At 42.5% G+C, this 102531-nt stretch overlaps 3 protein-coding genes across 7 annotated transcripts; 1 reads left to right on the top strand and 2 right to left on the bottom strand.

Moving 5' to 3' along the window:
* Positions 1-753: 753 nt before the first annotated feature.
* On the top strand, positions 754-50706 carry PTGES (prostaglandin E synthase). The gene is made up of 3 exons (XM_033961503.1): positions 754-924; positions 17974-18056; positions 49460-50706. The coding sequence occupies exons 1-3, from the start codon at positions 817-819 to the stop codon at positions 49707-49709; spliced, it is 441 nt and encodes a 146-aa protein (XP_033817394.1). The 5' UTR covers positions 754-816; the 3' UTR covers positions 49710-50706.
* On the bottom strand, positions 8083-18653 carry LOC117368138. Of its 5 annotated transcripts, XM_033961500.1 has the most exons (6): positions 18479-18653; positions 18065-18154; positions 10891-11472; positions 10707-10799; positions 10497-10565; positions 8083-10400 (listed from the first exon to the last, which is right to left on the bottom strand). In XM_033961500.1, exon 6 carries the CDS (start codon positions 10380-10382, stop codon positions 9000-9002), a length of 1383 nt encoding a protein of 460 aa, XP_033817391.1. In that variant the 5' UTR covers positions 10383-10400; positions 10497-10565; positions 10707-10799; positions 10891-11472; positions 18065-18154; positions 18479-18653; the 3' UTR covers positions 8083-8999. The 5 variants fall into 5 exon arrangements, with proteins under 5 accessions (XP_033817391.1, XP_033817389.1, XP_033817390.1 ...); XM_033961498.1 differs by lacking the exon at positions 10707-10799; XM_033961499.1 differs by lacking the exon at positions 10707-10799 and having other exon boundaries at positions 18065-18150.
* An 8412-nt stretch (positions 50707-59118) lies between the features above and the next one.
* Positions 59119-78385, bottom strand: PRRX2 (paired related homeobox 2). The gene is made up of 4 exons (XM_033960025.1): positions 77634-78385; positions 62812-62996; positions 61160-61338; positions 59119-59906 (listed from the first exon to the last, which is right to left on the bottom strand). Exons 1-4 carry the CDS (start codon positions 77830-77832, stop codon positions 59771-59773), a joined length of 699 nt encoding a protein of 232 aa, XP_033815916.1. The 5' UTR covers positions 77833-78385; the 3' UTR covers positions 59119-59770.
* Positions 78386-102531: the final 24146 nt, after the last annotated feature.

Raw genomic sequence — 102531 nt, 5'->3', positions numbered from 1 at the left:
TATCGGATGTATAGGGCATGTGTTGAGGGATGATGGGCCTTGCTTTATCCTTGTTAGTAGTTTCTTCACCTGGATCTCAGTGATTGGTTCAAGTTCTTCAATTATGTCTTCTGTTTCCATTGTATGTTTAACCATTGATATATTTGTTATTTAGGCTGTTGTCTTTCTGTAGCTTCTTTATTTTCTCTGTGAAAAAGTTGCTGAAATCTTTGCTGGTTAGGGAGCATGTAGTGGTTATTTCTTTCTTTTTCTTCCCCAATAAATCATATGCTATCTGGTATAGGGCTTTCGTGGAGTTTCCAGATTTATCCAGTGTCTCGTCCCAGAGTCTCACCTGTTCTGTGAGGTTTGTGATCTCTGTTATTTTGGTTTCCATGAGGTGTGTTTCAAGTCTGCTTTTGAATTTGCTGCTGTCTGATTCCTCTCTCCATTCTTGTTTTGTTCCATTTTGTTTGATTGTTTTCTGGTTTCTGGTTGATTTATTCTGAAGCTGATTAACTGGTGGTCTGCCAATGGCACTTTCTTAGAGGATGGGTGTAGTCTCCTATATCCTCCTCTCTGCCGAACTGAATGTCTAAGGTATGCTCTTTAGTGTGAATTTGTTCTGTCACTGTTTTGTGTAGTCCTAATCCTTTATATACCCAATCTGAACAATTTCTGAGTCTCAGAACTTGAATCTTCTCTGCATTCCAAACCACACACTCTCCTCCCTCCTCCTCCCCCCTGCTTCCCCCTCCTCCCTCCTCCCCTCTTGAGTTAAGCTAACACTCCGGCACTGGCAGTCTACAGCCTGCTGGAGTGAGATCTCATCTCAGAATGCTGGAGAATGAAGTGTTTTCATCCTTTATGCTGTATGGTACTCTTTTAATCCTGAAAATGTACTTGATCGCCATTGTGACAGGGCAGCTACGACTCCGCAGGAAGGTAAGCCCTCCCAGATTCAGCAGCTTTTTCTCACTTTCAGAAAGAGACTTGGACTTTAAGTGAAAGCAAATGTTTCACAAGGATGAGCCAGAGAAGCACTGCAAATGTTTAGAAAAGGCAAGAAATCAGTGTTTACTGAGGAAGAACTTGGGTTTTGGTTGGGGGTGAAGTGAAAATGCAATTTTCAGTTTGTATGTGGAAATTAAACAGTTTATACATGTTTAAGGCTGGGTCACTTCCTTTTACTGGAAAATGACAGATCAAAGAGGGGGACAGAGAACTAAAGACATGCAGAGAGACATTACTAAGTACTGCAAAGACTGGAGGGCTTTTGATTTTAAATTTTAACTAATAAATGTTGATGCAAAAACCCAAAACAAAACATAAAATAGGTATTTGTTGAGTAAAAAATGGAGAGAGAAAGAGATAATGGTTACTGCGGATGGGCAGACTAGATGGGCCATTTGGCCTTTATTTGCCATCAAGTTTCTATGTTTCTAACTCTTCAATGACACAAAGGTACCAAGCAACAATGTCTAGGAGGGGCCGCTGAAAGTTCTCAGCCCAACCAAGAAGCGAATGAAGTGGAGCCAAGAAACGTACAAGTTATTCCACACTTTCCTTGACACTTTTTGAAATGAAAAGTGTGGAATAACTTGTACGTTTCAAGGCTCCACTTCATTCGCTTCTTGGTTGGGTTGAGAACTTTTCAGTGGCCCCTGGTAAGACACCAACACACTGATAAACATCAGTTTTTGTACAGTACACACAATGAACTTGTAAATAGCTGGAAAAGAAATCTCTAAATGTATATACTTCATAAATACCTCAGATCCAAAGCCTTAGAGTAGGTACAATGAGGAGAGTGCATGGATGTGCTAAATCTTTTCTGTTAAATGTACCATCAGAAAAATTCACTGTGGGACCCTTTTACTGAGGTGTGTAAAGCTGTTACCTCACAATTTAGCATATGCTAACTGCTACTTTTAGGGCTCCTTTTACAAAGGCACGCTAGGGCCTTAATGCACAGAATAGTGCGTGCTAAATTGCCCTGCGCGCTAGCCGCTACTGCCTCCTTTTGAGTAGGCAGTAGATTTTCAGCTAGCGTGTGCTAATCTGGTGCGTGCGCTAAAAATGCTAGCACACCTTCGTAAAAGGAGCCCTTAGTGCAGGGTCATGCTGCTTAGCGTTGCAAATTCCAGCATTAACCACCTTTTGTCATAGGGCAATGGTCTCCAACCTTTCCCATGTAAAGGGCCACAGTGTGAGTACAAGAAAGCTTTGAGAGCCACCAAATTTTGTATACTTTCTTGACCTGATAGATCAAACTGGATATTAAACATTAAAAACTAATGGTAATTTTAATTCTACAACACTTCATGGATTTATTTTAGAAATTCATTTTATTATGAATTGAGAACAGTAGCAAATTCCATAAATGAGACACCTGAGTAACACTTAAGAGACTGTGTTAAGTGCCATCGACTCGTGTTCAAGTATGATGAATTATAGATAAAGTTTCAAGTTTATTTATGGCTTGATATACCGACCATCCCATGTATCTGGACGGTTTACAATATTAAACATTAGAAAAATCTAATAAAATTTAAGATTTAGATGAAATAAAATAAGAGGAGGGTAAAACTAAAATATGACAAATTAAGACTTATTAGAGACAAAAGGTACTAGGGGATAGGGAAGTTTTAATTACAATGTGTAAATAAAAATAAAAAAGAGGGGTAGAGGGCTAGGGAGTAACGAGAGGGAGACGGGGATGTCGCTTCTTAAAAGCTATTGTTTGTCCATTTATTGGTAGGCAGCTTTAAAAATAAATGTTTTAAGATTTGTTTTAAATTTATTTAGGGAATTTTCGTTGTGGAGATAAAGTGGCATTGCATTCCAGAGCGAGGGTGCGAATACAGAAAAAAATGAAATTTCTAGTATAGTATAGGTCCTTGGTTGAGGGTACTGTCAATAAGTTTTGTTGCTGTCCCTGTCCCGTTCCTGTAAACTCTTCCTTAATCGCACAAGCCTCGAACACTTATGGTTTTAGAGTTTTGATGCTTGTGCAGATGAGGACAGAATTTGTAGGAATGGGGCAGGGACAGGAAAAGAACTTTCGGAGATGGGATGGGAAAATGACTTCCTGCGGGGACGGGGAAAAACTTGTCCCCTTGTCATTCTCTATTACACAGCCCAGTTAGCCCATGGTACTTATCCTGCACTGTCACTTTTTTTTTTTAGCTTCTATTTACTTAGCACCTCGATAGGAGGTGCTAAGTGAAACAGTTTTTATATGTAATGAACTTTCCAAAGTGGTAATTGCTGGGTACCTGCTTCCAACAAATAGTACAGAGCCTTTGAACTTAAGGTAATTTGGGCTAGATTCACTAATCTGAGATCTGTGTCTGATTGCATGCAGGCCGACTAATTCACTAAAGGCTTGCATGCAAATGTAGGCGATCGTTGGCATGCCCCCCTCAGACCGCACAGATCGCTGGAGAGCGATCCTTGAGCATGCGCAGACCATCTTCCTTGACTTCCTTGACTTCCGTGCCCGGCAGAGCTTTTTTACTTTTTTTAAACTATTTTTTTTACTTTTTAACTTTGCGAGCCTGTGGTTTTAACTTGCTTTAAACCCGCGGGTTAAAACCATGGATTCACACTGCGGGGAAGGGCAGGTGAGTCGGGGCAGAGAGCAGGGCAGCAAGAGCAGGAGAATTGGGGCAGAGAGTAGGGTTTTAGCACAAGCGACTGGCCCTCACCATTCGCTAGTTTTTTGATCGGCCAGCCAGTTGGTGTGCCAGAAGAAAGTTTAGTGAATCGGGTCCTTCCTGCTTTGCATGCTGATTACCCTCATTTGCATGCATGGATCGGGATCGGATCAGTACACAGTTTAGTTAAGAACATAAGCACTGCCTCTGCTGGGTCAGACCAGAGGTCCATCATGCCCAGCAGTCCACTCCCGCAGCGGCCCATCAGGTCTAGGATCCTCTGTCTATACCCTTCTATCCCCTTTTCATTCATGAAATCATCTAATCCCTTCTTGAACCCCAATACCGTACTCTGTCCTATCACACCTTCTGGAAACTCATTCCAGGTGTCCACCACCCTTTGGGTGAAGAAGAACTTCCTAGCATTGGTTCTGAATCTGTCCCCTCTTAATTTTTCGGAATGCCCTCTCGTTCTTGTAGTTTTCGAAAGTTTGAAGAATCTGTCCCTCTCCACTTTCTCTATACCCTTCATGATCTTGTAATTAAGTCTCTATCATATCTCCTCTAAGCCTCCGCTTTTCCAGGGAAAAGAGCCCCAGTTTCTCTAATCTTTCAGCATATTAAAGGTTTTCCATGTCTTTTATCAATTGCGCCGCTCTTTTCTGAACCCTCTCAAGTATCACCATATCCTTCATAAAGTACGGTGACCAATATTGGATGCAGTACTCCAGATGTGGGCACACCGTCGCCCGATACAACGGCAGGATAACTTCTTTCGTTCTGGTTGTAATACCTTTCTTGATAATACCTAGCATTCTATTTGCCTTCTTAGAGGTTGCTATGCACTGTGCCGACGGCTTCATTGTCTTGTCCACTATTACCCCCAAGTCCTTTTCTAGGGTACTTTCACCCATTACTAGCCCTCCCATCATATAGCTGTACTTCAGGTTTCTGTTTCCTACATGCAAGACTTTACATTTCTCTACATTAAACTTCATCTGCCATCTCTTCGCCCACTCTTCTAGTTTATTCAGGTCCCTTTGTAAATCCTCATAGTCCTCTTTAGTCCCAACTCCACTAAATAGTTTGGTGTCATCTACGAATTTTATTACTTCGCACTTCGTCCCTGTTTCTAGATCATTTATAAATACATTGAACAGCAGCAGTCTGAGTACCGACCCCTGCGGAACACCACTCGTGACCCTCCTCCAGTCAGAGTAGTGGCCCTTCACTCCTACCCTTTGCTTCCTACCCGCAACCAATTTTTGATCCATCTATGTACATCTCCTTCCACCCCATGGTTCTTCAGTTTCCATAGTAGGCGTTCATGGGGTACCTTGTCAAAGACTTTTTGGAAATCTAAGTATACGATGTCTATTTATGTCCCTTTTGTCCGTTTGTTTGTTAATTCCTTCGAAGAAGTGCAATAAGTTCGTTAGGCACGATCTTCCCTTGCAGAAGACATGTTGGCTTGTTTTCATCAGTTTATTCCTTTCTAGAAGCTCATCGATGCTGTCTTTTATCAGCGCTTCCACTATCTTCCCCGGAACCGAAGTCAAACTTACCGGTCTGTATTTCCTCAGGTCCCCTCTCAAACCTTTTTTAAAGAAGGGCTTAACATTTGCTATCTTCCAATCATCCGGGATCACGCCTGTTTTCAGGGATAGATTGCAAACCTGCTGTAGTAGTTCCGCTATTTCCTCCTTTAGTTCTTTCAATACCCTAGGGTGGATTCCATCTGGGCCCGGAGATTTGTCGGTTTTTAATCTATCTATCTGCTTATGTACATCTTCAAGGCTTACCTCCATGGATGTTAATTTTTCTGCTTGATCTCCTTTGAAGATTTTTTTCAGGTTCTGGCACATTGGATGTGTGCTCTTTTGTAAATACTGACGAAAAGAACATGTTTAGTCTATCCGCCACTTCTTTTTCCTTCTTCACCACTCCTTTCCTATCTCCGTCATCCAGCGGTCCCACTTCCTCCCTTGCCGGCTGCTTCCCTTTAACATATCTGAAGAACGGTTTGAAATTTCGTGCTTCCTTGGCTAGCCTCTTCATATTCTCTTTTTGCTCTTCTAACCACGCGGTGACATTCTTTTTGATGCTTCCTGTGCTCTTTCCAGATCTCCCCGGTTTTGTCTTTTTTTCCATTTCCGGAATGAATTTTTCTTATCGCCTATCACTTTCTTCACTTCTTTAGTTATCCACGCCAAGTCTATTGTTCGGCTCTTTTTGCATCCTTTTCTAAATCTGGGGATATACAGATTTTGCGCCTCACTCACCGTGTCCTTGAATAAAGACCAGGCTTGCTCGGTTCATAGACAATTGCGCGCGGACAAAATCGCGCAGACAACTGAGTGCGAGACAACTGAGCGCAAGACAAATGAGCGGAAAACAATTGAGTGTTAAGACAAGTGAGCGCAAAGACAACCGAGCGTGAGACATTTGAGCGCAAGACAATTGAGCGCAACTTATTTTCCGAAATGTGCACGAGCAGGACAACTGAGCGCAAGACAACTTAGTGCAAGACAACTCAGCGCAGGACAACTCAGCGCAGGACAACTCAGCGCAAGACAACTCAGCGCAAGACAACTCAGCGCCAGCAACTGAACGCAAGATAATTCGCCAGCAACTGAGTGCAAGACAACTCAGCGCAAGACATCTCAGCGCAAGACAACTCAGTGGTTCATAGACAACGGCACAAAAGACAAAAGCGCGCACTGACAATTGAGTGTAGCGCGCGCCGCCGCGCCACTCTAAATTACAGATTTTAGGGGCTCTGATGGGGGGCGTGGGGGGGGAACCCCCAGTTTACTTAATAGACATCGCGCCGGCATTACGGGGGGTTTGGGGGGTTGTACTATGATTAACTGAGTACATGTCGCTCAATGCTAAACTGCTATTCCCCATCAAGAGGAAAGTTAGAAATATAGGTGAAATGGACTGGACCTGGGGGAAACTGGCGCACCTGTTCAATGCTAGTGCCTTGACACTGCACTCAGGAAGTACGTATTAAATACATGCTATTACTTCAGGAGACCAGTGCCCCTGTTTTATTAATGGTAAGTACTTCTGGATTTAAAGCAAACTAAATGCGCATCTCCTTACAAGAGGCATACAGGGAGATGGGTGACTAAAATTATTCACTACTGGAAAGAAATGGTAACCAGTCCCTTAATCACAGAAAGTCAAATTCAAAAACTGGACTGGAATAAACTTAGGTCATGGAATGAAGCCCTCAGTAACCTGTGTTTGCTGGATAATGATAACAACAGCAACCTAATACAGGTAGGCACTTTTTCTTTCATCGGGCTTCAAACCGTATTTTTTAATTGTTTTTCAATGCTTGTAAAACTTATTTAATGATTTTCAAAACTTTTTTTCTAAAACTTAATGGTTTGCTCTTATTATCTATGCAAACACATATAAAGCGACACTTATCTTTTTTAAGCAAGTCGCTTGTCAGCTGTGCTCAGACTATCGGCCCCTCGGGACCCGTTTCGCCACTCTGGCTTCTTCTGGGGTCAAAAATAGTCGAGTGCTCAAAGCTCTATCCGGTTTATCAGATTCAAAATATGGCATTGTCATTTAGAAGCAGGAACTTTAGATCATTTATTGTTTCATTGCCCATATATTATGAATTTTTGGAAATCATTTTGGGACCACATTAATAATTTATTTGAAAACCCAGTGGCATTATCCTATGATACTGTGATATTTGGTATGGATATGAGAGCAAAAAGTCAGATTTCTGCGAATAACAATAAATTATTACTAATAATGACAGGGGTTGTCATTCAACAAATCACATATAATTGGAAAGACTGGAGGAGATTAAGTTATAACTTTTGGTGGAACTCTTTATGATGGGAGAGGGATAGGGATAAGAATCTATGTAATATACCAATGATTGTTTATAAGTGATGTATTTATTGTTACTGTGAATGAAAATATTAACACTTAATGTAATTTGTGAAAATGAATAAAGAATTATAAAACAAAAAATGGCCACAAATTTGTTGTTGGATGAAGAGATGATCAATGTTTGCAACTATGAGACAAACGTGGGTTGTTATTTAACATAGAGCATCTTGGACACCAGTTATATATTATTATTCATTCTAGGATAAACTATGTATCCTAAAATGAAATGGAAAGAATGGCCAATGATATATTTAATGATGTCAGAATAAATATGATTTGAAGAAATGTTAATCATTTTTTAATCTTACATCAAGTGTTCCAATAATAAAACATTTTAATTTAAATGCATCACTTGCAATTCTTTCTAAAAGTTAATTTTTTACATTGTGTCCTTACTTGTTACATTTAATGGCATGGTACATTGTGTCCTTACTTGTTACATTTAATGGCATGGTTATTAATGTCATACTAACAAAGAAAACAACAAAATGTTTTAACCATTGGTAAATGTTTATTAAAATATTGCATATGTGATAAACATGTAATACACATATGTTCAAATGCAGTGTCAAAAACACAAAATCTTTCAGTTCACCATTCATGATCTTTTATGTACAATATGCTGAATTGTTTATAAAGTCTTTATTCGTTTTAAATCATAAACAAGTGTGCAATAATATATCCATTAAAGGTTGGCACAGCAGTTAAACATCAGTGATAGTAAGTGAGGAGGATGTGGTTATAGCAGTGAAACAACATCAGGAGCAAATTAACAGACAGTTTAAGTGAAACAGTTGAAACAACAGTTAGCAGGCCTCTGGCTGTCTGGCCCACCAAAAGGAGTTGGGGACATAGACAATTTAAAGTGTCTCATCTGTTCATGCACCATGTGTGGAAAATAAACATTTTGCTATCAGACCCTTGAAAAAGAAAGACCATACACACCCTTCAAATTAAATGAGCAACATTTAAAGGGTAGAAAGAGGGAAGGAGCTTAACACTGGCTATCCCTGAAACAGCTCCATCCAAGACACCATCTGACCTTCCCTACGTGAAGGAAAAAGCCTTTGAACACTACTCACAACACCTTGAAAATGTCAAAGCGAGTACAGTATGCTTGAGTGGGTTACCTTGTTCGGCATAAAAAACCTTCACGCTTGGCACATGTCAGAGCAGTGGATACTAGGATAGGTAGGGGCCAGAGGAGGGCTTCAGGGAAACTCCTGGGGGAGAGATCCTGAGCGCAACAGTTTGCAGGCCTCTAGCTTTCGGGCCACCAAAAGGAGAGGGGAACATAGACATTTCAAAGTGTCTCTTCTGTTCCTGCAGCATATGTGCTTGGGAAGACCATATGGACATGTCAAAGCAAAGTTCAAATCACTGAGTGAACACAATTGTAGCATAGCAACAGGAAAACCTGAACTTCAACATCAAACTCTAAAGTTCCAGATTATGTGCTATACCACGGAGATATTGAAAGAGAGGTCTTTGTCCATATGTTGGCAGCAGCGTTGTTAGTCTTTGCGTCACTCTCACATACATGCTCTTACTGCTGGGTGGTGCGCGGTTACCAGCCTGGAATCGAGCAAGCAGCTGTTCTGTGTGATCTTGCTCACGCTGTATATGTTCAAGGAGTTTAAAAATGGTTGGATGGTGGCATGCAACAGAGGATTGAAATGCATGGTGCCAACCTTCAACTGAATTATTGGTCCAAGGCAGTCCATCTTCCACACGGGAGCGCATATTCCACAGAGGAATAGGAAACGGTGGGACACGTCTCCCATTATGCCACATTCTACCGATGTAATTGTCGTCCCAATAGTCATACACCGGGGTCAGTTCATCTGGTCGACTCTCCTCCAAGGTCTCGAAACATTCAGCAACATCATCCACAGGGACAAAACTTAATGCTAACAGCATTTTGGTGAACAATCTTACTCTCTCCTCATCTCTATAGCTGGCGGTCAGTCCCTCATGTTGAATTCTGCGCCACAATGATTGACCCAGATGGAACAGGCACCCAGAAACTGTAGCATTGGGAAATACTGTGTGGGCAGCTTGCAGACTTGCTCTCTCAAAGTCCATCAAGATTGTCAATGGTGCCAACGTGTTTCTGGTTTCCAGCAGTTTCCTCAACACACGTTCATAGTCCTCCTCCCTTTTACTGTTCAACAACACGTAGACCATGGGAAGTGCACGATTGTCTACAAATGCATGGATGGTAAAGACTTGGACAAACAAATGGGGGGCAACTTTGAATGTCCCATCCATGAACCAATGTCCATGTTGCTCCAACACTTCAAGATTAGATTCTGTTGTGAAAATGAAAATGCGTCTTTCATCATTTTCACCTGAATCCCACAACAGTAATTGTTCACCACGTGTGCTTCTTTGTAGCGGCTCAGGAATTTGTATCTCTCTTATGCAACTGGGATTACCCATTGCTAGATGGCCTGCATTTCTCTTTCTATTAATTGTTCTCTGCATGGAGGTGTATGCAGGCAATAATGTAGCTGCTTCTAAACTTGTACCAGCTGTTGTGCCATGAATGATCTGTCGTGGCCTTTCAACCGTAGCCACAGCTCTTTCACGTATGTCTCCCATCATTCGATCAGCTTCAATTCTGGCATTGTTGGGTGCATGCACATGCGCCATTATCTCGACAGAAGATCCATCGACGAGCCTCTTTCTTCTTCCCACACAGTCACGGCGCACACACCTCCAGGAAGTGGATCTGTCTTCCATCACTCGGTCACGACGATATCGATAGCCCTCATGAACCCAGTGCTCTCTCCCACGCTGTGAAGTTATTACTTCCATGTCTATGTCAAATCACTCCTGAAACCATACAATTAATAACATTATCCTATTTTGACTTGCAATTGATATACAATTGCCTATATCATGAATGAACTACTCAAAAGAACATCATACCTGTAAGACTGGAAGTATATCGATGAAACCCTCAGGAACTGTAGTCGACCTTCGACCCTGAACCAGTACCTGCAAGAGTTATAACATGCATGTAAACTTCATGTTCACCCCCCACCAACCTCCAGCACACAAAAAAACCTGCAAAGGTCAAATAGGTGCGGTTAGGCCATACATATGTAGAGTTCAGCACTATGGCACAACACCATATTCCTGCAAGGGTGCGATCCCTGTCAGGAAAACACTGAAGATGTCTGTCCTCTGTTGACTGTGGTCTCTTGATTGTAGTCTGTTGATTGTAGTCACCTTCAATAATAGATTATATGAGGTTATTACATACATATGACATACAAATCCCTATATGTAAACTTCAGTGCTTTGGCACAACACTATATACCTGCAAGGGTGAGATCCCTGTCAGGAAAACACTGAAGATGTCTGTCCTCTGTTGATCGTGGTCTCATGATTGTCCTCTGTTGATTGTAGTCACCTTCAATAGTAGATTATATAAGGTTATTACATACATAGAAGATACAAATCCCTATACCTCTGTACTTACCTTGTCTCCAATATTGAACTTCTAGATAAGACTAGGGTTTCAGCAAATTCATATCCCTCAGCACATGACTGCAAGACTAAAATTTATAAGGTTAGCACATAGATATAACAAACAGGACCACTATGTCTGTACTTACCTTTGCAATCATACCTCTAATAGTGGAAATCTGGCTTGCCAACCATCATGGATTAAGAACGTCATTATACCTAAGCGCAGACAGAAGGAAGGCAGAGAGGCCCAAAACAAGGACCCACAACAATGGTATACAATCACCCTCACTACACACCCAAGGCTAAAAGTTTACACCAATAAGCCCTACCATCAGACTACTTATCCTATCCTATTGTTCCAATTTAGCAAAACCAAAAAATGAAGCTATGCATATACCTGTAAATGTGAATATCCTCTTATATATGATACCTGCAAAAGAAAATGGTACCCATTGCCTTTATAAAACTATAAACCATGAGCACACTCTTATTTTTTTTTTTTTTTTTTAAATCTTTATTCATTTTCAATGACACATCATGTGTACAAGAATCAAAACATTAAAATGAAATACATCACATGTCAATCTGTCTATATTATCACATAATAGATATAAGTACCTCCATTCCCACCCCACTTCCCCACTCTTACTTTTCCAAATATGACTGATAATAGTATAATTTAGACCCCCTTCCCAACAATAAGACGGTGTATCTTTAAATAGAAAATAGTGTGTATTCATTACAGTAAGATGTTAATGGCTCCCAAATTTTATTAAAATTATTACAACTTCCCTTTTTTATTGTTACTGTTCTTTCCATTTTGATAATGTGACATTATGAATTGCACCCAAAACTATATACTTGAGTCTACTATGATCTTTCAAATTATTACTTATATGTTGAATGGTGATTCCAGTGCTGATATTTTACTTTTTTTTTCTCATGTACTTACCCAATAATATTGTATTATTAGATAATGCAACACTCAAATTAAACATATTCATATACTAGTGTTGCTGGATAAGAGTTTTTACCTCATGCCAACATGTTTCTTTACATCTTTATTACTTTTCAATTCTATAACTCCATCTAATTATGCTTCCAATTAATATCCATCATCACATTATACATAATCTTAATACCATAACTCAACCTTCTTGCTCTTTTAACATGTGGGAAAACTAAGCGCAAGACGGGTGCAAAACCCGCAGGTCCTTAAAAATCCGCGTTCCGTGCCACTTTTCAGGTCCCTGCCACTTTTAGTCTCTGGCTCTGACAGAGCTGTATGAGAATTTAACTCTGACGGATCCTAGCATGGGGAGGGGAAAGCATTAGGATCCGTCAGAGTTAAATTCTCATACAGCTCGGTCAGAGCCAGAGACTAAAAGTGGCAGGGACCTGACGGATTTTTAAGGACCTGCGGGTTTAGATCCTGGAGGTCCGTGAGGTCCGTGTTTTATGGTTATGGGACCAAATCGCGCAAGACAACAGCGCGCCGACAACCGAGCATGGACAACTGAGCGCAAGGTTGATGGCGCGCCGAAGAAAAGCAGTATTTTAAAGGGCTCCGATGGGGGTGGGGGGACATCGCGCTGCCGTTGTGGGTGGGGTTTGGGGGGGTTGTAACCCCCCTCATTATACTTGAAACCAAACTTATTGCCTGTTACAACCCCCCCAAACCACCCACAATGGCAGCGCGATGTCCTCCCCACCCCCATCGGAGCCCTTTAAAATAGTGCTTTTCTTCGGCGCGCCGTTAACCTTGCGCTCAGTTGTCCGTGCTCGGTTGTCGGCGCGCTGTTGTCTCGCGCGATTTTGTCTACCCCTTCCCGTGCAAGAATGACTTGATGTGCGCATGCGCGATGAGCATTCCATGATATATAAACATACCCACATAAAAATATAAGCATACCCAATATAAACAATTCATAGTGAATTTGGCTGATTTTTAAACTTCTACCCTTGCTTTTGTTGCGATTGTGTAGCACGCATCTGGTATCGCTTGCAAAGGCAGCGACATTTACAAACACGGTCGGCGCGCGCGTGAGAACCGGAAATGTAAATATCAACATACCCTATATAAACTTCATAATCAATTGCGCTGAGTTTTATGATCATACCCCTCGCTTTTCTTGCGCGTGAACCGGAAATATAAATATCAACATACCCAATATAAACAGTTCCTAGTCAGTTCATCGACCATTGCGCGCACGCAAGACACAACCCTGAGTTTTATAATCATACCCTCCCTTTTCTTGCACGTGAAAAGGAAATATAAACATACCTGTAAATGAAGGAATGTGGACGTTCGCTCTCACCAGAGGTGAGAAAAATCCGCGCAAGACAAATATTCGTTATAGATCAAGTACTAGCAAAACCAGATCTTTACCTATAACGGACACGGTCAGGCAGCGAAAGGAAGGCGGGCTGTTCGGAGGACATATATAATGTGGAAACGTAACCATAGTAACAAAAATGCATTCATGTGACTTGTATTTAAATGCTGTTCGGAGAATATATATCATGAGATAACGTAACCATGGTAATGAAAATGCATTCACGTGACTTATGTTGAAAACGCAAAGAGTCAAGGGAATCATACTGAACATGCGTTGACGTGATGACGTGTCACGTGCTGTACGTGCGCATGTCCTTCGATGGGCAAGCGACCTCTAGTGGCGCGCTGAATTGTCATTGCGCTGAGTTATCTTGCGCGAAATTGTCTTGTGCTGAGTTGTCGCTGCGCTCAATTGTCTTGCGCTGAAATGTCTTACGCTGGATTGTCTTTGCGCTTACTTGTCTTGCGCTGAATTGTCTTTGCGCTGATTTGTCTGTGCGATTTTGTCTGCGCGCGATTGTCTTGCGTGCTTTTGACCTGTCACCCGGCTTGCTCTACAGTCTGCGATTTCTTTGAGCTGATCCAAAGTTTTTTTCCTTACCATTACTCTCATCGCTTCATAGTTTCCTTTTTTGAAGTTAAAAGTTGTCGCTATGGTTCTCTTTCCCTTTGATATTCCTACTTCAACTTTGAACTTGATCATATTGTGATCGCTGTTTCCCAACGGTTCCACTACTTTACCCACACGTCAACCTGAATTACAACAATAAGAGCTCCCGCAGAATAAATCTGTTCGCTTTTCCCTCACTGAAATCGTGTCATCTTAAAAGATTCTACGAAAGAACCTTCTCTTTTCAAGCGGCCAAACTAAAACTCGTGGTTCGTCCAAATTGCGCTTGATGCCTCTTCTTATCTCAATTTTAGAAAACAGATTAAATCTCAATTTTTCAACAGACCAAATCCTTAACGTTCTCCATCATTATCCCTTCCCATTCTTTAAGATTGTTGCTCCCCCCTATTGGCTTTAATGTACTTTTTTTTCCTTCACTTAAATTGTAGATGTATAACTTGTTTGACTATGATTGCTTTGTTATGTTCTTCAATTTCAACTGCATTGTTTGTATTACATTTAACTGCTGTGAACTGCCTAGAACTCCATGGGTATGGCGGTATACAAAAAATAAAATTATTATTATTATTATTACTTCCACCTCCTTTGCAGGTCCTTTTAGCCCATTAAGGATTAGATCCAGAATGGCATTCCCTCTCGTCGGTTCCCTGAGAAGCTGCTCCATGAAGTAGTCCTGTATAGCCTCCAGGAATCCGGTCTTCCTAGCGCATTGGGAGTTTCCAAGACCCCAGTCTATCCCAGGATAGTTGAAGTCTCCCATAACAATCGTGTTACCGCTTTTGCATTCTCGCTTCATCTCGGCTTTCATATCCTCATCGTTTGCTTTGGTTTGCCAAGGTGGACGATAGTACAGGCCCATCCTTATTTTGGGCCCTTTCCTTCCCGGTATTTTAACCCATAGTGATTCCAATTTGTTGGTCGTCGTTGCTGTGTCCACTCTGGTCGAGTATATGTTTTCCTTTATGTATAGGGCTATTCCTCCGCCTTTCTGACCTGACCTGTCTTCGCTATAGAGTTTGTACCCCGGCATTGCTATGTACCATTTGTTTTCTTCATTCCACCATGTTTCAGAGACCCCAGTGATGTCCAGGTTCTCTTTTTTGGCCATGACTTCTAATTCTCCCATTTTATTCCTTAGGCTCCTTGCATTAGTATACAAGCAATTTAAGTCCTGGTATTTTTTGTCTTCATTTTTTTTAATCCTGTTACGATCTTTATTTTCTTATCCTGTGCTACGATCTTCTTATCATCCTCTTCTTGATCTGTCAACTCTTGTTTTTTGCCCGTTGTGTCTTCCCAGCATTTTTCCCACTCAGTTTCCTCACGAGTCATCGACACTTGGTCGACTGTCGGCTTTCCCCTTCTTCTTAGTTTAAAGCCTGCTCTATTCCTCTCCTGACGTTGTTTGCTAGAAGTCTAGTTCCTGCTGCGCTCAGGTGCAGTCCATCTCTCCTGAAGAGCTTGCTCTTGCCCCAAAACGTTGTCCAGTACCCCACGAAGTGGAACCCCTCTTCCTCACACCATCTCCTCATCCATGTGTTTATTGACTGTAGTTCCGTCTGCCTCTTCACATCTGCGCTCGGCACTGGTAGGATCTCTGAAAACGCTATCTTCTGAGTCCTCATCTTCAACTTCCTTCCCAGAATCTTGAACTGTTCGATCAGTGCATTTCTACTGTAGTCTCTCCTGCTGACATCATTTGTCCCGATGTGGATCATCACTGTAGTCTCTTCTCCTGAAGAGACTGAAGGTCTGCTCCTTCTAGGATCTTTTCAATTTTGTCAACAACGTCTTTTGCTGTTGCTCCTGGGAGGTAGGTCACTAGTCGATCCTGTCTTCCTCCTGCTATGTGGCTCTCTACTTGCCTTAGGATTGAGTCTCCCACTAGGATTGCAGACTTTCCCTTCTTCAGTTTTCACTCCGGTCGCAGGTCTATGTCCTCAGTGTGCTTCGCTGCTTCTTCTTCTAGGTATCGGCAAGACCTTGCCTCCCCTTCCTGCGGGATTCCTCTGTGGGTTTCTTCCTTGGAGTCATCTTCCTCTTGCTCTCCATTCCATGTGGTTGTATCTTCGTCTTTCCTCTGGTGTTCGTGTTCTTTCACTCTCCTCCGGTAGGCCTCCTCAATGAACTCCTCGAGCTCCCTGACTTCCTCCTCAATGTGTCTCTCCTTCATGTAGTCTTCAGCTGTCCTGGTTGGATCTTCTGCGATGTAAAGTCCTTCCAGTTCCTGTAACCTGTCCTTCAGTTGACTAACTTCCTCCTTCAAGCTTTTCATCTCCTGACACCGACCGCATACATACGACTGCCTTCCCGAGGGGAGGTAGTCATACATATGGCAGACTGTGCAGGACACTGGAAAGCTCACCTTCTGGATTCCCTCTGCTTCCATTGCTGTCTGCCTTTTTTAGAGTACTTTCTGTTATCACACTGGTACCTTTTTGCTTGTGTGTGTGTTCTCTTCTGTGCCTGCTGCTTGCTACTTCCCTATTCCCTAGTTATATGTTTCCCCTGTATGCAATCCTAATGTGTCGCATTTTACTACTGTTGACTAGTGATGTGGTGTTCTGTGTTGGTTAGTGCTGGTGTTCTTAACTTCAAATCAGCAGTTTGCGTGCGTCCTGCTGTTGTTTCGTATGTATGTATGTATGTGCCCTCCGCTTATTGCTGTGTTTTTGCTTTTATTATTTAGATATGTTACTTGTTGGCGTCCTTACCTTGCTGTCCTTCCTTGGTGTCTTTAGCTGTAATGCCTCAGCCCTTCTTAAGGCCCTTCGCAAAGGCGCTCTCACTAAGGCCTTTGCCGCATGCCGAACAGCTGTGCGCCGTTGGCTCCGCCCCTTTTAAGGGGGAGCCCGGGTGGTGACTCTGCTGATGCGGTGGGAGTGGGCGGAGCTTACTCTCGCCGCTGCCCCTAGTTCTCTCTCTGCTGCCTGCTATTTGCTTTTCCCTCTGCTCCCTTCTGCTGCTCGCCTGCCCGAGCCTTTAGTTTTCCGTTGTTCCACCCCTTTTAAGGGGGAGCCCGGGTGGTGACTCTGCCAATGTGATGGGGGTAGGTGGGGCTTACCATTGTCCCTAGTTCTCTCTCTCTCTCTCTCTGCTCCCTCTGCCCTTCTGTTCTCTCTTGGCTGCCTGCTATTTGCTTTTCCCTCTGCTCCCTTCTGCTGCTCCTTCCTGCTCGCCTGCCCAAGCCTTTAGTTTTCCGCCCTTTTAAGGAGGAGCCCAGGTGGTGACTCTGCCGATGCGGTGGGGTGGGCAGAGCTTACTCTCGCCGCTGCCCCTAGTTCTCTCTAAATAAATCCTGATAAAGAAAGAAAGGGAAATGATTATAAGGTAGTGTGTGACTCTTTAACCTGATGAGAAATCAACACCCCCCTCAAACAAAACCAAAAACAAAGAAGTGAATGTTTAAATGTTATGCCATTGATTTTTAATTTCAGAATCTACTATTCCTGCCTGGTACTAGATATGGGAAAGAGGTCTGATTAAGTATGATTGTTGCACCTCAGTGGCTACAGGCTGTTCTGGATCCTCAATCTCCCTCCTTTTTCCCTCACAGGTATAGGGAACTCATCAAGGGTATAGGTATTTCCTAGAACTGGCCACCCACTATGGGTACAGCCCTGGATTCTATCCCCTCCCCCCCCCCCCCGCTTCCCTCATAGGTACAGGCAACTCTGAACCCTGGCCTGATTCCTCCTCTCCCCCCATGGGTACATGCAGCCATAGACTCGGCCATTCCTCCCCTCACAGGTACAAGCAGCCCTGGATCTTCAAGGCCCCTCTCTTCACAGCTGCAGGCAGATCTGGACCCTGATCCCTCCCCACCTTGTGTACAAGCAGCGCAGACCCCCTTCCCCCCAATTCCCACCCCTGTAAATACAGACAGTCCTAGGGACAGTAGAGAGAGAAAGAGTCGGTTGCACTTGTGAAAGCTGAGTAAACTATCTCTTAACATTTTTTAGGCCTTTATAAACCCTGAAGATGCCATAAGACATGGAGGTTTACAGTTCTACCGAGAGGACCCAGAAGTGGAAAGATATCGAAGGTGCGTACCTGTAATTCTTCTTCAGAAGAATGAGAGTGATCTGACTCATTCGGGGGGAGTTGTTTTTTGTTTTTTTTTTTAAATTCTGAGCTCTCTATCTTAAAAACAAAGGAACAGAGAAAATACATTCAGGCAGCTGGGGTTTAAGATTAAATAAAATCAGCATGTCTTAGAAAGCAAAACAAGCCATTGTCAGGAGAGGGTGGGGCTGGAGAAACTGTACTATAGAGACATTTTAGGACTTGTTTTTTTTGATGGTTGTCAGGGACCGAAGCTCAAAGCTCTAATAACATGGCAATAAATACTGTGTTGGGAGCAATTTTTTTTTTTTTTAATCAGATGATGCTCAGCACAAATAGCATGTAAATCATATGCAAGCTATCTGTGCGGAGTAGCCCGGGAGAAGGGGGAAGGAATTGTACCTTGTGCCTGCTCAGACGAGCAAATCGGTAAGCACAGTCCTTCTGAACAGGCTCAGTAGTTCCTGCTGGCTGCTCTTCCTATGTCCAGCTGATCGTGACTCCCTCTCCCCATGCCAGCTCAGCTGATTAGTGGCTCTGGTGAGTTCTGCTGGCTTAGCTGATCATAGCTTCCCCTGCTGGCTGTGGGCTTTTTTTTTTTTTGGCCCTAAAATGAGTGCAGCTGTTGTGTAGGTGTGGTTGTTGTGTGCATTGGAGATACACGCCCACAATATAGGCACAAAAAACTACTGGCAGCTCCTGATCTGCCAGAAAATTTTGCCTGTAAAATGTGAGTGTTCTGTTTTCAGCATTACATGGAGTGATGATTTTAATACTAATGAACTCCTTGTAATGCATTTCATTGGATTCTCAGTAGCTTCTACTGGGATCAGTTGCAGCCATGGGGAACCCTTTTGAGCAATGGAGGCTGAGTTTCCTTGCAAGTAAGACTGACTTTAACCAGTCTTACGTGCACGGAAAGCTTTTGACATTGGGGCCTGAGATTGGAGATGATGTGGTAAAAGGTAATGCAAATATTCATCAACCACTCCTATGGATATATTTCTATATATTAAAGACCTAGCATATTGATGATGGATATCTTGAAAATCAATGGCTGTGAGGGTTAATAGTACTGGTTTGGCAAGCCCTTCTTTGGGTGGCAGAGGTTTGGCTTGATTCAGGACAGTTCTGCTTTTCAAGATACAATATTCTTATTTATAAAATTATCCTGGTTTCAACCTGTCCACACAGAGAAAAATAAGTTAGACCGAAATTTATTCAGTATGCATGGACAGATGCAGAATTTTGAAAAGGGTACAGGGCTGCCAAATTACCCAGTTCCAGAAAGGAGACTGTTTGGTCAGTCCTGGCTTGAAATTTATATCTCCAAAAATGTAGTACCGTATATACTTGAATATAAATCTATCCGAATATAAACCGATGTAAGCTTTTTTTTTTCCAAAAAAAAAGAGGTAAAAAAGGTTGACTCGGTAGTTTCACAAGGTTACTGTGGGAACTTGTGGCAGCCATTTTGAGTAGTGAGACTGCATGGGACAGGAGCATAGGAGGATTGCTCTTGCCCTGGCTCACCACTGGACCAGCAGAGTTTAAGGTAGGCCTGAGGAGAGGCTTGAGATGGGTCCATGTCTGTTTTATCATTCCCTATGTGAGAATTTTCTAAACCACTATTTGTTGTTTGTCTGTCTTAATTAGATTATAAGTTCTATTGAGCAGGGATCATCCCTTATATGTTTAATGTACAGTGCTGTGTACATCTAGCAGCACTATAGAAATGCTAAGTAGTAAGACTTGAATATAAACTGAGATACCCCCATTTTTGGGCCTTTTTTTGCCCCCAAATCTAGGTTTATATTTGAGTATAAACAGTATTTGAAATCCCTGATTCTACCCATTGAAATCAGTGCTGCAGGTCCCATTTTGCATCGAGATGAAGTTGTCAGAAATTCAGGATTAGCCTTAAATCTCCTTCATAAAACTGGATAACTTGGAAGTTCTGGGGGTGTACAAATGGTGTGGTATATGACCATTTGCCTGTCATACCCACCTCCTCTAACCCTCTCTTCTGGTCCTTCCATTGTCTTCCCTACTACCCTGTCCTATATTTCTCTGTCTCTCATCCATCTGTTTCCCTTCTTAAATTCTCACCTGTTTCCTCAGAGAGCCATCAGTGCAGAGAAGGTGGGTAGTTTTCAAATAGATCATTTTTATGGATACTTGATTTTTGGAAATTCATCCCAGAATACAGATTGCCAGATTACCCAGTTCCAATTCTTGTTTTGAACTTACATTCCAAAGCAGTATAGGATTTGTAATACCTTATTCTGCCTTTTGAAATCAGTGTTGCAACTAAGTCCCATAATACAGCAGGATGAGTTGGTTAGAAATTCAGAACTCTCCCAAAATATCCAGGCTGGAACTGGATTCTATATAATACATATAAACATACACCAGTGATTCCCAAACCCTTCCTGGGGGAACTCCAGCCAGTTGGTTTTTTTTAGGATATCCACAATGAATATGCATAGGATAGATTTGCATACCAAGGATATAGTGCATGCAAATCATTATTCATTTTAGATATCCTAAAAATCCGACTGACTGGGATTCTCCCAGGACAGTTTGGGAATCACTAATATGTGCAAAGGTACAATGCCCAATTTTGAGGGTTTTCAGGATATTCTTATGAGTATGCATGAGAGAGATTTGCGTACTATAGCTGAGGTTATGGGCATGCAAATGTCTCTCATGCTTATTAATTAGGGATATCCTGAAAACCTTACCTATTGGTGGCCCTTGAGGACTGGGAGGGAAGACCAAAGCAGTATTTTTATAGATTGCTCTGGAGAGAGGGGAGTTTGATGTTGGAATGATCATGATTGTGGAGTTTAACTCTCAAAATTTTGGGGTGTGTAGGAAGGGATATGAGATTAGAGGCCTGAAAGTTAATTGGGGGAGGGGCATAAGGCTAAAAGTTCAAATAGGGTACTACTGTAATTGAAACTAGCCTTGATTTGAAACCTGTGTCCATTCATCCACTTCTGCATTTAATATATTGTATTGTGGTGTTCCAATGGGAATGTTCTGGATTTGGCTTAGTTTAACGCCAGTAATTTGGAACAGGAGGACAGTGGTGGGTGGACTTTGACAGTCTGTGTCCCGCAAATGACAAGATGGTTTGGATAGGCTGGAGTTGACTTTGACGGCAACTCCAGTAGTTGGAACTTAAGGAAAGTGCCGGACAGACTTCTACGGTCTAAGTCCTAGAAATGTCAAAGCAAGACAATTCAATCATGAATTAATAATGAGTGTGCCTATCGGGCAGACTGGATGGACCATTCAGGTCTCTTTATCTGTCGTCATTTACTATGTTACTATGTAGTGTGATATTCCCATGGGAATGCTCTGGATTTGGCTCACTGTGGTGTGGTATTCTCATGAAAATGTTCTGAAGTTGGCTTACTATAGCATGATATTCCCATGGTAATGCTCTGGAGTTGGCTCAATGTGGTGCGCTATTCCTATGTTCTGGAGTTGGCTTACTGTGGTGCAGTATTCCCATGGGAATGTTCTGTATTTGGCTTACTGTAGTGTGATGTTCCCATAGGAATATTCAGGGTTTAGTTTATTGTAGCACTGCTTTCCTTGAGCTAGCATGGAGTCACCACTATTTCGGTGATGGGGAACAGCTTGTGTGGAAGCTGATTCAGAAAAGAAGCATGTCCAATAAAATGGATAATCTGTTGCCTTATAAGGAGTTTGGATCCGTGAGAGCCTCTGGCAGAGAGGGGGACAGTGGAGTGGGAGAAGTGTCCCAAGGGACAGAGAACTAGGAGAGAAGCCTGGCAGTTCTGGAATTCAGACTAGGCTGAGCAGATTCTTGTCTTGGATATACATAAGGATCTGCTGTGCTGGTGAGTCCTCAAAGTGGGAAGGTATCTGGGTTCAGTGGCTGTTTTCTGACCAGTGAGAGATTTAAAGTAAGCAGAAGTGTGCAGGCTGTGAAAGCTCAGAATCCATTCTGGGTGTAGCAAGATTTACACTTTGTTGTTCAACAGAAATTCTTTCAAATGTAAGCAAAGGACTGAGCCCTTCACACCATCCTTGAAAATAGAAACTGCCTGTCTGATGTGAACCTATTATCTCAGACTTGGGAGGAGGTTTTTTTAAGAATTGTTAGTAACTGGGCAACATTCTGGGGAAGGAGGAGCCTATTCTGGAAAAATGGACTCCACCTTAACCAGGGTAGAACCAGGCTGCTGGCATCAACATATGAAAATGAGAGAGAGCAGCTTTCACATAAAAACATAAGCATGGTCATACTAGGACAGACCAAAAATTTATCCAGCACACTATCCTGTTCCCAACAGTGGCCAACCCAAGTCACAAGTAACTGGCAAGATCTGAAAAGAGTAAAACAGATTTGGACTTCTATTTTAAGAAATTATCCAAACCTTTTTTAAACCCTGCTAAGCTAACTGCTTTTACCACATTCTCTGACAACGAATTCCACAGTTTAATTACATGTTGAGTGAATAAATACTTTCTCTAGTTTGCTTTAAATTTACTACTTACTAGCTTCATTGCATGCACCTTACTCTTAGTAATTCAATTCCAAACTCCAACCTACCTGCTAAGCACCAATATCTATCTTATCATTCCCTCTGTACTTCATTTACCTGAGTACTGTATATAGATGCACCTTCTTGTCGAGTTTGTCTGTCTTGACTAGATTGTAAGCTCTTTTGAGCAGGGACTTTCACTTCTATGTTTTGATTTACAGCGCTGTATGTGTCTAGTAGTGATATAGAAATGATAAGTAGTAGTAGTACTAGAATATTTCCCTTTGTTACTTCCTTTGGTTATCAGGACAAAAGTATCCTATTAGCAATGTCAGGAAGTGGGTTTCATATGCTGTCCACATAATACACACACTAGATGGGATGGAACATGTAGTATATTACATACAAAGGACTCAGGCGAGGTGGCGGAATGATGTGTATAGTATATTACATCCAAAGGGCACAGATGCTGTGGGGAGTGGGATGTATAGTATATTACACACTAGGGATATAGACACAGTGGGAGTGGAGAGTGTAGTATATTAAACACTAGGGGCACAGGCGCAGTGGGGAGAGTAGTATATTAAACACTAGGGATACAGACTCAGTGGGAGTGGGAAGTATAGTATATTGAACACTAGGGATACAGATGCAGTGGGAGTGGGGAGCGTAGTATATTAAACACTAGGGATACAGACACAATGGGAGTGGGGAGTGTAGTATATTACACATTAGGGACACAGGCGCAGTGGGGAGAGTAGTATATTAAACACAGTGGGAGTGGAGAGTGTAGTATATTAAACACTAGGGATACAGACATAGTGGGAGTGGGGCGTGTAGTATATTACACACTAGGGACACAGGCGCAGTGGGGAGAGTAGTATATTAAACACTAGGGATACAGACACAATGGGAGTGGGGAGTGTAGTATATTAAACACTAGGGATACAGACACAGTGGGAGTGGGGAATGTAGCATATTAAACACTAGGGTTAAAGACGGAGTGGAGAGTGTAGTATATTAAACACTAGGGATAAAGACAGTGGGATTGGGAGTATAGTATATTAAACACTAGAGATAAATTCAGTGGGAGTGGGGAGTGTAGTATATTAAACACTAGGGATACAGACACAATGGGAGTGGGGAGTGTAGTATATTAAACACTAGGGATACAGACACAGTGGGAGTGGAGAGTGTAGTATATTAAACACTAGGGATACAGACACAGTGGGAGTGGAGAATGTAGCATATTAAACACTAGGGTTAAAGACGGAGTGGAGAGTGTAGTATATTAAACACTAGGGATAAAGACAGTGGGAGTGGGGAGTATAGTATATTAAACACTAGAGATAAATTCAGTGGGAATGGGGAGTATAGTATATTAAACACTAGGGATACAGACACAATGGGAGTGGGGAGTGTAGTATATTAAACACTAGGGATACAGACACAGTGGGAGTGGAGAATGTAGCATATTAAACACTAGGGTTAAAGACGGAGTGGATAGTGTAGTATATTAAACACTAGAGATAAATTCAGTGGGAATGGGGAGTATAGTATATTAAACACTAGGGATACAGACACAATGGGAGTGGGGAGTGTAGTATATTAAACACTAGGGATACAGACACAGTGGGAGTGGGGAATGTAGCATATTAAACATTAGGGTTAAAGACGGAGTGGAGAGTGTAGTATATTAAACACTAGGGATACAGACACAGTGGGAGTGGAGAGTGTAGTATATTAAACACTAGGGATACAGACACAGTGGGAGTGGAGAATGTAGCATATTAAACACTAGGGTTAAAGACGGAGTGGAGAGTGTAGTATATTAAACACTAGGGATAAAGACAGTGGGAGTGGGGAGTATAGTATATTAAACACTAGAGATAAATTCAGTGGGAATGGGGAGTATAGTATATTAAACACTAGGGATACAGACACAATGGGAGTGGGGAGTGTAGTATATTAAACACTAGGGATACAGACACAGTGGGAGTGGAGAATGTAGCATATTAAACACTAGGGTTAAAGACGGAGTGGATAGTGTAGTATATTAAACACTAGAGATAAATTCAGTGGGAATGGGGAGTATAGTATATTAAACACTAGGGATACAGACACAATGGGAGTGGGGAGTGTAGTATATTAAACACTAGGGATACAGACACAGTGGGAGTGGGGAATGTAGCATATTAAACATTAGGGTTAAAGACGGAGTGGAGAGTGTAGTATATTAAACACTAGGGATACAGACACAGTGGGAGTGGAGAGTGTAGTATATTAAACACTAGGGATAAAGACAGTGGGAGTGGAGAGTATAGTATATTAAACACTAGGGATACAGACACAATGGGAGTGGGGAGTGTAGTATATTAAACACTAGGGATACAGACACAGTGGGAGTGGAGAATGTAGCATATTAAACACTAGGGTTAAAGACGGAGTGGAGAGTGTAGTATATTAAATACTAGAGATACAGACACAGTGGGAGTGGAGAGTGTAGTATATTAAACACTAGGGATACAGACACAGTGGTAATGGAGAGTGTAGTATATTAAACACTAGGGATACAGACGCAGTGGGAATGGAGAGTGTAGTATATTAAACACTAGGGATACAGACACAATGGGAGTGGGGAGTGTAGTATATTAAATACTAGAGATACAGACACAGTGGGAGTGGGGAGTGTAGTATATTAAACACTAGGGATACAGACACAGTGGTAATGGAGAGTGTAGTATATTAAACACTAGGGATACAGACGCAGTGGGAATGGAGAGTGTAGTATATTAAACACTAGGGATACAGACACAATGGGAGTGGGGAGTGTAGTATATTAAATACTAGAGATACAGACACAGTGGGAGTGGGGAGTGTAGTATATTAAACACTAGGGATACAGACACAGTGGGAGTGGAGAGTGTAGTATATTAAACACTAGGGATACAGACACAATGGTAATAGAGAGTGTAGTATATTAAACACTAGGTATACAGACACAGTGGTAATGGAGAGTGAAGTATATTAAACACTAGGGATACAGACACAGTGGTAATGGAGAGTGTAGTATATTAAACACTAGGGATACAGACACAATGGGAGTGGGGAGTGTAGTATATTAAATACTAGAGATACAGACACAGTGGGAGTGGGGAGTGTAGTATATTAAACACTAGGGATAAAGGTGTAGTGGAGAGTAGGGGGTGTAGTAAATTATACCCAAAGGAAAAAGGCACAGTGAGGTGTATAGTATATTACACTTCCCCCTCCATATTCGCGGTTTTTTTGATTGAAGACCCCGCCCCCAAATTTATATCACAGGAAATCGCTGCTCCTGGTGTTGCACAGAGAAAATCGCTGCTCCCAGCTGCACTTTCTTCAGTGGAAAAGGTCAGGTTATTTGAGGTTTTGTGTAGTGGGTTTTTTTGTTTTTTGTTTTTTTTACAGAAAAACCGCAAATAACATGCGAAAAGTTATTTGCTGCCTTGCCGTTCTCTATCACCGCGAATGCATAGGGGGAAGTGTACATCCAAAGGACACAGGTGTAGTGGAGAATGGGGTGTGTAGGACACAAACAAAGTGGGGAGTGGGGTATGTAGTGTATTACTCACTAGAGGATAAAAAGAGTCAGACTATAGACAAAATAAAGAGGAGATGAAGAAAGTTTGATTAAATTTAAAGCTTGTATAAACACTAATTTGTTTTGTATGGCTTTTAAAGGACAGCTTCAGACTAATAAGAACTTTATTGTAAGCCTGGGATTTTTTCCCCTTAGTAAATGGATGTGTTACAATGAATTTTCTATCTTTTCAACCCAACTGTGGAGTTCTTTCCTTTTATTTTTTTTTGATGTGTTTAGGTTTTTTAAAAAAATTGTACATCACTGAGATCCTACCAGCTAAACAGTGTATCAAATTTTAATAAACTAAATTAAACTATTAAAAACAAATCAGAACATAAAACATGAAAGGCCATGCTTTGGCACACACCTGTGTCAGGGTTATATAAATCTGTAGTCTACAAAATAAACATATCTTTGGTCTTGGAGGTTACGATGTACGGTGTCAGCATCTATGAGACAAACCTGGTTTTTTCTTTTGCATAGAACTTTTTGGACCTCTGTTCGTTTACAAAAAATAGATAGCTCTAAGTCTAATAGATGTTGGCATTGTCATCTTGAAGCTGGGACATTAGATCATCTTTTATTCTATTGTCCATTTATTTTATCATTCTGGAAATCAATTTGGCCTCAAATTAATAGGATGTTAGAAAATCCGGTAGCCTTGACATATGATACGATTTTATTTGGAACAACTATGAGAGCAAGGAGTCAAATCTCATCAAATAACAACAAACTTTTATTTATTTTAACTGGAGTAGCAATACAACAAATAACATACAATTGGAAAAAGTATGACAGGTTAAATTACAATTTCTGGTGGAATTCTGTATGTCATATATACAAAATGGAACTCACAATAGCAACGCAAAAAAGGTTATATTAATAAATTTCAGAAAGTCTGGGGACCATTAACAGATTTTTGTAATGAATGATTAACTTTTCCCATGATAAGATATTTGATTAGGGGGGAAAAGAGGTGGGTTTTACTTGTTGTTATTATATAATACATGAGTATTTGAATAGTTTTCCCAGAAAGGATGATTTTATGTATTATTGAATAGGGAGGGAGGGGTGGGGGATTATTATATTCAATTAGAATGATATAAATTTTAGATTTCTTACATAATATTTAAAATATTATAGAATATTAATTTGTAATGAAATGTTAAACTTTATGCTTATATGAGAGTTAATCTTTAAGTTCATATGAGTTTAATTGCTACACTTGTAACATAAAAAATGAATAAAGAATCTAAAACAAAAAAAAAATAAACATATCTATATAGCTTCCGCAAATTTACTAAACTATTAAGTAGATCTGCTAATCATCATAACTGACTGCTTGATCATGTCATTCCCAACTCTGAAAGATATAAAATACAAAACACCTCATAGCAAATCATTTAGCTATCAAATTACAAAGGTGTGGATTCGGAACTCACTTCCCATCGAAATTCGTGCAGCTACTGTATATGCACTGTTTCACAAAGGTCTGAAAACATGGCTTTTCAAGAAGTCCCTGTTAGGGGTTAAGGAGTCTCAGATTCTATAATGAATACTCACTCTATAGAATGATAATGTTAGTAATAGCTTGTGGATTTAGATGTCTTATCTTACATTACATATATAGATTTAAGTAGCATGTATAACTCAATGGAATGATGTATGATTCTATGTTTAATTTCTATGTAGCAATATGCTGCTTGTAACCCACCTAGAACTCCATTTACAAGGATTCAACGGGTTATTAGATTGCCCATAACATAATATACAGTGGCGTAATAAGGGGGAGGGCGGGGGACGGTCTTGGTGGGGGCACCGGCATCCGTCCTCTCCTTCTTGACACCCCCCCCTGCCGCGTGACCCTTCCTTTGTACCTCTTTAATTTTCCCGGCGTGAGCGTTATCACAAACTTGCTACCCGCATCTGTGTCGGCTCTCTCTGACCTCACTTTTGGATCCCGCGCCCGGGAAGTGACATCAGAGGGAGAGCCGACACGATGTGGGCAGCAAGTTTGTAATGCTGCTCGCACTGGGAAGATTAAAGAGGTGCGGGGAAGGGAAGAGGGGGGGTGCACATGACAGAGGGGGTCGGGAAGGAGTGGGGGAACAGGGTGTCAGGTCAAAAGCGCGCTGGGACAAAGGCACGCGCAGTGCGGAGGTGCGTGCCGCAGAAAATTACTGTTTTTAGGGCTCCGACGGGGGGGGCGTGGTGGGAACCCCCCCACTTTACTTAATAGAGATCGCGCCGCATTGTGGGGGCATTGTGGGGGGTTTGGGGGGTTGTAACCCCCCACGTTTTACTGAAAACTTTACTTTTTCCCTGTTTTTAGGGAAAAAGTTAAGTTTACAGTAAAATGTGGAGGGTTACAACCCCCCAAACCCCCCACAATGCCGGCGCGATCTCTATTAAGTAAACTGGGGGGGCTCCCCAACAAAAACCCCCGTCGGAGCCCCTAAAACTGTAATTTTCTTCGGCGCGCGCCTCCGTCTTGCGCTCAGTTGTTGGCGCGCGCCTTTGTCTTTCGCGGGGTTGTCTATGAACCGGGAAACAGAGAAGAGGGCGGGGGAGGCGTGCCACCACCCCGGGCGCTACTGCTATGCTACTGATAATATATCTATTTACACATAAATAATATATATAAAATCAGAGTGACAAAATAAAACATCCATAAACAGGTGAATAAATACTTAAATTAATTCTCAACATATATATCACTTAATATTACTTCCTCATTCCTCTTGGTTGTTTGTATATTTCGTTTCCATACTTATTTATGTTTTGCATACATTGATGATTGTTATAATGTTTTCTGCTCTTATATTTTCTGCTACTACCATCTCTCATTTGTAATTAGTACTTGATGGGTGTCATTACCCGGCTTAACCTGTGCTTCATTGGAAGCTCTCTTTTTGTTTTTGTATTGTTATGCTTTATAAAACCAATAAAATTTTCTTGAACAAAAAAAAAAATATTATTTAAGACGGGAGATGGTACAAAAATGTGGAAGAAAAGGAATATATTTAAAAACATACTTGATAAAAGTAAAGAAAACATGAATAATCTTATTTTTACATACAATAAATAGCAAAATAGTTTAGGAGCTTTTAATTCCAAATTACTTATTCACCAGCAGTCTCAAACCCAAACCCTTTGCAGGGCCACATTTTGGATTTGTAGGTACTTGGAGGGCCGCAGAAAAAAATAGTCAGTCTTATTAAAAAAATGGCAACTTTGCATGAGGTAAAACTTGTTATAGTTTATAAATTTTTCCTTATTTGCTTCTGATAATTTCAGCTATACACAGCTGAAAGTAGTGCAACATAGAGAAAGTGAAAAACTATCTAAACTTCACTTTCTGCATGTTGCACTGCTTTCAGTTGTGTATAGCTGAAATTATCAGAAGCAATTAACGAAACATTTATAAACTATAACGAGTTTTACCTCATGCAAAATTGTGATTTAGATTCTAAAGTATCAGCTAGAGATAGGATTTTGGTGTAGTCCTCTAGGCTTTTTTGTAGTGGGGAGAATCAATATCCGACTTATGCCTGGAAAACTTGTGCCTTTAGGCCAAGATTCTGTATAGGATGCCTGGGAGGGGCATCCTATACAGAATCGGGCCTACACTAACCCCAATTCTGTAACCGGTGTTCATGTTACAGACGCCGGTTACAGAATCGGGCTAGAGTAGACATGGCCGCTACACTTATTGCAGCAAGGGATCTCCCTGCCGCGATAAGTATAGCGGCCTTGGCTGCCTGTCCGATCGCCGGCAGGAGAGTGCCCAACCCCTCCAGCCGGAAGGCCGCCCCCAACACTCCCGATCGCTGACAGGAGGGTGCCCAGCCCCTCCTGCCGGAAGGCCGCCTCCCCTTCAACATTCCCGATCGCCGGCAGAAGGGTGCCCAACCCCTCCTGCTGGAGGACGCCCCCCTCCGGACCCCCTCACGCTAACACCCCCCGCGCTAACACCCCCTGATGACCCCTCCTAACCACCCCCCACAACTAACCTCCTCCCTAACTAATCTCTAATTGTTAGCCAGCCAGCCGGGTCTTGCTGGCTTCCAGCCGGCAGGCCCGCCTTGTTGAAATGAGGCGGGCCCGCCCCTTCCCGCCCCATGCCCGCTAAGCCTAAGGCCTGATTGGCCCAGACTCTAGAAGCCTGGACCAATCAGGCCTTAGGCATAGCGGGTCTGCCCATCCTCAATTCCGCGCGTTAAGGCCATAGTGCGGCTTTGTAAAAGGAGCCCTATGTAACATACATAGGTGGTTAGAAACTCTATTTGTGTTTTGGACATCTGAAACTGACATTTAGACATTCATATAGCATGGATGTGCAAGTCCTGATTTTATAAAGCCAGAATATGGACCTCTAGAACTGCAGTACATCCATATGGCAAGGGAGCATTGTCTGGGTGTGTTTTAGGTGGGACTATGGAGAGGCAAAAATATGTCTATATTTAGACCTACTTGGTACCTCTAAGTTATAGAAATCTGCTCCAATTGAGCAATGCTGCACTGGATGGAGTAGGGGAAGTCACAGTAGGTATTTTTCTGTCCCTAGAGGTCTCACATTTTTACAGCTACAGTAGTCTTTAGACCTACAACCTTTGGCTGTCTGCCCTGGGTCCCAGCCAGCTGCTGTAACCATTAGGTCATTCCTCCATATAGACAGCTGTGGGCTGTTTTATCATATGGATGTTCCTCTGCTGTCACAAAGACAGCCATGCCCCTTGTTTTGCCCTGTTCATAGTTTAAACATTTCAGTTTATAAAACGGATGTCCATTTCTTATGTGGCTGTTTATAGGCTCCATGGTCTGGCTCCCATGCCGAGTCATTTTGTATCTACCTCATCCCTGTATCTTCTTCTGCATGCCCAATCATATTGCTGCCACATTGTTCTTTACCATCTCCATCTCCATTCCCATCACCAACCTGCCTTTTGAGTGATCTTGTACATTCAAGAAAAATTTATTAGTAAGTTTCAAGTTTTATTTATATTTGATTAATCGCTTAATTAAAATTGTTTCTAAGCGAATTACAATATATAAAAGTAACATATAATTAAACATAATATTAAAATAAGAAATAACATATAAGATATTATAAAACTAGCAATTTATACAATGAATACAATAAAAAAGGAGGATTTACATAATAAGTATATATGATGGGCTAATAAATTTATACAATGATGAAAAAGATATAAACATAAAAAAGGAAGAACACTTTATGTTAAGCAAACAAGTAAGTACCAGTAAGTAAGCTGCTTTCTTAAGTATCAAAGTCCCTAATGTTCTCACCGTTCCACTGAGTTGGGGATTAGAGCTGTGCATAGAGTCATAATCTGGTCCCTAATCAGTTTGGATCCATCCCCACCCCATCATCAGTTGATTCTTTTCCTTCCATACCCCATTCCCAGCTTAAAAGGATCTTCTGTCACTAATACCATGGATTCCCGTGGATTTCCTGTGGTCTTCATCTGGTGCACTGAAATATGTAGGTGTGGATTTGGACTCCCCACTTACATTTCATTTACAAATTTCTTCAGTTGTAAAATCTTTCTTTTCCTCTTTGTGTAGGATTCATTCTATACGCTCTTATATTGATACACCTAGTTGTGAATCTCTTATTTATGCTTTAGTTACTTGAAAGATTGACTACTGTAATATTATTTACCCTGGCTTGCCGTCAGTATCTATCAAAAGTTATAAACTATACAGAATACTGCAATCAGAATTCTTGTTCATGCTCTTAGGTACGATCATATTTCTCCATTTTTTAAAGTATCATTGACTTCCTGTGAAATATTGTGTTATGCAAAAAGTTTTAACGCTTGCCTTTAAAGTATTACAATCAAGTCAACCAGATTATCTGGAGAAATTAGTTCCATATATGAATCTTTTTGGTTTAGCTTTCCCTTGAATCTTGATTGAGGATGGAGTCTTTTCTAAGGCAACTATTAAACTTTAATTTATTTTTGCTTTTCTTTGTTTTTAATGGCGTTCTTTTCCTTTTAGTATTTGTAAACCGTATTGATGCTAAAACGAAGTACAGTCAAAAATTTTAATAAACATAATACTAATAATAATGTGGGCAGATCCTGTTGTACAATACATGAGAAATGGACATCCAAATCCTAAGTTAGACATCAAATGCCATTAATAATATCTAATTGCACAGAAACAACTAATTTATAAAGGATATACATAATTTTCTTTAAAAGTGATTTAAAAATTTACCTTTCACCTAAGAATAAGGTAACCATGAAGGTCAAATTCTGTTGTACTGAATCTTGTAGTCCAAATAGTTCTACTGAAACATCTTCAGAGAAAATGCTAAGAGAAGGAAAACCTCTTAGAAACATTGCAATATAGCAATTTTCCCAGGAATCCTTGCTGGTAACTCCCTCCCTAAAAATTATTTACTCAAGGAGGGATATGATCTTTTCTGTCACAGCTCCCCAAATTTGGAACTCTCTTCCTCTCAATATAAGAGAAGAAAAATTACTTACTAAATTCAAAGGCTTACTAAAAAACTGGCTGTTTAGGGATGCCTTTAACTGATCTTTCTTAATCATTACTTCTTTCTTTGAACTTAACTGGACAAGGAATACCGTTAAGTAGAAATTAAGTGGGTACCGTCCCCTAACCTTCTGTTTCCTTACCCACCCTTTCATTTATTTTTATATTGTATTTAATCCATTTTTTTCCCCTCATTTTCTTTAGTGTTTTTACGTCATAATTGTCTTCAATGCCCTGTTTGTTGAAATTTTTTTATTTTACCTACTTTTAACTTTGTAAATCGCATTGGATTTGGATACTGCGATTATATCAAATATTATCATAAACTTGAAACTTGAAACTAAGAACACTAATAAATTAGTATTAGCATGAAATATATCTGCAATTAAGAAATAAGCACTCTAAATTTCCACTAGCTGGGCCAAATGAGTACTAGTCTTTGAAAGTTATTGGGACACGACGACACGATATATTCTCAGTGATGGCGCCGCAGCTTTGGAACGCTATGCCACAACATTTAAGAGAGGAAAACGATTTGACACTGAGCCCACCCAGGGTTTTCTCAGGGGTTTTGGAGGCTTGGCAGCGGGATTTGGGGCGGGATCTGGGGGAGGGCTTTTTGTTGCGGGTGTTGAAATGTACCACTAGTCTGGTCTCTAGTGCAGATTTGAGGGAATGTCACTTTCGTACAGTTTTACGGGCCTATGGCTCCCAGTGTCAGGCATATTATATGGGTTGTGTGGACACCCAGCAATGTGGGAGATGTTCTGCTGGGGTCAATTCTTATTATCATGGTATTTGGGGTTGTTCAGCAAGCCAGGTTTTTTGGACTGCGCTTGCCTCCTTTTTACAGGGCCTTCTTCGGGTATCTGTGCCTGTTTCTGTGTTTCCTATGCTTTTTGCCCATTTCCCATTGCTTTCAGGTTACTCTTCCTCGGAGAAATTGTTCCTCAGTAAGTGTTTTATTTTGGGGAAGAAATGTATCCTGTGTTGTTGGCTTGCTCCTGAGCCGCCTACTTTTTGGTTTTGGAGAAACAGGCTGCATGAACTCATGGGTTGGGAGACCCGGCTGGCATGTTCTTCTCGCCGCCGCAGTAAAGCCTTTGTGGACACCTGGACTCATTATTGGGACAACTTGTCCCCATTGAGTCGTAGCCATGTTCTGAATCGTTTACAATGGTACTCTGCTTTACCTATTTAATGTTTGTTTGCTGCCTCTGCACATTGGTTCTCTTTGTTGGGGGGGGGGTTGGGATTTTGGGAGGGGTTTCTGGGGGGTAGGATGGGTGTATTGTTTGTAACCGTGGAGGACATCAGAGCAAAGTCCTCCGCGGAGTCCGTCATTATTGTGAAACATGGTTTTCAGCTGGAGCTCCTTTTGTAGTGTTCTTTGTTTAATAAAAAAGGATTTCACGTAAAAGTAATTTAAAAAGCTTCCTTTTTAAAGATGCTTTTAACCTTTAAATTCCTTCTCTGATTGCACTCTTTTTCCCCGTCCTATTGTTTTTTACCATATATGTCTCTCCTCTGAACTTTAAAACCACTTAGGGCTCCTTTTACGAAAGTGCGTTAGGGCCTTAACGCGCGGAATAGTGCGCGCTAGCCGCTACCGCCTCTTCTTGTGCAGGCGGTAGTTTTTCGGCTAGCACGCGCTAATCCAGTGTGTGCGCTAAAAACGCTAGCGCACCTTGGTAAAAGGAGCCCTTAATTGTAGTTCTATTCACTCTCACCTTTTGTATTAGTTGGTCTGTATGTCCAGTTGTCAACCCCATTATTTTAAATTGTGTGTAAAAAATATATGTTTATATTTTATCAATTTTTGTATCTCGCTTTGTAAAACTAAATAAGCGATTCATCAAAATCGAATAAAACTTGTATACTTGCAGCTTTATACTTTATAAGAGATTATATTCATCTTTGATCTAAAAAGAAGTGTATGATTACATTTAAATAGTGATCTTTGCATCTCTTATACAACATATCTTATTAGAAGACCCCTTTTACAAAGCCTATAGGAATTGAATGGGCTTCAGTGCATTTGCCACAGGGGATTCGCTACCATGGCTTTGTAAAATGAGTCCTTACAGAGGACAGATACAAAGACCATTGGCCCAAGAAGACAAAACATTATGGGGTCCTTTTACTAAGGTGCGCTAGCTGTTTTAACGCGCGCTAAAGGCTAACATGTCCATAGACTATAATGGACGCGTTAGCATTTAGCGTGCGCTAAAACGGCTAGCACGTCTTACTAAAAGGAACCCTATCATGTAAGCTTGACCCCTATTATGTAAGGACCCCTATCATGCTTTATTCAAAATCTATCTTTACCTGATCCTGTTCTATTTATTCTAAAAACTAGAACAAAAGCAAATATCCACAGATTTTTAGAGATAAGAACAGCCTTACTGGGTTAGACCAATGGTCCATCAAGCCCAGTAGCCCGTTCTCACGGTGGCCAATCCAGGTCACTAGTACCTGGCCAAAATCCAAGATGTAGCAATATTCCATTCTACCGATACAGGGCAAGCAGTGGCTTCCCCCCATTTCTTTCTCAATAAGAGACTATGCACTTTTCCTCCAGGAACTTGTCCAAACCTTTCTTAAAACCAGCTACGCTATCCGCTCTTACCACATCCTCTGGCAACGTGTTCCAGAGCTTAACTATTCTCCGAGTGGAAAAAAATTTCCTCCAAAATTGGTTTTAAATTTATTTCCCTGTAACTTCATCAAGTGTCCCCTAGTCTTTGTAATTTTTGACAGAGTGAAAAATCGATCCACTTGTACCCGTTCTACTCTGCTTAGGATTTTGTAGACTTCAATCATATCTCCCCTCAGCCTTCTCTTTTCCAAGCTGAAGAGCCCTAACCGTTTTAGTCTTTCCTCATACGAGAGGAGTTCCATCCCCTTTACCATCTTGGTCGCTCTTCTTTGAACCTTTTCTAGCACCACTATATCTTTCTTGAGCTAAGGAGACCAGAAGTGAACGCAGTTCTCCAGATGAGGGCACACCATGCTATATAAGTGAGGATGCTTATTGCAGCCATATTTACATTACATTACATTAGTGATTTCTATTCCACCAATACCTTGCAGTTCAAGGCGGATTACATAAAAGTTTTCTGAGATTACATAAAAGTTTACATGAATAGCATAAGAGATGTCATAAGAGTTACATAAGAATTACTAAAGAGTTGTCGAGATCTTAAGGTGATAAATGTTGGGTAATAAGAATTACCAAAGAGTTGTCGAGATCTCAAGGGTAAGTGTTGCGTAAATAGAGGCATTTTAGCATTAGTTGGGTAGTTAGAAGCATATTAGAGTATATTAAGGGTGTAGAGTGGGTAGGTGGGGTTTAGGTAGGAACTGGTCGTATTAGATAGGTTTTATGTATTTTTTGAAGAGTAGGGTTTTAGTATCTTTCTTGAAGGTTTTGTAGTCTGTGGTCGATGACAACAGAATGGTGATTTGTCTGTCCAGTTTAGCTGCTTTGGTGGCTATTAGGTTGTCATATAGTTTTTTTCGTTTGACATTTTTGGATGGTGGGTGTGTGAAAAGTGAGTGGGTTCTCCTGTGCCTGGATGAGGAGGATTGAGTTAGTCGGTTATTCCAGTAGGTTGGGCTTTCCCCGTTAATAGCTTTGAATAGTAGGCAGTAGAATTTGAAGTGTACTCTTGCTTGTATTAGGAGCCAGTGAAAGTCATGGTATGCTTCTGTGATGTGGTCATATTTTTTCAATGAGTAGATGAGTCTTAGGGCTGTATTTTGTATAGTTTGTAATTGTTTTATCATGGTCGCTGTACATGGGAGGTATAGTATGTTGCAGTAGTCTATTAGTCCAAGGATAAGGGATTGTACCAAAAGTAGGAATTGTTTCCTGTCGAAGAATTTTCGGATTTGTCTTAGTTTCTCATGGTCTTGAATGATGCTTTTATTACTTTGTTGATTTGTGGTTGCATGGTACAGCCTCTGTCAATTAGTACTCCCAGAAGTTTTAGTGTGGGTTGAATAGGTTATTATTACTAGATTTGTTAAGGTAGGAGTTTTATTGTTTTCTAGGAGGATGCATTTCTGCACCATGAATGATTGACAGCAAGATGACATATTTCATTGGCTAAATGCTACCACAGTATCTAGTTCATGTTCAAACCCATTCCTATCACAGTAAACCAATGATGTACTGTCAAGTGTCAACCAACCTTAGAACAAAAATAAAAGCTGTTCCTTTAGTAGTCACACACTGTATGATTAACTAAAATGAGGTGTTCAAAAATACATTTATAACAGTAATAATATAAATATAAATAAAGTATACATGGCGGTACTCGAGGGAGTGCAGAGGAGGGCGACTAAACTGATAAAAGGTATGGAAAATTTCTCATACGCTGACAGGTTAAAAACGCTGGGGCTGTTCTCTCTGGAGAAGAGGAGACTTAGAGGGGACATGATAGAAACATTCAAAATCCTAAAGGGCATAGAGAAAGTGAATAAGAACAGATTCTTCAAACTGTGGGGAGCCTCAAGCACTAGGGGTCACTCGGAGAAATTGAAAGGGGACAGGTTTAGTACAAATGCCAGGAAGTTCTTTTTTACTCAGAGGGTGGTGGACACATGGAACAAGCTTCCGGAGGAGGTGATAAGCCAGAACACTGTACAGGGGTTCAAGGAAGGTTTAGATAGGTTCCTGGAGGAAAAGGGGATAGAGGGGTACAGATAGAACTTGAGGTAGGTTATAGAAGTGGTCAGAAACCACTTCACGGGTCGCGGACCTGATGGGCCGCCGCGGGAGCGGACCGCTGGGCAGGATGGACCTCTGGTCTGACCCAGTGGAGGCAAATTCTTATGTTCTTATGTTCTTATGTTCTTATAAATAGAAATATAAAAGTGGACCTATTGATATAGATGTACTAAATAGGTCCAATCAAACTGATAAACACAATTAAACTTAACAGTTTGTATTGGTGATCTTATGGCCTCTTATACCAAGCTGCGCTAGCTCCTACCGTGTGGCAACAGCCCCGAAGCCCTTTAAATCTCTATGGGCTTCGGGGCCATTAGCGCAGCACAGCCACTAGTGTGGCTATGTAAAAGAGGCCATTAATATCTTAGGGGTTCTTTTACTAAGGCGCGCTAAATTCTAAGGCATCCATTATATTCTATGGGTGCCTTAGCATTTAGCGCATCTTAATTAAAGGACCCCTTAGGAGTTGTTTTTTTTTTTTTTTTACTAAAGATTAGTGCACATTATCTGCCACAGGACCCATTTTATTCCTATGGGCTCTGCATACAGTATGCTAATCTGTAGTAGAAAAAAATAAACCTCCCTTAGCATCTTGCAGCAAAAGAACAGCAGATTTCCATAAAAATATTTTCATGATAGCAAATATCATAAGAAAAAATTAATACAATAATAGAGAAAAGTATAAAAATGTCACAGAGAGCTGCTCAAAATTATACAAACTGGTATAGTTTTGCTTCACCAGCAGGAAAGCAATTTTTTTTAAGAACGCAGAATAATCCAAGGCAGGGGTGTCCAACCTGTGGCCCTGTGAAGTATTTTGTGCGGCCCTGGTCGAGGGCGATGCAGTGTTTTCCTCTGCTGCCCCCAGGTGTTTACCGTCTTGCCGGCTCCCTCCTCTGTCTTGCTGCAGTGTTTGCGTGGCCCCAGAAACATTTTTTTTGGCCAATGAGGCCCAGGGAAGCCAAAAGGTTGGGCACTCCTGATCTAAGGGCTCCTTTTACTAAGCTGCGATAGCGTTTTTAGCGCACGCAGAATTTTAGCGCGTGCTAAACCCGCACTACGTGGCTAGAACTAATGCCAGCTCAATGCTGGCGTTAGGGTCTAGTGCGAGTGGAAATTCAGTGAGTGCTAAAACTGCTATTGCAGCTTAGTAAAAGGAGCCCTAAGTCTTGAACAAAGCAGACTCACAGAATTAATTGAGAAATAAAATCTTGCTTAACTCTTAAAACCTATTATCTCTTCCTCTCCAAGTTAATTTCACAATATGCAGAGAACAAAATTTTTAATCGCATTCTATGGTGTGCAACAAGAGCCTGATTTCATGGTGATGGGACAAAAGCGCATGAGACTTTGGCGCGCTGACATTGCAGCGCAAGACCCAAAAGCACGCGAGACTTCAGCGCGCTGACATTGCAGCACAGACAATTCGACGCAAGACCCCCAGCGCGCTGCCTAAAAAGTTACTTTTAAAGAGCTCTGACGGGGGTGTGGAGGGGAACACTTTATTTCATACTCTTCGTGCTGCCGTTGGGGGGGTGTTGGGGGTGCATCCCCCAACATTATAGAGAACACTTAACTTTTTCCTATAAAATTGGCAAAAAGTTAAGTTTACTCTATAATGGAGGGTTCCAACACCTCAAGCCCCCCTCCAACGGCAGCGCGAAGAGTATGAAGTAAACGGGGGGGGTTCCCCACTCACACCCCGTGTTGGAGCTCTTTCAAAGTAACTTTTTAGGCGGCGCACTGGGGTCTTGCACCGATTTGTCTATGCTGCAATGTCAGCGCGCCGAAGTCCCGCGCATGAATGACTATGAACCGATTTCATGAATGGTTAGGCACTGGAGAGCACCTTAACATAGGCGTCACTAAATTGATAATTAAAATAATATACAATTTGCAGGTTAAATTTCCATAGTTACCATGGAAGAATTTCAGTTCACGTTTGTACCCTAATGTGACAGGCACCAGGATATACATTTTTTTGTAATCCATCGGTCATGATCAGTGGAGTTGGGTGAAGAGGTATGTTTTTAATTGCTTTCCTAAAGTTGTTTTGTTTTAGATGACAAGTAGAAATGTGTTTGGTTATTATGGTCAGTTACCATGCCATTTAAACTAACCCCCTCTTTTACAAAGCCGTGTTAGTGGCTGCCACTGTGGTAACTGCCCCAAAGCCCATAGGGATTCAAAGGGGTTCGGAGCTTTTGTCGCACGGCAACCGCTAGCTCGGCTTTGTAAAAGAGAGGGCAAGTTAGGCATCACCAGGCGTTCATGATTAAGATGCCTAGCAATGCCTACCTTAGATGCCATTTTATAGACTCAGGCCTCAAATGCTTTTTTTTTTTTTTGTCTTTTTTAATCTGCTTTTTTTGTGTGTATCATTTTTTATTCATTTTTGGCTAAACATACAACACTACAACAGCAAACAATAAGACAACAGCAGAACCAGAAAGGTCTTCCGTGTTAATCCTTCACGAAGACCTAAAAGATCCAAGCCCCTCACCAAAGACCCCCCAACCCCTGACCCCCCTTCTCTCCCCCCAGCACGGTTCATAGACAACCCCGCGAAAGACAAAGGCGCGCGCCGACAACTGAGCGCAAGATGGAGGCGCGCGCCAAAGAAAATTACAGTTTTTAGGGGCTCCGACAGGGGGTTTTGTTGGGGAGCCCCCCCAGTTTACTTAATAGAGATTGCGCCGGCTTTGTGGGGGGTTTGGGGGGTTGTAACCCTCCACATTTTACTGTAAACTTAACATTTTCCCTAAAAACAGGGAAAAAGTGAAGTTTTCAGTAAAATGTGGGGGGTTACAACCCCCCACAACGCGGCGCGATCTTTATTAAGTAAAGTGGGGGGGTTCCCCCCACGCCCCCCCCCCCCGTCAGAGCCGTAAAATCAGTAATTTTCTGCGGTGCGCGCCTCCGCGCTGTGCTCAATTGTCTGGGCCGCGCCTTTGTCCCGGCGCGCTTTTGACCTGACACCCCCCAGCACTCCAGTATCAAAAGTTCAAAAACGAACTTCTAGCTTTATGGGACAGTCCCTCCCAAACAGGAGCCCAGATTCTCCTGAATTTCCTCCAGGGACTGGGACCACCAAATCGAACATCCAAATATTCAAATTTTAACAAAGTAAACAGTTCATTTCTCCACATGGGCGCCTCAGCCTGACGCCACAACAAAAGAATACATTTCCGGCCCAGTAAGGAGGCTTTATGCAGTAATAAATTTCCCCCTCTAGACAAACCCAAAGTAGTAACCTGAGAAAAGAGCAGAACATCCGAACCTTTATTTTAAATTCTCATAGTTTTGCCTATATAAGGGTTCCTTTCACAAAGCCGGGGTAGTGATTCCTCTGCAACAAATGCACCAAAGCCCATTCAATTCCTATAGGCTTTGGTCCATTCGTCACAGGAGAATCACTATTGTGGCTTTATAAAAGGGATATAAACTCTTTACACAGATATCCTTCAAGATAAAGCTTTGGAAATAGTGAGAAACACTCTTATTTATTTAATTTTCTATACTGTTCTCCCAGGAGAGCTCAGATCGGTTTACTTGAATTTTATTCAGGTACTTGAATATTTTTCCCTGTCTGGTGGGCTCACAATCTATCTAATGTTCCAGGGGTAATAGGGGGATTAAGTGACTTGCCCAGAGTCACAAGGAGCAGCATGGGTTTGAATCCACAATCCGGGGGTTCAAGTTCAAGTTTATTATTTGATAAATCGCCTATATAAAACATTCTAAGCGATGAACAATTTAAAAACAACTTATGGGGAAACAGACAATTTTAAAACAATTTTAAAACAGCATTTTAGAAAACAAATATTATTAAGACACAAGTAAAAAGTCAGGATATTTATAAGGTTTCTTTATACATGTGGTTTAGTGACAAACATGTCCAGGTTTTGAAAAGCTACCCGTCAAAATCACATCAGAAAGGAGCATCTGCGCATGCGTGGACGCAATGCAGTGACATCACCTGCACGCATGCATGCACGTGCCATCATTACGTAGTGTCCGCGCATGTGTGGGTACCATCTGGGGGGCGGAACAGGGCGTGACAGGCAGAACTGGGAGAGCCTGGGGGCGTGGCTGTGGGTCTGAATTTTCTTTTAGGAAAATCTGGTAACCCTAAGCATGAAAGAACTATTGCCAGTGACCTACAGAGAAATGAAACATAGAAACATAGAAGATGACGGCAGAAAAGGGCTACAGCCCATCAAGTCTGCCCACTCTGCTTACCCACCCCATGTCTATGCCCTAATGACCCAATTTCCTTATCTTGACCCTCGTAGGGATCCCACATGGGTATCTCATTTATTCTTAAAGTCTGGCACGCTGTCTGCCTCGATCACCTGCACTGGAAGCTTGTTCCAATGATCAACCACTCTCTCTGTGAAGAAATACTTTCTGGTGTCTGCAGCAGCCACTCTCTCCTCCTCTCCCTATTGGCTAAGGCTCTTAACATTTGCATCTCCTCTTCCTATAGGCTAAGGCTGCATTGTGATGTCATAGAACTTTCTGATTATAGAAACATAGAAACATGATGGCAGATAAAGGCCAAATGACCCATCATAGAAACATAGAAACATAGAAGATGACGGCAGAAAAGGGCTACAGCCCACCAAGTCTGCCCACTCTGCTTACCCACCCCCTGTCTATGCCCTAATGACCCAATTTCCTTATCTTGACCCTCGTAGGGATCCCACATGGGTATCCCATTTATTCTTAAAGTCTGGCACGCTGTCTGCCTCGATCACCTGCACTGGAAGCTTGTTCCAATGATCAACCACTCTCTCTGTGAAGAAATACTTTCTGGTGTCGCCATGAAATTTTCCGCCCCTGAGTTTGAGCGGGTGCCCTCTTGTGGCCGAGGGTCCCTTGAGAAAGAAAATATCATCTTCCACTTCGACACGTCCCGTGAGGTACTTAAATGTAAGAAACAATGCTGCATGGGTTGGTGGGGTGGGAAGAGAAAGAAAAGGCTGCTGCACAAGCTGGGGAGGTGGAAAGGGAGGAAAAGAAAGAGATGGGGGTAGGGTGGGGCAGAGAAAACTCTGTGCCCACACGCTTTGGGCTCAGCCCCACCCAAAATTGGCTGTCTGGCTATGCCACTGTTACAAGCTAAAAGATTTGCACGTGTATCTTTATAGACTAGTGCTTAGAAAGATGAGTGTGCAAGTCCAGATTATTGCCAATAATTGATTGTTAGCAGTCAATTGGCTCAATTAAATTACATGTGTAAATTTATTCAATTTTCTATACTGGTCTTCCAGGGGAGCGCAAAATGATTTACATTAATTTATTCAGGTACTCAAGCATTTTCCCCTGTCTGTCCTGGTGGGCTCACAAAATTATCTAATGTACCTGGGGCAATGGGGGGGGGGGGTATTAAGTGACTTGCAGTGTGGGTTTGAACCCACAACCTCAGGGTGCTGAGGCTGTAGAATTAACCACTGTGCCACACTCTCCTCCATATTTTGTGCGCCATAAATAGGTTCTGGGGGGTTGATGCTGTTGTACCACTGCTGTTTATGTGTGCAGCTGCTTCTTCATACAGAATTACCTCACTGCTTTTGTTGGAAGCCTGATGAAATGTTTAGGGTTGGGACATCAAGTGTATTCTCTGAAGCCTAATTCAGTCATACCAGAGATGGTTAGGGAAGTGACACCATATCATGCCAGACCACATACTTCCCCCCTGTATATTGATACCACTGATGACTAGAGAGGTGATTCCATGCCATACACATTCCCCCAATATATTCTCAGATGTCCCATGAGACTCTGCTGTTGTTTAGGGCTGTAATCACCTGGAGACAGTCATTTTTTTTTTTAATGAGATTGACTGAGGCTGTCACAAATATAGGAGGCTCCCAGGACCCGTTAGACCACCAGATACTTGCTACCTTACAGGGCTTACTAGAGTGATTTATTTTTTTCTTAAAGGTGTTTGGCCCTTGAAAGCGGGCAAGAACTGCCTCCTGGGAGAGAAAGGTGACAGATGTCCCTGCCCTTTTTGGTTCAGACCACCACCAAAGAAAAAAATGAAAATTCTTTAAAAACTTTTGTTCATTCTGACCAAGGTTCTCAAATTCACACTGACCAAGGTTCTCAAATTCAAGGACACAAACTTCCAAGACATGGGAGACTTCGTTCACCAGGCACTACAAAGCCAAGCAGACACCGACAGCGTGGAAGAAATGTGGTCAACTTTGAAAGCCACCATACAGGAAGCAACAAACCGCTATGTTAAATCAGTGAGCAAACAGAGTAGGAACAACAAGCCACAGTGGTTCTCTATGGAGATCTCAGACCTCATCAAAGAGAAGAAAAAAGCATTCATCTCTTACAAACAATCAGGGACACAGGACTCTAGAGTAGAATATCTGGCCAAGTCAAGAGCCGTCAAAGCAGCAGTTAGGGAGGCCAAATTCCGCATGGAAGAGTCTCTAGCAAAGAACATCCAGAAAGGAGATAAATCTTTCTTCAGGTATATCAGTGACAGAAATAAGAACTCGGGCGGGATAGTACGTCTCAGAAAACCAGATGGAGACTATGTGGAGACGGACTCGGATAAAGCCCAACTGTCTTCACCTGCGAGGCGCCGGGAATCGGCCCTCAGCCACAAACAAGGGTTAAACCAGTTGACCCGTTTAGTAATTTCAAGTTTACACCCAGCAGCGTCTACTGCGAGCTGTCAAAAATCAAGGTCAACAAGGCAATGGGGCCTGACAACTTACATCCTAGGGTGCTCAGGGAGTCGAGTGATGTCTTGGCGGAACCGCTATCCGCACTCTTCAATCTCTCCCTTAGTACAGGTAACATCCCGATGGACTGGAAGACGGCTAACGTCATTCCACTCCACAAAAAAGGCTCCAGGATGGAGATGGCAAATTACAGACCAGTGAGCCGCACATCAATAGTGAGCAAACTAATGGAAACCCTAATCAAACGCCAATTGGACAGGATCATGGACGAGGAGAATCTACAGGATCCCCGCCAACATGGATTTACTAAAGGGAGATCCTACCAATCCAACCTGATCAGCTTCTTTGACTGGGTGACGAAGAAGCTGGATGCTGGTGAGTCCCTGGACATCGTCTACCTGGATTTCAGCAAAGCATTTGACAGCGTACCACACCGTAGGTTGCTGAGCAAGATGAGTTCTTTAGGATTGGGCGACACATTGACCAAATGGGTTGGGAACTGGCTTGGAGGTAGGCTTCAGAGGGTAGTGGTGAATGGCACCCCCTCCGAAATGTCAGAGGTGATAAGTGGAGTGCCACAGGGCTCCGTCCTGGGCCCGATCTTGTTCAACATCTATATAAGAGACTTGACAGAAGGGCTCCGAGGTAAAATAACATTATTCGCCGATGATGCCAAACTAAGCAATGTAGTGAGCAAAAGCACAATAGACAAAAATTCAATGGCAGACGATATGATGCATGACCTACTTCTACTGGAGCGCTGGTCTAGGTCCTGGCAACTCAGTTTCAATGCCAAGAAATGCAAAGTCATGCACCTGGGGAGCCGAAATCCATGCAAGGTTTACACCCTAAATGGCGAGATCCTGACAAGAACTGAAGCGGAAAGAGACTTAGGGGTGATTGTCAGGGAAGACATGAAATCTGCAAACCAATTGGAGCAAGCTTCATCCAAAGCAAGGCAAATCATAGGTTGCATATGCAGGAGTTTTGTCAGCCGCAAACCGGAAGTCATTATGCCACTGTATAGATCCATGGTGAGACCGCACCTGGAGTACTGTGTGCAATTCTGGAGGCTGCATTACCGCAAGGATGTGCTGAGACTGGAATCGGTCCAGAGAATGGCCACCAGGATGGTCTCGGGACTCAAGGAGCTCCCATACGAGGAGCGGTTAGGGAAGTTGCAGCTCTACTCACTCGAGGAACGTAGAGAGAGGGGAGATATGATCGAGACATTCAAGTATCTCACGAGCCGCATCGAGGTGGAGGAAGATATCTTCTTTTTCAAGGGTCCCGCGACAACAAGGGGGCATCCGTGGAAAATCAGGGGCGGGAAACTGCACGGTGACACTAGGAAGTTCTTCTTCACTGAAAGGGTAGTTGATCGCTGGAATAGTCTTCCACTCCAGGTTATTGAGGCCAGCAGCGTGCCAGATTTTAAGGCCAGATGGGATAGACATGTGGGATCTATCCGCAAAGATAAATAGGGAGGGTCATTAGAGTGGGCAGACTTGATGGGCCGTGGCCCTTATCTGCCGTCTATTTCTATGTTTCTATGACATGAGGAAGAAAGTGTCACCTTCTCTGAGCCAGTCAAGAACTGGATTAAATTAAATTTGTTTTAATTTGTTAACCTTTGTTTTCGTGCACAGAAAAGCAAATTAAAAAAAGCATTTGTAATATAAAGTTGGAGGGAAGAAGGTCAGAGGATACATGAGAAAATCCTTTACTGAGAAGGGTGGGAGATGGCTAGAATCACAAACCAAGTCAAAACTGTGATGGAATTAAATCATGTCTGGGTTGATACAGATGAGAGTAGTAAGACTGGTGTGTGTGTGTGTGTATGTGGGGAGGGGAGGACTTTAATCTTCCTGTAGCTAGAACAAGACATTGCGATTGAGACGAGAAAGGTCACTGGTAAGGTGTCTGGCTGCAGCAACCATAGGCCTTGGATATATTCCCTGATCTCTTGGTAGGAGGGAGGGACAATTCCACGGCATAGACAAACTGCAGGTTGGCCAGGATACACATACCAGCTAAGGACAAAGAAGGCTACAGCTTGAGCAGTGTTGGCAGTTGAGTCTGTATGTCTGGCAGATGAATCCACATCTGCCCAGCAGTATGGAAGTGAAGCACATTGGGTACACACAGCTGCACTGGAGGGGTGAGAGAAGCTGAGTCATTAACTCTAGCTGTCCTCCGTTTCTTATTTTGGGGTTAGATAACTAGGAGAGACTCAAGAAGAAGTGCTTTGTAGGACAGTAAAATGTGTATATGTATAATGGTTCCAAGAAAGAAACAGAAAAACAAATTGGTTCCAAAATCCCTGTTGGAGAACTTAAATAATAATAATAGCTCAAAGCAATTCCATTCCAAGCTGGGAGCAGTTAATCTGTCAGATGACTGGAGTACAACTTCTCCAGAACTGAGGTTAAGACCATTTTATTTTGCACTGTGCTGAGGGTATTGAGAGCTGCTCTGTATCATGGGCCAGTGGAGCATGGAAGTCTGTTACACTTTAGGGGTTTCCATCCTTGTGGATTGAGGTTCGGTTTGCTAATGGGTCAATTATTGTGTCTGCGTCATTTGTGTACAAATTTGGAGGGGTTTGGATATGGGTCTGAGTAACTTGAGCGTAGATTAGACAGGGGATATCCAAGGGGGGGGGGCAGTGGAGTTGGCTTTTTTGGGGGTACAGGTTGCACAGCGGGAGAGTGTTCATGGGAGTGGGGATCATCTGGATTGGGTTTTGCCCTTCTCATCTTTGGCAGGAGGAATTGGTGTGTTCTATCAGGAAGTGTAGGCGTGTTCTTCAGTTGTGTTCAGTTTTGGCTGATCCTGCAGTTGTGGCATGTGGGAGGGCAGGAACTATTGGTGAGTGTTTTGTACCATGGTGATATCAGGATATGTTGAGTTGCCTAGTAGGGTTGGTTCACATGGGCCATTGTCAGTGGTGTTCTTCTACGATATTGTGTACTGATACACCTTCTTGTCCAGTTTGTCTATCTTGACTAGATTGTAAGCTATTTTGAGCAGAGACTTTCTCTTCTATGTTTTGATGTACGGTGCTGTGTACCTTTAGTAGTGCTATAGAAATGATTATTAGTAGTAGCTTTCTTAAGTGACCAGGGGCTGAGGGCAGAAATTTGGGAGAGGGCTCCAATGCCTACTAGCATTATATCTTCTTCAGATTTAAACAGGCTTGGGAACTCCTGTAGCATAAGGACCCAGGGCAATTGCCTTGTTTGTACCTCCTCATTCTGACCCACAAGAGACTTGCTAGACCAGCACATGTAGTGTAGGAATGCGAAGATGAGTGAGGACAATGTCTGTGATCCTAACTTCATTGAGTGAACTTCAGAGCTTCTGCTATAGACCTGACATTATTGGCTGTGGCCTCTTCAGAGTTTTGTTGGCAGTGATTATGAGTCAACTTGAGTAAAATTGCAATATTGTTTTGTTAGATCTCTCTAATTTATTAATGCAAAGATTTCAGAAAGTGCAGAATGCAGTAGCCAAACTGATTTTTTTTTTGGGGGGGAAGCAACTGATCATGCTACTCCGCTCTTAAACAGTCTCCCGGAAGAGATGGTGGAGACGGAGACTGTGTCTGAATTCAAGAGGGCCTGGGATAGGCACGTGGGATCTCTTAGAGAGAGGAAGAGATAATGGTTACTGCAGATGGGCAGACTGGATGGGCCATTTGACCTTTATCTGTCATCATGTTTTTGTGACTTTTGATAAAGGCTACAATACATTTCAAATTATTACTGTTTGTCTTCAAAATCTTATATGGTCTAGCCCCCTCTTATCTTTGTGACATCATTTCCTTATATTCTGCTACAAGACTGTTAAGTTTAGCACAAGAAACTGGACTATTAATTCCTTCAAATTCAGTATGCTGAAAGTCTTCTACAGGGAATAAATCTATAGTGGGTTGTAGTCCTGAATTTTTATAACAAATTACCAAGTCGCCTAAACAAGATTGAGGGCTCCTTTTACAAAGGTGCGTTAGGGAATTAACGCGCGGAATAGCATGCGCTAAAATGCCGCGTGCGCTAGCCACTACCGCCTCCTTTGTAATCTTTCGTGCGCTATCGCGTGCAAATCTTGCGCATGCGCTAAAAACACTAGCACACCTTAGTAAAAGGAGCCCTAAATATTAAATATTTAGGCAGGTAGTCAAGACTTCCTTATCTGATCTTTCCCATTGTAATTTAGATTTTGACGTTTACATCTTAATTTGCTTGCTGTATATGACCTTGATGTTATAATTCTGGGAGGATGACCCAATTTCTGTTCTTGTCCCTTTTTGCAATCCACTTTGACTTGAGTTGTACTTGGATTAAGCAGAATAGAAGTGCTTAGGTTAGATTAGATTCATTTTATGGGGGAGCCCCTGAAAGGAACTTCATGTTCTCCAATGTTTACTGAGCTGTCATTCCTGCCACATCATATGGATTTCTAATTCCGAGCCCCATGAATTTGGAAAATGTGACTTTAGGTCCAGGATTAGAGGTACAACGTGAGGGTGGTGAACCCAAATGAATGGAATTTGGTGACTATCCTGGAGCCAGGGCTGTCATCCAGAAAGGCATGCCTATGAATGGGGGACAGAATGTTGTTACCCAGGCCCCAGAAATGGCTTTGACCATGGTGAGAAGATTTGTGATTCAGGCCTAGCTGAGTCTAGTTCAGTTTATTAAAGTTTAGTATACCACCCATATAGCCATATCAAGGTAGTTTACATAGCAAAACATCCAAAGTATCAAAAGAAAATGCATTAAATTCCATTGTTTAATTAGAAAGAAAAACAACCCAGAAAATCAAACTCAGTTTCAAGGCATTGTCTCTGTCAAATACCAGGAAGCCAATCCCCTTTCTCTAAATCTCAGGTTTTACATCTGAAATAGAGGCGTGCATTCCAGAATGAAGAGGCCACAAAGAGAGAAAGAAAGCATTATTACTTGGTAATTTCTAGTCTGGCCTGGGAAGTAGGTGGGTGGGGGAGGGGGGAGGGGATTACAAGGAGATTATTTTGGGAAGATCTTAAATTGTGTGAAGGAGTGTATAGTACAATCAAATCTGCAATAAATAACCAGTATTGCAAGGTGAAATGCCCAGTGTGTAATTATAAAAACCTTCAACTGAGCTGGTAGCATAACTCGCAATGAATGTTCTTCAAACAATGTGTTCAGATGGAGGGGAGGGAGCTGTATGAGTTTCAGGGTGTGAGTCTTACATCTTTCATTTCCATTACAGAGTTCATCGGAATGACATGGAGACTATTTACCCTTTCCTGTTCCTGGGGGCAGTCTACTCCTTGCTGGACCCGCATCCCACTGTGGCCCGTATCCACTTCTGTGTCTTCTTCTTAGGGCGCCTTGTGCACACTGTGGCCTACCTTCTGCCACTGAGAGCACCTGCGCGGTCCCTTGCATACAGCATTGCGCAGCTGGCTTGCTTCTCCATGGCCTTACAGATTGTTTTTGCTGTCATCTCTCACTGGTGATCAGAAAGCAGGAGCTGTACTCTGAGAGGGGCCTTTCCCTATGACCAGCCAGGTGATGTCCCATGTGTAGAGCTCCTCCCTCTGGGGCATAATGGTCAGAAAAGAGGAACTTAGCTTAGCAATTATAGTCAGAGCTACAGTTTTCAAGAAAAACCTTTTGGAAGGGGAATATTAGGAAATAAATGTTCCCGGTGTGTGGACCTCCGCTTCTTGCCCCTAAAGGACATCTAATCTCAGCACACTATATCTCCCATGTTAGTAAAGTGAACCAGACATCATTCTCCCCGTCCAGAAGGGAAATAATTTCCCAAGATTAAAGCATGGATGAAAGATTACTCTGAGAATTGTGGGGTTAAAAGCAAGCAAATCCTGATGCTAAAAGGAAAAGTCACTACGACACGAGAGCAGCAATGCCCAGACGGACCCTGCCAGAATCTCACCCAGCTCTTCTGCAGCTTGTGGGAAGTTGTAAGAAGCAAAAAAAGACTGAGAAATGATATCCCTGGCGCTCATTCTCTATAAACATAACCGATACAGGCTCAGGGCTGGGAGCCAGTTTGCCCAACACTTTCAGCGCTCCTCAGCCTCATCACAGAAGTTTGCTTAGTTCTCAGCTCTGGATTGCTTTATCTTTATCTAACACCTTCTGCATTTCATTTTGCTAAGGGAAATTAAGGCATCGGCACCAACTGTAGTCTGCAGACTAGGAGCCGACTGTCATCTTTTTGCTTTTTTTTTTGTACTGATCTGTTGTTTGTTATATTTTCTCACTTTTTAAAAAAATAAAAGATGCACACTTTATATTAGACAAAAACACTCGAGTCCTTTCTTCAGCTGTGCGATGCCAATTCAAAATGAGGCACGGTGTATCAGCACCTGGGACACTAGGGACAGTGAGGGTAAGAAAGAGAGAGGCAACCAGGGATGAAAACTAGGAAGGAGGCAGAATTGGGATTCTCCCTCTCTCTAGCCACATCCTCCTAAAATTCAATCTCCCTCCCTTCCTCCAGAACCTTCCCACTTCCTACACCTACAGCAAATTATATATACCATGCATGCATTCATGTCAATATATATACACATATAAATATTTCAAAATATATAAATGTAAATAATACACACACATCTCACTTGTTCATAAATAGCACTCATATCTCAGGTTTCCTAAAAGGCTGAAAGATTGTTTCTTTGAGCAATGTTTTAAATTGATTTTGGGATTGGGGAAGAAGGTGAGTTTAGGTTTGCTGCTATGGCTATGAGAGGCAGTCAGTCAATCAATCAATATACCTTCCAGCGTTTCACTTTTGCTGTGTTTTCCTGCCAGCTCCTCAGAATTAAAAAAGTGTGTTCCCAGTTCCAAGCCCAGGGGAATTCCCACTGATCACTTTACCCTCACCAAAGTGGACTCCACTTACTCTCATGCTCTCTACATCCTGCCATTCAACCGGTTTTCACTCGGTATATGAGGTATGACAATTAAATTCATGAGCTCATCCTAGAAAAAGTGCTCCATACTTCATTGCTGAATATCACTATGGACACCTTCGAAGTACTCCCCTTGGGAAGCTATGAACTGACGCTAGTACCTAGTCCTCCCTTCAAAACAATTTTGGAACTCTTTTTCTGGGATGGCTATCAGAGCTGTTGTCGTATTACCCTTGATGTCCTTGAATGTCATCAAAATGTCTTTCAATATTTCCTTTATCTTCGGTTAAAGAAAAAAAAAAGTCATTGGGGGGCCATGAGGGACCATTTTTGCACACACCTTTCTCATGCCAAGATTTTCAGTTAAGATTTTCCTAGCTGTTTCTCTATCAATGTTTACTTGGCCTGCTTTACTTCTCCCAGTCAGCCAATGTTTTTAACGCACAGTTCAATGAATTTCTGCAATGTTTTCATCCGTTCTGCTCGCTACTGGCTGACCTGACCTCTCTTCATCAGTGTCGCTTTTTCTCCCCTCAGAAAAACGTTTAATCCATTTGAACACTGCCATTTTCTTCACGGCATTATCCCCATAAACTTGGATTAACATTATACTGTTTAATATTAAACTTTAACCCCCCCCCCCTCACACACATATACACACATGGAATTTTGGAGCCTGCCCACCCTCCCTTGTGGGGCAAAAGCGATGGGCCGATGATTCTTTGCATATGTTTGGTTGTCAGAATCTATCATTTTGCTTTGGCTGCAGTGGTGTTTTGCTGCCTCCCCCCCCAAACAAAAACCAAACAAACAAACCTGTCACTCTAAACAGCCACCCGATCTGCCTAAAGGTTAAATGGTCCTTCAGGTTTAGAATCTGTATTGTAAGAGGTTAATACCCTGCCACACAACCCCATTTACTTACTACAAATACCTTCCTTCAAAGACATCAAATCCAAAAGCACCAGGTCAAGAATGTTCTCGGTAATGGCGCAGATGTGGTGGAATGCTCTACCGAAGGAATTAAAGTTAGAAAAGAACACCGGAAAATTCAAGAAAGGAATAAAGACCATCCTTTTCTCAAACTACTTCAACTGAAACTATCAAGTTGACAGAGAAAGGAAACTAGAACTTTCTGGGATGCATGTAAATAGATTATAATTGGTTGAAATGGCCAACCTCCTTAAGAGGTATGTAAAAAAAAAAGGTGTATAGTGTATTTAGCTGCAATAGTAAACCTAGTGTTACATGTGTACATATATAGGACAACTGATTTGGTATAAACATGTGCATATAAGTAGAATGATGAATTATGCCGGTATTAATAACTATAACACCACCACAGCGCTCTGTGTATTTCAGTATAGAGCCCATGTATTGTAACACCTCACAGAAGTTCTATGTGACTCTGTATGAAGCCCATGTATTGTAACACCTCACAACTCCTTAGGGTAACATCTCTACAGAAGCTAATGTATCATAACACCTTTACAGAACATAAGAATTGCCGCTGCTGGGACAGACCGGTGGTCCATCGCGCCCAGCAGTCCGCTCACGCGGCGGCCCCCAGGTCAAAAACCTGTGCCCTAACTGAGACCAGCCCTACCTGCATTCATTCTGGTTCAGCAGGAACTTGTCCAACCTTGTCTTGAATCCCTGGAGGGTGTTTTCCCTTATAACAGACTCCAGAAGACGCCTTTGCAGAAGCTCATGCAGACCACTCTGAATTGACTCCTCAGTCATTAATAGCGGAATAGAAGCTCTCAATAATCATAACCATAGTCATTTCCAAAGCAAAAGGATTAAACCCCTTGCTTAAAAAAAAAAAAAAAAAACCCAGCCCAGAAATATTACCAACTTGCCACCAGCAGAGGGAAATATTTCCCAAGGAATGGATTAAGCTCCTCTGTTATCAGCTGCAGAAGGTTACTGGACTCTAGGGGCAGACAGGCAGTAGAAAACCCACAGCATAGCCACAGGGTCTTGAGGTGCAGCCAATGCAGGAACCCCTCTGTTCTGGACTGCAGTAGTAGGCTCATTACTTCCGCAAGACTCTGCCACATTGGGTATTTGGCTTTGAATATAGTCACCCTAGAAAAATTCCTCTACCGTCAGTAAAACGCTTGGATCAAATCCTAAATCCCACCCCCGTGATTCATATGTTGGGGAAAAAATCTCAAAAAATTAACCACTTCCATTTCCCTAACATAGTCTCTGATGAAGTCTTTTCTGACTTTCAAAAGCTGTAAAGAAATTGGACTCCAGGAAAGGGAGTGAAGCAAGATAGGGGTCCCCAGCCCTCCTCAGCACCACATGTTCCCTCTACCCCACTGTCTTGCACTTTCTTTTTTTTCTCTCTCTCTCTCTCTCTCTCTCTCTGCAGAATTATTGTGTTCTCTCTTCCATTCAGAAGACCCTCAGACCTCCTCTGACTCCCCTCCCCCAGCCTTCTAAAGTGGGTTTGCAAGAGGGAGGTGGCATCCAGGACTCTAGCACATACTTAGAGCCTATGTCACATGTAGTAATTTTACTGGGTTTGCATGACCTCAAGAGTTGGTTCAGGTTCTGTGGGATAGTGGTTTGTAAGCAGATGAAAAAGAACTTAGACATTTTCCTGTTATGATATAATCAAGGTGCCTTGTTCTGAACTTAGATTAACTCTGACAATATGCAGCTCTTGAGATGTTTCCAGGGGAAATAAAAGACCTGTCTGTTGTTCCACATGAATGCTAATAATATCATAGAGGTTTGACACTGATAGAACTTGCCACAAACCACTATCTTGTATGCATGTAACCACCACAAGCTATTCTGATACACAGGAATTTGGGACCCTACATTCATGTTTCTGCTCTCAGTGTCTGAGTCTTTCCTGTCTCAGTACATGCTGCTGTGGTCCTGACTGTCACAGAACTGACATCCCATGGGAGAAGATTCAAGGGGTAACATCATGGTATATTCTTCTATCTCCAGTCCAAAATCCTAACCTAGTTTTTCTCCCTTCCTTAGAAATAACTCCCTTTTTAAGATTTCTCTTATCTTAATTTCCATATACGGTTCTTCACCATCTCCCGTTAATTCCCCCCTCTCACCCTCCCTTTTCATATGCAATTTAAATACATCCTTAGTTCTCTTTGCTGTATGTCACGTTGAGCCTATGCAGGTATTGCATGACGCACAAATGCCAGATTAGATTAGATATATTTTTTTCATGGAATGGGTAATGGATTAAGGCTGCCAACTGGATTCAGATTTTCAGGACAGGGTTGAGCCATTCCTGGGTTTACCCCAGTGCAAGCTGGGAGCTTTTCTTTTCTTAGGGAAGGCAATTGGGAAATCCAGCTGGCAACTTTATGAAGGATGCATGGAGTCCCCTCTCAGAGGAGGTGGTAAAGGAGACGAAAACAAAAACAGAATGAAAGAAAGCCTGGGATAAGTGCAGAGGATCTCTAGCAGTACAAAAGTGAAAAGAAAAACCATAAATGAGCTGGGCTTTGTGAATGGATCCATGGTCCTTGTTTGTTGCTATAGTCAATGGCAGGAATACGGTTGGGAGTTTATCAACCCACCTTTCATCCCCTCAAGGACAAACCAAAGGATGTACAAGCCAGCAATGTGGAGGAGTAAATCTAACAATTAGTGCAGTAAGCTGGAAACCTAGGGCGCTGGATTTGATTCTTACCGTGACTCTTTGTGACCCTGCGAAGTCTCTCAACTCTCCATTCCCCCCAGGTGCAAAAAAACCCGCAATTTAGATTGTAAGTCCCCCTAGGGACAGAAAAGGACCTATATATAATATATATGTAAACTAATTTGGATGTACTACAGAAAAATGGTACTGTATATCAAAGCTATAACCCAATACAGCAGCCGTGGCCTGGCTAGGTCAGTTCCAGCAAACCTGGATGCCAGAGATGGCAGAATGTTTTGTTTCTGCAGCTGTTTTAGATTGTTCCAAAGCTTGATAGTGAGATGTAATTAATTTTGTTTCATTTCCAGGGTTATACGAGTAGTTCACAATTTACAAGCATACACTGGGGATGAGAGCAGGGAATGGTTGTTGGATTAAGTCTGATGGGTTTTGTACACTTTTCTACCCAGGAAGTCAACTGACTAGGATAAGAAATGATAACCTACAAGTGTCCAGCTTTCTGCTGCTGGCATCTGGGATAGATCCCTGCAGTGTTCACAGGAATAACTGGGCAAACTGGATAAACCATGTGGGTTTTCTGCCGTCTTATACCATGTTACAGTGGTTATTTGCCCACTGTCTCTGCTAAAGTCCTGCCTAGCTCTTCTCCCACTAATCCTTCTTACTTTCAAAACAAAAAACTCCCACCAGCCAGCTTTTATTGATAAATTTCAAATTCCATATGCTTCTAGTAGGACTTTATGATCTAGCAACCAAAATCTACTCACAATTCCTGCAATAGGAGAACTTTTTTACGATACTACCCATAAATCCATCTATTCTGTCACTGCTCCCTCTCTGTGGAATGCACTTCCAACCGACCTCCGATTAGAAACCTCTTTAGAAAAGTTTAAAACTAAACTCAAGACTTTTCTATTTAAAGATGCCTACACGCTTTAATCCAATCTTCCTTTGTTAATTCATTTGCTCTTTCAGAATTACTTAGGCAATCAAACGCAAACGCTTCTTTTGATGCAAGTCCCTTCCTAATGCATTCCCCTTTCCCATTTACCTTCTTTTATTTTTATTTTCTATCTCGATGTATTTACAAACTTTCCTGCCCCTATTTACCCTCTCGTCTCATGTACGTCAATGCATAAATGTTTCCCTTTTTCTTTTAGCCATATATATGATATTACTTTATCTCATTTAAGACTTTTTATTTTGAAAATTTTTATTTTATTTCTAAAAATAATAAAACTCTTATTTATTTTAACAGGAGTCACCATACAACAAATAACATGCAATTGGAAAAATTGGAGTAGCTTAAACTATAGTTTTTGGTGGAATTCAGAGCATCATATTTATAAAACGGAAAGAACATTAGCTCTTCAGAAAGGGAATTTTAATAAATTTATAGATGTGTGAGGGCCATTAACAAATTATTACAATGAATAAATATCATTTCCCTGGTTAGTACAAATGAAATAATGGGGAGGGGGTGGTGATAATTTTTTGAATTTTCACTAGGTGCTTTGAATGAAAGGAAAGTCTTTATTATATGATATATGTGTTATGATATATTGAAGAGATGGGAGGGAATGGGATAAAATATATTGAGTATGATTAATTATAGAATTTCAAGTGATATATTTAAGTTAAAATGATGTTACTTTTGTTACACATGTTGTAAGTTATAAAAATGAATAAAGAATTTAAAAAAAAATTATTTTATTGTTAACCGTTTAGACATTTGCTTGATAAACAGTATATCAAAAATAAAGAAAATTTGGAAAAAAAACTTCCAGGGTCCTGGCTGTTTCTGCACCCACTGGCAACATCCAAGCTCTTTCTTCTCTTCTGGAGTCCTGCCTGTCTCTGCTCTTTGTGAATGTATAAGAGAACAAGAGCAAGAAGCAGTTACATTTGCCATACTAAATCGGAAAACACAAAATTGTATCAGGAGACGGCCCATGGTGAGTAGAATTTAGAGCAGTGGTTCTCAATCGGTGTGTCACCAAAAGTATGACACAAGCAACATGTTCCTGCAGCTGGGGAGAGCACAAAGTAGGAGATCAGCTATTGAAATCCCCATAACCGTGCTTTCTGTCTCTCTTTCCCCCACCCCCTGCCTAGTGATCATTGTTGCCATCATCCCAAGATGGAAATGTTGCAGGTCTGCTTACCCCATCCTAGGGCTGGCAACAGGACAAATGCTCTGAGCTCCCAGGGGGCCCCCAAGCCTGTCTCAAGCCGAAGAATGCATAGCCTGAAAACCCACTTTGGGGCTCCCTCCCCAGTTTCTGCCCTGAGCCCCTGAATAGGGTTACCGTATGGCTCCCGTATGGCTCCAGAAAAAGGAGGACCTATTGAGACATCTGGGTTTTACTTCCGTTGAAAGCGATGGAAGTAAAACCCGGATGTCTCAATCTGTCCTCCTTTTTCTGGAGCCGTATGGTAACCCTAGCCCTAAATGGCTAACACCAGTCCTAGCCCTCCTTTCTTCCAGAGCCCAGTGCCACTGCATCCTACCCTATTTGTGCTTTTCAGCAACCTGGGCTGGAAATGTAGCATTTTGCTTCCTTCAGGTACTGCTAGCCTGGCCCAGAAATGTGGACTTCTGCTCCCTACACTGTGGCTACCATCACTGCTGCAAGCCTGGCCCAGAAATATGGGGCTTTTGCTCTATCCTTGTGACCATGAGCAGTGGCATAGCAAGGGTGAGAGACGCCTGGGGTGGTGGTGCCCCACACTCTTTACTGGCACACCCCCCCCCCCCCGCCACACACACACATCCTTCCCTGCCCCCGTCCATAACTCTTTAATTTTCCAGGCACGAGCAGCATCACAAAAAAAAATAAATTCTTCATTACCCTCCTGATGTTGTTTTTCCCTTAAATGTATTTTTATTTTCCTTAAAGATTGTAGTTCACCCCTCTTCCCTTTTGTATCGCTAATTACTTATGTACATTGTATGTTTAATTGTACAAATTGTTTTATTTTGTCTCCCAATTTTAAATTGTAATACGCTTAGAATTATTTGACATTGCATTTACAACAAACTTCTAAGAAACTTGAAACATGCTGCCCACGTTGTGTCGACTCTCCCTCTGACATCACTTCCTAGGTGCGGGACCAGGAAGTGATGTCGGAGAGAGCCGACACCAACATGGGCCACAGGTTCGTGATACTGATTGCATCAGGAAAATTCAAAAGGTATACGGTAAGGGAAGGGGCGCACGCTTGTGGCGGAGGGGGGGTGGTGTTGGGAAAGAGCTGGAGAGTAGAATGGGTACAATGCCCAGGGAGGACTGCCCCCCCCCCCCTCTACTACAACACTGACCACGAACACTGCTGCTGCTGGTTGTAGAGAAAGAGAAGATGGCCTGAGAAAGCTCGTTCAACCCTCTGTCCTGTCAGCTCATAGTTCAGTGTGCCACACAAATGAATACAGTTTGCCAGGTATGCCACAACAGAAGAAATTCCACAACTCAGGCACCGCATCCAATACAGAGTGCAGGCAACACAGTTTCCCACAGCTGGTGAATGAGCACTAGTCCAGGGCCAAGATTTGGATTACTGAACACAAATATTTATTTCTCAAGGAGTTCCCAAAAGCTGTTTTTATAAAATAGACATTTTATGAGCAACCACCAATGAGGAGAAGCCCTCAGGCATAGTGAATAGAGAGGAGGTCCCGGATACACTTCTAAACTGCTCCACGAGGTTCTACAGTTTGATTTATGAAACAGAGGAAGAGACATCAGATAAAGTCTGATATTCAAAAGAAGAGTCTACACACACAGCGACAGGGCCAGGCTGTCTCTTCATCACTGCTCTTTAGGAATCAGGTTCAGATCGACATCTAAATCCTGTCACCTTGTTCCCTTCGTCTTAATGCTCTCCAATGACTGGCTCCTCTCTCAGCCTCCTCACAATGCCTGGCACTGCTGCAGCTTCTGCTCCTGGACCCACAGCTGTTCTAGTGACAGTCGTCCAGTCTCCTCTTCCTCTGCTTTGCGCGGTGACTTTGTAGCTCTGGTGCCCTTGTTCAGGATACCCAAAAGGAATTAGGAGAGAAAGCCAGGAAGGTACAGAAGGCTTGGACCCGCTGTTTTCTTCTCATATCACCATCAAGTCAGCTGGAATACAAAATCTTTACAAACTGGAACTGGGCTGCAGACTATCACTGCTGGTGCATTATACAATCTATAGCCCAAAGAAAGGCAGTTTCCTCTAGAAAAAACTTTCTTCCCATCCTCAGAGATAAAACAGTCTGATGTAGAAATGTGAGAATGAATTCAGTTTATTAAAAAAAAAAAAACAACAACAACACTTATTTATTATTCAAGAAAGTGAGAAAACTGGTGCCAAGCCCAATCTGTATCTACAGGTGGGAGCAGAGGGTATTTTCAATGTCCTTAGGAAAGGTCCGAATGTCTCAAGACTATGAGGTTACTTTGGAAGTCTCATCCAAAGCATCTTGGATGGTTACTTGCCACAAGCCCACTGATTAAAGAAAGTGCACTCAGGAATGTTGTAAGTCTACCTCAAAAAAGAAGGAAAATATTGGGGACAGTATCAGAGAGAGAGGACAAGATGAAAGGAGAGCATAGAGAGGGGACATGAGGAGGAGAAAGAGGGATCAAATGTGAGCCAGGTGAGAGAAGAGATGAGATGAAGCAGGGTGAGAAGAGGGAATCGGAGGAAGGGGAGAGAAATCAGACATGATGAGCAAGAAAGGAAAGAGGAAGTAGAGGGAGCAACAGTGCTAGAGGAGGAGAGGAAGGGATAAGACAGGGAAAGGGGAAGGAATGTGCAGAAGAAGCAGGTTCACAGATCACAGGGAGGAGGGGAAGAAAGAGAGAAGACAGAAGCAGGTGAGAGAGGGAGAAGGAATACTTCGACCTGAGCTGGACAGATGGTCTGTGGCTCCCCTGTCTGCCTCTGATTCTCTGGATCCTGTGGCAAGTGCATTTCTTGAGTCTGCACGAGTCCAGTTTTGTCAGTTTACTGTGGGCACCTGGTTCTGGTGCAAACTAAACTCTTTGGCTTTGAGACGTAAGCTGGCAATGCTGCTGGCCATATTCGCCCCTGTGGCTGGAGGGCTAGTACCTGTTGAGCTGTAGGATGTCACGGTACTGAGAGAGTAGAGAGAGGAAAAGAGTATTAATGACGCATTTTGGGGGAAACACTAGTCTGCAGTAGTGATCCAAAAATCATTTGAACAACTTTCATGAATACAGTCATCCCCAAAATGAGACCTACATGGTAACTACAATTCTGGGAAATTTCTGCTCTTCCTTTTTCAAATCAGATGTTACGTTATGTGGAACTCTTCTATCCTGCCATATCCTCACCAAATAAGTTCAAAGCGGGTAACAAAAAATATCAATTTACCACAAAAAAAAGAACAAAATAACTTAAAGCAGTTAAGCATACTTTACAGTTAAAGCAGGAAAATTAAATGAATAAGTTTAACCCTTTGACATAACGTTTTGAAATAATTAAATTATGGTATAAGAGATAAGTCCACGAATCTCAGAAGAAAGTGAGTTCTTTTGAAATTTTGCTATCATCTTCTATTTATCATTTGTAAATCATTCCCTGTTTATTTAATTGCTGTAAACCGAGTTGAGCCTTCTCAGAATGATGACTCGGTATACAAAGTTAAGCTTTAGTTTAGTATGATTTATAATGTACATAGTTATACTTCACAAGGCTAAAACTGACATTTTAAAAAGCTCTACTGTATGTATACTGTCTGCCATGCACACCCAGTACAGAAAAAGCCTTATAGAAAGCAAAGCTTGGCAGATTTCTCAGCATCCAATTTCTGAGAATACAAGTAGACTAAGCCTCTGATTTTCCTAAGCCCCCCTTGCTTCCTTTAGTAACAGGCAGTGATGCAAGTCTGGATTATGTGGAAGAGTCCCAAAGTACAGTCAGGTGCTCTCTGGTCCTGAGAACACCAGCAGTGGGGGCTAGAAACAAGGAAAAGACTTGTAACATTTGGGCCATAGAAGAGAAACATTACTAAAAATGTGGAATATATGAGTTTCTTTCTTGTAAATGTTTTTGCAGATTAAGCACTCTGCATCCACTTCGCCATGGCTCTGTCTTTATGATTTCTACTATGGTATCAGTCCCGCATTCAGAAAAAAGTTACACATTTGTCCCTCAGATTTAGGCACCACCAAGCTCCAGGACAGGAGGTCTCCATAAGAGCCAGTGCTCAAGCACCCCCAACATTGAGCAAACTTCTTGACTGCGTCTATGGAGGGGTTGTTTCCATTGGGTTTAACATCCCCAGTCATTTAAAAAAAGTTGGCTCCTATCTCTCCCAATGCAATGTTGGTTCCATTTCCCCCAACCTAGTGTACTGCTGCATTACCTGTAGGAGGGGCTAGCGCTCCAGGATGCATAGTCTGGACTTAGAGCTGTAGCCCTTGGAGCCATTGGCTGCTCAATGGCTGCCTCTTGACTGTAGGATTTAAGCAGAGGCACGGAGCGGCTGGCTAGTACAGCTCTCTCATTCCGCCGGAACTTGGCTCTTCGGTTCTGAAACCAAACCTAGCACAAGACAAAGTATGTTAGCCGCAGTAGTGTGATTGTGCAAGAGCAAGTGTGACCAGCACATGTGATTTTACAGGTAGCATCCAGCAACTGTCTGTGGAGACTGGAAGTTGAAATGCAGCTGCAAGATCACCGGTGGAATGAATATGAAAAAGCAGACAGGAGAATTACACCTTGCCTCAAGTATACAGCAAAGAGTCTTTATTCAATATGTCCCAACTAGGATCCTGGTTTCGGCGTGTAAAACAATGCCTTCCTCAGGGAACACTTACGGGATTATTAGTCTGTAAACACTGTGGTTTGTAAACAAATTACAAACCACAGCGTTTGGAGACTTAATACTGTAAGACTCTTTTGGCTATAAGGACTCCTCCCCTTGCCTTTCTTTGTTTGTTGGAATGAATATGAGCCATGAATTTTGGACAATTTGTGCTGCAAACCATTTGCACAAACTTTCACAGGTGAAAGGAGATCAGAATGCACCAAACCCAAATTATGTGCAGTTATTTTTAGCTTTGGTTGTCCATATGCCCCTCTCCTTAAGTCACTTCACTGGCTCCCTATCTACCATCGCAAACAATTCAAGATCTTATTGCTGACCTACAAGTGTGTTCATTCTGCTGCCCCTCAATATCTCTCCTCGCTTCTCTCTCCTTATACAACTCCCAGAGAACTCCGTTCCTCAGTTAAGTCGCTCTTAGCATTACCCTTCTCCTCCACTGCCAATTCCAGAGTTCGTTCCTTTCATCTAACTACCCCTATGCCTGGAATAAATTACCCGAGTTTGTCCGTCAAGCCCTTTCCCTTCCCTTGTTTAAAAGCAGACTGAAAACCCACCTTTTGATATAACTTTCAATCCTTAACCCTACTCCTCTACCCTCCAACCCAGCCAGCTGATTAACTGTTCCCCTTAACGTATCTATGACATCCTGTTTGTCTATCTTGACTGTTTAGATTGTAAACTCTTTCGAGCAGGAACTGTCTTCTTTATGACTCTGTACAGCACTGTGTGTGTCTAGTAGCACTATAGAAATAATTAATAGTAGTAGTAGTAGTGTGAAGAGTTTCAGTCTTTGGGAAGCAAAGATTGTGATGTCATAATACTTCATTCCACCAATAAGAGCTATCTTCATCAGTGATGTCACAATGGCTTGATTGTCTTGTACTCCCCTCTTCCCTCCAACCCAGCCTGCTGATTAACCCATAACTATATCCATGACATCCTCTTTGTCTGTCTTGCCTGTTTAGATTGTAAGCTCTTTCGACAGGGACTGTTTTCTTACTCTTTGTGACTCTGTGCAATGCTTGCGTGCATCTGGTAGCACTATAGAAATAATTAATAGTAGTAGTAGTAGTAAGCTTCAGGTGGAGAAATGTGCACCAGGACCAGCCCAAGTTGACCACTTAAGACAAAGAATGTACCATAGTGATGGACAGAGAGCCAGGGCTGACATGAAGTAGAGTTTTCACCTGTACACGAGCCTCACTGAGGTTCACCCTTCGTGCCAGCTCCTCTCGGACAAAGGCATCAGGATAGTGTGTCCTCTCAAAGACCCTCTCCAGAGCCTGGAGCTGGCTGCTGTTGAAAGTGGTCCGGTTCCTCCTCTGCTTCTTTTTCCTCTTGGATACACTGTGGCTCAGACTCCGGCTCTCATCTGAGGCAGAAGCAAAATGCGGAGTTACTCATCTATACAAATCATTGGTAATCACGAGAACCCCAGAGATATAGAGGATTGAAGTCAGCATCCTGAGCTACCGTGTTTCCCCGAAAATAAGACCTATCCCCAAAATAAACCCTAGCATGATTTTTAAAGGTGCTCCGAATATAAGCCCTACCCCAAAAATAAGCCCTAGTTAGATCAACCTCCGAAACCCCTCCCAAATGTCTCCAACACTCTCTGACTCCATCCCTGACAATAGTGCTGCCCGATTCGCCAGTGGCAGCACTTTCTCCACCCCCCCATGTGCAGCATCTTTCCTCCCCTCTCACCCATTCCCTTACACGGCATCTTTCTATCCCTCCCTCCCATCCCCCTGTGCAGCAGAACCCCACCGACCCACAACAAAACCGACATACCTCCTCTCCAAGCAGCTGCAGCACTCTGAACAGGCTGCTTTGTGGCCTTCCCTTTGCCACGCCACTGATGATATCATCAGTGATGTGGCAGAGGGAAGGCCACAAAGCAGCCTGTTCAGGAGTGCTGCCGCTGCTGTTATTTGGAGCAGAGGTATGTCATTCTCACGGTGAGAGGGTCGGCAGGGTTCTGCTGCGTGAGAGGATGGGAGGGAGGGATGGAAAGATGATGCGCAAGAGGATGGGTGAGAGGGTAGGAAAGATGCTGCACATGGGGAGGGGAAGAAAGGAAAGAGGAAGAATTGGGTTGGAGGAGAGGAAGGGAGAGACGATCGTTCTACATGAAAAAAATGAGACATCCCCAAAAATAAGCCCTAGTTCATTTTTTGGACCCCAAATTAATATAAGACACTGTCTTATTTTCAGGAAAACACAGTATTTGAAGGCACTATTCATACCCTCTCCCAAGGCTACAAAGGAGCACCCTCAATATTCATTCTGGAAGAAAAGGAAGCATCCTCCCTAACCACTTCCACAGCTACAGGCACCTCTTACCATACCAACCCCCAGAGCCATAGGGGAGCACCCTCAATGCTGCTGGAGAGCACTCACCACACCAGCCTCCAGATAAACAAGGAAGTATCCTTCATATCTATATCCACATCAACCCATTCTGCCAGAGCCCCAGAAGAACACCATCCATTGCCCCACTTCCCTCAGTGCTACAGGAAGACATCTTTCATACCCATTCCAAAGCCACAGAGAAGCACCCTCAATGCTACTGGAGATCAAATTGGAGTGGAGCTGTTTTGAACATTACACACTCACTACACTCACCTCCAGAAAAATTCACCTGCTTTACCAGAACCACAGTGAAGCACCCTCTTTATCCACCCCCAAATGCTATCATGGGACACCTTCCACATGCATTTCGCAAGCTACAGAGTACCACCCTCCATATCCAACTTCAGGACCTCAAGAAAGCATCCTTCATATTCACCCTCAGGACCACTGTTAGTCAAAATACTTAAGTAAAAGTAAAAATATATGTATTTTTTGATACTTAAGTAAAAGTAAAGGTATAGTAAAGAACATATTAAAAATATACTTAAATAAAAGTAAAAAAAAAGTTATTCACTAATATAATACATTTTGAGTCAAAAGTAAATGTATTTTAACTACAATGAATGCAACTATTGTTAATGGTTTTATCCCAACAATTTTATTGCTCTACAATTCAATCCAATTTGCTTTTAGCAAAACTAAAGGCTCCTTTTACCAAGCCACGCTAGAAGTTTTTAGCAAGAGCCGGTGTGATAAATTCTCTGATGCTCATAGAATTCCTGTGCAGCTTGATAAAGGGGGGTAATTTTGAAAATAACTGTCACTCATGTGTTTGTGAAAAGGAGGGGGTGGGTGGGTAATTTTAAAATAACTGTCACTCATGTGCTTGTGAGTCATTATTAAACCAGTACAGCTAAAAATGTGTTTAGCAACTGCACTGGCAGAAGGTGGATTGCTCAGACTGAGTAAAAAGATTCTTCAAATCAGGCCAGGCTGCAATATTACTGATGTCTTTTGACTGGGTCTGCAGATATCGATCAAGGGAATCTCTAATTGAAACACTTAATTTCCATATAGCAAAAAAACCGGCGGGCAGGCAGGCAAGGAGAGCAGGAGCCTGATCCTGCAGGCGTGGGAATCGATCCGCCTCTCCCCGAACCAGCGGGGGCCTCTTTTAAAACCAACACCGCCAGCGGGAACTGCCTTTTCCCACACAGAAACTGGCGGGCAGGCAGGCAAGGAGAGCAGGAGCCCGATGCTGCAGGCCTGGGAGTCTATCCGCCCCTCCCCCTAACCAGCGGGGGCCTCTTTTAAAACCAACACCGCCAGCGGGAACTGCCTTTTCCCGCCCAGAAACCGGCGAGCAGGCAGGCTAGGAGAGCAGGAGCCCAATGCTGCAGGCCTGGGAGTCTATCCGCCCCTCCCCCTAACCAGCGGGGGCCTCTTTTAAAACCAACACCGCCAGCGGGAACTGCCTTTTCCCGCCCAGAAACCAGCGAGCAGGCAGGCAAGGAGAGCAGGAGCCCGATGCTGCAGGCCTGGGAGTCGATCCGCCCCTCTCCCGAACCAGCGGGGGTCTCTTTTAAAACCAACACCGTCAATGGCACACTGCACACCGGCGAAGGTGCACGGCAAAGGCACCTGCGCCTTAGCACGTGCCTTTGCGAAGCGTCTGAGCGGAGCAAAAGTAGCCTCCTTCCACTGGTCAAACTGATAAGTATTTGCATGACTGGTCAACCTATTTATTTGCATGCCTAGATAACCTAAGTCTGTATTATCTATTCCAGCCTGCACCCGCTGCCACTGCTCAAGCGCACGGTTGAATCACCTCAGAACCAAACTTACCCTCCTCAGTTTGCCGACTTTGGTTCTTTTATTCCAGCCTGCACTTACAGTACAAGACAACCTATGGTGCACATAACTTTAAAACTGTTGCTACTGAATCGGATTCAGTACTACCTGATTTATTGCTAATTTAACTATTAATTTAATTGCTAATTTAACTGTGGCTATCGAATCTGATTTAGGGATATCCGATTTACTGCTATTTAACTAATTTAACTGTTGTTACTGAATCTGATCTAGTGCTATCTGATTCACTGCTAATTAATTATCCTAGAAACTGGAAGTAACAAAAACACCAAATAGCCATTAGGACAACTATGAGTCAGTTTAATCTGCAAGCATGCATCTCCTACAGATTCTACTAATCTATCTAATATGCAATAACATTAAGGATGTTAAGTCACTCTATCCACAGCTACACTCAGCCCAATATCCTGATCTACCCATCAGGCTTATAATTAACCAACAGGAGACAGAGCAAACCAATCAAGGTAATCTCAAGCAACGGAAGACATCAACATACCCCAAAAAATAAAAGGATAAGGAAAGTAAAACCTATCAGAACCACTACGTCCACCAAACCTATCACATCTACTTCCGTTCCCTGTGCATATCTTAACACCAGATCTGTTAGGAACAAAGCATTTTTAATTGAAGATTGGATCATCAACAAGCAAATAGCCTGTCTTTTCCTAACGGAAACGTGGCTACTGTCTGAAGATGACCCAATAATAAATGATCTTCTACCAGATAATTTTAAAATTCACATGCTAAATCGTGATGGAAGAAGAGGGGGAGGATTAGCAATTGTCGCCAAGGAAGGATTTGTAGTTGAACTATTGGATTCCAAAATGACCAACCAATTAGAAATATTAGCCTGTAAAATTAGCAATAAGGAACTAGAAGATTCCCTTTCTTGTATATTATTCTATGTTCCACCGAAAAGCTGGTCAAAAGCTAGAGAGGACTTCTGCGAATTTGTCCTACATAACTCAATCACTTCATCACATAATCTAATTGCAGGAGACATAAACTTACATCTAGATGAAATAGACAATCTAGAAGCGAAAGACTTTAAAAACTTTTTTTCTTTACTCAATTGCAATCTCCCTTCACCCACTCAAATACATGAAAAAGGCCATCATTTAGATGTGGTAGCGATGTCCATAAAGGAGATCATAAATCCTCCCATCTCTCTTTCGGATGGTACTTGGTGATACGATATCTGGTCTGACCATTTCACTTATTATTTCAATCTATTCTGGACTCAGCTAAAATCTAAGACATGCCCATGGACAAAAAGAGAACACCTCACAAGGGGCCATATCAACCCAGAGGAATATTGGTCACAATATGATCTACAAACGAAGATAGAAGAAGGAGTTGATTTCTATGATCACTGGATGAAAACTAGCACATCCATTTTAGATAAAATTGCCCCTAAACGAAATAGTATGTTTAAATGATTTTTATTATTCCAGCAGTAAGAAGCAAATACAAACAGTAGTACCATTCAGGAATTAACATTTTCAACAATATAATCAGTTCCCCTCCCCTCCCCCCCCCCCCCCCTCCCCTCCCCAAGAATCCATGGCCAGTCCAACAGCTGAGAGTGGGAATAAAATCTAAACGAAATAGTAAAAGCTGCTCAAACAAATACAACAAATGGTTTGACATCGAACTCCTAACAATGAAACAATCAGTAAGACGATTAGAAAGAATCTGGAATAAAATGGGAAAGCTGTCAGACCGGGTCAACTGGAGATCCAACATAAAACTCTACAAACAACAGATAAAAGAAAAACGTAAAACATTTTACTCGTCCATAATTAAGTCATCAAACACTAGATCAAAAGGAACTAATACTAAAGAACTGTTCAACATAGTCACAAATTTATTTGACACCACACGCTACACTCAACCCATGCATAACACCAAGTTACCCTCAGCAAATGATTTAGCACATTTCGATTCAAAAATTAAAAACCTAAGAAATAACTACTCGATAATTGCCAAATACGAACATCAATCAACTGATATACAAAGAAATGAAATACCAGAGGACATGATTTGGAGTTCCTGCCACAATTTAGAATGGAATAACTACATCAAGTTATATAACAAATACTCTAAATCATACTGTGTCCTGGACTCATGCCCCCCAGAAATTATGAAAGCAGCTCCATTAGACTTTAACTATCCCTATTGAATTACCTAACCAATAACCTAAACAATGGAAAATTCCTCACTAATAATGGCCATATTATAATAACCCCAATTCCAAAAAATCGTAAAGAATCACCAACATCAGTAACCAACTATAGACCAGTAGCATTCATCCTATTTATTGTAAAAATCATGGAAGGAATGGTACACACCCAACTGATGGAATATCTTGACCAGTTCTCTCTCTTGCATGAAACTCAATCTGGTTTTAGGCCTCTGTTTAGCACTGAGACAGTAATTGTGGCTATCCTGGACAATGTGCGCTACTTGTTTAGTAAGGGCCTCAACGCCCTAATCATGCAATTTGACATGAGCTCTGCCTTCGACTTGGTGGACCATGGGAAACTATTACAATGCTTAGACACAATTGGAATCAGAGGAGAGGTATTAAACTGGTTTAGAGGTTTCCTTATATCACGCACCTACCAAGTCCGTTTTAATTATGATCTCTCTGAAACATGGAGCAATCCATCTGGTGTGCCACAGGGATCACCATTATCCCCACTGCTCTTCAATGTTTACATGGACTCATTGGGTGCGCAATTGTCCCAACTGGGGATAAAACTATTTAGCTACGCTGATGACTTCACGATAATTATCCCATTTACTACCTCTGTCTCAGAAGTCACCCCCAAAGCAATAGAAGTACTAAATCGGATGGAGCAATGGATGACTGAATTCAGACTAAAGCTAAATTCAGAGAAAACAAAATTTTTTATAGCATCGCCACGCCCACTTGACACTAAAGCATCATTGTGCATCAATAACCTTAGTTATCCCATTCAACCCACTATGAAGATATTGGAAGTAACACTGGACCAGAGCCTGACCATGAAAGATCAGGTAGACTCCCTGATTAGAAAGATCTTTCTCACCCTCTGGAAGCTTTGGTCCATCCGAGCTTACTTCGATGTCTCATCATTTAGAATTCTGATACAATCCCTCATACTGAGTCAACTCGATTATTGTAACATTGCCTACTTGGCACTCTCCCAGAAGAACATGCGGCGATTGCAGCTGGTACAAAATGCAGCGGTTAGGTTACTTTGTGGACTGAAGAAGTTTGAACACGTGTCACCTTCCTACCAACTTCTGCACTGGCTGCCGATGGAGGCATGTGTGAAATTCAAGTTTGGTTGTTTTTGCTTCAAGGTACTTTACGGCTTAGCCCCTAAATATATAACAGACCTTTTCTCCTTCACAACCAACAGATTCAAAAGGACCTCACATCCGAACTTTGTTTCTCCACTGGTTAGAGGTTGTAAATTTAAAAGCCATCACCAACATCTTCTCTCACATCAAGCAGCATTATGGGTTAAAGACCTAGAACAACTGCTCATGCCTACTACTTATAGGTAATTCAGGAAACGCCTAAAAACACATCTGTTCCTGAAGTACTTAGGTAACTGATCTATACCATCTTAGTCCTCAACAAATGATCTTTAGAACTGTTATTCACTAACTCTGAATTTTGTTTATTCCACTCGATCTATAATACCTTTTAATCATTGTAAACCGCATAGAACTTCACAGTCCTGCGGTATATAAACTGTTATTATTATTATTATTATAATCTACATTGGAAGCAGTGTGGTCTAATTCATCACTTATGTCTTCATCTTCATCATCATCATCAGGTTTTCACAAGTTGGAAACAAAAGAAGAAAGCCCCAAATTTCCACAGTGAAGGAGAAGTCCAAAAACAAAAGAGACTGTGGAAAATGATGCTCTTGCAGTCTTTATTTATTGAAATATAAATCAATAACAATCCACATGGACCATGTTGGGTCCTTTTCACAATGTTGGAATCATTATCTGTTGTTGTTCTCTAACAATTTTTCATTTGACGGCAAACTCTGTCTGAATATCTTCAAGAACTGATATATGAAAGTCAAATATGTGTGAACCCTTCAGTCTTGGGGCCAGACAAGCAAGATTCCTCTCTATTAATCCAGTAGATAGTCACGTCAATGTAAAATTTGGGGGGGATGACCAGCAGTCTGTTGAGAGGTAGAGATATATCTGTTCACCACTACCAGCTTCAGCTTAATCTCCAAAGTGACCCAACTCATCACTTCTAACCAGTTCAGCATACACATGCGACTCCACTGTTCTTAAAGTCTGTAGTCACTGAACAGTAAAATTTAAGATGAAAAATCTTATTCCAGGTTTTGCTGTTTGATTTGGTTTATTGAGGAATCATATTTACATCTTGCTTCTGCTTTTATTTTATTTTTTACCTTTATCTGCAAGTATCAGATATAACTAGGTATGAGTATTGAAAATTTGTGAAATTATTACTTCAGTAAAATTAACCTCTATATTCACCTCCAGTATCACAGGGAACTATTCTCATATTCACCTCCAGAACTGCAGGAAAATATCCTCCATGTTCACCTAGAGTATCAAAGGAAAATATTCTCCATATTCATATCTAGTATCTCAGGGAACTATTCTCATATTGACTCCCAGAGCCACATGGAAATATTCTCTCTATATATATACTTCCTGAAGCAAGGGAAGCATCCTCCATATTCACCTTCAGTATTGTTTATCATTTATTTAAACTTGCTGTACTGCCTCATTTGCCTCCACATTCACCTACAGTATCACAGGAAAATATCCTCTATATTCACCTCCATTATCACAAGGAAATATCCTACCTAGTCACCCCAGAACAACAGGGAGATATCCTCCATATTCACCTCCAGTGTCACAAGGAAATATCCTAAACATTCACCCCAGAATCACAGGAAAATATCCTCTATATTCACCTCCAGTGTCACAAGGAAGTATTCTACATATTCACCCCAGAACCATAGGGAAATATCCTCCATATTCACTTCCAATGTCACAGGCAAGTATTCTCCATATTCATCCCCAGAAGCAAAGGGAAGCATTCTCCATGTTCAGTATCAAAAGAAGAAAAAAAAAAAGATTCCTCAGCAGACCAAGCTGCCACCAAAGACCCAGAATTGAGGCAACTGGTCAAAATATCTACCTCCTACATGCACTTTATAGGAAGCTCCTAAAAACATACCTCTTCCCCAAATTCAACAGACCTTCTTAGATACTCTCAGAAGCTACCTCTTACGACATAGCTCACTGATACTGATCTGCTGTACCACCTTTGTAGGGCTCATCTGCCTACCTCTGAACCTTACAGTTTACCGCTGTTTCCATATGGCAACCTCTTGTCATTAATCTTTCTACCTCTTTGTAAATACATGCTGTCAACCACCTTTGTAACTCCGTTGCTATTCTCCTTCCCGAGTCTTATTGTAGCTCAGACACTGATCGGTTTTTCCTCTTTTGTAAATTGCTTCTGCGATATATAAATTTATGTTATGTTATGTTAAGGTAAAATATTCTCCATATTCCCATCAAAAACACAGGGAACTGACAAGGGATACTAGGCTCTGTTGCAGCATCAGGAAAATTAGCTTTCATTTTTCTAAAATGGTGACATAATTGTTTATATTCTGACACCTAAATGTTTATGTGCTCATATTGACCTGTTCATATTTTATGCTTTTAAATTGATGCTCCCTATCACATGTAACCAGTGCATAAATATCCATTTCAACAGGATTTATATTGGCAGATCTTGTTCTTAAATACTAGCAATCTTTAGTGATGTCTCATTTGTTCAGGTTTTCTCAAATTCATCTCTACATGTACATCTACAGAAACACAATGGTGCATGAAAAGAACCAATGCCTCAAACTTCAGATTCATATTACTTTTGATAAAACAAATCACACAGACACAGCACATCTCTCACATTTTAGTATACTGTACATCACTTTGCAAAACTCAAGTTAAAAGATTAATTCATGGACTGGTAAAGTTGTTAGGGCTACAGCCTCAGGACCCTGAGGTTGTGGGTTCAAACCCCACTCTGCTCTTTGTGACACCGGGCAAGTCACTTAATCCTCTACTGCCCCAGGTACTTTAGATAGATTGTGAGCCCATCGGGACAGATAGGGGAAATGCTTGAAGTACCTGTATATAAACTGCTTTGAATGTGGTTGTAAAACTTCAAAAAGGTGATCAAATTAAGCTCTCAGGTACCAAATTACCAAAATAATCAGTTACTGAGTACAATAATTACAAATAATTATCATAGAAAATACAGGTCAGCAGCCAGACTAGATGAAATCTCTTCAATGGAGTCACTTGGTACATTACAGATTAGCTTCTGAGAGCCTGAACCTGTTGAGTTTGTCCTCAGCTACGGTTTGTAACACCAGAACCACATGACTCTATTCAGGTACACACAGATCTATAACCAGGGACATTCCTTCCAACTGCACTTCTTAGAGGGCATATGGACAAATTCAAGATAATTAGAGGTTTTGAATAGGAAAGTTTCAGCCTCAGAGACAAAATATGCTTTTGCAGAGCTTCTGAAAATTCCTAAGTCTGAGAATCCTTCCCTTATGTACCTAAGATTAGCTTCCAGGAAATAAGCTAAGGAACCTCCAGGCTGTTGATCCTTCATTTCAGAATCAATGACTGATGCTCTGGTTGCCTGCCTAACTGCTCAGCCCTGCTCCTTCCTTATAATGATGTCCATTGTGTACCCAGAACATCAGCTTCTGGCATCTTACCTGAGGAGGATAAGCTATTATCTACTGTGCCAGACTCCACACAAGCTGGGGTTGTTTTTAAAAAATTTTTTTTAAAAATATTTATTAAATGCAAGAAAACAGGCAAAGTTACAGACAGCCAAACCAGGTAAAAACACATCATGCCAACCAAAAGATATACATCCACACAAGCTGTTTTATGAAAAACATAAGAGGCTAAGCCAAGCAGAAAGAATTTCTGTCCATCAGCTATTGTGGAATACCTGCAGAGCAGAAATACCTGTCATCACTCAGTGGCCATCTTTGCTAGAATTTACTTATTTGCCATTTCTTTAGATACTTCTCTTTGGGTTTCACATCTCAGTGAAGGCAGAACAGATGCCCAAAACTCAACCTCCAGAATTTCCATAGGTAAACTCTACCCCCCCCCCCCTATACTCTGCAGGTAGGCACATATTCCCTAAGTCCCTATACAGTACACTTTCTGTATTCCCTAAATGATCATAGATTAGTCCTTCTAGGACCATCAGTTGCATGGTAGGAATAATAAAGCTTTATTTATATCCTGTCAGAATACACTAGGACATAGCACATTTTGATTTGGAGCTCCCACTGTGTGGAATAATCTTTCATCCCTACGCTTTTGGGTGTGCCTACAGGCAGTTCCAAGAAGTATTGAAAACTGACTTATTTGGCATTGCCTTTGTGGGGTTGTCAGAGGACTGACTACCAGGTTTCGTTGTTTGTTGTGTGGCTTGCTGTGCTGGAGATGACTTGACCAATTTATTTTGCCTGGTCTTGTTTAACTTTCACTCAATTATCTTTTACTGGAGTTCCTCTCATTTGCTTTTTAGTATGTTAACCACTTTGACTTATATGTCAGATAAGGCTGTCTAGAAAATCTTAATAAAGATAAGCACAAATAAATTGTTACAACAACTGCCTAAAATCTTCAGCAGAATTTTTCGTTTTGGGCGGGAATGTCACAGTTGTTGGTCTATACACTTTATTTTGAATGCACAATTAAGTTAAATGAATTATCACAGCACACTTAGTGCACCCTTTGATGGTGTGCGGCTAACTTGAGAGCTTTCACTCCTTTTGGAAAAAGCCATTGCAGTTGAAGCATTAGAGGTACGGCTCATTGGGCCTACCTCAGAAGCTTATCTCCACACACTGAGGGTGCACTATATTTACTAAAATATTTAAGATTATTTACCATAGTAAATTTTGAACTGTGCCAGCATTGCTATTACATTCCCTGCCTGGTCGTGTGGGCAAGTGCTGCTCGTTTCATATTGCATTCATGTTACATGTTGTGCAGTCCATGGTCTCAGTTTACCTCAGGCATACTATTTGTGACATTTGAGCCATGTCTTATCAAATTCACTTTGCTTGAGATAAATTCAGCCTATCAAGTAAAACTGTACACAGAGAAGCAACTTGCAAAGTCCAGAAATAATAAAATTCACAGCCTTGGTGCCTTTGGTTTTTGATGCTGTGCAGTGTACAGAAGGTCCATCCTGCTCTCCATCTCTTGAATGCTCAGAGTAAAGAGTAACACGGTAATTGTTACCATGGTAATTCTGTCATTACCGGGGTTATTACAGCAGTAATCAGAGGACCTAGACCACCTTGCCTGGTATTACTGTGGTAGTGGTAGACCATTCCATGGTAATGCCACGGGAACAGGAACCACTGCCACGGTAATACTGCTGCAATGGGGACACAAAACAGCCCTCCCTAAACCTACCTTTAACATTCTTGAGGTCTAGTGGCCTCTTTGGGGGCAGGAAAGAACCTTTCTCTTCTGTAACAGCGAGCAGTGGGGGATTTGAACCAAGAACGTCAGGGTGCTAAGGCTCTAGCTCTAACTACTGTGCAATACACTCAGCCAGGTACATAGACTAAACTGCATAAGACAATTGCGCGCGGACAATGCCGAACAGACAATCGCGCGTAGGACATCAGCGTGCTGGATTGAAACACTATTTTAAAGTGCTCTGAGGGGAGGTGTGGGGGGTAACCATCCCACTTTACTTAGAACTGTTGATGCTCCTGTTGTGGGGGTGTTGGGGGGGAACCCCCCATTATAGAGGAAACAGCCTTTTTCCTTCTTTTTTAGGGAAAAATTACAGGTTCCTCTGTAATGGGAGGGTTCCTCCCTACCCCCCAACAGGAGTGCCAACAGTTCTAAGTAAAGTGGGGGGTTCCCTCACACACACCCCTCAGAGCACTTTAAAATAGTGTTTCAATCCAGCATGCTGACGTCCTGCGCGCGATTGCTCGGCATTGTCCGCACGCGATTGTCTCACGTGGTTTTGACTCATCACCACTCAGCCATTAAATCACATGTTAGTTCTAAGATCTTTTGGGCTTTAGTTTGACCACTAGGTGTCACCGTTTTGCAATGTCTAGCACTCCCTTTCCCCTGGGGACTCTGGCCACTTCCTCTGTCTGTCCCCAGCCCACTTGTAGATCTCTTTTAAGAGCATTGCACAGCACTGCCTAACAGTCTATTTCAGCTTACAAGGATCATGAATAATAGTGCAAATTTTTCCTGAAAGAAATCCGCCTAGGTTTCAGACTAATTCGACAGAAAAGTATCTGTGGACTGTGGATCTGTTTTCCAGTTGTCTTCTTGGGAATATGCTGGAACTTAAAATGAAAATTGACATGTTTACAATTGTTTTCTTTGAAAGCAGCACTGTTGGAGCCCTCTAGTCACAAGGATGTGCGCTCTGCTATACAGGACTGTAATTATATGCAAGGAATGCATTAGTCATGTTACACACACAGGCAACATTACCCTAATTTCCTGGCAAGAGTAATGCTAACATCTCATATTCAGAACTTCAGTGGGACCTATTTTCATTAGCTTCAGATGTTTAGGTTTCAAGTCTGCATAAGAAAAAAAAACACATCTTAAACCTCTCTCTCTCTCTCAACATTATTTGATTAGACCAGTGGTTCCCAAACCCTGTCCTGGGGGACCCCTAGCCAGTCGGGTTTTCAAGATATCCCTAATGAATATGCATGAGAGAGATTTGCATACCTGTCGCTTCCATTATATGCAAATCTCTCTCATGCATATTCATTAAGGATATCTTGAAAACCCGACTGGCTGGGGGTCCCCCAGGACAGGGTTTGGGAACCACTGGATTAGACAGTTAGTGCTTTGCCTGGTTCCTTTAAGCCAGTGATTCCCAAACCCTGTCCTGGGGGACCCCCAGCCAGTCGGGTTTTCAAGATATCCCTAATGAATATGCATGAGAGAGATTTGCGTATAATGGAAGCGACAGGTATGCAAATCTCTCTCATGCATATTCATTAGGGATATCTTGAAAACCCGACTGGCTGGGGGTCCCCCAGGACAGGGTTTGGGAACCACTGCTTTAAGCACTACTATCTAGCTCCTGACCAAGGACCATTTGTACGATCACTATGCCACCAGCCTTGGACGTTACTGTTTTCTAAAGATCTGTTGGTTTGCCTAGGGCAGGGGTAGGCAATTCCGGTCCTCAAGAGTCGGAGCCTGGTCAGGTTTTCAGGATATCCACAATAAATATGCAGGAGATAGATTGGCATCTCAAGGGGGCAGTGCATGCAAATCCATCTCATACATATTCATTGTGGATATCCTGAAAACCTGATCTGGCTCCGGCTCTCGAGGACAGGAATTGCCTACCCCTGGCCTAGGGCATCTGATACAACTATTATTTATCATTTCTGTAGCGCTGAAAAGCATACACAACGCTGTACATTTAGCTACCCTGGGGAATGACTCTCACATCCCAGTAGAGACTAGTTTGGAGTGAGCTGAAAACTCAGACGGGCAAGAGAAAATGAATTTTTTTTGTTTTTTTTAAAGCATAGAAATGTTAAGACTCCACAGGAGTTACATTGTATCCTAGGCTAGGTTCCGTTGTGCCTATACAGAACGCTTTGATGTTTCTTGTATGACTGCTTTGTAGATTGTGAAAGCTTTTAAGGAGCAACAAGGGAAAAGTTTATATACAGGCTCCCCGAAACTATAGGCTGCACCATTCCTTGATCAGGATCAGAGCTTCCAGCGTCCGGAGGAGATCCATTGCTGAAAGGTGCTGGCAGAGCCTTTGAAGTGTCGGTGGCCTCAGCATCGGATCTGCCTCAACGCTCGTTCTCTGCATTTCACTGACAACAATTCTGTTCTCAAAGAACCATCACAAGGAATACATCTGAAAAGCAACAAACCAGACTTTGCAGTTTTCTCACCGTTCTCATTCCTTCTTTTATCCACTTCTCACTCTCTAGATCGGCTCTAATGTGCACTATTTGTATTTAATAATTTCAAATGTGGATGTTTCTTTTAGCAGCTGTTCTGCAAAAGACAGCCAACAATAGAATAACCAACAGATCTTTAAAAAAAAGCAACATTCCAGGTTGATGGCACTTTCTAGCATGGGGCCCAGCTCTGTGGGTGCTTGAGCACCCCTCAATATTGAATAAACTCTTTGATTTTGTCCAGGGAGAGGAAATTTCTGTTGGGTTTAGCACCCCCAATAATAATAATAATAATAATAATAAAAAAAAGTTGTCTCCTATGCCTTCTAGAGTCCTGGATCTAACCAATGTGCCACCAGCCCCTGTGGGCCTTCGGCAGCACCCGATTCAAGAGGGTATCTTCCATGGGGGCTTCATTTGCAAAGGGAGGGGGAGAGGTCTGCATAGGCTGACCCAAAGTTTTTAGCCTGTCTGTGATGCACTTTAGATAAGGAGGACCAAAGCTGTTTACACCTCCACCCTAGGCAGTGCCTAGAAGTTTCCTGCAAAAGGAAGCAGATCCTGGCTCCCAGGGACTAGTGTTTTCCTCTTTCACTGGGACTCACACAGAAGTTGTCCGGTCTGGAAGTGGTGGGCAGTGGGCATGGCCCTTCCCTCTGCTCTTGGGCTTGGTGGGTTCTCCCCAGGAAAGCCTCCGTTCCCCGCAGCTCCCGACCCTCTGTACTTACTGTCCCGGTGGGCCGCCTCGCTGCCACTGCTGCTCCCCGAAACCTCTCGGCCGCCTTCCCCGCAAGGCTCCCCGACTCCGTCCAGCCTCGCAGCCTCCGCCGCTTCCTCCAGGTCCAGGAGGTGACAGACGCTGAAATTCTTCCTGCCTTGAGAGTGCTCGGGAAGCCCCTGCCGCTCCCAACCGGGGTCTCTCTCCATGGTGCCGCTGCCTTCTGCTTGGCTGGCTGTCTCTCCTGACCCCTCTCTCTCTCTCTTCAATTCCCTCCCTGCGTTTCTATCTATTCACTCTCTGTCTCTTTCAGCCCCCTTTTGCATCTCGGCCGTCCCCCCTGACCTCTGTTGAATTCCCTCTACTCTTTCTACTTCTTCACTCTCTTTCCTTCATCCCCTCTTTGCATCTCGACTGTCTCTCCTGACCTTTTTTTTTGTTGTTGTTAAATTCCCTCCTTGCGGTTTTTTTTTTTTCTTCACTCCCTGTCTCTTTGATCTCCTCTCTGCATCTCTGGCTGTCTCTTCTGTATTCCTGTGTCTTCTCTTCCCTCTCTGTCTCTTTCTCTCTGCATCTCAGGCCGCGTCTCCTGTCCTCTTTTTCTGGATGGCTCTGCTTCTCCACCAGATCTTGCTGGCAATCCCAGCTTCCTCCTCTCTCCTCTCAAGATTAACTTTAAGCCAAGATACCCAAAACTTATTCTCTTCCTTTTCCAAGCCCCGTTCCGCCTTCCTGACGTCTAGAAGAAAACAAACTTTTTTTCCCCTCTTTCTCTCTTTTCTTTCGGATTTTGAGAGAACTTTCCAAACGCCCCTTCTCCGAACATTATTAACACCCACCTACCCAAGCCCTCTTTTTTTTTTATATACTGTACTAGGAGGAATAAATCACAGTAAGAGGAGGTGTCCACTACCTGTACTGGGGCTCTTTCACAGTCCCACTGGACAGGGATTTCATCCAGATTTGGCCCTCACAGAGTGCCAAAGTCAGTCTTTCCTCCCCAGTCCCAATACAAATAGAGAAAAGCCTGATCTGAAGTGTGCAGGATTCTCTGTCCCAGAGGAACCCATACCAGCTCCCCTTAATAGAGGTAATTAGAACCCACAGCCCACTTATAAACTCCTAAGACCCTCCAGGGCAGGGGAAGGAGCCTCCCTAATGAAAACAATCTTGCCCCAGAGAAACCAGGGGAAGGAGCCTCCCTAATGAAAACAATCTTGCCCCAGAGAAACCAGTTTCCTATTTATCATAACAAGGAAGCTTTGGAAAGGAACATTGAGGGTAAAACTTTATTCCAGTCCATTGGAGAAATGAACCTATTGCTTTCTGGTTGGGGATAGTGTGGCAATTGTATTGTGAGCGATGTGCTTGATCTTGCCTAAATGCCCTCTGTCCTGGGGATGGCCATTGACAACCTAGGACTATGGCACCTCCTATGGGCACAGACTGATGTAAATGATGAGGGGAGGGGACCATAAGTGACCACGCCCAGGAAATGGATCTAGGCGTCATGTGGAGGATATGTTATAAACCTCAGCTCAGTGTACAGTGGCGAAGAAAGCAAATCCAATGTTATGGATGATCAGAAAAGGAATGGAAAACAAAGATGAAAATGTTATAAAGTCTTTGCATTGCTCGATGGTTCAGCTGCAGAGTACCTGAATAAATTCGTGTAAAGCGTTCTGAGCTCCCCTGGGAGAATGGTAAAGAAAATTGAATAAATAGATAAATACTGTGTGCAATTCTGTTCTCCATATCTCAAAAAAGATATAGCAGAATTAGAAAAGGTACAGAGGAGGGTGACAAAAATGATGAAAGGGATGGGATGATTTCCCTATGAGGAAAGGCTACAGCAGCATGGACTCTTCAGCTTGGCGAAGAGATGGCTCAGGAGAGATATAACTGAGGTCTATAAAATACTGAGTGGAGTGGAACAGGTAGATATGAATCTCTTGTTTACTCTTTCCCAAAATACTAGGACTAGGGGACATGCGATGAAGCTACTATGTAGTAGATTTAAAACAAACTGGAGAAAATATTTCTTCACTCAACATCTAATTAAACTCTGGAATTCATTGCTGGAGAACGTGGTGAAACTATTCACTTTAGTGAGGTTTAAAAAAGGTTTGGATAATTTCCTAAAACAAAAGTCCACTAGGCATGATTCAGATGGCTTGGGGGAAATCCACTGTTTATGTTCAAATCTTTTTTATTGAGAATGTCAAGCAATAGACAGCAAGGAACAGAACAAGATCAAAAGAACCAGCATCCAACAATGCAACGTTTTTGAATAGATAATAAGACAGAAGCAGCAATCCCCACCCTCCCCACATCTTCCCAATCCCACCCATCCAGCAAAAAACCCCTAAACCCCAACCCCCCCCCCCTTGATAAACACACAAAAAAAATGACCAAGAGGTCACTAAGATCCCAAACTCTTGTGGCCCATGGAACTACTGTAAGAAGTCCCCCCCCCCTCAAAAGAAAAAGAGAGAAAAGAAGAGAAAAGAAAAAAAAAAGAAGAGAAGCCTGCAGCGACCGATCCCGGTAGCGAGCATGGTGCATAGCAACAAAGCTAAGCGAGACGGTTCAATAGGAGACTACGTCCACTAGGAGAGAGGGAAGACAAAAAACGATAAGCAAAAAACGACGTCTGCGGTGAGGATCCACTGTTTATTCCTAAGATAAGCAGCATAAAATCTGTTTTACTACATGGGATCTTGCCAGGTACTTGTGACCTGGGTTGGCCACTGTTGGAAACAGGATAATGGGGTTGATCGACCTTCAGTCTGTCCCAGTATGGCAACTCTTATGTTCTTATATAGTGTCTAAGATAGAAAGAATATGAAAACATTTCACCAGAAATTCCTTTCTGCTCTACGGTTTATCGTTTCTATCAATCCAAGACAAGATGACATTTCTGGTGCTGTGGTTGTGTTGGCTGTGAATGTGTCTCTTAGGGGGAATCTTGAAGCATTCTATAACTTCTGATGGTCATGTGTCCATAAGTTTACATGGCATACCTCATCTTCAACTTTTAAGCACAATAAATACACAAATCTCCATTCCTCTGCCCCATATTTCTATTCACAGTGAGGTGACAGGTTCATGTCCCAGGGCAGTTGATAATGGGGAGACACTGTGCTCCAGGACTGGTTTTAAGGTTGCCCATGAAGGGTGCAGAGGGTGATAGAAGGTTGACATGACTTCCTTTCGCCGAAGGGTGTCTGTTGAAGTGAGTTTTCTGCTTTATGGCTGGTTGGTGTTCTTAATATGATTGTAAGTGTACATAATTAGTTTTCATGTTGTTGTACTTCTCTTCGAGTGGCTTTTGTCATAAATCTAAATAATATTTATACCTAGGGATCAGGTTTGCATATATCCAGAATGGGATCAAAATCCACCATTAACCTGAAAACCATTGCCAGAGGTAAAAGGCACAAGTCAAGGGACACTTCGCAAGCAGCCCAACATCAAATGTTTATGGCTGTCCTCATTTATCCTCTCCCTTCTAGAATGATCTTATAAGTATGAATGTGAATGTATTATCCATCTGTATAGAGGGGAAGCTGGACTTTGCTCTTTTTCATAGAGAAAAATTGAAGGCAGATAAAGACCACATGGCTATCCAATCTGCCCCTCCATCCCTTAGAGATCCTATGTACTTGTCCCAAGCTTTTTTGAACTTACATGCAGTCTTCAGCTCTACCATGCACGTCATCACCCTTTCCATGAAGGAGTATTTCCCTGGATTACTCCTGTCTGCCCCTTTCACCTTCATTTTATGCCCCCTCATTCCAGAACTTCCTTTCAATTGAAAGAAACTCAGCTCCTGTGCATTTATACCATGGAGGTATTTAAGCATTTGTATCATATCTTCCCTCTCCCAGGCTGTTCCCTCTAAGCTGAGCAGGAGTCCTCCACCCACAGTCTCACCAATAGAGGGTGCTGTTTTACTGTCACATTTTTCAATTGTGAGGGACAGGCAAGTTCTGCAGGACTCCAGGGAACATACCTGTCCTTAGCGACTGAAAATATTCCACCCCCTAGTGGTAGCAATGCAGCTGGAGGACACCTGCTCAGCTTAGAGGGAACAAACTAACTCAAGACATTTGGCCAGTGGTTTCCTCTTGAATGCAGATCTAAATCCTCCTGCTCCTTAGGGTTTCCATCTCAGCTGGATCTTGTGCCCCGAGCCTTCATTCACAGCTTTGGTCTTAGATCCTGACCAGTAGTAGTGCAATTGTCGTAGCGCTGAGTTGTCTTCGCGCAATTGTCCATGTGCATTTGATTTGCCACCATTGTAATTACACCATGACTGGGTCTGCCTCCCCCATGTTGTGGGGAGAGGAGGGGGCTGTGAATGCTTGCCTCTGTAGTATGGCTGGTGTGGGGGGGAACAGAAGATCCGATCCAGGAATCAATTTCTTACGTAGGGCAGGCTGCAGTATTTCCATTGGGTCAATCCTCTGAATTCTTTATAACTTGCTGAATTTTAAGGAAGAGTCAGACCTCAGCCTCAAAACCATGACACGACTTGACCCAGGTTTGGGCAAGAGTTTCTCCTCACATGATTCAAACACATCCAAACACAACAGAAAGATGCACATCAGGTTTTGGCAGCTGAGGACACAACATCTGTCCCTCCACCCACCTACCCAAGGAGGAACCGTTTCACTAGAGTAAGGTTTCACAGAATTTTCATCTGTCAGTCTGTGTATGCAAAGATGGCGCAGACCTGTCACCATTACTTGCCAATGAAAAGAAAGAAATATGTTCTGAAGGAATGGAAAAAAAACCCCAAAAACATTTAAGGGGGAATTCATCAAGTGACATTATGGGCTTAAAGTGCATTAAAAGAATTAGCACATGCTAAATATCCAATCTATACCTATGGACTTTTAGCATATGCTTTATTTATTAGATTTTTTTCAGCCTGTCCTCCCAGCTTACAAATTAGGCACTCAAGCATTTTCCCTATTCGTCCTGGTGGGCTCACAGTCTCTCTAATGTACCTGGGGCAGTGGAGGATTAAGTAACTTGCCCAGGGTCACAAGGAGCAGCGTGGGGTTTGAACCCACAACCTCAGGGAGCTGAGGCTGTAGCGCTAACCACTATGCCACACTCTGCTAAGTTCCTTAATGTGTGTTAAGGTTCATAAGATCATAATACTGCTTGATGAATTCCCCCCTTACGCATTCAGACAGTTCTGCCCTAGTCAGACTAAGAAATGTCCAGGGCTTCCCTTTAAAGCAGTGCTTCCAGTACCCCCTAGCTTTAGTCACAATTAATATGCATGAGATTGATTTGCATACAGTTAAGGCGCTCAGTGTACATCTCTGTCATGTGGAGAATATCTTGAAAAAAAATAGATTCGTAGAGGTTATGTACGAGAAAGACTGGTTTGAGAAACTTTTTAAAATACCGCCAAATACATTTTCAGGTCAATATTTGGAAGCATTTAAGGGCTCCTTTTACTAAGCTGCGGTAGTGTTTTTAGCGCGCAGTGCAGATTAGTGCGAGCTACCCCCCGCGCTACATGTAAAAACTAACGCCAGCTCAAAGGAGGCAGCTTAGTAAAAGGAGCCCTAAGTGATATGCATAACGTTGGCTGTTTAAATTGCCACACTGGAGCTTCTTAATCCTCTCTGGGAGACACACCTAGCCATTCAGGATTTACTATTACAGCCCATATGCATGAGATAAATTTGCATATATTGAAGACCTATTGTATGGCATTTTATATCACCCCTATTCATTATGGTAGTCCTGTAATCTTGAATGGCCAGGTGCATCCTCAGGAGAGGGATGAGAAGCCCACAGATAAACATCAGAAGTTACCTGTTTTGATTTTGAATTTGTTTACTTCTCCCTCGGTATTCGTGGGGGTTAGGTGCAGAGCCGGACCGCAAAGTGTGAAAATTCGCGAATAACTTCTCGGCCGGCTCTGACCCACCCCCGCCTCCCTCCTGCGTCCCCGGAACCTTACCTGGTGGTCTAACGGTGAAGCGGGGCAGGAGCGATCTTCCTATGCGTCTGCCCTGTGCAGAGCCGTCATCAGAGTGGCTGCCATGAGTTCCTGTTGCAGTCTCACTCCTGCCCCACTTCACTGCTAGACCACCAGGTAAGGCTCCGGGGAGGCTGGATGGCTTAAAAATAGCCAAAAAATGAAAATAAAAAAATCACAAATAACCGAATCCGCGGATACTGAAACCGTGAATTCGGAGGGAGAAGTGTAGTGCAAGGGATAGGCCTATAAGTTATCTGACAAGTGATGGTACTTAGCTGCTCACTCTATAACTTAAATGGATAATCCTAAAGTACAGATAGTAGGATCTCTGAAAATCTGCATAAGTTTAAATGAACAGTGCAGTATATGATCTTCCACTTCAGGTACTTGAGGGATCAACACGTGGGCTCACTTCAAAGAAGAACTTAGAGGGGAGGGTTATTTGAGTGGGCAGACTTGTTGGGCTGAAGGCCCTTTTCTGCCATCATATTCTATGTTTCTATCCATTTGAAGTTATGTGGCAGAGGTGTGGTTGAAAATTTACTTCCTGTCCTATAGTTTTGGAACAGAACTGAAGTCCCACAATGCATCTTAGCAGCATCTGTGCAACGAAGGGCTGGCCCGTCTTGTCCCTGATGAGATTTCTCTCACTGACATCTTAATGTAGCGAGCACACAATTCAGCTCATTGCTTTTTAAAAGAAATATCTTATTAATGATCCAGAAACAAGAAGCATAAAACATATGACATCCCATACAACATCTGAATAATACTGTCCTTAAGGTAAAAAAACCCAAACAAACAACAACTTATACAAAAGCTGAACAGCAGTGTTGCATAGCTTTGAAACTTGAGGAATTGTGTCCAGGTCACTCCCCAATTTTTAGGTGAGAAGTATATGGCACCAAATGGGGAGCAAAGAAGTAAAAATGGATGTGATGGTTAAAAGGAATGGGAGGGGAATGGGGGAAGAAAATAAAGGACTCATTTCTAAAGGGGAGGGGATAAATGTGTACAGTTTGTATATCATTTTTATTTATTACATTTCTGTATCAAAGTGGTGTATAGCAATCAAACATTCAATAATATACTTTAACAGCAGCAAATAAACAGTTGCACCACAACGCAGATTAAGCCATGTTTGCAAATCTAATTCTGTTTAAGACCTGTGACTAGCAAATTCCATGAATGAGGAGCTGTGACTAGGGAGTTGCGCGGGGACAGAAATCCCACCCATCCCCGCCCGTCCCCACCAGGATCCTCTCCGTCCCCACCTTTCCCCGTCAGGAACCTCTCCGTCCCCACCTGTCCCCGCAAAGAATTACCTCCATCCCCGCCCGTCCCCATAAAAAGCAGCCATTACTTCTTACAGGCTCATCAATTCCACAGTTTCTTTTGTGTTTGCGCTACTGTTTTCCTTGTGGAATCTCTTTGGTGGAACCCTTTTTTGTTTTCTGTTCAGGTAATTAACTTATAAACCCCCTCTTTTACTAAGGCTGACGTGTCCATTATATTATATGAATGAACCCTGCTTCCAAAGCCTTCCATCCCCATGGGAGTCCCGTGGGCCAGAGGGGGGTCCCGGTGGGAGTCCCGTGGGTTAGGGAGGATTCCCGCGATCCCCGTTCCCGTGCAGACCTCTAGCTGTGACCCATTGAAAAGGTGAGGTTTATAAGTTTGCACCTTATCCTTCAGCTGTCCTCTGGCTTAGGTCCTGATGAGGTAAGATCTATTCAGGGAATATAGGGTGCTTCAGACTCCACTAAGCTCCTCTTTCAACAATAGTTCTCCAGAAAGGATTTTGTTTGTTGCTACCCTTTGGGTTTTGGCCAGGTACTAGTGACTGGGATTGGCCACCGTGAGAATGGGCTACTGGGCTTGATGGATCCAGTAAGGCTATTCTTATGTTCTTATGAAATTGAATTTGCTTTATTTTCATGGTATTTTTACAAAATGTTCCATCTCATGTGGACATTTGTTACCTCTCTTTCATTTAAATAATTATACACTCCCCAGTCATTATAGGTAACTATGTAATTGGCCTGAGACAGTAGGCTGCAAGAAGTGCTGAGATGATCAGTCCGGTCTAAGAGGTTACTAATTCCCAGAACACATTTTGCACTGACCTGCATTTCCAGCCCTCTCTTTTGTATGAGGTGTTAAGCATCCGAGGCAAATATTCAGTCTAGCATCTACCTGGGGCCCTTCCCTCATTCATTTTTAGACTTCTTGCCTTCTCCACCTGCCCCACTATCATCATCACCCCTCCCAGAATAATCTGGATAAATGGTTTTGTGAAAATTGCTCATCCTCCCTACTGTTGTTTGCGTTTCTCTAGTTGTCAAGATCTGTTGCTTTGCTTGGACTGTAGCTCCTCTTTAGCCCCCCCCCTTCCAAGCAGCTGTTGCCCTAAGTAGCTACCTAGTTCTGCCTATTGGCTGGGCCGGGCCTGGAAGGAGTCTCTTGTTAGTCTCCTAACGTGTGTAAAACCCCAAAGCTAGTGTCCCAACATCCTGCAAGGGCATGCTGGCATTTGGCCCATCTTTTCCTCATTTTCCTAACAGGGGTTATAATTAGCATTTTTTATAACCTACTCTTGAACTTTAGACAGATTTGTTTTTAGAGCATTAAGACAGCTATACAATTCAGGCAGGCACCAGATAATTAAACAGGATCAGGAAGCCCTGAAATCCCTTGGGTCCACTTCCTTAGAGTTTGGGAGAAATGTGACCTTTCTCCATGATTAAAGCTGTTGGCTTTCTAAGGGTAAAATGAGCTCTTGTCCTCTTTTCAAAGCTGCAGTTTCTTTGCAGAAAGTTAGACAGGATTCCATGGGGAGGATAGGTAAGGAGAGAGGGGTCCTGTCCTGTAACCCCCTAACCCCACCACCAGCACTAACTCTTGGACTTGGAATGGCCCAATAGGGTATATACCCCTCCCCACCACACTCACCCTTCCTCGGCTATCCAGTCAGCCCTTGCCAATATAAAAGTCAGACAACTTGTTGGAAGAAATTAGACCATGTGTTTATTAAATACAAATTAACCATAAATTACAACAGTTTCAACAGCTAACTTTATTTATTCAATCATTCATTCAATTTTCTATACCGTTCTCTCAGGGGAACTCAGAATGGTTTATATGAGTTTATTCAGGTACTCAAGCATTTTTCCCTTTCTGTCCCAGTGGTACGCTGTAATACTTTCTTTTACTCTGTAGTTATTACTCAGCTGTATTCTGTAATACCCCCTCTTACTCAGTATAAGGAGATTAGGTTCTTATCTTGCTAATATCTTTTCCATGAGACAGGCGTGTCATTCTGGATGGACGGGTAATATCCCAGTGTTCACACTCCAGTCCACTCCAGCCTTTGAATCCCTCCTCCCTCACCAGAGGGCTCTGTTGCCCCCTCAGTTTGTACCAAAGCAGGCAATAGCCTCATATAGAAACACATGTGAAGGAAGGGTATGAGGAAACTCCCCTAACCATAGGCGTCAGAACGGGGGAAGTCACAGGGGCCATGGCCTCCCCAAAAACTGGCTGTCAGAAGAGTCAGTTATGGCTCTACTCCCCCACCCACTTCCTCACAGCCGCTGTAACCCTAAATCCTCAGGCAGCCGCACACAGCATCGCTGTAGAATAAAGACTTCCGGGGCAGGCCTGCTTATTGAAGCTGCACGCCGGCTGCCGGAAGATCCAAAATCACAGCGACCAGGGTAGGTAGGTGGAGAGTCGGGAGATTGAGAGAGAGGTCATGACACAGGATCTTGCTGGGGCTAGGGCTGAACATTTGGGCCCCCCCAAATGAAAAAGTGTGCAGCTGATGGGTAACCCTGCTTTTCCATCAGGTCTGGGATGCAGCCCCTTAGTGACTTAGGCTTCTCATGGGGCCCATACCCTCTATGAGATGCTAGATGACGGGTTGGGCACCTTCGCATCGTTTGAGCATTTCAAGGAACTTTGGGCTATACCAAACAATCACTTTTTTGCTTATTTGCAAGCACGGCATTATTTCTTCAGCCTTTCACAGAAGCATGGGACGGCGTGGTTGTGTGGGCCCCTGGATGACTATCTTTTGTGCATACCTGCATCGAAGGGTCCGCTCTCTGTCTGGTATAAGGTGGCCAGTACTGTTCACTCTAAGGGCCTTCTGTCTCTGCTGCGAGCCCAGTGGAATCATGATCTTTCCACTTCCTATACATCGTAAGCCTTCCGGGAGTTTTTTCACGTTTTACAGGTCTTCGTGAAATCCGCGGCTTGGCAGGAAACCCAATTCAAAGTTCTCCATAGAGTCTATATTACTAAGCAGCGGGGGGCTAGGATGGGTCTGTGGGCTGATGCATTGTGTAGTAAATGTGGGGGAAGCCCTGGGACGCTTTTACACTCCTTCTTGGAATGTCCCCAACTTACTTTGTGGAACACGTCTTTTGCGCAGCTTCAACTGGCCTTGCAGAAAGATTTGGAGTGGGATTATAAAACGTTGCTTTTGGGCGATCAAACCTTGCTGGAAGCTCAGGGACTATCAGAGCCTCAGTGACGCTTTATATACTTGACTCTCTTGGCAGTCAAGCAAACTATTTTGCTTCACTGGACGCAGGAGGGGGCTATACCTCAGGATAGGTGGCAGGGCCAGATGTCGGATCTGGCTCGCTTTGAGCTTAGTCATTATAAGCACTCTTTAAATACTGAGATGCTGGCCTATATAGCTTTATGGAAGGTGTTTCTGCAGCTACCTTTGGTTGTGCGGTATCGGGGGGGGGGGACTGGGGGAGATTGACTGCGGTGTGTGGCTGTGGTGTGCTTGTTGGTATGGGTTGGTTGGTGGAGAGTGTAGTGACAGTGTAGTGGGGAGTGTAGTGGGGAGTTACTCAGTTGGCTATTTTTTTTGTCTAATATAATATTTTAAATTGCTAGGGGCCGACAGGGTACCATGGGATGATGACTTTCTGTGTCTATTTACCCCCTCTGGGAGGATTTTGGGGGCTTTGTACCTTTTCCCGTCACTTGTGTGGCAGGAATTGTCTGCATCTTGTCCTTCTGTATCAGATATTTCTTTGTTTTAGTCTGCCGGGAGAGGCTAGTTTCCCTCTGATGTACTACTGTAACTGTACCATCTCTGTGGACTTCTACAGGGGTGAAGTTCTTGTCTATAACCTGCTGTTTGTATTTGCATTTTTGTACTTGCACTTTTGGTATCAATGTTGTTCCTGTTATCTTGTTGAACCCTTTCTAATAAAAATGATTAAAAAAAAAAAAAAAAGTGTTCTGCTACTTAAGCCCCTAACTACAACTCTGTTCTGCTCTGAAATCATAACAAACATGTTAAACATTGTCATTAATCAAAACAGTGAAACAATCATGCCCAACAGAACATTCATGGGGATCAAGAATACCCCAATGTGCTATAGCAATAGATTATTCTTTATACCCTTGGAGGGGCATAATCGAAACATACAACTAAGTTCGATTTGGATGAAGGGTGCTAGGCGCGCAAAGTTGGCAGTTGGGGAAATGTCCATTCTCGAAAAGTACGTCTAAAATATATATATATTTTTTAATTGTCTAGCTGGACGTCCAGGCTATTGTTCGTCCACACTGCCAGTACGTCTATCATTATACCACATTCTCAACCAAAAATTCATCCAAGTCCCAAATGCCTAGAACAAGACCAGTTGGACATGGGAGGGGCCAGAATTATGATGAACTGGCCACCCAGACATGGCTTAAGAGCAGTGGGGCATCTTACAGGGCACTGCTGTGAACTTTGCATAAAGAGTGCCATCTAAATATCTCACCAGAACTCCCTTATAGGTTATGGTGAGCCCCCCCAAACCCACTACACCTACCTGTCTACAACCCCAATAGCCCTGATGGCTGCAGGTGGCACTTATATGGCAGTAGAGTAGGGTTTGGGGGTTGTTGTTTTTTTTGGTGGCCTCACATTTTCTACCATAAATGTAGTGGTTACATTGGCTTGTGGGCCTGGGTCCTTCTCTCTATGGTTCACTAGCCCACCCCCCAGGTTACTTAAGACACCTCTATGCAGCTCTACTAGGCTTTCCTATAGCAGGTGCTGATGTTCTGGAGACAGGTATGTACGTTTTTATTGTGAACTTTGTGGGGATGCGACGAGGTCAGTGAACATGGGGGGAGTGTATAGGGGTCTTTACTTTGTCTCTGCAGTGGTTATCTAGTCACTTTTGTTATTTTTGGCACTTATACTTCTTTACATTGTCTAACTGACAACGTATAAATTTCATCCAGGAAGTCTAATAAAACATTTGATTATCCCTGCAGGACAACTAAGTGTAGGTCGGCCCACATCCCGCCCTAACCACTTCCCCAGACATGCCCCTTTCAGCTCTGGGTGCACAGCAGGATTCAGAGGCCTACAAAGTTCCTCGATATGTCCAGAAATTCGGTTTGATTATCAGCACTTGGACCTATCTTTAAGGTCATCCAAGTGCCGACTTGAGCGGGTTTTTAGACGTGTTTAGGTTTTGATTATGAGCCCCTTAAGGTCTGACTGACATCCAAATTTCAGTGGCCAACCCAGGTCCCAAGTATCTAGCTAGATCCCAAGTAATAAAAAATATTTTATGCTGTTTATCATAACAATAAGCAGTGGATTTCCCCAAGCCATCTCAATAATGGCCTATGGACTTCCCTATTAGGAATTTATCCAAATCTTTTTTAAACCCTGCTAAGTTATCTGATTTCACCACATTCTCCGGCAATGAATTCCAGAGTTTAATTACACGTTATGTGAAGAAATATTTTCTCCGGTTTGTTTTAAATCTAATACTTAGGGCTCCTTTTACAAAGGTGCGTTAGGGCCCTAACACACGGAATAGCGCGCGCTAAATTGCCGCGTGAGTTGGCGTTAGTTCTAGAAGCGTAGAGCAGGTTTGGCGAGTGCTAAAATGCTGCATGCGCTAAAATCGCTAGCGCACCTTAGTAAAAGGAGCCCTTAGTAGCTTCATTGCATGACCCCTTAATCCTAGTATTTTTGGAAAGAGTAAACAAACGATTCACATCTACCCTTTCCACTCCACTCAGTATTTTATGGGCCTCTGTCATATCACCCCTGAGCTGTACCAGTATTTCAGGTGTAGCTGTACCACAGAGCGATACAAGGGCATTATAACATTTTCATCTATGTTTTCAATTCCTTTCCTGATAATTCCTAACATTCTATTTGCTTTCTTAGCCGCCGCTGCATGTTGAGCTGAGGGTTTTTAACATATTCTCATCAATGACATCTAGATCCTTTTCCTGGGCAGTAACTCCAACATAGAACTTTGCATCACATGGCTATATTTTGGGTTTCTCTTTCCCACAAGCATCACTTTGCACTTGCTCACATTAAACGTCATCTGCCATTTTGATGCCCAGTCTCCAAAGGTCCTCTTGCAATTTAACAACTTTGAACAGCTTTGTGGCATCAGAAAATTGAATTACTAGTTATTCCCATCTCTAGATCATTGATAAATATGTTTAAAAGCAATGGTCCCAGCAAAGACCCCTGGTGAACCCCACTATTTACCCTTCTCCAATGAGAATATTGACCATTTCAACCTACTCTCTGTTTTCATAACAGGACATTACCTCCTATCCCATGACTTTCTAATTTCCTCAGGAGTCTTTCATGAGGTACTTTGTCAAATGACTTTTGAAAATCCAAATACACAATATCAACCGGCTTACCTTTTACCCACTTGTTCATTCACCCCTTCAAAGAAATGTAGTAGATTGGTGAAGCAAAATTCATGCTGGTTTTCTCTTACTAATCCATGCTTATGGACAGTATATATTCTGTCATTTTGTTTTTTATAATAGTCTCTACCATTTTGCCCAGTTCATAGTCTTGCGCGCATTTGACTTGCCACCATTTTGCCCAGCATCGACGTCAGACTGATTGGTCTATAATTTCCCACCCATAGAACATTCTTTAGTATTATTGCTTATCCCCCAATGAGCAAACTGCCCGGTAGCTCAGGTGACTACGCTATGACACTGAGCCCCACCAAGCTTACCATATATTTCTGCCCCTCCTTGCTTTTTTATTTTTTATAGGGTGGGCAGGAGGGTAAACTGCCTCCGAGGAACAGGAAATGGAATGTGTGACTCGGAGGCAACATGCTTAAATAACCTGCCTACTCTGACCTCACGCTACCTGCTCTGGCCAATGACCACATTTCCCTGGACGAGAAACCTCAGTTTAAAAAAAAAATGCTTCCTGACGCTTCCCTCACTAGCTCTTCTCCCCCCCCCCTCCTCTCATTTGCTAGTTTCCTGCTTGCCTATTGGGCCATCCAGCCTGATATTAACTTCACCTGTCAAGATGGGTTCTTGGGCTCTTACTACATCTCCTGCTACTGCCCAGGAATAGCAAAGTAACTAGAGAGTGTTTCCCCAGATGGAAACAAATACAATTTCTGGTTGCTGCCTGATCCTTCAGTTATAGGTCAAGGTTCATACTCTCATTTGCAACTCTTGATGAAAATTAGTAATTCACACTGATATTCCACATTACCACAGCTTTCTTCAGAACTTCCAGTCTCCTTATAGACTTGCTGTTGAGAGAAGCAGTACTGGCTGCCACCTACCATGAATTTAGGGAGCTGTTACTTATTGGCTTCCCATCAACCATCCACTAGCCACAGAACTTGACCTTTTAGAACCCACCGGGAGCTGCTCTGTCACAATATCGATAATATAATGATTTCTATATCATTTTCCATAGATATCTTCCATTTCACTGCTCAAAAGCTGGAATGCCTTCCACTTATTTAATACTTTTCTTATTAAGGCCTCTGTAAATTTAACAAACAGGGCCAGTTTATGGATATTACTACTTCTACTTGTTAATTTGTGTATTTTTAATGAGCATAACTAATGGGCAGACTGGATGGACCGTTCAGGTCTTTATCTGCCATCATTTACTATGTTACTATGTATGTTACTAATAATTTCTGTAGTGCTACTGGATGTACACAGTGATGTACACATTATCTGAATAACCGCCTAATCAGGAAAAACACATCCAGACCAAGGAGAACTCACTTTACCCACCCCCAATCATGGGCATGCAAAGCAAAAAAATATATGATGGTCTACTAGCTACCAAAGCAGCGAAAATAGACCACCACCTCTCAAATCTGCTGACCATGACGCCCAACTACAAAACATTGAGGAAAGAACTGAAAACCATACTATTCAAGAAATTTATCAAATGATCTAACCAAACTGTATCGACCCTTCCCAGATCCCAATGCAAACTGTAGCTATCAACCTTGTAATCTCCCTGGGAATGCCCAGGCTAATTTCTTGTTGTAAACTGCCTAGAACTGAAAGATATTGGGAGATAGAAGACACCAATGTAATGTAATGTAAAATGTACTTTCTCTGTCCCTAGTGAGCTCACAATGCTTTTGTACCTGAACAATGGCGTGTTTAAGTTACTTGCCCAGGGTCACAAGGAGCTATAGTGGGAACTGACGGATCAAAGTCTGCTGCAATAACTCCTCCCAGTTACACATCTACCTACCAGCCAGCTCAGGCATAGCATCCTCCCTCTCTCCTAACCCTTCAGACCCAGTAACCCCTCTCTTTCCTGCTTCTCTGAGCCCCAGACATTTTCCTGGGAAGGTGCTGCTGCTGTACCCAGAGATGATGAGGTCAAATCCCAGTGCTGTTCCTTGTGACCCTAGACAAGTCACTCAATCCTCCAGTGCCCACTGCTTTGGATACCAAAGCCACAAAAAGGTGGCATACAAGCTCCAGAAGCATCCCTTTGTTCCCCACTCTCCCAATTCCCCTGAGGTAGTCTCATCCTCCTCCCTCACTGTGGTCTGTAACAACAGGTGACTCCCACACTCTCCTGCTGCTGGCAGCTGTGTGTTTGTTACTTCCTTACTGTCTCCATCCAAAAGAGACCAGTCAGCATTTGTGTGATACAGCTGAGAACCCATTCACCAGGACCCATTGTAGGATTGGCCCTAGGGACAGAGTCAAGCAACCCCCTTCCCACAATCACTTTCTTGTCCCAGGTCAGCATTCAGGCTGGGGCTCAGTCCTAACAGATGGAAGACCAGTGCAGCATGCATAGTGTACAGGTCTTTTTATAACAGCATGACTGGCACCCCCAAAACTATGCCTCTCTCCATAACTGCCTAGTTCATAGTAACATAGTAGATGACGGCAGATAAAGATCCTAATGGTCCATCTAGTCTGCCCAACCTGATTTAATCTAAAAATTTGTTGGGGGGGGGTCTTCTTCTCCTTAGCTATTTCTGGGCAAGGATCTAAAGCTCTGCCCGGTACTGTTCTTAGGTTCCAACTACTGAAGTCTCTGTCAAAGCTCACTCCAGTCCATCTATACACCCTCCCAGCCATTGAAGCCCTCCCCAGCCCATCCTCAACTAAACGGCCATATACAGACACAGACCGTGCAAGTCTGCCCAGGAATGGCCTTAGTTCTTCAATATTTACTATTATTTTCTGATTCTAGATCCTCTGTGTTCATCCTGCAAGACAGATTTGTGTAGAATGTCATGCATATTCATTATAGATATCCTGAAAGCCTGACCTATTTGCAGCCCTTGAGGATTGGGGGTGAAGATTGTCAGCCTAGTGCTCACGTCAGCATTTCCAACAAATGCTGCAGTAGCCAGGACCTTTTAGAAAAGATGAAACAGAGCCGAGAAGAAACAACAAAACTGGTGTGGCACACATTCTGGTGAAAAGTTTATCTTCTGTTCCCTGCGCTCCCACCATCACCATCACACAGCCCCACTGCTATTATCATTCATATCAATGGGTGGTGATATACTCCATTCTTAACCAAACCTCTAAAATTCATCCTGCTGACTGCTTCTTTTTTTACATTTCTGCCTCCCTTTTCCCATCTCCTTCCCTCTGGTTCTTTCTTTTCTCCCTCTTTTTTTTTTTGTTTTCAATTTGAGTTGCTCTGTTCTTTCTCTTTCTGCCAGGAATGTCAGTCTCAGATGAACCAATGCTCAGTGGTTCCACGACTTCCCTTTTATCCAGCAGTGAGACAGGAAAAGAGTGAACCAAAAAAACCCTAAATCGCACATATTGGATCCAGATGTGTTCTCTGCACATAGCCCTCCCTCTCTAGCAATTTAATTAAATTCCCCCAGACAGCCAGGAGGGCTTTTAATGATCAAATTTCCCTGGCGTGGTTCCTAGAATGCCCCTTCTCTCCTCCCTGATGGATAGTCTGTGGCATTTAGATCTTAAAGAGTGCTCCTCTGGCAGCTCCAACAGGGCACAGAGTGCTTGAAGCTGACAAGCTGCTCCCTCACCCCCAGCTTTAAAACACATTTACCACATATTTGGAATCTGTGCTCAGCTCACAGGGAACTTGGCTTTGCACAAATCTTCTTTAAGATGGATCAGCATCCAAAGACATGAATCGCAGGATATCTGCCCTCTCTGACTGAATGACAGGGCGCCAGACTCTTTAAAGACCAGCACAGAAAAACTAGTAAGTCAACATGCCATACACTGCCAGAATGAATAAATTACACATTCAGAATATGAGCGTGTGTCACTAGCACGGCTTTCCTGCATAGAGGGATTTCACGTTTTAACGTAGCTTGCCTTGTGCTTGCTCTATGGCAATGCTGAATATCAAATGAACATAAATAATTCATCTTTATAGAGTAACAACATAAGGAAAGTCATGCTAGGTCAGAGCTAGGTCCATTGAACCCAACATCCTGTCAGCCTGTGGGGAATGTGTGGTGCAGTGGTCCGAGCTCCAGCCCCAGCACCCGGGGTTGTGGGTTCAAATCCTGCACAGTTCCTTGTGACCCTGGGCAAGCCACTTAATCCCCCAGTGCCCCAGGTACATTAGATAAGAGTGTGAGCCCGCCGGGACAGATAGGGAATAATGCTTGAGTACCTGAATAATTTGTATTCTGAAATAGAATTGTAGGATATGCGGAACATAAATAAATAAACAAACAAAACAAAGACCCAGCAGATCCTGGGGGGGATGAACAATGGCTCTCCCAAGTCTACGAACATAAGAATTGCCACTGCTGGGCCATACCAGTGGTCCATTGTGCCTAGCAGTCCACTCCCAAGGCGGCCCTTTGGTCAAAGACCAGTGCTCTAAATGAGTCCAGCCTCACCTGCGTACGTTCCAGTTTAGCAGGAACTTGTCCAACTTTGTCTTGAATCCCTGGAGGGTGTTTTCCCCTATAACAGCATCCAGAAGAGTGTTCCAGATTTCTACCACTCTCTGGGTGAAGAAGAACTTTCTTATGTTTGTACGGAATCTATCCCCTTTTAACTTTAGAGAGGTGCCCTCTTGTTCTCTCTGCCTTGGAGAGGGTGAACAACCTGTCTTTATCTACTAAGTCTATTCCCTTCATTATCCTGAATGTTTCGATCATGTCCCCTCTCAGTCTCCTCTTTTCAAGGGAGAAGAGGCCCAGTTTCTCTAATCTCTCACTGTACGGCAACTCCTCCAGCCCCTTAACCATTTCAGTCGCTCTTCTCTGGACCCTTTTGAGTAGTACTGTGTCCTTCTTCATGTACGGCGACCAGTGCTGGACGCAGTATTCCAGATGGGGGCATACCATGGCCCAGTACAGCCTTCTCCGATCTGTTTGTGATCCGCTTCTTAATCATTCCTTGCATTCTATTTGCCCTTATCGCCGCCACTGCGCATTGCGCGGACGGTTTCATTGACTTGTCAACCAGTACTCCCAAGTCTCTTGACTAATCATTTATTATATATTTTTTCCTCCAGGAACTTGTCCAAATCTCTTTTCAGGGTCATACCAAGTGTTGTACGAGAAGTGTGGCCACAGAAGATGCAATCCTAAAGGGGTGCAGAAGCCCATAGTCTCCTCTCATTGGCAGTGGATAAGTCATACTAGGGGGCCCTTTTACTAAGGTGCCTTGTGTGTCTCAGCGCACGCTAAATGCTAACGCGTGCTAACATGTCCATAGGATATAATGGATGCGTTAGCACGCATTAGTATTTAGTACATGCTAAGACGCACTTAGTAAAAGGACCCCTAGGCGCAATTGTAGCTCAGTGCTGCTCTTTAAATCCTGCTATATCCCTTCTCCATATCTTCCAGCAACAAATTCCTAATTATGCATTACATTAAAAAAAAAAAAGTTCTCCAAATTATTTTAAATGTTCTATTAGTTCAATGGAGTCATCTCTTGTTTTTGTGTTGTTTGACAGGTTAAAAAAAGCAATTATTTAACTCTTTCATCCTACTCATGATTTTATACACTCCCATAAGCTTTCCTCTTAGTCATCTCTTTATCATGTTTATGGGCCTCTTTTACGAAGCCGTTTAGCATGGGCCCCGAAGCCCATAGAGATTTAAAGGGCTTCGGGGCTGTTGCCGCATGGCTTTGTAAAAGAGGCCCTCTGTTTTTGTTTTATTTCAGCATTTGCTCTAGCGCCTTTCCAAAAATAAAAAGGGATCAAAGTGGTTTACAGACTATACATAAGAAAAAAATGCCATCATAAAATAGGGAAAGAAATATTCATACCGGTAGAAGAACCACAGTCATTCTAATAAATGCAGAAGAGCCCTTCCCTCTCCATCATTTTTGTCACTCTTTTCTGAATCTTTCCTAGTTGCTCTGCATCCCTTTGGAACTCCACACAAGACTCAAGGAGCAGATGAATTGGGGACCTATATGGAGATATAATGACGTTCTCCATCCTTTTTTGGATAATCCCTATCATACTCTTTTTAACTAATCTAATATTTGTGAGTCGCTCTATGCCTAAATAGGTTCAAGGTGCCATACAATTTGATTAAAGGCAGAGAAGTGGGGGAGGGGGAGAGGAGAAGAGACAGGGAGAGGAGAGGGAGGGAAGGAGGGAGGGAGGAAGGTCTTCTAGGGTGAAGTGGAGAGTAGAATTAACGATACATTTTACATTGAAGATATTGAAATCTCAGTCAAGTAGTCTATTGATTGTCAATGAAGTGTGTTGCCCCGAAAAGAAGAGTCTTCATTTTTTTCTGAAATTTAAGGTTCGGTTTTGATAGCTGTTGGGAGGATGTTCCAGGTTTTTGCGCCGAGGTAGGTGATAAGTGTGCTGAATATGCATTTGTATTTTATTCCTTTAGGGGATGGAAGGATAAGGAGGAGTTTCTTAATGTTTCTGGTTGAATTGGATAGAGAGTTGGAGAAGAGGTTTATGAGAGGGGTACATATTTATGAGATGGGGTACAGGTTTATGAGATGTGGTACATTATGCATGATATTCTGAATCTATTTTTTTTAACAGCTGTGACACAGTGGGCTAAAATTTCAATGTATTATCCACAATGATTCTAAAATCTTTTTCTCAGGTGGTAACCTAGAACTCAACATTTTAGACCTGAAGTTGGGATTCTTTTTCTGTGTATTTCTAATCTATTTCTCTATACTGTATTTGTCCACATTAAGGGCTCCTTTTACTAAGCTGCGGTAGTGTTTTTAGCGCACGCTAACCCCCGTGCTACGCAGAAAAACTAACGCCAGCTCAAAGGAGGCGTTAGCGTCTAGCGCGCATGCTAAAACCACTAGCGCAGCTTAGTTAAAGGAGCCCTAAATTTCATCTGCCATTTCGATGCCCAGACTTCTAGTTTCACACAGTCCCTTCTTGCAAGTTCTTACAGTCCTCAGCCATTTTAATGACTATGAATAATTTTGTGTCATCTGCAGATTTGATCACTGTGCTTGTCTTATCTCTCAATCATTTGTAGGTTAGACAGCATAGGTCCCACTACAGACTCTTGAGATACCTCACTAAGGCCTCTTTTCTATGTGGAAAATTGACTATTCAGTCCTAGTTTGTTTCCTATCTTTTAACCTAATTACTCCCTACAAAAGGACTTTGGGCTCCTTTTACTAAGGGCTCCTTTTACGAAGGCACTTAGGGCCTTAACGCGCAGAATAGCGTGCACGAAAATGCCACACGCGCTAGCCGCTACTGCCTCCTCTTGAGCAGGTGGTAGTTTTTCGGCTAGCGCACTATAGCGTGCGCTAATCTGGTGCATGCGCTAAAAACGCTAGCGCACCTTCATAAAAGGAGCCCTAAGGTGCGCTAGCGTTTTTAGCGCACGCACAAAATTACCGCACGCTAAACTGCGCGGAACGCTTCTAGAATAACGCTAGCTCAATGCTGGTGTTAAGGTCTAGCATGCGTGGCAATTTAGCAAGCACTATTCCACACGTTAAGGCCCTAACGCACCTTAGTAAAAGGAGCCCTTTGACTCCTTATTTATTCACATATATAGACTGTACTATTTTATTGATCAAATAATAATCATTCAAAATCTAGAACAAAGAAATAAGAACAGTTGGAATAAAAATATTAAAAATAACATAATAATCAATTAACCTAAATGTCCTTCATAAAAGCTATAAGTTTGCATTTAATTATCCTAAAAATAAAATCAAATTAATGAGGAAACAGTAATGTTTTCAGCTTTGTCCTAAATGCCTTAAGATTTTTTTTTCCTGTTTTAGTTCTAAAGGAAGTTTATTCCATAATTCTGGACCAATTATTCAAAGCTTTTGACCTCCATCTTGCTTTCATTACAATATCTATACCTGAAATGTGAAATAGGTTGCCTTGGTCCAATCACAGCAATTTGGTTTATAAGAAGTAAGTTTTTCCTATCCCATGATTCTTTAATTTCCTGAGGCGTCTCTCCTGAGAGACTTTGTCAAATGCCTTCTGAAAATCCAAACACTCTACAATACATCAACCAGTTCACTGATACCGACTTGTTTATTCTATACAACCCAACAAGAACATTCCGCTCCAGCCAACAAGATTTTTTAACCATTCCTTCTTCGAAGCATATAACATATGATATACACGAAAAACCATTTTTTTCAGTTAACAGCTCCCACCCTCTGGAATGCCCTTCTGTCACATCTTTGTCATGAAACCTCATTAACTATATTTAAAAAACAATCTTAAAAATTTTTTATTTAATGAAGCCTATGATATTATATTTTAAGGGAAAACAATTTTAACTTGAATTAAGAAATATTTTACTATCCCCCCTCCCTGCCGTTCCCAATGTGATTTTCCCTCTCATCTGTCCTTTCAAAATATTGTAGTTCCTCCCTCTTCCCTACAACTATAATAATATATAGCAGTTTATATGAACCATGAAGCAGGACCATGAAGTTCTATGTGGTTTACAATAATTAAAAGATGTTTCAGATTGAGTGGATTTAACAATGTTCTGCCGGTTAACATTGATTGAAAGATGCTACAAATTGAGTGGATTTAACAAAGTTAAAAGCTAGTGATTAACAGCTCTAGGGATCAGTTATTGTGGAATGAGATTGTGCAGGTTAGTGACCTAAGTACTTTAGGAACAGATATGTTTTTAGGCGTTTCCTAAAAACATATCTGTTCCACATTGTATTTTATATTTGCCTATGCAATGCATCCCCCTTTCTTTATATCTTTTATTCTCCCCCTTTTGATTGTACACCGCTCAGTATTTTAATGAGCAGTATATCAAAACTTAAATAAACTTGAAATTTAAATTTTATACCTTTAAAACAAAATCTAATAAAATGAAAAGGCAAGACTTGCCTTTATTGAACCCATACTGACTAATTTCCATTAAGATGAATCTATCTATATGGTCAATATGCTGGCTCATTCCCATCAGGCTGTGTCTATCACATCTACATGGTGTCCAGAAAAACTGGGGCCCCCAACATTTTTCCAAATAACCCAAAACATCCTACTGCAGCAGAAACCTCTGCTTGAAATTCAAGATTTTTCTGAGTACTTCATTTTTCAGCAGGATGGAACTCCAGCACACTGAGTTTCAAAAACTGTTGAGCTCTTATATGAAACCACAGAATTCATTTAGCCAACAGTTCAATGGTGTCAAAGATTTTGTGAATGTGTTGGCGGAAGGATGATGAACACAAGTAATGAATTAACTAAGAAAAAAACCCTCCATTATACTAATATACTTGTACTTTCAAAGGGTCAGATTCTCTAAAGTCACCGTGCATTTAATGATGGTGCTATACCATTCTGGTCTTTATCTGCCATCATTTACTTATGTTATTATGTATTTTACCGGCTGATTATCAAAACAGCTCACAGTGGTCTTTTCTGTGCCTTCTAGCAGCCTCTGATTGTACTATTCACATGTAGTATAACGGGGCCATTAATATTAAAATTAGCTCTCTGGGCAATTCTCCAAAAAGAATGACCCTCTATTTATGTGGATTCGGGGCTGATATTTACCAGCAGGGTCTGAGCTCTTGTAGCCTTACTTTCCTTTCAGTGCCTGAGAGCTGATTGGCTCAGGCATTGACAGGAAAATAAAGCAGATTAGATCTGCCACCATGAATGGCTCTGATCCTTGTAAATGGGGCCCCAATAAAAGCCTGGTGGTTTGTGCCCCCCCAACCCCATGCAGATCAGCAGGAGACATGCCCAGCAGGTGAAACCCCCCCCCCCCCCCCGACAGCAAGATCCTCCCCCTGACAACCCCTATCACATGAAGCCTAGTGGTCTAGTGGGCCACCCCCCTGCACCTTTTTTAGAAGGACAGCAAGAGGGATGCTCATTCCTTCCTGCCAGCAGGCCCACCCCCTTAAAAATGGCAGGCCTTCCCCTTCCCAGTGCACCCTGGGATACACTAGGAGGGGCCTAAGGCTCTCGGAGAGAGCGAGAACCAGAAGGTCTTGAGCATGTGCAGATGCTCAAGGCCTAGGCAAGAGGCAGGAACTTCTTTCACTGGCACATCCTGTGGGCTGTATGCTGTTCGGGCAGGGGGTGCCGGTTTATGCGTGGGGGAGGGAGCAATGCCACTGGCCTTGCGGGGTGGGAACGTATCAAGCGAGTTTCCCTTACTTCCTATGGGGAAACTCTCTTTGATATACGAGTAATTTGGTTTACGAGCATGCTTCTGGAACGAATTATGCTCGTAAACCAAGGTTCCACTGTATTTTGAAACTATGTTAAGGGTTCCCCCCCCCCCCCCCAGACTCCTTGTATATGGTCCATTCTGTGAAGATAAGAAGAGACCAACAGCCAAAGAGAGATGGTAGTGTTACAGCTGTTAGAAATTGTTGCAATTGAATAGGATCCCAAAATACATATTCAGTGTCTTGTAATTTAACAACAGATACAATGGATAAGCTGGGTTGGTGTGCTTCAAGTATAGATTTCTTCACTAGGATACCTCAGCCCCACCACTCCACCGCTAAGTTAATTTCAAAAAGCGGGAGATTTATGCGGTGCCTCATCATAGGTAATCCATTATTTAGTGCTGTGTATAATTTATTATATTCATAAAAATATTTCTGATTTAAATAATCCAATAAGTTAGGATAATTAGAATAAGTGTAAAAGTTAAAGAATATATATACTTAGCTTCTACATACAGCTGAACCTGGGAGTCTGACCCGACATGTTTCGCACCTATAGTGCTGTCTCAAGGGTCTCCCGAGGCCACCGTTGTCATCCGACTCACAAGTGCAGATTCTGTGAAATCTTGCTCCCGCGGCGGCCCATCAGGCCTAGTGCCTGAACAGTGGTCCCTGATTAATTTTGTAACTTACCTCTAATCCCATCCCTATAATCTATCTCTACTCTTATCTGTACCCCTCAATCCCTTTGTCTTCCAAGTACCTATCCAAAGCTTCTTTGAACCCCCAAATTAATTTCTAAAAATAAGGACTTTGAATTTTAAAATTTAAACCGGTTAGATAAAATAAATGAAATAGACAGCTTGGAGAGAAGCAATTTGAGCAACTGGTAAGCAACACGAGATGTTATTAACTGGCTCCCTCTGAATGTACACAACACATCAGTCTTTTCTCTGACCACACGGTTACCAACTCTAAACTT

The sequence above is a fragment of the Geotrypetes seraphini genome, chromosome 10, assembly GCF_902459505.1.
Source record: "Geotrypetes seraphini chromosome 10, aGeoSer1.1, whole genome shotgun sequence".
Classification (NCBI taxonomy): Eukaryota; Metazoa; Chordata; class Amphibia; order Gymnophiona; family Dermophiidae; genus Geotrypetes; species Geotrypetes seraphini.
The sequence above is the reverse complement of the archived record's forward strand: the minus strand, read 5'-3'. Positions and strand labels throughout refer to the sequence as shown.

Excerpts from the sequence above, each read along its gene's own strand:
- PTGES (XM_033961503.1), top strand. The coding sequence starts at position 817 with ATGCTGGAGAATGAAGTGTTTTCATCCTTTATGCTGTATGGTACTCTT. Across the intron at positions 925-17,973 it reads AGCTACGACTCCGCAGGAAG|GCCTTTATAAACCCTGAAGA; the intron begins GTAAGCCCTCCC and ends AACATTTTTTAG. Across the intron at positions 18,057-49,459 it reads GAAGTGGAAAGATATCGAAG|AGTTCATCGGAATGACATGG; the intron begins GTGCGTACCTGT and ends TTTCCATTACAG.
- LOC117368138 (XM_033961500.1), bottom strand. The coding sequence starts at position 10,382 with ATGGAAGTAATAACTTCACAGCGTGGGAGAGAGCACTGGGTTCATGAG.
- PRRX2 (XM_033960025.1), bottom strand. The coding sequence starts at position 77,832 with ATGGAGAGAGACCCCGGTTGGGAGCGGCAGGGGCTTCCCGAGCACTCT. Across the intron at positions 61,339-62,811 it reads TCAGTGAGGCTCGTGTACAG|GTTTGGTTTCAGAACCGAAG; the intron begins GTGAAAACTCTA and ends GTCTTGTGCTAG. Across the intron at positions 59,907-61,159 it reads AGCGCTAGCCCCTCCTACAG|TACCGTGACATCCTACAGCT; the intron begins GTAATGCAGCAG and ends CTACTCTCTCAG.